Source organism: Alexandromys fortis, unplaced genomic scaffold (genome assembly GCF_014885135.2).
Source record: "Alexandromys fortis isolate MF-2015 unplaced genomic scaffold, M_Fortis_MF-2015_v1.1 scaffold_81, whole genome shotgun sequence".
Classification (NCBI taxonomy): Eukaryota; Metazoa; Chordata; class Mammalia; order Rodentia; family Cricetidae; genus Alexandromys; species Alexandromys fortis.
Window position 1 is genome coordinate 7,628,574 of NW_026067960.1, and position 137,897 is coordinate 7,766,470.

The window sequence follows — 137,897 nt, forward strand, 5'->3', positions numbered from 1 at the left end:
GGAGGAGGGGGAGGGAAAGGGGAGGCGGTGGTGGGGAAGAGACAGAAATTTTTTTAATTTATTTAAGAGACAGAAATTTTTAATAAATAAATAAAAAATAAAAAAATCCACCATAAATAAATAAATAAATAAATAAATAAAGTTGTGTGCAACCATACCTGACTTCTTTTTTGTGTTTTAAGCTTAGCTTTTATTTTGCTTGTAGGGGTGGTTAGCGTGTATGCATGCCTATGTACTCTGTGTGCATGGTGCCTGGGGGGAGGGGAGGCATAGACTCCCCTGGAGCTCAAGTTATAGGCAGTTGTGAGCTGTCAGGTGGGTGCTGGGACTTGAACCCATGTCCTCTGGAAGAATAGACAGTGCTCATAACTGCTGAGCCGTCTCCCCAGCCTTCCCTAAGATTTCTTTCTATCTTGGCTACCACCAGGTTCTACCCTCTCTGGGAGAGGGTTTCCCCCTTGGTTAATCCTTCCAGAAATTACTTTCTCATATCCTTATTTCCTTTCTGTTGCTACAATTAAATGCTCTTACTGAAAGCACCTTAGAGGAGGAAGGGCTTATATGGCTTACACTTCCAGGTCACAGCCATCACAGAGGAAAGTCAGGCAAGCATCCACACTTGAAGCAGGAGGAATGCTGCTTGGGGGCTCACAGGCTCACAGCGAGCTCTCTCACTCAACCAGGACCCTGTAACCGAGGAGGGGTGCTGCCCACGGTGGGCTGGTCCCTCCTGCATCAATTAATAATCAAGTCGGTGCCTCTCAGACAATCTCACAGGCCACTATGGTCCAGAGAATTCTTCAATTGAAGCTTTCCTTCTCAGAAGACTGGAGGCTGTGTGGAAAATGTAAACAAATTGCTAGCTTTTCACCAAAGGGCTAAATAAGACAAAACTCTATTAGAAAATTTGTAACAAAGCCACTTGGCAGAAATTCAAATTCCCCCAGGGTCAACACTTCTTCAAATCAAAGTATATGTTTCTTTCATTTCTCCATAGAAACTGCACTGCTATTAGCCAGTCACATAAGAATATGAGGTGAGCTTTGACCACTCAGAGTGGGGGCACAAGACCCCTGTGCATCAGGAATAAAAACCCAGACATACCTCTTGGGTGGGCCTGCTTGACTGAGTAAGCATGGCTACACGCCCTTCCGCAGAAATGAAATTCGCCTGAAATACTTCGGATTGTGTGGTCATTTGCTTGAGACCCGCCCTGACCCATTTTTTATAGCGATGTCAGTTGACAGTGAACACCAAGTAGAACATCTGCCCTCTAGGAGCTATGTCTGTCAGTGATCCCAAACTCCATCATAAGCACCAAAATGATAGGGCTCTTCAGAACAGACAGGAGACGGGTGCAGCCTGCAAAAGCATCCTTAGACGAGTTCTTCATTGCGTGGATGTCATCGGATGCAGAGGTTATATACACGTATGTTGTGGCACATTGCTTCCAGGACTATTGTAAACTAACAAGGGAGCTAACCCTTGGTACCACAAGACATGAGGCTGCTGCTTACAGCACACCACCACAGCTATTTACAGCATTTCGTTTTAGAAGCAGAAGGGATGCGTGCTGGTGATAAAACGTACAGCATAGTATATCCATAAACCAGGAACCAGCATTTATAATCATTATCAAGCACTATGTTCTGCTCCTAATCATACGCTGTGCCTTAATAGGCAGTGTAAAAGGTTCGTCTGTGCCACCACAAATATGAGAAGGATGCGTTGCCCCGTGAGGGCTATGATGTCACTGGGTCAGGAGTTCTCCACCTCCACTATAATCTTATGGTCCTTCCACTGTCCATACAGCTCTCCATTGAACAAAGCGTCCTCATGCCCGGTTGGCTGTAGACATAACGAGGTAGTGGCTGGCAGGCTTAAGGAGACTAAGCCTCGTGAGCTTCCATCTGCAAGCTAGGAATTTAGCCTTGTTGTCCAGTCAAGGTCAAAGGCTGAGCACAGAGGGTGAGAACCACCGACACCATGAATCATAGCTCCAGAGTAGATGTTAGAAGATTCCACCGTGGCAAGAGCACGAGGCAGAAAAACAACATGAAAATAAGTGTGCAGTTTCACCTCGCTCTGGACCTTGAGGTGTCCCAGCAAGGCCAGAGGGCTCAGCCTTTGGAGCCAGAAAACATGACCATGTTGGTCACCTTGGCTTCCAGAACATCCATGTCATCTGGAATAAGTTCAGGTTCAATGAGGACAGGAGAGCTGGGCATAAAAGATAAAAAGAGAGTTGGAGAGATGTTTCAGAGAACTCGCAGCTCTTCTAGAGGGCCTGGGCTCCATGCTTAGCACCTACATGGTGACTCACAGATGCCTGTAACTCCAGCTCGAGGAGACTCAGTGCCCTCTTCTGTCCTCCTTAGGCACCAGGCATGTATATGCTGCACAGACATACATGTAGGCAGAATACTAGTACACTTAAAATAGTAAAATAATAACTTTTTTAAAATGATAAAATGCGAAAGAAGTCAAAGGCCAGGGAGATGTCTCAGCAGGTGAAAATACTGCCGTGCAAGCCTGACTACCTGAGTTTCAAGTCCCGGAATCCATGTAAGTCAGACTGTGGCTCATGTCTGAAATATGAGCACTGCCATGGAGAAATGAAAAGCAGAGACAAAAGAATCCCCAAGACTCTTGTCAGCAAGTTAGACTTGAATACATATCTCAGCAGCAAGCAAGAAAGTCCTTGCCTCAATATGGTAGAAGGCAAGACCCAACACCTGAGATTGTCCTCTGACTCCCATGTGTGCCATGGTATGGGTGTCCTCAAGCAAGAGCAAACACACACACACACACACACACACACACACACGAAAAAAAATTTTTTAAAGAATTCCAGAGGGACCAGGAGGAGAAACTGTGGCCGGGAAGTTAAAAAAAAAAAAATTCCAGGCCGGGTGGTGGTGGCGCACACCTTTAATCCCAGCACTCGGGAGGCAGAGGCAGGCAGATCTCTGGGAGTTCGAGGCCAGCCTGGTCTAGCTAGTTCCGGACAGGCACCAAAGCTACAGAGAAACCCTGTCTCGAAAAAAAAAATTCCAGAGGGTCTGGACAGTCGGGTACTAAATCCTGAGTTCAGTCCCTACTGTATATAATATAAACTCAGCCTAGTGCATACACCTGTAACCCCGGAATTTAGGAGACAGAAGTTCAAAGTCATCTTTGGCGTTTAGCCAAGTACTTTACCGACTGAGCCATCTCTTCAGCCTTGATTAGAATCTTCTTGATGAACCACTAAATGTCCAGAACCTGGATGGTGCGTGGGTAGAGAGGGACCAGGGTAGCCAGGTGGGACTGCTTTGCCAGTGAGCGAGTAGGCAACCTCTCTGAAGAGGAGGAGGGTGGGATCCAGTGGGGAGGGCCGTCCCTGAAAAAGCAGTGAAGAAACAGGCAGGAGTAGCAGCAAGGATCCATGGCAACGGGAGCGAGGGAGCCCAAGGGTTCATGCTTTGAAGGAATCTCCCGCCTCCACCCACACTGCAATCAGAATACAGAGGTCAGGTAAATGTCATGCAATACAAACAAAGATGGGGGTCGAACCTGTCTGCGGACGGGTCCACAGTCAGATCTGGATTCTGGAGACATGTAGAAAGTCAGGCACTGGGACTTCCTGGTCACAGGAAAAGGTAATGGAGACAGGCCAGGGTCCTACTTGTGCCATTTCCCTGTGTGCCAGTCACAAGTAACTGGGAGACGTGTGCACTCTGGGAGCTGCAGGGGACAATGGCCCACAGGAAAGATCCCTCAGCAAGCGTCACAGGGCCGGGCCAAGGCTGGGCACCCTGTCCCAGGGAAATCCAAGGAGGACCAGAGACAGGGCAGCCAGCAAGGACGGGGAAAGCTTGCTCGGGCACCCACTCCCTCCCCAGAGATGTGCTTAAGGGGCTTAGCATTCAGAAGGTCACTGGTAACCTTGCCGGTTCTATCTGTCTTAGCAGAAGCCTGCTTTGTGGGACAGAGACATGTGGGCAGTGATGGAGGAGAGTGGTGTGGTCTCTGGAGGACCGTTGCTGTACACGGAATCAGAGAAATGAGGCAAGTTAGCCAGGGAGCTGTGGGGTGCATTAGAGCAGGCAACACTGCAGGGTGGAGAGAGAGGGAGGGGGTTAGAGAGAGGACGCATGCATGGTGGGAAAAGAGGCAGAGACTGAGGGGAAGGGCTTGGCTTCAGACAGGTGCCAGTCAATACAAGAAATGATGTCACCACATAGCTAGGTGAAACTCTATGCATGCTCGCCATAGCCAAGCAGCAGCCTTGGCATAAACACAAAGGCAGGAGACTTGGCAGCCACTTCACAGCCTGAGATAAGTGTCAGTGTGGCTTTCTTCATCCACTGACTTCTCTCAGAGCTTCTGAGAAATACAGGTTACCACACATGCCAGTCAAGGTCTTCCTGGAAGAGGAGCGAGGAGAGACTGACCTTCGAGGCAGGACCAGGAGCTAAGTAAAAGCTTCCAGTTGGGGGGCTGGAGAGTGAACGAGCAGTTTGGGTTGGGGGAGTCCTGTTGGAACTGAGCTAGATAAATCCAGTGTTTCTCTGCAGTCCGACAGATAAAGGTCCCTGCACACTCAAGAAGAAAAGGGGGTGGACGGCCACCTGCCAGGGGCTGGAGTGGGGGAGCAGAGGAGACCACCTGTTTGGCCAAGGCCACCTTGCTGCTCCCTGGGATGTGTCCCTGGGATGTGTGGGATGTGGGCAACCACAGGGGCTCGGTGGCCAGCTCTGGGATGAAGAGACCCTCAGACCTGTGGATCAGGAGCACCGAGTCCACAGCTCATCTGTTCCGCTTTGATCAGAGCCTCATCTGGCCTTGATGCTAAGTGTAGAACCCTCTGAGTGCCCATTACCCTCGTCTGCTGGCTGCACTGGCTATGGGCTGGTGTCCCATAGCGTCACACAGCTCTGTATAAACACTGGCTTGGGCTTCTCACACTGTGTAGTACCTGGGCTCCCAAGGTGACTGTCCCTCTAAAGAAGCCCTTCAACTCCAGCTCATTCTTCAGGAAACCCTTTTCAGGTTTCCAGATGGAGGACCACCCCCATTCTGCTTCTGCTGTCTCCCTGCTGGCTGGCTGGTCCCTTGGGTAGCCGGATGCTTGTGCCTTTGACATGTGTCATGATTCTCTCGGCCACCAGCAGTGTGAACTCCATGAGCTGGAGTTTACAGTGGTCATTTTGATCATCAGTTGGACTAGATTTGGGATGACATAGAAAACACACCTCTGGGTGTGTGCCAGACGGCATTTCCAGAGAGGCTTAACAGAGAAGGGAAACCCCATCGTGCATGTGACTGGCACCATCCCATGGGCTGACGTCCCAAGCTAAATAGAAAGGGGACCGAGAGCTGAGTGGCAGCATCGTCTTCCTCTGTTTCCAAAAGGGTGGGTACAATGCGACCAGCCGCCTCTGCCTGTGTTCCTTCTGTCGTGCTCCCCCAATGTGATGGGCCGTAACCCCTCAAACCATGAACCGAAATAAATCCTCCCTGAAGTAGCTGAAGTAGTAACCAGAGCTCTACCACATTGTACACCTGTCTGCTTCCTTCCACAGGACTTCACACTTGTAATTCCGTCTTTATCTGGCTAATTGGTTAGTTAACTTGGCTATCCAGGCTGCGTTGGCTGCAGCATTTCAGGATGCCTCATGTCCATGCTGAGCCCTACCTTCCCAGGGTCAGGGTCAGATCACTTTCTGGCCCTGATTTGGCTTCCAAGAGGACAACGCAAAAACTCCTTAGAGAGCCTCTGGGGACATCCAAAGTGTCAGTGGTCACGGAGGACCCAGCTTGCTCTGTGCAGACAGGTAAGGGCCAGTTTCCCCACGGCAGGCCACTGAGGTCAGGGAAGCTCCAAAGCATCCTGCTAGGGGGACAGAGGAGATCCTTGTAGATTTTACTGAAAATGCCAGAGCATCCTAGATTCTATGGCCAAACCAGACCTCAGACTCGCTCGTATGAGCCCCAGGATGCTAGAGTAGGACTTAGAAGTGAGAAGTGATAGCCACAGTTGGAGCAAGAAGACACAGCTGACTCCACTCCATGAGGCTTCAGGCTCGGTTGTTGGTGCTAATTGTGTAGCTCATCGAATCGCTCTTCTCTGAGTCCCCAACTTAAGAAGAGAGACGAGTAGATGATGATAAAATAAGAGACAAGAAAGAAGTAAAACAGTTTGCAGGTGATGGGAACCTGTATACTGAAAATCCTAGCCTAGGGCTGTAAGTCTGTCTCCCAGCTCCTTGGGAGACTAAGGCCAGAGGACTGCAAGTTCAAAGCCAGCATAGGCAACTTAATGACTGGGGCTTCAAAAACAAAATATTTTTCATGAGCCAGGAATGTAGCTCAGTCATATAGCAACCTGCTTACCGTGCATGGGGTTCTGCTAGTACTGTGAAGGAGAGAGAGGAAGGAAGGAAGGAAGGAGGAAGGAAGGAAGGAAGGAAGGAAGGAAGGAAGGAAGGAAGGAAGGGAGGGAGGAAGGGAGGGAGGAAGGGAGAACAGGGAGTGGGAGAGAGGGAAGGAGAGAGAGAGGGAATGAAAATATAAGAGATGAAAATCCTAAGGAATACACACAAAAAAAAAACCACATGAAAAAACTATTAATCTGGGCATAGTGGTGTATGCCTTTAATCCCAGCACTCAGGAGGCAGAAGCAGGCAGATCTCTGTGAGTTCAAGGTTAGCCCGGTCTTCATAGTAAGTTCCAGGACAGTGAGACCCTGTCTGAAACTACAAAAACTCAGAATTAATAAATGAATTTGATGAGATTGCAAGATACCAAACCAATACACAAAAATCAGTTTTACTACTATAATATTTTCCAAATGAACAAATTAAAAATGAAATTAAGATAATGTAGTATGAGGGACTATAGAGATGATTCAAGAGTTAAGAACAACTGGCTGCTCTTCCAGAGGACCTGGGTTCAACTCCCACGAGAAATGAACACTGTCCACACAAACCTTGAACGCCAAGGTCACAGCAGCATTGTCCTACCCAGCTGAAAAATGAAGAAGGCCCAAATGGCCACTGATGAGTGGGTAAGTAAAACATGAAAATTAGGAGTGACACCTCGTACACTGGCTCTGGGGAGGACTGAGGCAGGTGAATTGCCATGAGCTTGAAGCCACCCTGGGCTTTAGAGTCAATCCCAGAACATCCTGGTATATATAACAAGACCCTGTCTCAAAACAAAACAAACAAACACACAACACACAATGCCAACAACAAAAATCAAGGGGCTTGAGAGGCAGCCTAGTAGTTAAGAGCATTTTGTACTCTTCTGTGGAATCTGAGTTTGGTTCCCAGAACCCATATCAGATAGCTCACAACCACCTGTAACTTCAGCTCAGGGAATCTGATGCCTTCTGGTCTCTGTGGGCACCCTGGCTCTGAGACTGCCGGGTAGGAGCCGTCCTCACCACTTCAACTTTGGTAACCAGTTGGCCCATGATGCCACCAAGTAACTTGCATCATGCTGCCCACAAACCCCATTCAAGTGCTTAGCCTCCTGAAAGAGACAGAGTTCGTGCTGGCAACATGGACCAGAAAGCAGCCATTTCAAAACCGTATTTTTTTTGCTGCCAGCAAACAGAGCCCATCTGAAAAAAAAAATGTGGTTAAACTTTGTGGTTTTGTGTGTGTGTGTGTGTGTGTGTCTAGAATTCCTTTCCAAGCTTTCTCAGGTTTTACATGTATGTAGTCAGCCCCATGTTGTCGTCACCTGTAGTTGGAGGCTACTCATTCATTCCTGGCTTCCCAGACCTGAAATAATCACACAGAAACTGTATTAATTAAGTCATTACTTGGTCTATTAGCTCTAACTTCTTATTAGCTAGCTCTTACATCTTTTTTTTAAATATTTATTTACTATGTATACAATATTCTGTCTGTGTGCATGTCTGCAGGCCAGAAGAGAGCACCAGACCTCTTTACAGATGGTTGTGAGCCACCATGTGGTTGCCGGGAATTGAACTCAAGACCTTTGGAAGAGCAGGCAATGCTCTTAACCACTGAGCCATCTCTCCAGCCCTAGCTCTTACGTCTTAAAGTAACCCATTTCTATTAATCCATACATCACCATGAGGTCATGGCCTACTGGCAATGTTTCAGAGGGCTCCAGCAGAGATGGCGATTTCACAGCTTCTCTCTGACTCTGCCTACTCTATCTATCTTTTCCAGCCTGGCTTTACTCTGTTAAGCCATTGTCTGAAAGCAGCTTCTTTATTAACCAATGGCAATAAGATATACTCACAGCATACATCACCTCCTACATCACATACCTATTTAAAAAATAAAATTTGCTAGGTGATGGTGGCACGCCTTTAATCCCAGCACTTGGGAGATAGAGGCAGGCAGATCTCTGAGTTCCAGGCCAGCCTGGTCTACAGAGGGAGTTCCAGGACAACCAGAGCTACACAGAGAAACCCTGTCTCAAAAAATAAAAACAAAAACAAACAAACAAACAAAAAATCCAACAAGCAAACAAATAAAGTATGCATTTCAATGGCTTGGGGCATGTTAGCCATCGTCATGGTTTTAAAACCATTTGCACACCCAGGAGGAACCCTGCCATTATTTCCTCTCAAGCCCCTCCCACTCATCTACTTTTGCATATTTAAGGGTCGCCTCCTCTGGACATTGTGTATGAAGGGAAGCACCTATGATGTGGACTTCTCCTTGGACTTCCTTCCTACGGCACATGTTGAAGCCTGTGTCAGCAATCCACTCCTTCATAGCCGGGCAGTAATCTATCCTATAGACACGCCATGTTACATTTTTTGTTTAAAGATATACTTTTAGACCATACGTGATGGTGCACACCTTTAATCCCAGCACTTGAGAAGCAGAGGCAGGTGAATCCCTATGAGTTGAGAGTCAGGCTGGGTTACACAGCGAGACCCTGTTTCCCCACCACCACTGCAAAAAAAAAAATTGTTTTTAATTTTTACTTATGTAATTTACTATGTTAAAGTTAAAGCCTTCCTTTTTATTTAGACAGAAAAGGGGAGGTGATGTGGGAGGTGATGTATGCTGTCAATATGTATTATTGCCATTGGTTAATAAAGAGGCTGCTTTTGGCCAATGGCTTAACAGAGTAAAGCCAGGCTGAAAGAGATATATAGAAAGAGTAGGCAGAGTCAGGGTGAAGCCATGTAGCCATTGCCAGGGACAGAGATGCCTCCGCTGGAGTCCACTAAAACTTTGCCGGTAAGCCATGACCTCATGGTAATGCACAGATTAATAGAAATTGATTAATTTAAGATGTAAGAGCTAGCCAATAAGAAGTTAGAGCTAATAAGCCAAGTAATGATTTAATTAATACAGTTTCTGTGTGATTATTTTGGGTCTGGGAAGCTAGGAACAAATGAGCAGCCTCCAACTTACAGATATGTTATTGGATATTTGATTAAAAAAAAGATTTATTTGTTTATTTATTATGTGTAGTGTTCTGCCTGCCTGTGTCCCTGCAGGCCAGAAGAGGGCACCAGATCTTATTCTGGGTGGTTGTGAGCCACCATGAGGTTGCTGGGAACTGAACTCAGGACTTCTGGAAGAGCAGTCAATGCTCTTAACTGCTGAGTCATATCTCCGGCCTCTGAATTGAATGCCAATAAAGTTGTCATTATTTTAAGCCCTGAAGACTAGGCAGAGTCCTGGGACAAGCCCTGAGCTCAACGCTTGGCTGTGGCCGGAAGGCTGTCTTATGAGTCTCCAGCTGGTGTCTTAATTTCTTTTGTTGTTATTTTGACAAAATACTCTGAAAAATGTGATTTAAGGAGGCCAGTAAGATGGCTCAATGGGTAAGTGTGATTGTTACCAGATGGCCTGAGTTTGAGCCCTGGGATTATTAGAGATAAAATCTGAAGGTTCATTTCCAAATGTGCCTTGAGCTAGCTTAGGTCTAAACACACATGAACAGAAAACACTAGACCCCTAGATACCTGCTAGTCTTGCTACCCTTTCCCCACAGCTCTAGAAGTTAGAGTAGAAAATGACTCCCAGCCACGCTTGCCTGCAAGGTCAGGCGGGAGTCTGACCAGCTTTAAATAAAGAGGATGTAAAGTGTGGGATGAACCTGCTACAGTTACTGTGGAGAAAAAGACAAACTGAGCCAACAGAGGGAAGAGCCAGGTACGACTGTCACTCCTGCCGATTCAAAACAGGAAGCAAGGTATTGTGCCCCCCTTTCCAGACTGTTCTTGGTACTCAATCAGAGTGTCTTCCCTTTGAGGCTGCTCATAAAATACACTGCTTCAATCAAAACAACTCTGAGATTCCATCTTACACCTGTAAGAATGGCCAAGATCAAAAACACTGATGACAACTTATGCTGGAGAGATTGTGGGAAAAAGGGAACACTCCTGCATTGCTGGTGGGAATGCAAGCTGATACAGCCACTTTGGATGTCAGTGTGGCGATTTCTCAGAAAATTAGGAAACAAACTTCCTCAAGACCAGTAATACTACTTTTGGGTATATATCCAAAGGATGCTCAATCATACCACAAGAACACGTGCTCAACTATGTTCATAGCAGCTTTGTTTGTCATAGCCAGAACCTGGAAACAACCTAAATGCCCCTCAATAGAAGAATGAATAAGGAAAATATGGTAATTTATACAATGGAGTACTACACAGCAGAAAAAAATAACAGCAGCTTGAATTTTGAGGAAAATGGGTGGAGCTAGAAAACATGATTTTGAGTAAGGTGACCCAGACACAGAAAGACAATTATCACATGTACTCACTCATAGGTGGTTTTTAAACATAAAGCAAAGAAAGCCTGCCTACAAACCACAATCCCAGAGAACTTAGACAACAATGAAGACACTAAGAGAGACTTACATAGATCTAATCTACATGGGAAGTAGAAAGTAGAAAAAGAAAAGATCTCCTGAGTAAATTGGTAGCATGCAGACATTGGGGAAGAGTCTAAGGGGAAGGGGAGAGACGAGGGGAGCAAAGAAAAATATAGAACTCAATAAAAAAAAGAATTTTCAATAAATGTTTTGATAACCATGAAAAAAAGATGTAAGAGCTTTCTAGGAATATACCTAAGTCACTGACAGAAAAAAAATCAATAAAATAAAATAAAATAAAATACACTGCTTCATTCTCACTCCTCAGACTCTTATTATGAAATGAGGATCTTTGTTCCTCACAGAACCTATGTGGTGGAAGGGAATCATGAACCCTATCAAGTTGTGCTCCAACACACACAAACACACATGCGCACATATGTGCACACTGAAGCATATGCACTGCACCCCCATTTCCACACATATAAAAGAATAAATATAATTTTCTAAAAAGCAACCTAAGGAAGAGTTTATTTTAGCTCACAGTTCAAATCACAGTCTATCATGGCCAGGGAGTCAAGGCCACAGGTCATAAGCACATTCAACAAATGGTGCTGGCATCACTAGATATCAACATGTAGGAGAATGGAAATAGATCCATATCTATCACCATGCACAAAACTCAAGTCCAAATGGATCAAAGACCTCAACATAAAACCAACCACACTGAACCTCATAGAGGAGAAAGTGGGAAGTATACCTCAATGCATTGGCACAGAAGACTGCTTCCCAAATCTAGCCCCAGTAGCAGACACCGAGAGAAACAATAAATGGGACCTCATGAAACTGAGAAGCTTCTGTAAAGCAAAGGACACGGTCAACAAGACAAAACAACAGCCTACAGAATGGGTAAAGATCTTCACTAACCCCACATCAGGCAGAGGTCTGATCTCCAAAATATAAAAAGAACTTAAGAAATTGGACACCAAAAGATCACATAATCCAATAAAAAAAATGGAATACAGACCTAAACAGAGAACTCTCAACAGAGGAATCTAAAATGGCTGAAAGACACTTAAGGAAATGCTCAACATCCTTAGCTATCAGAGCCATGCAAACCAAAACAACTCTGAGATTCCATGTAAGAATGGCCAAGATCAAATACACTGATGACATCTTATGCTGGAGAAAATGTGGGGTGCTGTGGGACAATGGTTTGTACCCTGTCAAGTGTATTTTAATAAAACGCTGATTGGCCAGTAGTCGGGCAGGAAGACTAGGCAGGAGGACAACCAGGCAGGAAGTAGAGGCAGGGTGACAAGAACAGGAGAATTCTGGGAAAAAGGAAGTCCCATTCTGCAGTGTGACCCAGCCACAGAAGAAGCAAGATGTAACTGCCTCGCCGAATAAGGTACTGAGCCACATGGCTAACATAGACAAGAATAATGGGCTAATATAAGTTATAAGAGTTAATAAGAAGCCTGATCTAATGGGCCAATCACTTTATAATGAATGTAGACTTCTGTGTGATTTCTTCGGGACTTAATGATTGCGGGAACCAGGCAGGACAGAAAGCCTCAGACAACAGTGGGGTAAAGGGAACACTCCTGCATGGCTGGTGGGAATGCAAACTGGTACAACTACTTTGTAGAATGTGATTTCTCATTAAATTAGAAAACAACCATCCTCAAGACCTAGCAATACCACTTCTGGGTGTATACCCAAAGGATGCTCAATCGTGCCCCAAGGACATGTGCTCAACGATGTTCATAGTAGCATTGTTTGTCATAGACAGAACCTAGAAACAACCTATATGCCTATCGACCAAAGAATGGATAAAGAAAATGTGTTATATTGACACAATGTAGTACTACACAGCATAAAAAAATAATGGCATCTTGAAATTTGCGGGCAAATGGATGGATCTAGAAAACATCATTTTGAGTGAGGTAACCCAAACCCAGAAAGACAAATATTATATCTACTCACTCATAAGTGACTTTTAAACATGAAGCAAAAAAAAAAGCCTACCATTTACAATACCAGAGAACCTAGACAACAATGAGGACCCTAAGAGAGACATACATAGATCTAACCTACATGGGAAGTAGAAAAAGGCAAGATCTCCTGAGTAAATTGGGAGCATGGGGACCATGGAAAAGGGTAGAAGGGGAGTAGAGAAGAAAGGAGGGGAGCTGATAAAGATGTATAGCTCAATAAAAACAAGTAAAAAATGCTGGTCATGTGACCACTGCAGTAGAAGAGAAGAGTGAATGCATGAAGCTTGCAGTCAGCTTGTCTTTTTACACATTCCAGAATCCCCTCCTTAGGACATAATCCTGGGCATGATGTCTGATAATTAAAGATGGGTCTTCACACAGCAATTAGTGCCATACAGTGTCCACAGGCAGCCTAGAGGCCTGTTTCTCAAGGGAGTCTAGATTCTGTCAGGCTGACAATGAACTCTAGCCACAGATGGGAACATATGGCAAACTCCACTCTAACTATCTCAAAGTAAAAGCAACAAGGGACTGTTGATCTGGGGCAGCTCCTCAGCTATTAGATGTCTGCCCGTGTCCACTCGGAGACTATGTCTGAAGCAGGCCTCGTTCCCAGCGCAGCTCCAGCCTCACCTGACAGCTATGTGGACCCCGGGGCTGGGGTGAGAAGCCATACTCCTTCCAGGTGGCTAGTCATGTGACCATACCCTTCTCCATCACCTGCCCATTGACCTGAGCCAATGTGTATGATCTGGCCGACCGTAGAGTGGACAGATCGGACCTGGTGCATCCGCATCCCGGCCATTTTCCGCAGCTCCTGGATACTGAAGTGTGGCAGGAATGGCAGTCTGAGATCTAATTCCTGGGGCTGGGATGCTGAAGGGCAGCAAGCCAGCAAACCCAGAAGGAACTCTGCTCTTACGTTTACACATCCTGAGGTCTGGGACCCAGGAGGGTTTGCCATGAGGACCCAGAGTGCCACTGCCCTCTCCCTCCTCTGGGTGACAGCCATTGGGATGTGTTCCCTGCTCTGATCAAGGGCTTCTCTGCAGCTCCATAGTACATGTACCCAAGTGGCCTTGACAATTCCACCAAGTGTCCTTGATATGAAGGCCCACTGCATTGACCTCAGCCACCAACCCCTCCCTCCCTCACCCAGCTGGAGAGCTGGCAGGTGTGACTTAGGAAGAGACTAAGGGTAAGATTACCACCCATTCAGGAGCTTCCGAGGAGATGATCCCTGGGAGCCACATCCAGCTGGATTCCCACAAATGACGCACAACACTAGAGGGAGAACTACGCGGGTTTGCCTGACCCCTGCCATCCCCTTGGTATCAAACAGAGGCCAATGCTTGCCCAGCTGTGAGGAGTCTCCAGAGGCCAGCTGGGCAAAGCTGGAGCAGTGGGCGGTCCTTCTGCCCACACAACCTCCTTCCTGGCAGTCTGGGCTTCTTATCACACAGATGTTTCAGACGTTACCAGGTTTCACTGACTGTCTCTGGTCCCTTCCTCACTCCTCTCAGAGGTATGATTTCCCAAGAAACCTCTGGACACTTTTGCGTCTGATTCCTAGAAAGCCTGGGTGGGAACTAGGGATGGAGTGGCCCAAGTGAGGAGGACAATAAGATGGGCTGTCCCAATCTCTCCTCACTGCATCAGTGAGGTGGTGGCCGTACATCACGACCAAGGCGTCAAGTTGACAATTCTCCTGAGAATGGCCCAAGAGAATGAGCTAGTATAGGGAAGGGATTGGTGCAAGGGGCTCTCCCAGCCAAGGGCCAGTGCTGCGCTGGCAGTCCGCTGACTCAGGCACTTGAACCGAGTGGAGGGGAGGCTAATAGCACTAGAGGGCTGTTAACTCCCTGCAGATGGGTGATGATGGGCAGAGGGCAATTAACTAACAATTGGAAGCTGAGAGCAAGAGCCGCCAGTTACACTCGCCAACTTCAAAGCCCTTTTCTCAGAAAGAACAAAGTTCAAGTTCAAATCCAGATTTTATGACCAGAGTGATGGACTTCAGAGACAGCTGAGTACTCAACTAAGCACAACTATTAGACCAAAGTCAGGGCCCCCTACAGGGAAGGATGGAGCCCAAATAGGTGGACAGATATCCCAAGGAGTTTATAGTTTGACCCCACGTGAGCCACAGAAGCTGCTCCTGTCCCCATCCAGCCCCACTCCAGGTGGAGGTGACGATGGACAACCTTTTCCTTTGGTGGGAGTTGCTGTCCATATCCTCTCTCTCTAGCCAGACCTGTTCAGTCACAGCCCAGCTGGTGGAATGCTGGGCTAATGATGAAGACGTGGGATTGAACTCTGCGGGTGCTTGGGGTCCTGGGGAGCCAGGGGTCTTCCTCACATGTTCTTTCTGTGAATGGAGAGGTACAGCTTCCCTAGCCTGAGAAGCTACAGTGGCTTCAACCTCCAGCCCTGTGATGGTGACAGCTGGGATATAGTGTGAAAAGTTTTTGCACCCCAGTAAGCCTCTCTGCTGATGCAATAATCTGAATCAGACCAAATTAAACCAAATTAGAAAAAGCCCAGGTTTAATGGATACCAATGCTCCCGGATGGCTTTTCAGCCCCCCAGAGAGGGGCTGGGGAAGGAAGACGGGAAAACCACCTGTTTGGTCTCTGGAGGGCAGTTTATATACCCTGTGGGAATGGTCTTGAGCATCTCTGGGGAGGAGTCATCATTTGGCAGGCTTTCTTGGGGGTGGAGCCTGAACTGAGGCAACTCCTAGGGGAAGGGGTTTGGGATGGAACTTCTACCTAAACATTCCAGACTCTTTGGGTATATGGATGCCAGGGGCTGGGGTGAGGCTTCAACCCAAACATAATTAGGCATGGAGGATGGAGTTAGGGGGAGTCCATCAAGTGAAAGCCAGGCTATAGCTACAGACACTGAGCTACTCACAGACACAAGAGAGAGGCTTGGGATGTGTGAGAGTCAGTCATCAGACCTCTTCTCAGGAAGGGACAAAATGGAGGAGGCACAAGAAGGGGAAAACCCTGCACACTAAGGCCTAATCTGCCTTTCCCACAGACTAAGCTAAGAAACATCAACACAATTGATACAGCCCAAAATTACCTACAGAGTTTATCTACTCACTCAGCAAATATTTGGGAGGGGTGTGTTACATCACACTGATGACCAGGAATTCCCCAATCGAGGTCTGCATCTATCTAGTTATACTGGGAGGCAGGTCATGGTACTGAACTGTCTGGTTGTACTGGGAGGCAGGTCATGGTACTCAACTGCCTTGTCTCTTCACTTCCTGTCATCTGTGTAGGTTATCAGTGGCTAAGTCTTGGTACAGTGCCCAACACACACTCAGGTGAGCAGCTTCATCTGCAGCTGCTTCTTCTTTAAGCACTAAGCTCAAGGCTTTTGTTGCATGAGTTTATTTTTCTATTCAGAATTAGGATGCTGTTGTGGAATAGTTTCCTCTGGGATTAAAACATTCCATCCTACAGGAAGCTCCTTAAGCAGGAAGGTAAAGAACTCAGGAAGTCCCTGAAACTGACCAGACTCACCAGGTCTCCTCCCTGTCAACGTAAGATAAAAGCTGAGGGGCTGGAGAGACGGCTCAATGGTTAAGAGGATTTGGGTTCAATTCCCAGCACCCACATGGCAGCTCACTACTGCCTGTAACTCCAGCTTCAGGAGCATCTAATGCCTTCACACTAATGCACATGAAATAAAGTTAAATAATTTTTTTAAAAAAAAGATAAAAGCTGAGAGTCCTTCTCTGACGAGCAGAGCCAAGCTGCAAAGAAGACTCTCAGACTAGCTCAGCTGCCTGGAAGGAGTTTAGACCAACTGACTCTCTTGGAAGGGACGCTCTCCAACCTGTGCAGCTGCCTGCAGGCTGTGTGGTGTGCTCCATGTTCCCAGCTCTGTGAGCTGCCGCCCATGCTGGGGTGGCTTTTGGTGAAGCGGCTGTCTGTAAGTCATTTCTGCTCCTATGAGTAACTCTGCCCACATTTCTGTAAACAACCCCAGTAAAACTCACTGGTTCACTGTTGGTGATCCAGCTGCCCTCACTCCCCCTGACTGACGGAACTTCCTTGTGGTCTGTAATTGACAAGGATGTTTGTGTTCTTTCTGGCCGGTGGGTCTCCAGAGAAGGAGTAGAGGTATAAAAGGTTGCTGGGCAAAATAAAGGTTGCTGTCCTTCCACATGAAAAGAAGCCTCTGCGTCTCAGTCTGGGCTATCTAGGCTGCACTGGCTGCAGCAGTTCACCGAAGAGGATTTGGGTGGAATCTGTATTTTGACCTGTAGGGCTCCACTATCTGGGGTTTGTAGACGTGTGTTGCATCTCTCCAGGAAAAGGAAAGGTTTTGTCGTGCAGCAGATGCATGGTGTGGCTTTAGCAGGCAGAGGACTTAGGGGAGCAGAAAGAACAGAGGATTGTGGGGCAGCGGATGTAGCTCAGTGGATAAACACTTTCCCTCGACGCATGAAGCCTGGAGTTTGAGTTGCACATAAAAGCTGGTTTCCCATCCAGCAATCAGGAGGCAGAGACCAGATCCCTGGGGCAAGCTGACTAGCTAGACTAGCAGGAACTGGCACATTCAGCAAGTTCTAAGAAATGGGTAGAGATCCATAGGGAGGCACGGAACGTTAGCTTTGGACCTCCACGCATATTCATGTGCGTGTGAATGCGTTTTTGTACACACAGAGAGAGACATGGACATACACCCTCTCACACATCCCATACACAAACACACTGGGACTTGCTAGAGTGAAGAGTCAGCTCTGTAGGCTGTAACTCTAGCGGCTTCCAGAAAAGAGGCTTCTAGTCCTATCTCCACCAGAAGAAAAGCCTCCATCTGCCTTGCTCACTGGAGACCCTGGGCAATTGTGATCAGGGAGGGTAGGCAGGAGACCCTGTGCCCGAATGAAAGAATAGGCCACTGAAGTGTTAACACCCTGTCCTTCGCCACAATCATCACTGTAAAGACGGGGTCCACCTCACACATGGCTGATGGGATTATGAGGTGGTATAGCCACTTTGGCAAACAGTCAGCAGTTTCACGCAATGTGATGACCACGTGACCCAGATACCATCTTCCTGAGAACAATTAAAACAGCCAGGGAACTACTTAGGCACAGGTGTTCCTGAGTGGTGGCAATAGCCTAAATGCCTATCAGGTGGTGAAGAGTCGAGAAACATCATAAAGCAGAGCATTGTCCAATTGTCAAAGGGATAAAACACTGATCCGAGCTGTGACACGGATGATCCTTGAAATCGCATAAACATGCCAAGTGAAGGGAGCCGGTGCTTGGCTCCATCCATAGGAGGTTTTATTGAACGTCCAGACTGGGCAGATCCATGGAAACAGAAAGCCCTAAGTTGTTTAGTACTAGAAGAGGGAACAGAGAAAAACTGCTAATGGGTTGGGATTTCTATTTGGGATGGTGCTTGGCTCCATCCATAGGAGGTTTTATTGAACGTCCAGACTGGGCAGATCCATGGAAACAGAAAGCCCTAAATTGTTTAGTACTAGAAGAGGGAACAGAGAAAAACTGCTAATGGGTTGGGATTTCTATTTGGGATGGTGCTTACACAAGTGAACATATTTAAACACCACTGAACCACACGCTTGGAGTGACTAGCATAGTAAGTAAACAGTATCTCGGTAAAGCCGTTAAGTAGGAAATGGTTCGGGTCCAGCCTGGTATGGAAAGAGACTGCATGCTTTCTAAGGTGACCACTGCTGGTGACTATCACTTGATGTCACTCTGATGGCAGAGGACTGCTGATGGCAAGAGTTTTGGTACTTAGGAAAGATAGCCAATGGGAATGAGTTACTAACTAGTGCCTGGTAACCTGCTGAAACAGTTCCCTGGGCTGGAAAAGCCAGCTTCCTCTAGGGACAGCCCTCTTCTCCAACTCCGCTCCTCCCACTGCAAAGCTCCGCCTGCTTCACAGACCGTGCTTGGCTTTGAAGTCCTCCATGGCTAAGTACACGGTAGTTCCGTCACCCGGAGTCCTAATTTTGCCCTTTGCTTTTGGGGTGATTAGGGTGGGGACAGAAGGAAAGAACTGTAGTTACTAAGTCAGACCTACTTATGAGTAAAAATAGAAGCTTCTGTGCCTGGCATTCGGCCTTGGGCTGAGTGACAAACTCAAAACAGAGACGAGTCCTGAGTTAGCTAAGAACTAGGGCTCGGTTGAGGACCATTCTTGGGGGAATGTAAACATCTCTCATTTACATGACCTTGTTCTTGGGGTAGTGACTTTGCCCGGCAGGTGCCCTTCACCATCAGGCAGGTGCCAAAAGTGCCAGGTAGGCTTCTGGGTTGTCATGGCATCCTGCGTCTCCGGTGGAGCCACGCTAGGATGAAATGCCAGAGAAAACAACTGAAGAATCTGCTGCTTCTTTCCCCGCAGTCCTGCTGCAGACTCAGGGAAGCCTCCCTCTGGACATCTGGAGAGCCTGTGTTCATCCTGCCTTGTGCATCCCTGTCGTGAGCCGAGGGACAGAGCCCAACCATAACAGGCCCTACCTCACTGGCTGTATGACCCAAGCAAAGTCACCCAGCTCAGGATGAGCTGCCTCGCACCTCAGAGGCCTGGAGGGGAGACTGCACTGCCAGGTGTGCCGGGATGGCATCTGGAGCGTCATGGATGTGGCTGTTGTGTAGTGGTGGGCACTGGTTCTAAATGAGCTCTTGTTTATTTCTATCCAAGAAGAACAGAGGTCCACGGACTTTACCCCTCACCCTAAACTGTTCCTGAGGTCTTCAAGAGGCTTGCCTCCAAGTAGACGGTCCATTCCGGTCCTCCAGTGTTCTCTAAGCATTTCTGCCTCTCTGATATTTAGGGATCCAAGGGTTGCCTGTAACCCCATCAGGTCTGACCAGCAATCCCCGTGAAAGCGGCCAATCGTTGGTGATGGTGTGCAGGGTCTCACGTGCTTCTCTTTCCTTCCTGGAGCACAGCACCGACACTGTAGTGCTCCGTACCTGGGAATCTTGGGTATGGGGGGTTGTAAAGAGGAAAGCAGCAAAGAGGGCAAGGAGCCGTCTGTGATGGAGAGGACGGGGTGAGCAAGAGTAGGGACAGAACAGGGCTGGATGAGCTTAGTGGGTAAAGGCCATTCCTGCCAAGCCTGGTGACCAGAGTTCAATCCTCAGAACCAACATGGTGGAAGGAAAGAACCAGCGCCCACCAGTTGACATTTGACTATCACACATGTGTGGTGACCCTCCAACACAGAACACATACATACACATACATGTATATAAATAAATACATGTAATTTTTAGAAAGAGTAGGGTCAGAAAGAGGGCCAGGCAGGCTGGGATGTTGCCTAGCTGGCAGAGTGCTTGCCTAGTGTGCTTCAACCTGTGTTTAATGTGGTAGCAAATGCCTGTGATCCCTGAACTCAGGATACAGAGGCAGGAAGATGGGAGTTCAAAGTCACCTGATCTACGTAGTTTACCACCAGCCTGGGCTACGTGAGAGACCCTGTCTCACAAAACAATACCGGAGCAGGAAGGGAGAGAGGAAGGAGGAGCTGAATGGAAGGAAGTGGAGAGATGTCCGAGCACATGAACTTTAGCCTAGTTGTGCTCATGCTGGGACAACAGGTCTGTTGAGCAGTGGGACACGGCAGCGAGAAATGGAGTTCCTCTGGAACCACAGACAACGTGTATGACCTCAGGAGGGGTGCTAGTTGTGCAGAGCTTGTTTTGTTTTTTTTTTTTTTTCGATTTTTTGAGACAAGGTTTCTCTGTGTATCTCTAACTCTCTGTCCTGGAACTTGCTCTGTAGACCAGGCTGGCCTCAAACTCACAGAGATCCACCTGCCTCTGCCTCTCGAGTGCTGGGATTAAAGGTGTGCGCCGCCACTGCCCGGTTTATAGTCCAGTCACGTGTGCAGCAGCACTGTGCTCTGAACACAGCCACCCTGGGCTGCCCACTCTCTTATCTCTGCCTCTCTCCTGTGCCTCCTTGTTCCATCCCAGCCAGTTGTGATCAGGACTCCTTCCCAGGGCTGTGATGAGATCCTGAGCGTGGGCAGGGGCCAGGTGAGACCTTACCTGGAAAATCCCTATATGTTAGACCACTCACTGGGTCCCTCTTTACCTACGAACCACCGACCTAGCCATGGTTTTCTCTAATTCTTATCTTGTGTTCTTTGTACTAAGCAATTTCACCTGTGACATCTGGTATGCCAGTCACTCTTTCTCAGGTGTGCTTCAAGTTATCAAATGGTTTTGTGTGGCACCGTACGCTCGCCTGCTGTGGAATACTGGCCAGTGTAACCCTAGCTGACTGGTACTGAAGTGTGGATAGGGGCTCCCCTTCCTGCCTTCAACCTTCCCGTCTCGGCACTGTTGCCCCCACTGCCTACATGCAGCAGAGATTTCTGCAGCTACCTGTCCGGTTCTTCACACATCCAACGTGGCTGCCCTCAAAGTCTCATGCAGCCATTATTTCCTGGGGACTTCTAGTATACCCGTAAGATGAGCAAGGTAGCTAAATCACCATTTGGGAAAAGGAGAAACTGAGATAGGGGAACTGACATGGTCAGAGTTTTCCAGAAGCTCTGGCTTCTTTCTCTTCATCTTTCCACTACTGGCTTGGTGATTATCAAATAGGTGGGCTCAGTGGGCTCTCCAGACCTGCACACTTGTAAAAAGCTAGCATTGTAAGGGTGCCGGGCAGATGCTCCGGCCAGGAAACAAACACTTTGCCAGTGGATAGCTGGGTCAAATTTCAGTCCAGTACAGCTGCTCTCCTTCTTGGTCGTACCCAAGTACCCTCCATTCCTTGTACTAGGCAGGGCACCAGGAATGAACAGCAGAGCCTGTATTCCTGGACCTGGGCACTTTGTATATTTTTAGCCTCTACTGTGTGGGTATCTACACTGCATCTAGTGTCCTCAGGGAACCACCCAGTTGCAAATGCAGGGGCCACTAGGAGCTGGACCCCCCTCCCATCTGAGGTTCTAGGGCTCAGGGCTCAGGATCCGACTCCCTTCTGGAAAACAGGATCAGCCTTTTTAAAGGGAGGAATGCACACCCCTCCAAGACACAGAGGTTCGTGGCTCTGACCTTGGATTCCTCAGCTGAGAAGCAGGAGAAGGAAAGCCTCAGCTGCACACAGGGATCACCACCAGCCAGACGGTCACTGAGGTGCTCACAGGTCTGTCCACCCATCCATCCCATCATGTCCAACCTAGATGTCTGAGTGAGCCAGCCCAGGCTGTGGTGACAACCTGGTTGCCCCAGGCCAGGAGACTTCTCTTCCCCAACAGGGTTGGCTCAGTTTTCTAGACGTCAAGAAGTGGCTGTGGAGAGTGAGCTGAATTACGGCTGACCAAACAGACTTCTGCCTTCTCTTCCTCTGTCAGTGCTGCCTGGTGATGGTGGGTGCTGGCGCTGCTCAGTGGGTCTCACAAAGGCGGTATGGAATTGGACGTACGGTGTTTTGAGACCCAGGCTAACACCTCCAAAGACTGTATGTAGGCTCACCTGCAATTCACCCACATACTACACTGGTTTCTGCCTCTGTCAACTGGGGGAAATTGGCCCACGATGGTTTCTAGTGCTGTGGCTCATGCCCAAATTTTGGGCATGTGGGAGGCTGAGGCCGGAGGATTGTCAAAGGATTGCAGTCGGGGGCTGCACAGTGAGTTCCTGAGCTAAGAGTAGGACCCCTGTCACGACTAAAACTGAAAGAAAAAAAATCGGACCAGCAGGAGGGCTCAGTGGGTACGGGAACCTGCTAAGTGTGACCACCTGAGAGGTCTCTTTTCCAGACTCACGAGTGGAAGCAGAGCACTAACTCCAGTTGTCCTCTGACCTCCACACCCGTCGAGACATATGTATGTACACACACAGCAAATTAAAATTTTTCTAAATGTTCAAAACTGTACTCCAGGCATCCACTTGGCATGTGTTAGGCTGATGACAGCACAATTAAGAAGTACATTTTATGTCTCACATTTAAGAGAAATAGTTTCACAAAACAGTACTTATGTTCAGTATATGAGATGTTCCGTTACCGCCTTTCATCCTATTTCACTCTTATGTCAAAATTTTCCTAGTACCCAATACTGGGCCCTAATCTGACGGTAGAGACTGACTGTAAACAGACATGCGCTCCCACATATTACAATTACTAACCATGCATGGCGCGGAGCCAGCATGGCAAGAACAGGGAACGAGTTAGCAGGACTCCCCGAACTGTAAGGCGGGGGCAGGGCCTGGGGCGCAGTCTGAGGACGCGAGGGGGCCTGCGGGTGGCCTAAGCCGGCGGGGACCGCCCAAGCCAGCCAGGGTTTATTTTAAGGACAGCAGCGCCGCAGGCTTGGGAGGAGGGGCAGGGCTCCCCCCCCGGCTCCCCCCCCCCCCCCCCCCCCCCCCCCCCCCCCCCCCCCCCCCCCCCCCCCCCCCCCGCTCTATTTCGGGGCCGCCCGCCGGAAGCGCTGCAATGCTGAGCTGCGCCCGCCTGCCGGTTCCTGGGTCCCCGGGTCCAGCGCTGGCTGTCGGGGTGCGTCTCCTCCTAGCCCCGGGGCCAGGGCCGGTCCGTCTTCTCCAAACGGGAACCCCGGCGCCCGGAGGGCGACGCTTGCTGGCACGCGCGGCGGGAGGAGCCTGGCGCTCCACCAGGACCAGCCCCGAGTCCGCCCCCGAGTTTGCAAACAGCGGCCGCCCGCCCGCCCCGCGCACGCGCGCTCCGCCCCCCGCCCCGCCCCGCCCCGCCCGCTCGATCTCACGCCCCTAAGCCGTGCGCGGAGCCCGCCGGGAACCGGCTGTGCAGAGCTCGAGAGGCCGGTCCCCCCCCCCCGCCATTCCCTTCCCCCGCCCTCCCGGCCATGCCAAGCTGCGCAGGCGCAGCCCCGCCCGCTGCCGGCGGCGCGGCCATATTTAAAGGGAGGCCGGCGCGATGAGCCAATGAGCTTGCGAGCGTGCGGGGGCGGCGCGTGGCGGCGGGAGGCCCCGGATGTGGCTGCGGCGGAGCTCCTCCCCCCTGCTCCCCTCAGACTCGGGCTAAGCGCCTCGCTCCGCACCCTCTCCGGCTCGCTCGCGGCCCGCAGGCCCCTACGCGCGGCAGGAGGCGCCTCGGCGGCGGCAGCGGCAGCGCAGAGGTGCGCGGGAGTGGGCGGCCAGGCGACCGCGCGGCGGCGGAGCGGGCGGGGCTCGGCGCTGGTCCCCCGCGCCTGGCGCGCCCCGGCCGCCGCCATGAGCGGCTCGTCCGGCACCCCGTATCTGGGCAGCAAGATCAGCCTCATCTCCAAGGCGCAGATCCGCTACGAGGGCATTCTCTACACCATCGACACCGACAATTCCACCGTGGCGCTCGCCAAAGGTAGCGGCCCGCCTCCGCCGCGCGCCCAACCGCCGCCCCAACAGCTCGGCTGCCCCGCGCCTGCCCGCACAATGGTGGTGCCGGCTTCGGCGGGGGCCAGGGGAGGAGCGGACCGCGGTCCTGCAGGTGTCGGGGGGCGGGGCGGCTCCGAAGCCGCGGACCTCCCCGCCTGCGAGACGTCCCTGCGGGGCGAACCGCCTGCCGTGGCGGGGGCCCGGGTCCTACGCGCTCTGCTGGAACCCCGTGGCAGCCACGGTCCACCGCGTCCGGGTGCAGCCTCCAGCCGAGCCGGGGCGTCGCTAGAGCTGCCGCTGCCCTGCCCCGCACTCTTCCGACCCTGTCGACTTGAGGGGTTGGTTTGTGATGAGAGAAGTCCAAGAGTCGGTGCGCGCTGGTCCTGGCAGCGTGAGGCCCCCAGAGCTTCTTTGTCTCCGTTCTCCGCGTAAAATGGGGCGCTCGTTTCCTTGCTGCTCCTCGGAAGCGCGAGCGCAGCAGGCCGCCCGGGGTGTGTGTTAGACCCTCGAGGGTGCAGACGGAAGGGTCGAGGCCAGTCCTGAGCCATTCTCCCGAACCCTAGCAGTACCTTTCGTTTGAAAGCTGGCTCCCGCACCCAGACTGGCGCTGCCGGGGAGAGCTCAATGTTCGGAACTCTCCTTGCTGCACTGCTCTTGCCATGAGATCCCCAGTTGGAGAAACAAGGTCCAGTGTAGACCCCTATCCACAATAGGAGTTTGCTGCTTAAGTCCTGCCACCAGACTCAGATCAGCCCCGGAGTCCTGCCAAAGAGAGGTGTGCTAGCCTTCCTAGATCCCGTGGAGGATCCCTTGGGTTCCGGATTTCCTTGTGGACACAGAAGCTAGTGTTGGGGGCCCGAGTTCAGGGACTCCTTTCTTTTGTTTCTGCAGCAGCCCAAGCCTGTTGTTGTTCCCCGCTTGCCTAGGAAAACCGTCTCAGCTGCAGCCTGTGATGAGGGTTTAGGCTTGAAGCTGCTAAGGGTTCCATCTGCAGTCAGATGTGAGGAGGGAGGTTCTGCAGAGACAATCAGTGGGTTTGTGTAGATGTGCAGGGAGCTTTGGGAGGCTTGGATTCTGTGACATTTTTCATGTCCTCTTCCTGCTTTCTTTGAGACGTGGTGCCTTATAGGTGATGTCAGCTGGAAAGTGGGAGATTAAGGAGCTGTTAATTGTCAGTAGAATGCTGTGTCAGAGAGGGCGCTGTAGTGTTAGAAGCTGATCAAATGGACTTGGCACAGGACTACAACTTAACCCTTCTTTTTTTTTTAACCCCTAAGTGAGGTCCTTTGGTACTGAAGACCGTCCCACAGATAGGCCTGCTCCCCCAAGAGAGGAAATTTATGAGTACATCATTTTCCGGGGAAGTGATATCAAAGATATTACTGTGTGTGAACCTCCAAAAGCTCAGCACACACTCCCTCAGGATCCTGCTATTGTTCAGGTAAGTGTATGGGTGTGGTTCGTAAGAGATCTTGGTTTCCACATGGAACTTGGTGTCATCTTTTTGTCCAGAGCAATCAACTTGAAGACTTGTCCTCTAGTGAGCGCTGGCCTGGTTTTCACCTGGATGGTTTCTGTACCCATGCAGCATGTGCTCTGCTGGGTCGTGTGTTCTGTATGGCAAGGCCAGCAGGGAAAGAAAACTGTAGCTTGCTGTATGTGATGTGCTGCTGGTGTTGCCTGGTCCCGGGGGACCTGGAACATTGCCCTCAAGCCCTGAGGGGCCACAGTGTGAGGGCATCAGATGCTTTCAGGATAATAGGGTTGGTTCGCTGTCTTGAGAGTCTTATGCTGTTATATTCCGTTGTTGTAGAACCCTAAATTTGAAAGTCTTAAGCTAAGCCTGACTTCCTGGTAGGTTATATGCCAGGATCATCAGGGACAGGGCATCTAGATGGTTATCTTACATAAAGTCAGGCCTTGGTTGGCTTCTGCAGTGCAGGCTGCTCAGGTTCTGGGATGAGGCTGTGCATAGAAAGGTAGCAGCAGGCAGCGATGGCTTCTGTGGCACTGGAAGGACCCAGCTTGGTGCATAGGTATTGAGGGTGAGTGTGGGAATAGGCCAGCCTTCAGAGGAACAGGCATGATCCTGAATTCTGTGTGGGGAGACAAAGGAGGGGAGGTACGTGAATAGTTCATGGCCCCACATCTCTTCACGGGAACTTTCTCCAACTAAAAAGGCCAGACCGCTGTTGGCAGAGGGGAGTTGTGAAAGGGTTTTAATTTTGTGAAGTTCATGCACTTTGGGCAACACTGGAAACTGCCCAGAACTGCCTACCACATCAGGAGTGCAGGCCGACAGACTTGGCAAGTGCTGTATGTGGAGACTTGCTTGAGAGGTAACGGATGTTGCAGTGCTCTTACCTGTGTGTCTCGTTGTTCAGTCCTCCCTGGGCTCTGCCTCCGCCTCGCCCTTCCAGCCGCATGTGCCTTACAGCCCCTTCAGAGGGATGCCGCCGTATGGCCAGCTGGCAGCCAGCTCCCTGCTCAGCCAGCAGTATGCCGCCTCCTTAGGTCTAGGTGAGTGACCGTTCTGTGTGCTCAACTACCTTTGCCTTGATCACCATATAGTGATAGAATTTTATACCCTGAGAGTGGGACAATTAATTCTTGGTGTCATACAGCTCCTAGACTGTTGCATCGTACCACTCCTGATAAATTACCCGTTTTCTGAGACAGCAGTGTTAGTTCAGAATGCACTTAATCAGAAGTTCTGTGCAGCTGTAGTCTCTTACAGATGGGATCTATCTAAGACTATTAGTGCCCTATATCTTATTATAGCCTATATTAATCTGTTGCAGGAGCCCAGCTCAAACATGGTTTCTACTGAGGTTTACTAGCCTTAGATTAAGAGTATCTCTGTGTTGGGAGTAAGGTCAGCCCCTGTCTTTGACCTGGACCATGATGCTGTGTTCAGAGCATAGAGAATTGGGCACTTTTCTCAGTGATGGGGAGGCAGAGACAGACGGACCCCTGAGGTTGGCTAACTCGCAGGTTAAGCCTGATTATTGGGCAGCTGAGAGACCCTGCCTTAAAAACAAAGTGGATGACACCCAAGGAAGCAACCCCCAGGTTGACCTGTGGCCTTGACATGAATGTGCATATGTACACATGCATGTTTCCTCCACCCCTAAGAACACAGTTTGCATCTTGTCCTTCCATCCTTGCTCAAGACTCCAGCAGCTGAGGCAGGGAATGTTAGTAAACTCCAGACCAATGCTATGGGCCACTTGTGATTGCTGTTCTGATGTGACAGGTGACTTCTCAGTCTCGCTCTAAAATACATCATTTGAGAGGTTGCTTGGCTCTTTCCAGGCTTGCTAGGCATAAGACAAGAATGTCCTGACTTATTTGTGTGCTTTCTCTTTGCTCTTCTCTCTTTCTCTTCTGTAGAGAAGTTGGTAAGCCCTCCAGCCTCAGCCGCTGCTTCCAGCCCTAGTTCCTCTCCATCTCCACAGCCTGTTTCAGAGCTTGACATGTCCTCAGAGCCACCTCAGCTCACTTCCAAGGGTAACAGCAGTTTGGAGAACTAACTGCATGCTTTCTCGTAGACTGTGAGAGCCAGGGGGTGAACAGAGCCAGGATGGCAGGAACTGGAACAGACCCTTCCACTAGGCCCAGGGATCAGGACACTGCTTCTGCTTGGTTCGGCATGTGGCCTGATTTATTAATGCCACTTTTAAAGGGTTAGAAAGAGCCAACAGAGGACTTAATTCATTCTGCCTGGGTTTATGGTTTGGCCTGTCATGGCCATTACATGGGAAGACATAAAACTGTTTTCTTGGGTTTTCTGAGTCCTAAACATGTTCTGGATTTCTGCTGTGGAACTTTCCCAAACAACTCAGATGAAACATGCGTAGTTCTGTCTTAAGGGCATTTGAGGTGGGGAGCTTGAATGGCAGCCCCCAGGTGTTTGACTGCATGAACAATGCCAACTTGAAAGCCAGATGGCTAGTGTTACTATCCACCCACCTATCTCTGTTGATACAGCATTTACAGGGTTTCTTGACCTTCCTCATGTTCTTGTGCTGATGTTTCTGCATGTCTGTTTTACATGTTGGCATCGTGCTTGTAGCAGCTTAAACCTTCATCATTACCCAGCTTAGTCCAGGAGGCCTCCCGGGCCGGGGCACAGAGTAAATCCGTCTATTTGTGTGGGTTGTTATGTCCTGTAGGGCCTCTTTGTACCTAAACGAGGGAATGCATAACCCTTTCTAATTAAGAGCTGTCACTGAGGATGCTTTCCTTGCCCTTAGGATTGCTCACGGAAATCCACCATAGGGTAAAATTGCTTTACAAAGCACACAAGGGGCAGGATAGATTGCTTATAGTTAACCTGGATTTGATTCCCAGGGTCCACATAGTGGTTCATAACCGTCTATAACTCCAGTCCTAGGGGATCTGACCTCCTCTTCTGGACTCTTAAGGAGACCAGGCATGCATGTGGTGCAGACTTACATGTAGACAAACACCCATATATGTACAAATAAATATTTAAAAAACTGTACCCAGAAGCCACTTTGGTGTGACTGTTTCCTGTTTGTCTTTTGGGGTCTTTTTGCTGAGTGAGATGATAGGCCTGGAAAAGTAGTCCATCTTGGTTTCTGTCAGAGAGAGCACCCTACGAGTGCTTGCCGGGAGTGTGTCCCCGACCGTGTGATAGTCCCTCCACGGCAGTGTTTCATTTTGTTTGCCATGACCAGGACTTGTGTTTTACGTCTCACTCCAGTCCCACATAGTCCCTAGGGCTAATGTTCCCCATGGGTTATGGGATGTGGGACAGGTCAAAGGGGGCCACAGACGGTACTGGTGGCTTCTGTGTTTTGCCAGTTTCGGAGGATTCATACTGGGACCACCACTGAAGCTCTGTTTTGAGGGTGCGTTTTGTGTATGGGTATACGTTGGGCACCCGGTAGCCCGTCCTTGCTTATGAGAGCTTTTTACTCTCTGAGAAGCTGTAGGTTGTTAACCTTCATTGCAGTACGTCCTGGTCACCTCATCTTGTTTCTCATAAAGCTGTTCTAGAATTTCAGAGTCTGATTACTGTGCTTTCTAGAAGATCCCAGGCTAGGTGGGTTCTCCTGCATAGACCAGAGTAACATTTCTTGAATTCCAACTTCATTTCAGGACTGTTGACACCTTCAGGCTTGGTCAAAACTTGTCTAGAAAAGCCATTGGTAAACTTGAGGAAGTACCTGTTGGCGTTGGTAGCACAAAGCCTTTCCTCATTGTAGTTCAAAGATCGGTGTTCCTAGAAAACAGGCCTTGCTGCCTCCCTGTGACTTAATTTCCTTTGTCACCTGGATCAGCTTCAAAAGGAGTGGGCCGGCCGGGCAGTGGTGGCGCACACCTTTAATCCCAGCACTTGGGAGGCAGAGGCAGGCGGATCTCTGGGAGTTCGAGGCCAGCCTGGTCTACAAGAGCTAGTTCCAGGACAGGCACCAAAGCTACAGAGAAACCCTGTCTCGAAAAACCAAAAAAAAAAAAAGAAAGAAAGAAAAAAAAAAAGAGTGGGCCGGTCTGGGAGAGTAAATCCTGAGTTCAGACTTTCTCTAGACAGTATGTCACCCCTGCCCTAACCCCACCCCCAGGGTACCATCCAGGAGAAATGGCTGGAGGTAGTAAATTTCTCTTAGCTACTTCTAAACCTGCCTTCCCTCTTCAACTCAGGAGCTGGTTTTCCATCTACCCCAGTTGGCAAGAGCCCCATGGTGGAACAGGCTGTCCAGACTAGTTCTGCTGATAACTTGAATGCTAAGAAACTCTTACCCACCAAGGTCACCTCGGGGACACAGCTCAATGGTCGCCAGGCTCAGCCAAGCAGCAAGACTGCCATCGGTACTTGCACTTGATATCCCCTTGCAGTTTACTATATGTTCCCGATGTAGAGAACTCACTGGGCTGTGTGGGCAGGCAGCCTAGCCCCATAGGCTGCATGTGGTGGTGGTACTCTGCTTTGGTGGCTGGGTTCTGGCTTCGGCGGGAGCTTTGCCTCACTTTTCCCTTTGCACCTTAGATGTAGTCCAGTCGGCACCTGTGCACACTCAAGGGCAGGTGAATGATGAGAACAGAAGACCTCCACGGAGGCGGTCAGGTAACTCCATGGCCACGAGCAGCAGGGCCACTTTGCTTGCCTGTGCTGGGGACTTGGGGCTAAGGTGGGCCTTAGTGAGCTGTGCCCCCTTTGTCTTCAGTGTGTCTGTGAGCCACTTTTGAATTCAAACTGGAAATAAGTTGGTGACTTCAGCCATACTGGGTTTTTTTTTCTTTCTCCACATAGGCAATAGGCGAACAAGAAATCGTTCCAGAGGGCAAAACCGTCCAACTAATGTTAAGGAAAACACAATCAAGTTTGAAGGTGACTTTGATTTTGAGAGTGCAAATGCCCAGTTCAACCGAGAAGAGCTCGATAAAGAATTTAAGAAGAAGCTGAATTTTAAAGGTCTGATTCACTTGAAAATTATCCCCCAAGAGATTCCCTAGAGCATGTTAAGACATGATGGCTGGCATTGCTCTGGAAGGATGTGGGGTCCTGACCAATGTGAAAATTGGAATGAGATGAGATGAGGAAGGGTTGGGGTGGGGGTTGTGAAGCTTGTGACTCGCAATGAGAAGAAAGGGTCTCTGGCATGAAATGTTTAGGTCATCCTCTGGGCCTGAGCGCACCCCCAACAGGAAACCATTGGGTAGTGTTTGTCTCTGGACCTTTGTGCCCTGCTTTTCTTTGTAGAAGACAAAGCTGAGAAGGGGGAAGAGAAGGACTCTACTGTGATGACCCAGAGTGAAGAGACTCCCACTGAGGAAGATCTTCTGGGGCCCAACTGTTACTATGACAAATCCAAGTCCTTCTTTGACAACATTTCTTCTGAACTCAAAACAAGGTCAGGGCCTGAGTACACTGTGGGAAGGAAGACTGGTTTGTAAGTCCTAGAAGCACACAACTAGAATGTACGAACATTAAGTCTGAGGTTTGAGTTTATATTCTGGGTGGGTGTTTTGGGATCTTACATTTCTACATGATAAGTACGAGAGTCCCAGCTGGGTCTGCCTCTGCCAGCTAGGGTGTAGTACCATAAGCCTCTGGCTGTCCCCTAGCCTGATTTGGACTTGCTGAGGTCAAGTCCTTGCGCTCCCTGTTTGCCTCCAAGAGTTCCGTTTGTGTTGTTTTTTTCTTGTCCATCTGCCTATTGGCATAGATACATGTAAGCAATTGGCTGAGCACCCTGTCCTCCCAAGTCTTGGAAGTCAGTGATTGTGATATATGTGTCAGCACTGTGGATGAACACTCCCAGACTGTACAGTAGTCTTCAGAGCAGGCATGGTGTGCAAACACAGACCTAGGAGTCCTGTTGGTTGAATATTAGGCACACTGACAGCCAATGAAGAACAGGAAATGAGCTGGGTAGTCTGAGCCATACACACTGTCAGGGGAGCAATTGAAGCAAGAAAGATACAAGCTAAGAGAAGGACTTAGGCCCAGCTGTATCGTAGGAGGGGTGTGGCCAGGACTCTGCAACAGCTGTAGGAGTGAGGAACGGGACTTCCACCAGAATGGGCAGGTTGATGGTGCTGGCTATATTCTAAGCAATGAACTTCACTGCCTCCTGGTGACAGTGGCTGAAGATGAGCTGGTGTGAAGCTGACCTGGATGGCTCTTAGGGCTTCGCTGTGTCCACTTGTGTCCATTGTTTACTCTTGTGATAGAGGTGGGTCTTGAGCCACAGGAGGCCTGGTGTGCAGTGTAAAGGTGTGTGCTCCAGGGTAATGTGCTCCTGTCTCGGGCAGCCACAGCAGTAGCTCATCCTTCTCACTGCTATTTGAAGGACAAAGCCTATTTCAGAAACATCAGTTGGTGCCCACTACAGTCTGATTTTTGGTTTTTCAAGACAGGGTTTCCCTTTTCAAACAAGGTTTTCTTGCTGCCCCTGGAGCTTGCTCTGTAGACCAGGCTGGCCTCAAACACAGAGATCCACCTACGTTTGCCTCCCCAATGCTGGGAATAAAGGTGTGCCCCACCACCGCCCAACTTACAGTTGGATCTTAACACACTTTATCTTTTGGTTTAGTTCTAGGCGAACAACATGGGCAGAAGAGAGGAAGCTGAACACCGAGACCTTTGGGGTATCTGGGAGGTTCCTTCGTGGCCGCAGTTCACGCGGTGGATTCCGAGGAGGCAGAGGCAATGGAACAACACGGCGCAACCCCACTTCCCACCGAGCTGGGACTGGCCGGGTGTGAGGGTGCAGTACAAGTAAGCGAGGAACCTTCTGGATCCCTGGGTGGTAGGGTGAGATGCCTAGACTGTGTTTAGAGCTGCGCGCACAGAAGTAAGTCTGGCTGAAGTCCTGTGCGGTGCTGGGTGGGATGTGGAGGGCCAGGGTTTCCTTCCTCTGTCTCCTGGTCCCCGTGGTGGTGAGGGAATAGACAGCCGTGTGACAGGTACCTTTGGACACACGGACTTCTTGTTTCATAGGGTCCTGAAGAGGACAGAAGGAAATGAATGCTACAGTCACGGGAGAAGTGATCTTGTTTACCAAGTCTGGATGCTACTTAGCTTTGGACTCAACCTAAACTTGGATGTGGTCTGATTAGAACCACTTGTTTTGGGGGAAGTATTTTGTGGGTGACCTTGTGAAGGTATCTTGACCTACATTTTCTTCTTGGTTGCACACAGACTAATTGTAAGGTTTTGGTATTTTGAAAAAAGGTTTCTATAGGCAAAGGCTCAATCCTCACTTTGTAATTTTTTTTTTAATGACAGCTTTGACTCTTAAAACAGAACCAAATTTTATTTGGCACATGTGGTGTCCAAATGTCTCTGCAACCCATCTGGCCCCTGGTGCTGCTGGCCTGGTACCCCAACTGCTAAAAGTGGGAAGTCTCAGGAGCCAGGCAGGGCCAGCACAGGGTGAACCAGTTATATGGGGTGGGAGGGCCAAGGGCAGTGAAGGGGGGTGGGGTTTCATGGATCATGTTGTGTAATGAACCAGTGATGTTTAGTGTTGGAGGCTGACAGAGGGATGAGTGAAGAAGTTCATTGTAGAGCCTGGCTTCCATAGCTACTGAGGCTTACTGTCGAGATCCAAGACAAGGGATGTGGTGTGCCCAGCTTCCTGCCCTTGTCTGCCTCTGGCCCAGGTCAGCCATTGTTAGAAGACTCTGGCTGCACCTAAGTATTCTCATCCACTTTGAAATGAGCTGGTCTTTTTTTTTTTTTTTTAAAGGTCACTGGCCTTGTTTCCTCAATTGTAAATAGTTATTGTGTGTTTATTTTAAAGGTGGTGGTGGAGGGAGGGTGGGAACATAAACTTGTTGCATGAGTAAATGGGTCAGATTTTCTGTATAAGCATGCGTCCTCTGACTGACAGGGCATTTTGTTGAAAATAAGCACCTTGATAACCAAAACCCCTTCAAAATAGCTATAAAGCTTTAGTTCTGTATTGATGAAGTCACATTGCAAAAGCTTGGGTTTATTTTTATAGGACTTCATAGCTGAGACTAGAACATAGCACTGGGGCTACTGTTGGGGTAATGCAAACTCTAAATAAACATTCAAGCCTTCAAATGCTGCCTCCATCGCCTTTGTCATGTCCAGGCCTACCCAGAAGCAAGAACTAGTCAGGCCTAGAGCACACCTAGGCTACTTAGGTGTTGGAGATATATGCCAGAAAAGTGACCCAATGACCACAGATGAAGAAGGCAGGCTGGTTCTCACTGGGCACCCCAATCTAATATGGATGGAAACTGGTGTAAGTGTAAACCACCTTGCTTTGCTATAGCTGTTCAAGTATTCAGGGCAGATAATGTGGTCAGTGGATTGGCAGGCAGCCTTGGGACCGTTGATGACATATTCTGTCCTTTACTAATAAGAGTATATATGCTACATACCTTAAACTAGTTAAATTGGTTTTTCTCTGCCAAGACACAAGTAGCTTATAGACGTTACAATAGGCATAAATTTGACCAAAGAATTTCTGTTCTAACATAACTGGTTAAGGGGGTGGGGTGTAGCTGTAAGCCAAAGTAGTTGGTAGAATGATAAACTGGTTAAGAAGCCAAGAGGAAGTGCATTCCTGGCCAAAAACAAAAAACAGTGACAGTCAGTACTAAGTTGTTTGGGGGGTGGCATGGGAGGTCTTACTATGGAGCTCTTTTTTTGGGGGGGGGTTTTTTGAGACTGTGTTTCTATGTAGCCTGGCTGTCCTAATCTTAAACTCAGAGATTCGCCTGCCTCTGCCTCCCCTGGGATTAAAGGTGCATTGTGCCACTACCCACCTGACTAAGGTTCGATTCGTGTATGTATGCATGACTGAGTATATACCACATTTATGAGCTGGCATTACAGACAGCCGTCGGTCATCTAATGTAAGTGCTGGGAACCAAACCCAGGTCCTTTGAGAGAACACCAAGTGTTCTTGTACTGAGCCATTTTTTAAAAAACTGGCACCAAACCTCAGCACTAAGGAAAGGACCCGGGCCTCACATGCCAGGCCAGAGGAGCTTTGTACATACCAGGTAACTAGCTACATTACAAGTCATGGCTCCAGAGTTATTTGGGAGAGAGCTCTGGGAACCCTGGATCTGTTGGACCCAGGCCAGCACTCACCCAAAGATCGCATCTTAACCACAGCTGCACCCGAATGATGTGCTTGCATCACAACACAGAGTTAAAAAATGTAGATGTTTATTGGGCTCCGGGACAAGCAGACAGAAAGCCCGCAACACCAATGCTGAAAGCTGCTCCAAATAATGCACACTTCATGACGATGCTTTCTTTTGTTTCTTCTTTTCATTTTCTTCCTTTTCTTTTTCGATCTCGGCAACATACTTCTCAATTTCTTCAGGATTTAGAATCTACCCCACAAGAAGCACATTTATAATTAATCTGCATAAGGTGCAAGCATACCACCACTTGGTGGTGCAACTACTTCTGCAGGTCTGCATTATGCTGCTTGGAATAAGGCTAGTGGCCCAGACAGCAGCAGAGCTGGTGTTGGCAGTCTACGCCAGAACACAGCACATCTCCACAACAGAAGGGCATTGGGAATGTTCTTAGTCAAGAGGACGGAGGTAGTGCCACAGTACAACCAATGGCCTATGAGAAACAACATAACAGGGCCAGGGGAGGGGTATGAAAATGCCATCAATAGTCAGTGTGTTTGTACACACCTGGAACCTCAGACTGGGTATGTAAGGTCGGAGTGCTCCCCTCTATCTGAATCCTTCCACCAAAAGTGAGACTTACCTTGAGAGGTTGATCCCGCCTCATGACAGCAAGCTCAATGTTTTTGCCACCTGATTGAACCACCTTGAAGAAAGCAAAGCATTAATTAGGTGTGTCTAACCTCACATGGACCTAAAATTTTGGTTCATGACCAGACCAGCCAGATGGGAGAGTGAACTTCTATGGCTTTTGTCTCAAATGCAGGTCAGGCCTGCGGAGGATACTTACGTAACCTCCAGTCTGTACAGCAACTCCTCATACAGGAACCCAATACCTGTGTTCTAGCTACTGTGGCTTCACGTGCTTGCCTCCTACCTCTCTTGTGTTCTGCCTAAGGCAAGCCCTGACTGTCCCAGTCATACCACCCCCTCTCAGACACAGGCCCACTCTGCCTGGGGTGTCCCATGTGTACTCACTTCCAGAAGTGCCTTGATGACTAGTTTGATGGTCAGATCGTCTGTCTCAATGGCATCATCCGTGTAGTTCTTCTCCAAGAATTCACGCACTGACTTGGCGCCCCGGCCTATGGCATTGGCCTAAAACAGATGGGTCTTAGTAGAGCCAGTCTATGTGGCTGGCCAGTGGCTGCCTTCTTCCATGGCCTGCAGATGGCTTCTCCAGCAGTGGAAGGCGGTAGCACTGACCCTGATCCTACTTTTAAGGCTATATTAGCACATTAGAATGGAAGTTCTTTCGTTGTCAAGAGACACTTGGGGAGATTTCAATTTAGGCCCTCTCTGATGCAAGGCCAAACAGCAATGTAGAATGTGTTGCTTTCATAGAAGCACCGTGAGACAAACAGGCAGTGCACACGGAACATGCCAAGAGGTTGCCTCTGTCTGCTGATGCTGCTTTAGTCCTTCCCTATGCCCAAAGCCCCACTGTTTAGACACAGACTTACCTTCCAGGCATGATACGTGCCCGACGGATCAGTCTGATAGAGTCTGGGGGTGCCATCAAAGTCAAAACCCACAATGAGGGCAGAGATGCCAAATGGCCTGCGCCCATTGCTCTGAGTATAGCGCTGAAAGGAAAAGAAGCGACAACCACAACTGCTTAGTGACAAACCCATCCCAAGCGACCTGCGACTCAGATGGTAACATTCCCTTTTCCTCTAAGACACACCCAGGACTGAAAATGCATTATGTATCTTTTTTAAAGATTTATTTGTATCTATTTGCCTGCATATGTGTGCGCCACATGGTGTCTGGTGTCCTGCATCACACATCTTACCACAGAGCAGGGGTGCCTTTCAGCCCTCAACTGCTTGACAAATGGTAGCTTAGACTAAGTAGCAAGACAAAATCTTATATTCCCCTCTAGAGACCAGAGTCAGGATGGCTCCAGGTCAGAAGAATCAGCCGAAAGGTGCTGTAGGTGCCAGATGAAGTCACACGGCCCCCCAACAGCAGTGCTTGAGGAAGCGCCTACCTGCTTCAGACTGGCAATGTAGCGGGTGATGTACTCCACAGTGACCGGGTCTTCCACAGTCAGCCGGTGGCTCTGGCACTCTACCCGGGCTCTGTTGATGACTATCCGTGCATCAGCGGTGAGGCCTGAAACACGTATACGAACAACTCAAGAGTCGAGTTACCCTGCACCTCATTTTGTTTCAGGGAACAAGACTTCCCAAGCTGGCTCTGCTGAAAGTGGTAACAGCCATCCCTGGGGGGCTAGCGGCAAGGAGGGTCCACCATCACCCAGCAACTGCTGTCTCTTAATGTCCAAATCCCTTTCTTTTCAAGGGTCGCCGTTAACCAGTCTCCATGTGTCACAACCACCTAGCCCCACCAACTGGTCACCAGGGCTCCCCCTACCACCCTGGAGCAACCTGTACCTGCAAAGGCCATGCAGACATTGTCATCCAAAGCGCAGATCTTTCGGACTGTTCTTTCATCTTGTAGCTTGGCCACTGATTTTTTTTCCACACCAAGAACAACAATGTCCCTTCCTCGTACACCAACCTTAAATGAGAACGCAAGTCACTTTTAAGAATTACATAATAAGCAGGACAGCTGTTAATCTTTGGCACAGCGGAGTGGGGTAGGGTCAGCCAGGCACACAGCTTGGGGCAACAGTCCCACGGGAAGGTAGGCCACCTATATCCGGCCCATCGCTAACACACTGTACCAACTGGATCCACTTCTGTGGACTAGGACAATATCAGGACCTGAGTGTCCAATCTCATGCTTCTAAAACACGAAAGCATTGCAGCAGTATTATAGCTAAACGGTGCTGCACAGGACCCCAAGGCCCGAGAGAACGCTGCAGCAGATGCTGGAAGCCGGAGTTGCACAAAGCCCCAGGCCACAATCGTGGATCCTCACACCGCACATCCTGCTGGTAGGATCTAGTGTGTTACAAAATGAACCACTACCCATTGTGAGTTTGACACACCATTCCCTGATTATGCCTGGTACTGTGGAAGGGAGGAAATGGCCGCGGTTTAAACGAGTGAAGCTGGGCTATGGATGCAGAATGGTGCTTGCCTAGCATGACAACCAAAATCAAACCAAACAAAAAGCCCACGATAAGCCCAGAGTACTCAAGAGAGAACAGAAACATGCAGCAATCCCTCAACAAGGCAGCTGAGCGCAGAGGGCACAACTAGGTGGCAGCAACCCGGTTCCACTCCCCCAGCTGCAGGAACCTTCTACAAGGTTCTACCAAGGGAGCTCAGTCCACACCAGCCCTGGTCTGGAGTGATTTTACAAGTTGCTTCTGTGCTTCCAGGTTCTGAGAAGCTAACTTGGTATAACGGCAGCTCCAGTTGGGGGAACTGGGGACAGGCACCTCCAGATTCCAAAGCTTTCTTTCCTATGGTTTTGTGTGTCCCCGAGTGGTGCATGAAGGCCAGAGGTGCTTAATCCCCTGGAGCAGAAATGAAAGGCAGTTTTGAGACTGACCACCTGGGTGCCGAACTAAACTCTGCTTGCACTCTTTAACTGCTGGATGATCTCCCAGCTGCTCCAATGTATGTTTGAGACAGAATCAGTCTCACTGAACCTGGCAGACTCTGCTACACTTGCTGACCAGCAAACCCAGCGTATCCTCCAGTCTGTTTCCTAGGAAATGGGATGCCAGGGATGTCATTCTGTAAAGCTAACTTAAAAAATAAAACAAAACAAACACATGAGTGTTGCAGAATATCTGTTTACACTGTAAAGATGTTGATTGGTTTAATAAAGAGCTAAATGGCCAACAGCTAGGCAGGAGAGAATAGGTGGGAGTTCTGGGCAGAGAGAGAGAGAGAGAGAGAGAGAGAGAGAGAGAGAGAGAGAGAGAGAGAGACTGGGAGAAGGAATCTAGGCACATGTGATTTTTGTACAGTACTAGGAAGTAACCAAGTCATATGGCAGAATATAGATTTTTAAAAACATGGGTTAAGTTATAAGACCTAGTTGGGAACAAGCCTAAGCTAAGGCCAAGCTTTCATAATTAAGTCTCCTGTCATTATTGTGGGTTAGGGGTCCTGATGGGAAAGTACCGCTGCATTTGTGGGGCACCAAATGCCGTTTCTCTGTTGGCTTGGTGACTGCACAGGATCTGATATTTTAATTACTGTCTGCGGCCCCACTGCCTGCATTATGTGCCCGATCAGCCCCTCCAGACTGGGCTTCGGCGGCGGCTGCCATGTGTAGGTTTAAATTCTCTATCATTCTATTTATCAATCAGGCCCGAGAATCAAAGACTGGGGTGAAAGCCTGCCAGCTCAGAGAGGCTGAGTAGCAACTAGCTGACCTTTGGTTTTTGTCTAGAGACACCTCAAGAGCCCAGAACCAAAAAGCAGCTCAAACTCTAGCCCTGCCCTTTCCTTCCTGTGGGTCTATCAAAATTGCTGGCTTCTCTATGGCTAATTCCCTTCTGCTAGTCAGGGGCTCCGCCCCCAAATTCAAGGTAAACTATTGACAGTTTGGAGTTTCACAGACTGATCAAATTACCCCACAAAAGGGGGGGGACACAAGACCAGGTATTCTGGCTGGCAAAGCTGGCGCTTTAGCAACCTGGCCGGCTGTCTCACTGGTGGTTGTTTTCCCCACTAGGACTGGAGAGATGGCTCAGCGGTTGAAAGCACTGGATGCTCTCCCAGAGGACCAGGGTTCAATTCCCATCACCCACATGGCAGCGCACAAATACCTGCAACTCCAGTTCCAGTGGATCTGACACCCTCACAGAGAAATATATGCAGGCGAAACGCCAATGCACATAAAGTAAAAATAAGTTATTAAAAAAAAAGCATACATACACAGAGAGGAAGAGACGGTGTAAGAGGTTCTCTCACTTATAGGTCCAGGCTGGTCTTAAAGATTTTCGAGCCTCAACCTCTAAATGCCAGGATTACAGGCCTACCCCTCCAAACCTGCTCACACTATAGTTTTTTAGATGGGTTAGGTCACCGAAAGATTTGAGGCTTAAGTTTCAAAGTTTAAATACTTGAAAAATACAGGCGCTGCAAGACTCAGAACCACGTGTGTTTCCCCAAAGACCCGGTGACTCGGGTAAAACAAAAAACAAAACCGCCTCACGGTTGATGCTTGCATGTGTCGGGGGGGGGGGGCGGCGGCAAATGGTGCTAAGGAACAAAAACTGGGGCGCGGGGAGAAAGGTCCACCGGAACCAGAACACAGAGTCGGTGGAGCAGACAAACCCGGAAGCAGCCTGTCACCGTCGCAGAGACGACGAGCCGCCCTTTGTTCACAACGCCCATCTGGGCCTAACTTGGAAGATCCCAAGTCCCTGCGGGTGCCAACTCACGGCCAGCCTCCCACGCCCGCGCGCACCTGCGGCCTCCCCGGCCCGAGCCGCGCCAATAGCACCAAGATGGCCTCGGCCCAGTGGCGGGGATGCGCTCGCCCAGACGCCCTGCAGCGGGGAAGCCTAGCAGCTGCAGCCCCGGCTCTCTAGGGAGCGCGGCGCAGGCCCCGCGGCCCGGCTCCCTTCCTAGGTGACCACCATTCAGCTCCCGTCACCTCCCGGGCCACCCGCCGCAAGCAGAACCCCCGGCCCCCGCGCCCAGGGCTGCGTGCCCTGCTTCCCCGTGCGCCCGGCCGCGCGCAGGCCTCGCCCGAGCCGGCTCACCGCGGTAGAGCCCTTCTTGACCGCCTCCTGCGCGTACTCCACTTGGAAGAGGTGGCCGTCGGGCGAGAAGACGGTGATGGCGCGGTCGTAGCTCATCCCGGCGGACGCGCGAGTTCGGGCCGCCGCCGCTCAAAAGCGCACACTCACCGCCTGCGCCCCGCCCGCCCGGGCCACGCTGCTGGCGTCCGCGGCGTCCGGCGTCAGGGGGACGTGCGGCGCGACGGGGCGGGGCGGGGCGGGGCGGGGCGGGCGGAACCACCGAAGCCCAGCACAGGGGGCGGCGCGGCGGCGGCAGGCTGGACGCAGAGCGCGGGCCGGGCACCGGGGGACTCCGTGCGGGGTCCGGTCCCGGAAGGCCGTGGCTTAAGGCGCGGGGACGCGGGAGGCCCGGGCGCGCATTGGCGGCAGGCAGGCGGGCGAGCCCACGGCACGGCACCCCCCGCGCCCCCGCCCCCGCTCTGCGGAGAATGGGCACCTCGGGCCGCGGGGCGCAGCCGGAGAATAAACCCCAATGATCACGGACTGAGTCCGCGCCGCCACCATGTCCGTGGCCTTCGCGTCGGCGCGGCCGAGAGGCAAAGGGGAGGTTACACAACAGACCATCCAGAAGGTGGGCAGGGCCGCGGGGGTGCGGAGTGAAAGGGTGGGCACGGGGCGCGAACAAAGCCGAGGCACAGCCCGGGTACCGGAGCCCTGACGGCGGCCCCGCGCGCCCCACGAGAGCCTGCGCCAACTTTGCCGGAGGCGCTGGCAGCGGAGGCCCAGCGGCCGCAGGGAGTGGAGACCCCCGGAGCGCGTCGCGCGGTGTCCTTAGAGAGCGCCCCTGGCAGCGGACGCAGCAGTGCGGGACGCCGGGGCCCGCAGCTCCTCCAGCCGGGGCGGGGGCTCGTCGAGCTCCGCTGACAGCCTTAGTGGCGACGGTCGCGCGCCTTTGCGCGCAGCTTGGCGAGTGGAGAAGGGGGCGCGGGCAGCCTGGAGGCGCGCCGCTGCGGCGAGCTGGCCGCTGTCGTGAGGTGCTGCGGTGCCCGGCACAAAGGGATGCATCCTGAGTGTGCGTGTCATCCCCACGGCCCGCAGCAATGTCCCGAGCTCGCTGCACGCGGTGTACCTGCGGCCAACGCAGCCCCGCCCCCGCTCGGGTCACTGAGCAACCGCGCGAGCCCAGCCGCCTGCGCGCAGACTTCAGACAACGGAGGTTCGTCCTACAGCCTCGGGCACATCCTTTAGTTCGGGCTACTGTTTTAACAGAGAAGGCGTTTGCACCGGTTTGGGGACTTCTTTAACAAAAGCTTTTAAGTTTTGCCTTGGGCACTTCAGCTTTTTACTGGTTGTCTTTCGGTTCTGAACGCAGTTGTTAGCTCTGGCTTTTCTCAATTCCGGTTCCTTCTACAGAAGAATTCTGAATTCCCTTGAGCCAGTTTTTTAGTCCCTCATGACCCTAGGGTCTTGGGATTTCCTGAGCTTGTCACCTGTTTCCCAGAGTCCCCTTGCTGGCCTGCTCCTTAGGAATATAATGATTGGAAATTGGCAGGTCCTAGCCAGCCTTGAGCAAGTTTTCAAGTGTGGGTTTTTCATTGGCTGTGAAAACCGTGGGGTGCCATGGCATTCCAGGTACTGAGCCCAGTTTTGTAGATTTTTATCACTTTTAAAGTAGCAACGTGACTTGGTGAAGGAAACTGGGGAGGCTAAGTGGGAACTATTGAACTCCTTCCTTGGTAGCTCCAGGAGCTGCAGTCCCCTGTGGCCATGGGTTGGGAGCCCTGGTTGATGGCCACTACATTGGAAGACCCGACAGTATCCTGGCACACTGGCTATTGGAGCTTGAGAGAGACCATTCTCAAAGCCACCGTCGGCTTCAGCATTTACCCATGATTTTGTAGTCACACCTGCTCGTCAAAGCTCCTCGGGTTCTCTAGGCTAAAGTGTGTTGGAGCACCACCGCAAACATCAGATTGCAGAGAGGGGAAATTTACTGACCTTAGTCCAGGGCAGAAACACCCTGTACAGCTTTGGAAGCGGATCTTCACTTTATCCCGTCAAGGTGCTTGACCTGGTAGGGCCAACCATCCCTTTGCTGTCTTTCTGCATCCTTTACTGAGGACGTAGGAAGGCTTAAGGAGAATTCATCATATGTACTTCACATGGGTACTTCCATCTCGCTTGATGGTGTACCACTGATCACCTTCTGAAGCAAAGACTGGAAGATGGAGCGTTTAGGACAGCCTGAGCTACATGACAAGTTCAAGGGTAGCCCAAGCTAGCTAGCAAGACTCTGTATCAAAGCCAAGAGCGAGGGATATAGCTTAGTGGGAGAACTCTTGTCTGGCGTTCACAAATGCCTGAACTCCATGCACAGTCAGCGTGTGCTAGCCTGTCCACGCTGAGATCCCTGGGGAGAGCCAGGGTTTCCTGAGAGGCTGGTGGAAGCTAGGGAAGAAACAGCTTGTTCTCGGAGTGACAGGACTCCCTCAACCTTCAAGGTCCCACACAAATGTATCCTCCTAATCTTTTCTTGACAGTCACAAGGGCACTGTAGTACTCTGAGGTATTGTTTGTGGCATGTGACTTAGAATGTGACTGAGGTATTCCTTGCTGGGCCCTAGTTTTGCCTAGGACTTGGGTGCAGCCAGTACGCCCTGCAGAATTTACACACGGTTCTGCCTAAGTGGATGTATGAGTGGCCCGCGATTTCCCTAGATAACAGGCTGTAATTCACTTGTCAAGGTGTGAAGGAGTGGCTGTCCACCTGCCTTTCTACAGTCCTGAGGGAGGCAGCTGCCCCTTTCCTCCTCAGCTTCTGGTGGCTGCCAAAGCCTTTGGTGTCCTTGTCTGCAGCGAGGTCTCTGTTTTCCTCTTCCTTCCTGCACCTTCTTGTCTGTTCTCCCTCTTACAAGAATAATGGTTAACATTAATTTGGCCCACTTAAAATGGCCCACCTTTCAAGTATAGATGTTTCGTGAGGTCGGGAAATTTGAACAAGCCAAGAGTAATCCTAGATGTGGCTCTCATGGAGCAGGGAATGGGCACCCAGAGTGGAGGCCTGGAGGGCTGGCCTGACCTGGAGCAGGTGACCTTGTGGTGACAGAGCATTGGCACCTGAGAGATGTAGTCAGAAGTGTGCTTTGCCGAGGACAGCCTGGACAGGTATGCCTGGCATCCTGACATGAAGCTGCAGCTGGCTCCTGCCTTCACAGACGCCAGTGGCCCAACCTTCCTCTCCACGAAAGGCCATCGTATACCTGTGTCCAGCATTGTGCAGCTGATGCAATTAACCTGATACAGGACAGTGATTCCCATGGCTGCATGCCTATTAGAGGGACAGCTGAACGCCCCCTGCTGTTTCACAGAGCAGTTGCACAATAAAAGTTACATATCTGTTGCTGATTGTATTGGCTTTGTTGTTGTTATTATTTGCACAGGTTCATGTGTCACAGTGTACATGTAGTGGTCAGAGGACAACTTTATGCAATCAGTTCCTCCTTCTTTTTACATGGGTTCCAGAGACTGAACACTCAGGTCTCTAGGCTTGTACAGCAATAATCCAGCTAGGAGGGTAACTTGGCCACTCGGAAACTTAGGGCTGTCCCCACAGTGTTGAATGGCATGTGGAGGTGTGTCTGCCATTGCAGTGGCGGAGTGATGGCTCGTGGGTAGCTGTTCTTGAGCGAGAGTCTTCCCTAGGGGAGCACAGAGTCTCTCTTCCCATCCCTGAAATGGGGAGAGAATGATACCCCTCATTACTCTGACTGGTGTCCACCTTGGGGTGGGAGCAGTCCTTTGGTTTCTTTGCCTCCCATCAGGCAAGGGGCCACCCTGCGTGGTTCTCAGCTCAAGCCCTGCATTTCCAAGGATGGGGAGAAGCAGAGACGGTTCTTTGGGAAGCCTGGCTGGGAGCACTCCTGCTGGACATTCCAGGGAAGGCATCTGTGCCCAAAGGCTGCTTGCCTTTCCATCTGTTCCCCAGTAGAGGGGAGAGGCACTTAGAGCAGGATCCAGCGTCCCCCAACCTCCTTACACCCACCTCCTTTGTCAGCCTGGGAAGCGAATACCTGTACTGTTTGGTACATGACTCTCTACCCTAGGCATGTGTTTTTGGATTTTCTTTTGTTCTAGCCCCTTGTTGGAGCGCCAAAATGTTGACTGCTTTACGCTTTCACTTTTTGTGGGGGCCCGCCACGCAGTTCCCAACACACACGGAGACTTAATCTTTTTTATGAGTGTCCAGCCTTAGCTTGGCTTGTTTCTAGCCAGGAAAGTCCCCAAGCTGCAGGTGATGAACACATTGTATCCAGCAGGTACAGTAAGCGCCAGGTATGACCACTAGCAGACGGCATGGAACCGATGATGTCTTGAAGCCTATGAGCCCAGTGTGTGGTGTGTGAAGGAGGAATTGAAGGCCTGAAGGTGTGGGCGGTGAAGGAGAGGGATATGGGATGCTGTGTAGAGCAGGCTGTGGACATGACCCATTCGGCTACGTCTCAGATTGTGCCCGGTTTTAAGCATGTGTATTTAGGATCCTTTGGGCTGCGGCTGCAGGGGAGCAAAGCAGGCCTGCTTGGGCTTCTTAGGCTCGAATTCTCTTTCATCAGTTCTAGTTCGTGTGTGCTTTCTGGGCCTCAGTTTCTTGCTCTTAGAGTGAAGACGGCGTTGAGGTAAAGGCGCTTGAGCAATGGAGAATGGGTCAAATCACTTCAGTGTCCTTTGGCAAGAGCTCTGTCGGAAACGGTAGAAAACTGTTGCAGAATATTACTTTAACTGTGAAAAAAAAATGTAGCCGGACTCTGGTGGCACACACCTTTAATCCCAGTACTCAGGAGGCAGAGGCAGGCAGATCTCTGAGTTCGAGGCCAGCCTGGGCTACAAGAGCTAGTTCCAGGACAGCTAGAACTGTTATACAGGAAAACCCTGTCTTTGGAAAACAAAGAAAGAAAAGACATGTTCCATTTGTTTATGTTGTATTTATTTAATTATGTAAAGATATGTTTTTACCTTGCCTGCGGAAGGCACTTGATTGATCTGCTACAAAGCAGAACAACCAATAGCTGGGCAGTGGAGGGATAGGCGGGGCTGGTGGGCAGAGATGACAGGAGGAGGAACCTAGACTTGAGGAGAGAAGGGAGAAGAGGACGAGACCAGCCAGGCAAGCGCCAGCCTGACAGACTTGGAGTAAGACGTACAAATGAAGGAAATCTAAAAAGCCCTGAGGCAAAATGTGGATGAAGAGAAACAGGCTAAAATAAGTTATAAAGCTAGCAAGAGATGAGCCTAAACTAAGACTGAGCATTCATAATTAATAAGAAGTTTCTGTGTCTTTATTTGGAAGCTGGTTGGTGGCCCTAAAGAAATCCTGCTACAAAACTGGGCAGTGCAGACTCTTGTAAAGAGGCGGTTTCTGGCACCCAGTTCAAGTTCATCCGAGTGTGCTGGGTTTTAACGTCATCTGCCATCTGTGTATCTTTCTTCTGCGCGGAGATTCTCATGGAGGCAGGATGCTTTGGCCAGGCTGAGCTGTGCTGACTAAATTTTCTAAGCATCCAAAGATGTACCAGACCGGAACTGACATGTATGTTGCTCAGGAAGGTAGAAATAGTCTATCTGCGGTCACGAGTGTTACCGTGGGTGTAGTCATTACAAAGTGGACATAAGTGTTAAACGTGGTTGTGAGACTACAAGGCTGTGCCTCCTGCGTGTCCTGCCTGCGCGTGCTTTCAAAGGCTCACGCAGCTAATTCGCATCGTCCACAGTGGGGTGAGTGTTCCGAGGTGGCTCATTGGCTTCTCCCTAGCTGTAGGTCTGCAGCAAGGTTAGTCATCAGCCTTCTAGAAATATCTTCAGTTCGTGGATCCCTATCTCCTTGCCTGATAGGAAGCAATTTCTGCTCATACTTGGAGGGTTCAGCCATGGTGGCAGAAGCTCCAGGCAGCTGCTCATAGTGCTTCCATAGCCTGGGAGCAGAGGGTGCTGTGTGACACATCTGCTCGCCCCAAAAAGGCGGCCCCTAACAGACATCCTGTCGGTGCCCATTTGAGTTTTATTGGGGTTACTTGTGGAAGTGGAAATGACCCAAAGACAGCTGCATCACCAAAGGCCTCCCCAGCAGTCTCAACAGTGCACAGGAGCTGGAAACCTGGAGCACACTGCACAGGCTGCAGGCAGGCCAACAGATTGACGCGAGCCTTTCCTGGAACTCGCGCCATAGACCAGGCTGGCCTCGAACTCCCAGAGATTCACCTGTCTCTGTCTCCCGAGTGCTGGGAGCTTAGGTGCGCCACCACAACAGGCTTCCTGTGTTCATTTTAAATAGCCCTGTTGTCTTGCATTTATATAGTGACTTGATTTTATTGTTGTGATTTGAATATAGATTTTTTTGTTTTGTTTTTTTTTCCCCTTTGTAATCTTGGTTGCTCTAAGTTCCGGCCATTGACTGGACCAGACTGAAGTTCTGCAAATGCTCTACCCCTGGCCTGCATCCCGGCCTTTGGTGTTCGTGTTTGCCCCTCACATGACAGGCTTCCTCCGTAGGCTGATGCAGGCCATCGTGGGTTAGCCCTGCTGAGACTGGGGACAGGGTCAGAGGCTCCGCAATCCTCCCTGTGGGGCGCTCTCTGCCTTCCCCCTTTCCATAGAGACACGCCAGGAGTTCCTTTCTCCCATCCCTGCTGTCTTGAGCCTCTCGGGACTTCCCCAAGGTGGCTCTACATACAGTTGGCTGAGATCCACTGCCTTGGGGACAGCGGTTCAGTTCTTCCTCGTCTGTTTGCTTTTCTCCCTAAGATCCACACCCGCCAGCTCATGTCCTGTTCTTACTGTCCTGGGATTTTATACTTTGTTTGTCTCCTGCAGGCAGATCCATGAGGGTCTGGAGCTCTCTGCATGCGTCCTGTCTTTCCTGTGAATGTTTGGTTTTGGATTTTCAAGATAGGTTTCTCTGTGTAATAGCCCTGGCTGTCCTAGAAGTCCCTCTGTAGACCAGGCTGGCTTTGAGTTCGCAGAGATCCACCTGCCTCTGCCTCCTGAGTGCTGGGATTAAAGGCGTGTGCCACCATGCCCCACTTCCTGTGAATGTTTTTAAACTAAGTGAACCAGCATCCCATTTGCTATTTTAAGAAGGCATGAGGTGGGGATTTATCTCAGCAATTAAGAGCATGCACTGAGCTGGGTGGTAGTGGCTGTGCCTTTAACCCCAGCTCTTGGGAGACAAAAACAGGCGGATCTCTGTGAGTTTGAAGCCAGCCTGTTTTACAGAGCGAGTTTCCACCCTATCTCGGAAAAACAAAAAAGAGCACGCACTGCCCTTGCAGAGGTTCCAAGCTCAGTTCCTAGCACTTCACTGGGCAGCTCACAGCCACCTGTAACTCATAGGAGATCTGACCTTTCCCTTCTGGCTTTTGTGGGTACCTGCATATGTGTCTGTACATACAGCACACAAGCAAACACGTATGCACATAATTAAAATTTTAGAACATGGTAACAATTCAGTATTTCCTCGTGCCTATAAAATGCTAGGTACTGTGTAATGTAGCACTGTCTGCCTTGTGGTTGACATCCTAGGCATGCTGGGGGGAGAGAGCCCTTTCTTGAAGAAGAGCATGCTGGGAGCCTTGTGTATGGGGGCATGCATCAGAGGTTTGTTCTTTAGGTAACCTGGAGAAAGTCCAACCCTGAGTTTTAGATCAGGTTTACCTGACCAGCAGCAGCTTCTTGCAGCAGCGCCCCCTGGTGGCCACTGAGTCCAGGATCTGTGGTCACACAGAGGTGTTTTAACCTATGAAGGAGCAGGGCAGGAGAGACCACCCCTGAGGTTGTACAGGCTGAGGGGGTGGAATTGGGCAGCTAGCCTCAGGAAGTAGTTCAGGGACCCGGTTACAAAGTAGAGGGCGGGGCAACGGGCAGCCTAAAGGAACAGGCCAAGCGCATGTCTTGGTGAAGGAAGGACCTGCCTGTTGTGAGCTGTTGTGCTAAGGCACAGGAGGTAGCAGGTGTGCCAGGCTTCTTCCCCCAGGGAGAGACTGGTGGTCACTTCAGGTAGAAAGGGACTCAAACTACCTTCTGGTTGTCATGTGCCCACTGACTTGCCACACTTCCTCTGTCCCCTGCCACCTCTCCCTCTGCCTTTCTGAGTGATTTAAAGTACTGCCCCCAAGTGACTGTAAAATAGTAGAAGGCTCTTGTATGCCATACCTGCCCATGCTAGGCACATTCCCTTCACCCCCGGTGTCCCTGTCGTCCTCCTCAGTGCTGCCAATCACCAGTTCCAGCACATGCCAGCCATGTGCACCAGCCCTAGGATCTGTGGCGGTCTGACCCTCACATTACGGGGTTTGGGAAGAGTGCTGGATTCTCCTACAGACACATCAGTGCCTCCAGGACACCTTGGGAGCTCAGCCCAATGCCTTCCAACATGGCCACCTGTCAGGTGTGGTCTGGGGTCTGTGTGTCTGACCAGTTAGTTCCCTGTGGTGCTAAGTGCTGAGGGTGGACCGTGCCTGGTGGAGTGAAGACCAGCTTCCTGCTGCTGGAAACCGACTCTGGCCTAGGAACAGTTCTGGGAGCCCGTGTTCCATCTCCTGACCTGTTCATGTTTGACCGCTTACCTATCACCCCATGAGATTGTTTTCAAATCTAGACCCTTTATTATGTGTAAGAGAGTCTGGAAACAGTGCTGGTCTCCGCAGAGTGCAGCCTGGGTCTTCTGTCCTGCTTCTTTTCGTGTCGTGCTCAGGGCTGGAAGAGATCCAAAGGAATGAGGTTGTCGATTAGTAGCCCCATGATTCCCCTCCTCCGTGTGTAGCCTGGTCATACGTATCTGCAGTGCCTTCTGCTGGCCGTGATGTCTCATTGCCTTCCCTCACTGACCTAGACTGAACATAGCCAGCAGAGATGTAAGCTGCCTCTACCCTCTTGTGAAGTCGTGATTTGAGGGTCTGTGGCACTCTCTAGGTAGGGGCCTGGGACCTGGAGTGAGTGTCCCCAGCACTCTCCCCAAGGATCCTGGTGTCCAGATGTGAACCAGCTGCTGTGTAACTGGCTTGTGCCTTGCTTCTCTCCCCTCCAGATGCTGGATGAGAATCACCATCTGATCCAGTGCATCCTGGACTACCAGAGCAAGGGCAAGACGGCCGAGTGCACCCAGTAAGTAACCATGCCGGCCCAGGACTCAGCCTCCTCTGTGCACTGGGAAAGAAAGCTTCCTTGGGTGCAGAGCAGAGTGAGGTTAGATTGGCTCTGGGAACGCAGGTGAAGTGGGAACCCTCGCCATTTAGGGCTTGGGGTTTCCACAGTCTCCATCCACGGGCCAGTAGTAGACCCAACCAGGAGACCACTTGTGCCTCTGTGTGGGCAAAGTACCTCAGACGTCTCTCTCGCCTTCACGAGGTATCAAGTGTGCGAGGCCCTGGTGCTCACCTGGTACAGCTTGTCTGAGAGACCTGAGACCTTGTCTGGTGTGACGTGTGGGTGAGGGTCCTCAGTCCCCGGCCCCTTCCTGTTTCGACTGCTATGGAGTTAGCCTGGTGTCTGACTCGGTAGCAGGGCTCTGTTCCCTGGTCATCATCTGTCATGTTTAGGCCTCTCCTCCTTTTCCGTTGACCTACTGCCTCTTTTCACTTGGCACACATCTCGGGGTCTCCCGAGGTTCACTCATGGAACAGGAACCTGCTTGGGTCTTGACGGGACCTGTTCCCTGCTTTCCCCACTCTAGACTGTGGAGATCTGCAACGTTCCATTTCCAGAGTGTCCTAGGGGCCAGTGTGAGGTCAAGGCTGACTTGGGCAGACTGTGCTTCTATCTTGGGCGAGGCAGTTTGTCCTGCTTTACCTGTCCGCGTCTCCTGTAGGTACCAGCAGATCCTGCACCGGAATCTGGTCTACCTGGCCACCATAGCAGACTCCAACCAGAATATGCAGTCGCTGCTTCCCGCGGTAGGTGCTGCAGCCAGTTTCTGAGTGTGTCACCTTAGTAGGCAGGTGACCAGCAGCAACCCAGTGCTATTAGGCAGCAGAAAGGAGGGATTCACGTGGGTAAGGTTATAATGGCCAGACAGGTAGAATTGGGACTTGGACTGCTTAGCGTAGGGAAGTGACCCCAGAACCCACCCAAGGAACGTCAGCTGTGTCATGACCGACAGGAGGGGGCTTTGTGCCTTTGCTGCAAACCCTTCTGTTTATTTTCTGTTTTGTGGAGCTGAGGCTTGAATGCAGGGCCTCATTTATCGTATCAGGGCTCCAAATGGTGTGAGCACTTCCAGTGTCTGTGAGTGCACTACCTGGACTTTAAAAAACAAAAGCCAAACAAATCTTCCTCAGCGATGCATGCCTTTAAATCCTAGCACTTGGGAGGCTGAGGTAGTAGGATTGCCGTCAGTTTGAAACCAAACTGGGCCGTAGATCAAATACCAACCAGGCTAGCTAGAGCTACACAGTATGAATCCTGTCTTAAAAATAAGAGGAAGTTGAAAGGAAAAAAAAATCTCCTGTGCAGTCACATTCCAGATGTTAGTATAAATATTTTATTGTCTGTTTAATTTTCTGTAACTGCACTTTCCCCAAATTAAATTTTTACTGTGAAGTTGGATCATGTACCTGTGCCCAAGTAAGGCCAAGAGAAGGAGCCACTCCAGGATGACCAAGGCTAATTACAAGGTGCAGGGTAGACACACTACCAGGAATGGTTCAACCCCTGGTGCACTGCCCCCTGGGAAAGCGGAGGCATTGTGAATGGTGTTACCCCTTGGTCAGCTGTGATATCGATTGGGTGCTTGTGCAGATAGCAGCTGGTCCTGCCGGACACACCCCTTCTCGTCTTCAGTGCTGGGGGATTGAACCTAGAGCTATGTGCATGTGATGTCCTCAGTTGTCCTTTTATTTCTTAGAAATAAGTGCTAGTTTTAGGATCTATTTTGCCAGCCTGAGCTTGAACTCAGTCTATACACAAGCCTTGAACTTGTCATCCTCCTGCCTCCACCTCTCAGCTGAGAGTATAGGGCTTCTCAACACCAGGCCTGGTTAGGGGCTCCCTTTCTTGGCTAGGTACAGATAGCACACGCATGCAAACCTTGGGAGCCACTGTTTGATCTAGGGGACGATCTGTCTCCCTTACACCTTATGTTTAACTGAGGGGATAGAGGATGAGAGGGGAGGGGAGGGGAGGGGAGGGGACACAGGGAATAAAAGGCAGGGAGCCAGGTTGTACAGGTCATTGATGAGTTGTGGACATTGAGAGACACTTACCCAACTGATTTTATGTTCTGAATGTCTGTGTTAGCCCAGTACCCCTGTGTCTCTGGAGTGGCTCTTGGTGCTCACTCTGAGTTAACTGTCCTAACCTTTGTGTCCTCTACAGCCACCAACACAGAACATGAACCTGGGCCCTGGAGCACTGAGCCAGAGCGGTTCCAGCCAGGGCCTGCATCCCCAGGGCAGCCTCAGTGATGCCATCAGCACAGGCCTGCCCCCTGCTTCCCTCATGCAGGGCCAGATCGGTAACGGTGAGCAGGTTTGCTGCAGCGTTGTCACCAAGGTAGCCAGCCATAGGTGACTGACCGGCTGCAGGGTCAGCCCACACCCAGCAGAGCTGGGTACAGTACTGTCCTGGCCTGTGATTGCCCACCTCTCTCCCACTGTCCTGGCCACGGGTACTCTGCTAAGCCTGCGTGTACGTGCAGAGGGCATGAAGCTGACTTCATGTGCCCAGTTCCATGTGACTCTCCACTCAGTGTACAGACATGTGCTTCTGCACGGGTCCCCTAGAATGAAGAGGTGGTGCTGCTGCTATTGCTGCGGCATAAGAACTAATGACAACTGGGGGGTCTCAGTAACCATGACACAATGCTATGTGTCTGTGTGTAAATCACTTCCTTTCTTGGTGTTACTGACCAGGGATTAACCGTCCTGCTCAAAACCGTCTGAAAGGAACTTGGATGTCTTTACCTTGAAGTGGATACCTGGCCTCCAATGCCTGACACTCTGTCTCCTACCCTTCCTGGCAGGTCCAAACCATGTGTCCATGCAGCAGACAGCGCAGAGCACACTGCCCACAACCTCCATGAGCATGTCAGGCAGTGGCCATGGGACTGGGCCTGGCTACAGCCACTCGGGACCCACCTCGCAGAGTGTCCCCATGCAAGGCCAAGGTGCTATCAGCAACTATGTGTCTCGGACCAACATCAACATGCAGTCGAACCCAGGTACTGGCCCACATCCCTGGTCAGCTCCTAAACCTTGGCAAACTCAGGCAGCTTGTCTGTGTGACCCTAAGGGGCAGCCTTCCTGCTGGGTGCTGTGGTTCTTCCCTAAGCGTTTCCACGAGGCCAGGTTAGTGGATACACAGTGACTCGCCCTGAGTGGTTTCTCAGAGGCCTTAGGAATTCCAAGGAAATTGAATTCCAAGTCCCATTGGCTGTGGGACTTGGATAAATACTGGTCTCGGGTGAGGTATGGGGGTTCCCCACGCAGGGAACCCCGGGAAAAGGCCAAAAGTATAAAAGATGAAGGGTCACAAATACTAAGCTGGGGGTCCGGGCCTTTCAGCAGAGCAGGGACCCGGGATTGGGGGCTGTCCTGATGGTGGGTGCTGATGGTGAGATCAGGAAGTACCTGGAAAAGGGCGGGTCCCAATCCAGATGTTCCCTGGGCGTCAGACAGGTTTCAGAGGAGCATTACAAAACAAGATGGAGTGTCTCCTGTGTTCTCTGTGATTATAGCGCTGTGGATTATGTTTTGTAAACACATTGTCATGTTTATTGAAGATCGCTTTACCTTTTTTTGTTTTGAGGTAAGGTTTTTCTGTGTGGTCCTGGCTGTCCTGAAACTTGGCTCTGTACACCAGGCTGGGCTCGAACTCACAGAGATCCACCTGCCTCTGCCTCCCAAGTGCTGGGGCTAAAGACGTGTGCCACCGCTGCCTGGCTTATTTTGTTTTTTCAGCGTGATACCAGAAGCTTTTCTTTTTCTTTTCCCAGTGCTGAGGACTAAACACAGGGCCTCATGCATGTAAGGCAAGGACTCGAGCGAGCTCCGTCCCCTTGCCATGGCTGGTCTTGAACTTGGAATCTTCTTTCTTCCATCCCCCAAGTAGCTAGGGTGACAGGTTGCTCCATCAGGCCTGACTGACTACAGGCTTTAAAATAAATGGCTCTTGTCCTGTTTCTGTTGGGCAGTGCTGTTCCAGTGAGTTCTGAGCAGTGTGTAGAGAGGCCAGCAAACAGGCGGGTGCAGTCCACAGTGGCTGTATGGCTGCTGCCCAAGAAATGGACAGAGGACACTGACTGCTTCAAGACAAGCCCTAGGGACAAGGAAGGAAGGACTGTAGTTTCTGTGGTTAGGAGCCGGGGCTCTGAGGACCCTCTTTTTGCCCAGTGACCTTTCCTATGTTAGCCAAACATTAGTACTAAGAGCTGAGGCCTGACCTTGTGCCAGGGCTTGGATGCGGCTCACAGTGTTAGAGGTTTGACTTGGAATCAGAGGTGCCATCTTACATGGGAAGTGATGAACAAGTAGCATTAGGAGAGAGTCAGGTCTGCAGGAGACACAGCCCCCCCCCCCATACACCCTAGCGCGTGCTCAGGCTTATTTTGGGGTCTCTGTCCTGTCACACAGTCTCCATGATGCACCAGCAGGCAGCCACGTCCCACTACAACTCAGCACAGGGCGGGAGCCAGCATTACCAGGGCCAGGCGCCCATTGCCATGATGGGCCAGGGTGGCCAAGGGAGCAGCATGATGGGACAGCGGCCCATGGCGCCCTACCGACCCTCCCAGCAAGGTAAGGCCGAGGCCTACTCCAGCCCACGGTAAAGAGCCAGTGGTCTGCCCCACGTGGGCCATAATGTCTGTCCATGGCATGAGCAAGGACCCTGGGCCTATAGGTGCAGTGGGGACCCGGGGAGCATCTGCTAGCCCAGGGAGCAGGTGTCTTGGGCTGAAGGGACAGATGGTGGTTGTTCCAGTTCCAGAGTGTTTGGGCAGCTGGGTTAATAGGAGAGGGAGGATTGGTGTTTGACTGGTCCTGGGTGTGTTCTGCCCATGGGCAAGGCTGACTTAGCATGGCTTTGCTGCTGAACCAGGTGTGTGAGCCTGTCTCGCCCACTGTCCACGTCCTGAGAATCTGGTCACATCCCCACAGGCTCTTCCCAGCAGTACCTAGGCCAGGAGGAGTACTACAGCGAACAGTACAGCCACAGCCAGGGAGCTGCAGAGCCCATGAGTCAGCAGTACTACCCAGACGGTAAGGCATGCTCCCGACAGCTAGTTCATCCGCTGTTCAGACCCAGCCTCATGTCCTCGGCTTGAGCACTCTGGGGCGTGACTGAGGCTGGTATCCCGCAAGAAAACCTTCCACGTAGGACACCGTCCATGTCCTTGGGTTTTCTCTGCTACCCTTTCCCAGAAGGTGTAGGAGTCTGAGCTGGGTAGAGCCACCCCGCACTGACAGGTGTGTTTAACATGGTGGGTCCCAACGTCCGGCCTCCTGCCCTCACTTCTGCAGGTTGTCCTCTTTAAGTGGATTTGTGGACATGGCATTTAAAGTGATCCTAAGGACTGGGTATGGTAGCCCTTGCCTGTAAACGCCAGCTATTGGATGACGGAAGCAGGAAGATTAAGAATTTGAAACCAGCCTGGGCTACATAAGGAGACTCTGTCTCAGTAAATATCTATCTTAAATATACATTTTGAGAGATAACGATGGAGGTCTCTGGTGTAAGCCATAGCATGAGGCAGGGTGCGTTGGGAAATAAGAGCAGGGTAGGTGGCTGAGACAAGTCTGTAGCTAGCCGTGATGCCTGGTATCAGACGGCGGCTTGTCCCAAAGACCTTTTCATGGTCACAACATCACTACCCAGGAAGCCCCAGGAGTTGGACAGATGCAGGAGAGAGCAGCCAGTGCAGCTTGATTCTCTCCACAACGTGGAGCAGCCTCACAGTGAGTCTGCATTTGAGAAAGACAGAGACAGACAGACAGAACAAAGGGGCTTAGAGAGATAGGCTCAACCAGTTCAGTCTCATCCCCTGGTCTGAACTCAGTGCTGCAGGCCTAGGCAGGGAGACATTTCCAGCGACAATAAGTCACCTGTCTCTTGCAGGCCACAGTGACTACGCCTACCAGCAATCGTCTTACACAGAGCAGAGCTACGACCGCTCGTTTGAGGATTCCACACAGCACTACTATGAGGGGGGTAAGGAGCATGGTGGGGACCCATGCTGTGCCCCAGTGTGTAAACACACTCCCAGAGCTAGCTGTGCTAATAGTCCACGGCAAAGGAGCCTGAGGCAGCTGGTCACATTGCAGCTGTATCCGCAAGTGGAAAAAAACCCGAATGCTGGTGCTCAGCTCACTTTTCCTCTTTATCTAGTCTGGGCCCCCAGTCCATGACATGGTGCCACCCACATTCACTTACGCTTTTCAAGAAGGACCTTCAGAGGCACACTCGGGTGTGTCTCCTAGGGTGTTCTGACAATTAAGATCGACCGTGTGGAGCAGAACTTGACAGTTCGGTGCACGGCACGATTGTTAGCCTCTCTCTTAGCAGCCACCTCACCCATTTTGTATTGTCTGGCTTTTCATTTGTGTTTTGTAACATAATAAGACAAAAATGTCCTATGCTATTTGAGCCGTTGTGGAAACACGCTACCTCTGGAGACACGGTGCAAGTGTTCCATAACTGTTCGCTTGTCCTGTGCCCAGAGATGAGACTGTGCCCCCTTCTTCCTTCAGGAAACTCTCAGTACAGTCAGCAGCAGACTGGGTACCAGCAGGGCTCAGCGCAGCAGCAGACGTACTCCCAGCAGCAGTACCCCAACCAGCAGAGCTACCCCGGACAGCAGCAGGGCTATGGTAAGAGGACTGCGTCCACTGTAATGCTGTCATCTGGGCAGATGCTTAGAGAGCTTATTTCGGCATAGATGATGTCCACTGTAATGCTGTCATCTGGGCAGATGCCTAGTGAGCTTATTTCGGCATAGATGATGTCCACTGTAATGCTGTCATCTGGGCAGATGCTTAGTGAGCTTATTTCGGCATAGATGATGGTTTCTGGGTGGGTTGGGGGATTGTGCACAGAGTTCCCATGTAGTTAGTACTCTGCCTCTGTGGTGATATTTTATTTGTGCTATAGCAAATAAAGCTTGCCTAAAGATCGGACTGCAGACCGATCCACATAAGAGGCCAGGCACTGGTGGCACACACTTTTAATCCCAGCACTTAGGAGACAGAGGCAGACAGATCTCTGTGAATTCAAGGCCACCCGGGACACACAAGATGGATCCAGTCTCAAAGAGAAACAGAACCAAGTGGTAGTGGCTCACACCTTTTATCCCAGCACTGAAGAAATGGAGACGGAAAATGATAAGGTTGGGCGGAGAGAGGAATATAAGCCGGGAGCAAACAGGAGCTCAGGATTCGGTCTGAGGTTTCGTAGAGACAGGATACCCCATTCAGTCTGAGGATTTGGTAGAGGTAAGAACTAGTGGCTGGCTGCTCTGGTTCTCTGATCTCCAGGCAAGCTTTATTTGTTAAAACACAAATAAAATATCACCACATGCCTCCCCCGTATCTAAGGTCATCAGTTACCCAGTACAGTGGTTTCAATTCAGAAGCCAGGATTGGGGCCTGGAGAGCTGGTTAGGCTGTTAAGAACACTTACTTCTCTTGCAGAGGACCTGTGTTTGGTTCTCAGCACCCAAACGGTAGCGCCCAGCTGACTGAAACTCCGGTCCCAGGGGGAGATCTGATTCCCCACTTCTGGCTTCTGCTTGGTGCACGTGCTGTGCAGGAGAAAGGAAAGCAGCATTGAGCAGTGGCCTACGTACAAGCCATAGCTGCCGAGTGTTCATAGGGGCTGGGCCGTGGCTCCGTGGTGGAGCACTGCCACCTGTGATGGTCTGCGTTCTGTCCTCAGCATCACACATGCACACACAGATGATAACTAAGCAGGTGCTGTGCTTTATCCTTTCCTGAGCCTGCAACTTAGTTTTCACAGGATCGGACATTTCTTTTCGGCCTCCGAGTTTCCCTTGTTCCATTTAATGTTGTGCTTTTCTGTGTCCACCTTAACTGAACCCAGATGGTTCTGGAGAAGCCCCTTACCCCCTTCTGCAAGGTGGCAGGCCCAGTGTGCTAGGGACAGACCCTCAGTGCCCCACGTGTGTATGGGCACAGTCCCAGGCCCTCATAGAACTGTCAGAGATGACACTCGGCCTGACCACCAAGGGACAGGTGCCTGGTATCTGGACGTTCACAAGCATGATGACCGGTCATGGCTGACCGCTCAACCTCCGCTGTCTTCACAGGCCCTGCCCAGGGAGCCCCCTCACAGTACTCAAGCTACCAGCAAGGACAAGGCCAACAGTACGGAAGCTACAGAGCGTCGCAGACGGGACCTTCCGCCCAGCAGCAGCGGCCTTATGGCTATGAGCAGGCAAGCTTTCTGGATGTTTCTGAAAGTGCTGTCTGCCAAGTGTCGAGTGAGGCATGGCAAGGATCTCTCTCATGGTCCCGAGGAATGACAGATGGTACCAGCTGGCTTCCAGGACAGCGGCGGTGCACAACCACTGTGGGGCTGGAGTTGCTAGGGTGATCTTGATGACACAGATACTGTTTTCCCAGAGGCCAAAAAAAGAATATCCCAAGAATTTGCAGACCAACAAATGGCATGCTAACTTAGTTATAGGCTGAGTGTCATGACATCACTGGCCCCTAGAGATGCAGCAGGACATCTCAGGGGAATGTGTCCTCACTTCAGACCTTTAATCCAGCCTGTGAGACTTTTAGCTGTAGAGCTGGGCGGTGGTAGTGCACAGCTTTAATCCCTGCACTCAAGGAGGCAGAGGCAAGTGGATCTCTGTGAGTTCAAGGCCAGCCTGGTCTACAGAGTGAGTTCCAGGACAGCCACAGCTAAACAGAGAAACCATGTCTGGGTGGGATACAGAAAACAAGAGTTTTAGCTGTGGGTCTCAAGGTCCCAGTCCAGTCAGTTGGCTGATGGGCCTAGGCAAGTACAGGCAGCAGTTGTGTGTATCTCATGTTTTCTAGTGTCCTAGCCACTACCCCACTTGATTCCCCAGTTTTGAGGATCAAGAAATAGCTCCATGCAACACCATATATCCCTGCAGGAAGAACTGGCTGGCCTGAGGGCACTGGGTTAGACTCACTCTATACAGAGGTGCTGCCTGCTGTGACCTCTGCTTCACCTACCTGGGTACAGGCCCCAGAGACCTGTCAGATTGTCTCTGCCAGACTCTTCACTGTGGGCTCTGTGGAGAAAGGAAGCTGGGATGCGATGCGTTGAGTGCCTGTGTCCCAAAGGACAACGTCTTCCAGGAGAGTCCTCCCCTGGGCGCGGGACTCCGTTAGCTTCCAAGCCTGCAGCCTCAGGTCTCTCTTCAGATTGTGCATTGACTGGCCCTGTTAACCAGCTCACTCTAAGACAGTTCCTAAGAGTGAAGCTTGTGTTGGCATCAGTCACTCGAAGGAGCCCAGGGCACAGAGGGACTCCTTTCCTAGAGGACCAGGCCCTACCTCTCAGAGAGCCCAGTGCATCGCTGAGGGCACATTGCTGTCTTCACAGGCCCTGCCTCTAACTGGAGGCTTCTCTGTCCTGTCCTGTCCCGCCCCGCAGCCACTTACAATAATCACTCAGAGGCTTAATATTAATTACAGGATGTTTGGCCTGTAGTTCAGACTTATTACTAACTAGCTCTTACATTTAAATAAACCCATTTGTGGGAGCCACCTTCTGGGGTGAGTTTTGCCAGGCTTCTAACCACAGCTGGTTCTTATGTTCCAGGGTAGGGATTCCAGGGTAGGGGTGTGAGAATTAGAAACCTTAGGTAGGAGGAACAGAGATAAGAAAGAAACACAGAGACATAGGATAGTATCAGGAGGGCCGATATGCATATTAAGTTCTGAGTGCTGAATTTGCCTATGTTTTTTTTTCCCACACTTTTAATAGCCCAATACAAAAGGGAGAAGAAGGCAAAAGACTGCTTTAACATGATACAGTGGACAACCGGTACAGTTACTTGCTCCAATACTTGAGACACCAAGCCATTAATTCTTGAAAAAAGTATTCTATTATTTAGGCAGTGAACCAGCCCCAGACCAGGTACCCTAAGGCCAAACCTCCTATTTCAAAAGAAGGAGCAGAAGTATACTTAAATTCTCTGACCTTTGATCAGGGTGGAGAGGATACACCTCTATGGGCCATCTTAATGTCCAAAACACCAAGTAACTACACCCTAGGTCAGGGTGTGTAGCTATACTTGTTAACAACTTTGAATAGGCTCAAACTCTGTGCCCTGCAGACCAGGGGGAATAGGCTCACATTTTGGGGCCTCCACACCCATTTTCATTAATCCTCTCACTTTGTGGATTTGGGCAGACTGTTAGCTTGCTTGCTTCTGAAGTCACTTCCCACCTATGATCCAGGCTCTGGCTGTGGGAAGAAACTTCCTGTTGTTTGGGTGTACACCCTGCCACTCAAGACTAAAGAGGTGTAATCTTTGTCTTGTTCTCTTTCAGGGCCAGTATGGAAATTACCAGCAATAAGGGACGAGCGTTGTCTTTGGACCCTTCACGGTAGTACGTTCTGGACAAGCCGGTGGCAGTTCTGATGAGTCATGACATGTTGGTTACCCTGCGCCCAGTGCCATGTCTGCATGTGACGCAGGCTGATTTCATGCTGGGTGTGACGTATTTGGTGCTGTGTAAAGTATTGTATATCGACACAATGGAGAGGTTGTCCTGTTTTTCTCCCTCACCCCCTCCTCAATGTTCTTAGCTAGCTCTGGGGGTCACACTGTCATCACGTGTTGTGTGCCCAGTGAGGAGACAATATCTAAAAGGTACCATGATCCATGTTACTGTGAACAGACCCGGTGTGCTCCTCACACCATTGTTGCAAAGTGGACTGTAAGTGTTTCTTTACCTGACTGCCCTTAGCTTGACACACATATACAACCCTGGGTGGCCATCTCTTCCTGTGCCTAGATAGGGCTTGGGGATACCACCTGTGTCTTTGGGCTAGTTTCGTGTGTCATTGTAACAAAGAAAATGTGCTCCATGTGTGGAAAGACGATGAGCTATCCTTTCCAGAACTTACCCATTGCCTGTGTCTCTCCACTCCTCGTGATCCTAAAAAGTCTATGTCTTTAAACAGTGAAGAGGGATCAGTGTCCATGAGGGCAGCGTGAGGGTAACCTGTCCCAGGGAGGGCAGTGTTCTGAAGAGCAAGGCTCACTGTCTACCAGCTGTGTGTTTATTTAATGTCATTTCAAGAGTATGCCCAGTCCTAAACTTAAAGAGAATCGAAAGTACCGATGCTAAATTTTACAAGCAGTTGGCAAGTGTTTTTATTACTTCTTCAGGACCTCCAAGTTCAGATTGCCAAGCAAGTGTCCTTTGCATTAGGGAAATCTGAAATCCACACTGTATCTTTAACAAGTCTAAATAGCTTTATTAACGTTCTTTTAAATGAAAAGTACACGTTTTATATAGTGAAATTTGAGTGATTTTCCTTTTTATTTTTTTTCTTTACATCCCTAGGATGTTCAATCTCATTTTAATTCTGTGCAAAACACGAAACACAGCCTTTTTGGAAAGTTAATGTCAAAGGAAAATACCACATATAATGTAGTATTGGCATCTCTCAGCCTTTATTTGGATAATAATCATGTTACTATGAAAAGGGGAAAAACCTTCAAGATAAGTGCTGGTGTATTTCTAAGAACAACCAAGAAGATACAAATACAAACACAAATATGTGCGTGCGCACACACACACACACACACACACACACACACATATGCATCCAGGGCCTGATGCATCGGGCCTATCCAGTATGAAGCTTTTGTTTTATTTGTATTTTTAGACAAGGTCTTAACGTAGCCCAGACTGGCCACAGACTCACTGCTACACAGCTAAGGCTGACCTTGAGTTTATGATCATCCTGCCTCCACTTCGCTTCCCAGTTACTGAGTGTACAGGCATGCACACCTGGTGGTTCAGTTGATAGTTTTTAAAACATAAAACTTATCAGTAGCTCAGTGGGTGAGGATTTGCAAGGCACTTTTGTGGGTTTTACTTGAATTAATCTTGACAGCCTTCCTGGGAAGTACAGAGCAAGGACTGTTTCGCTTACAGATGAAGACTGAAGGACTGGACTGTGTTGGCTGCAGTCCTTATCTAGAACATTCTCCCTCTCCTGTGGGACTGACACAGGCAAGGCTGGCTGTATGATGGTATTAACTACAGAAACGAGTGTGAATGCTAAGTGACGCAAGCATTTGGCAACTTCATTTTAGGGAGTCATCTCTTTTGCTCCTTTCTTTTCCAGCAATTTTTATAAAACTCGTCTACAAGCTCAATTGGGGCCTAAAATTTCCCGTTGAAAATGTCGAAACATTTTAAGTAACTGTGAAAATGGTTTTTATTTCTTGCCAATCTGGGAATATGCCTTCTATGTGTGTGAGCGTGTATGTGTGTTAAGTGCTGTATTAGTATGTATGTATGTTAAATGGCTGTATTTGTGTGTGTGTGTGTGTGCAAGTGCTGTGTTAATACTTTTTGAAAGAAAAGGACACTTAAAAATGTATCACCCCAAAACTTCAATCTGAAATGTCTTACATTAAGAATTTCTTGAATGTTGTGTATATATTTTTAAAAGCACTTTGTGAAATAGTTTGTACATTTATTTCCTAATTTATACATGATTTTGGTGTTAATATATTTAATGATTAATAATGTTTATTTAATGTTTTGTTTATTTTTATGTAATTTTGTGGGGAACAGTAATGCCAGCAGTTCTTTTTCATTGACTGTATTACAGCTTTTTTCTTCTGTAACGTAAATGTTCGGGAAGTCCTAGCCGAAATGAACCATTCATGCAGTTGTGGTTGACTCTGCAGTTTTTTTATGACTCCTCCTACCGAAGGCCAGAAAAGGTGAAGTGGGAGATTTGGGAATCGCTGCTCATTCTTCCTCCTGTTTCCCAGCACCCGTCCTACACTTGGTGAACGTGACCAGTGATGATTGAGGTTTTCAGATGTGCTTGGCAGAAGCCCCGCGTCGGGGGCTATGGTTGGAGGATGGACGCCTCTCCAGAAGCAGAGCACAGCACAGTGGAAGACTGGCCACGTCTGCAGAGGCCGTGGACCGGGAAGAAGTGTCTGCCTTTCCCGTCGTGCCGGGTTTTCAGACGTGGGCTTCAGTAACGAGCGTCCATTCGCAATTGTAAAAAGAGGAAGACTTTACGTTTCCATTAAAACATTTTTTTAGCCACTACTTCATTTCTGTTTATCGAGCAGGTTAAATCCGCCTTGTTATTTGTGAGCGCAATACCCTCTCTCATTTTGACCCCTTTTCGTTTGCTTGGTTTTGAGACAGACTCAACCGTGCATCCCTGGCCGGCCTCAAACCCAGAGGCTAGAATTAAAGGTGTGCTCCCCACCCTGGCTTTTTTCCTGGGCTGGAATTCACGGCGATCCTTCTGCCTCGGCCTCCTGAGTGGCGGAGCTGCAGACACGATCGGAAGCCGCCCGTCGGCGCCCGCAGAGGGACACGGGCTTGGGGGCGGCAGCGCGCCTTCTGCGTCTGCGCGCTGGTGCATTGCGCAGCCGCGGCCAGAGCTCGACCCGGAAGCAGTCGCGCGGCCGGATGGCGTAGCTTCCCGGTGCCGGTGGGTGCGAGCGTGGAGTTTTTCCCCGGTGTGTGTTCTGAGACTGAGGGTTGGCTGGGTGGCGAGGTCTGTGGGGATGGCCGGTCCACCCCGAGCCCACAACGCTGGTTTCTGAAAATGTGCCCTTTCCCTTAGAGTGTGGCGGAGCATGCCAGGAAGCTGAGGCCGGAGGGTTTCCAGGAGTTCGAGGCCAGGCTAGGCAGCATAGTGAGACCGTGAACAGAAAGAAAGCAGTGGCAGAAACTGCCCCTCGCCTAGTCTTTTGGAAAGCGTTTATGGACGCGCTCCCCGGGTCGAGACTCGCTTGTAAGATGCAGGCGCTGCAGTGTGCTGCCTCCCTCCGGCAGTTGACTTATCCTGAATCCCAGCCTCTGTTGCTTTGTGGGAGCATTTTTTTTTTCTTTTTTAAATCAGGTAAAGAAGATTCTGCTCACTGAGGACCGATAGAGATGCATCTGTACTGATACTCGGCCAGAGTTTGTTCCTACGCAGGAGCCTGAAGGACTAGACTACGGTGTTGTTCCGGAGCTGCCAGGGGCTTCCCTGCTGGCACAGGAACCCCTCCTGGCGACCTTGAGTGCTGGGGGAGGAGGCGGTTGTTCCTCCAGTCCGCTCTAATGAAAAGCCCCACAAGACCCCTTAGGGCAAGCGCCAGACAGCAGCGATGTCGGAAGGAACACGTGGCTTTATTTTGTTTTTGAGACAAGCTCTCCCGATGTAACCCGGAACTCAAGAGATGCCTGTCTGGCTTCGAGTGCTGGGATTAAAAGCATATGCCACCACACACAGCAGGGACACTTTCTTTTTTTCTCCTGTGACTGGCATGTAATTAAGTGAAAAAGAAAATGTAATGTGCATTGTCAAGTGACAAAATAATCCAGTTTCTAAACAGTTTCCACATGAAAAGCGAAGTAGATCACAGATATATCTAATGAAGCAAGCGTAACTGTGTAGCAGAAACAGTAATGCCCCCGTGGGATTTAATATCCTCCAGCAAAGTGGAAATGAAATGCTTAGAATTAAGTTAGTTAACTGTAAGCACTATGAACCAAGTTGAAGGATAAGTGTTGGGTAAGCGTATGCCACACAAGAAATGAAACTGTTTCTCAAGTGTGCTTCTCTCTCTCTCTCTCTCTCTCTCTCTCTCTCTCTCTCTCTCTCTCTCTCTCTCTCAGACAGGTTTTCAAGTCCTTCTGGCTACCTGACTGGCCTTGGACTTCCTGTGCGGCGACAAAGGATGACCTTGAATTCCTGATCTTCCTACTCTCCTGGGTGCTGAGAACACAGGTAAGTGTTGGCCTGGCACACCTGGTTCGTGTGGCTCTAGGGATCAATCCAGCGCTTTGCGCATGCTAGACTGACAAGCATTCTACTCATGGAACTATATCCCCCTTCCCAGGGGGGATGCTTTTTTTTCTCAGCATATTGTGACATGTTTCTAATCCCAGCTACACAATAAATTCAATCAATACAGTGTAAAATCAGTACAGAAGATGCCTGGCGATACCCTTTGTGGACAGTAGCTAGGAACTCAGCATCCTGGATAGCAGCTGTGTCCTGAGCTTTGTTACCTGGTATAGCCCTTGTGGCCTGTGGCACTGAAGAACTGGGATCTTATATTTTATTTACTCTTTTTATGAGAGTTCATGCTCATGCATGTGAATGTGCCATTGTACACACATGTGCACCTGTGTGGGCAGGAGGACATCAAGTATCCTGCTCTGTCACTCTCTGCCTTGTTCTCTTGAGATCAGGTTTCTCCCTGAGTCTGAAGCTAGCCAGGCAGCCCCTTGAATCGTCCTATTCCAGGCTCCATGTCATGCATGTGGATTATGGGTACATGGCCACCCCAGCTTTGTAAACAAACGAATCCCAACTCAAGTCCTTATGCTTAGCCTGCAAGGGTTCTTGTTCACTGCGTCATCTCCCCAGCCCCGTTTTATTTAATTTTAACTTTGCCAGTCCCAGGTGGCTAGTAGACACTGGGTGAGACCGTGCAGAAATAGCATCAGGAACACAATTAGAGGCTGAACAGCAATGGGAAGAAGACTGACTTTATTCCCTGGCAGGGACCCACATTACTCAGAGTCTGCACACAGATTAAGAATTTGGACAGGAGTGGGCTGTGGTGGTACACGTTTGGTCTCAGCGCTTGGCGGCAAAGGCAAGCAGTTCTCTGTGAATTCCAGGCCAGCGAGGGCTATATGGTGAGACCTCGTCCCCAAACCAAACCAGTACACCAATGCAGGCCTGAGTCCAGGTGGCTTTGCAGCTGCTCCTGACCTTTGGGTTTGGCTCCGCCAGTGCTGGGATGGTGGACAGCCTGTGCCTTGCAGATTTAGCTGCTAGTGGCCAGCAGGTGCCCACAGCAGATTCGGGAATTTTGCTTTTCCCCTTAACCTATGTGTTCCTACTCCACCCCACCCCTCTCATCCACTACCTTAGGACCTCGGTAAGTTACATTCCTGCTCTTTGCTTTAGTATCTTTCTCTGAAAAATGGGGATGATAATAAAATAAATTGCTTTATAGAATTTTTAAGTAGACAGAATGAGTTAATCCCTGGAAACCACTTTTTTAAAAAAAAAAAAAAAACAGATTCTGCAAGTGGTACCCTAGGAGACTGGAGTATTTGGTTGCTGGTTGCTTGGTTTAGTTTGATTGGTGGATTGGTTTTTAAAGCTGGGTCTCAGGTATCTCAGGCTGACCTCACACTATGTAACTGAGTCTGGTTAAGCCGCCGGACACGGGTGCTGGGAACTGAGTCTGGGTCCGTACAAGAGCGGTGCACGTTCTTAGTCACTGAGCCATCCCTTGCCCCACAGCATCCTCATTCTTTGACCACTGGAGCATCTGAAAGTGCCAGTTTGCAGGCGTGAGCATGGGCATCCCTGCGGGTACCATTCATGCTTTCACATAAAGTGTGGCCTGCTTAGGCCTGGCCACTCGTCCCTCCTGTTTGCTAAGGCATTCATGGCACACCAGCGGGACCCAGCTGCAGAGGTGGCCTTGTGCTCTCACACCAGACCCTGCTGGTTACTGGCCTCTAATTTTACTTTCTGTGAAACCTGGGTTTTGGTTCTGGGCTACACTGACCTCATAGTGATTTAGTAAGTGTAAATTTGGGGTTATTTCTTGATAGCATTTACCAGGAATCTACTACCAAGTCTAAAATTTGGGACTATTGTTTCCTGGAAAATGCAATTTCTTGAGATGTAGGGTTGTTTGTTGTTGTTGTTTATTTGAATCTTTAAAGATATGTCCATTTGGTTGCCAGGCAATGGTGGTGCACACCTTTAGTCTCAGCACTCAGGAGGCAGAAGCAGGCGGATCTCTGACTCTGAGACCGGCTGGGTCTACAGAGTGAGTTCCAGGACAGTCAGGACTACACAGAGAAACCCTGTCTTAGAAAACAATAGTAAGAAATAATGTCCTTTAACACAAGCTATTGAGTGAGTCTCAAGAGTCCCACATGTGAAGTGTATTCGTCACCTCTCTCTAAGTCTAGTCATTCCAAAGTAATTTACTTAAAAAAATACTTTCCTGGACAGGGCTTGTAGCTCAGGGGTAGAGCATTTTCCTTGATATATGGGCCTCAGGTTCAATCCCTGGCATTGATAGAAATGAAAACAAAAACGAAAAACTTTTCAGAGGGCTCAGTGGTTAAAAGTATGTCTGTGCACTTCCCGAAAACTAGGGTTCCATTCCCAGGACACACCTGGCAGCTCACGACTGTCTGGAACTCCAATTCTAAGGGCTCCAAAAGCACTAGATACACATGTAATACATGCAGTACTGCACATGCATGTAGGCAGGACACCAACACTTATTAAATATGGTAATAAACTTAAAAAAAAAACTTTGAGTTGGAGGCCAGCCTGGTCTACAGAGTGAATTCCAGGACATGGAGAGATATACAGAGAAACCCTGTCTTGGGGGGGAGGGACACTTTAATAGAAGGGTAAGAGGAGAAGGGTATCCCCATAAGTGGCAGCCCAGCATGGGAGAGGAGGGAATGGGCCATGAGGCTAGGCTGGTTACTGGACACATAAAGAAAAGCCATAAGGACTTTGTGGGAGCCTAGGCAGTTTGGATGCTCACCTTACTAGACGTGGATGGAGGTGGGAGGTCCTTGGACTTCCCACAGGGCTGGGAACCCTGATTGCTCTTTGGGCTGATGAGGGAGGGGGACTTGATTGGAGGAAGGGGAGGGAAATGGGAGGCGGTGGCGGGGAAGAGACAGAAATCTTTAATAAATAAATAAATAAAAATTATAAACATAATTGCAAAAAAAAAAAGAAGAAGAAAAACCATAAGGAGAAAGGAAGTCACCAAGACAGAAAGCTTTTGGGCAATGCTAGACTGCAGGAGTGGCCCTGTGTCTCAGTTGGAGTCTATAGCTACGAAGGGATACCATGGCAAGTGGGTGTGTCTTAGTTACGGTCTCCGTTGCTCTGAAGAGACACCATGGCCACTGCAACTGTTATAAAGGAAAGCATTTAATGATTGCAGGTGGTTTACAGTTGCGAAGTTTAGTTCATTGTCCTCATGGTGGGAAGCATGGTGGCATGCAGGCTGACATGATCTGGAGAGGAGCCAAGAGTTCTGCGTCCAGATCAGCATGCGGCAGGAAGAGTGAGCCACAGTCCGCCCCCAGTGACACTTCCTTCAACAAGGACACACCTCCCAATAGTGCCGCTCCCTATAAGCCTATGGGGCCGTTTTTACTGAAGCCACCACACTCTGTGAACTTTAGTTTCCAGCAGGTGTATGCGTGTGTGTGTACAGGCAGACGGGTGTAGATCTGACTAAAAGTGTAAGTGTGGAGTGTGAGGGAGAAGCCAGGGTGCCTGTATACTCCCAGCTGTATCCATCAGAGGGGACAGCAGTGTCACACAGCCTCTAGATGTGTGTTCCAGGGCTCCCAGAGGAGGCTGTCTGCAGGACTGTGCTGGAGGAAGACATGGCTGAGGCCGCTGTGGACATGGAAAGGTGCTGAGACCCATAGCACTCCAGGATGAACTTCTGCTGGCCCTACTGCCAATAGCTCGTGGATTGCCCTGGGAAGACGTGCCTGTATAAAACTAATAAAGTGGTGGTGGATAAAGGAGCAGGAATCAGGGTGCCTCCCTCAGTCCCTGCAACGTAGTAAGACAGAGGCCTTTGAACTGGAGTGTCCCTCCCTGTGGAGCCAGAGTATGGCCCAGCGTGCCTTTACATCCTGAGCTGCTTTTCCTGGTGCAGCGTGTGTGGTGGGAGTTGGTCCTCACCCTGAGCTGTAGGAGCCCGTGTAACTCATTAGAGCAGAAGTCACTGGGCTCGGTGGCTCCGGGTCAGGTGCTCTGCCATCGCTCTCATCTCGCAGGAAATTGAAAAGATGGGAGCAGAGGACCGAGACCACGAGATGCGCTCACTGTGCTCTCTGCAGGACAGAAGCACAGGGCACACCGTGCAGTGTGGGTTGGCCTGTTCTTGCCCATCTTTCCACTTTCAGGAGGCTGAGTCAACAGCCGTGTGACCTTCCCTAGGTCCCCAGCACAGTGGCAAAGGTGACGTTTGTCTGGGTGTGTGCTGCCGTTGTCCAGTGTTCTTGTGTTCCTGTTTAACAGAAGCTGCCCAAGAGCACAGCACACTCTTCAATAACAATTCAACAAATGGCCATTTTTACTTTGGAGAAATTCTGACTTGAGGTTTAGATTCCCTTTTAATAATCTCAACAAGCAGGCACCTTACATTCTCCAGGGAGATTCACTCACCATTGTAAGAGATTCAATTATCTAAATCTTGCACGCACAGATCCTGGCCTGAGTGCAGATGGATGCACATCACAAACCCCTGCTCAGTCCATCAGTTTTCTTGTTTTTCCTGACGCTATTCTGTCACGTGGATTCTGCCTCATGCCAGGCCCTGCTCCAGCTCTTGCCAGAAGTTCCTGTTTAACCCAAGTGTCTTACTGGATCCTTCTGACTTTTGTTAGGGCTATGATACCTACCAGACTTGTCTTGGCGAGGTCCTCTGCTGTGTTGGGTGTTTCAGAGTGGGCTGCATCGACGTGGGCTGCCCTCAAGCCCAGCCAGCTTCATGCACTGCAGGCATCTTCTCGACTGCTCTCTTTGGGCATTCAGGACCATGCTAAGCACCGGGAGGCCCCTGGAAAGAAGCCGCTGTCAGAGAAAAAACTGGTGAGTCTCAGCCTAGGGAAGACACATTTGAGTTCTCTCTCTCTCCCGTGTGTGTGTGTGTGTGTTTGTGTGTATACGTGCATGCATACACGTGTGCACACATCCCTGTGGAGGTCAGAGTAAAGGGTAGATCCCTTGGGGTTAGAGGCAGTTGTGCACTACCTGGTGTGGGTGCTGTGATCCAAACATGGCTCTCTGGAGAGCAGCAAGTACTCCTAACTTCTCAGCTGTCTCTGCAGCGCAGCCTTTGCATTCTTTATCCCACCAGACTTGCCCTCACGGTGCTACTGAGGGTTGCATGGAGTTCTTGAAGAGGGGCCTGTGTGCCAAACCCTTGCCAGCAGCACAGCAGCCCAGGAGGAGTCAAGGCCAGGTGGAGTTAGGACTGGTTTGATTCGGTGGTTTAAGGTATTAGGGATAGAAGCCAGGCCTTTTGCCCGCTAGGCAAGTAAATCCCTAAACCTTATTTTAGTTTTTTTGAGACTGGGACTCATGTCATCTAGGTGCCCTTTAACTCCCTGTGGAGCTGAGGATGACCTTAAACTCTGATCCTCCTGTCTCTATGTAGTGGCGTTTCAGTTGTATTTTAATAAATAAAACAACCTGAGGACCCAAAAAGCAAAGCAGCCAGCCACTGGCTCTTATCTCGACCTCAGTCTGAAATGGCGACCCTGCCTCCAGGAATCTCAGAATGAGACTTTGTCTGAGAGCTGTTTCCTCTCATTTTATAATCCTCTCTAGTTCTGGGATTAAAGGCATGTACTGCCCAGTTTCTATGGTAACTAGTGTGGTTACTGGGATTAAAGGTGTGTATCATTGCTGCTGGCTGTAAGGTTGTCCAGGGGAGCTGTTTTACACTCAGATCTTCAGACAAGCTTTACTTATTAAAATATAGTTGAAATGCCACTACACTCCCTCGTGGGAGGATTCAGGCATGTGCCACCCTGCCCAGCCCTCCTGAAAGTATTTTTACGTACATTTCCTTTATTTATTTGCAGTTAGGTGTCTTTGAGTATTCAAGTTCTGTTTTGAACCTGGGGACTGGGTATATCTTTAGTTTAAGTTCTTTAAGGCTTATACTGAACAAGATGTTGTTGGTTGGTTGGTTTGTATAATATATGTAGGTGCGTGCGTGTGTGCAGGGGCTGTGTATATGAAGGCCAGAGGACATCTCTGTGTCATCCTCTGGAACACTGTCTACTTCATTTAAGTCAGAGGCTCTCATGGGCCTGGAGCTCTCCAGTCTTGCTGTAGCGACTGGCTGGCCAGGGAGCTTCAGAGAGCCCCTATCTCTGCTGTACAGACACATGCCACCACTCCAGCGCTTAAATTGCTTTGGATTTTTTGGTTTTGGGGGGTTTTTGTTTGTTTGTTTTTGTTTTCCTAGACAGGGTTTCTCTGTAGCTTTGGAGCCTGTCCTAGAACTAGATTTTGTAGACCAGGCTGGCCTCGAACTCACAGAGATCCACCTGCCTCTGCCTCTCCAGTGCAGGGATTAAAGGTGTGCGCCACCACCCCTGGCCACGCCAGCACTTTCATGAGGGTGCTGGGGATCAAACCCAGGCTGTTATGCTTGCATGGAGGCTCTTTACTGACTCTCTCCCCAACCCTTAGAAAGTTTTTATTCTGTTTGCCAGAACCTTTGACTAAAGAAGTTACACATTAGGGCTCTCTCATTTCCTCCTAGTGGAGGGTCTCTAGGTGAGCAGCTGAGAAAAAGCCATGTTTCTTAGGGAAAAGAACTTTGGAAGGTAGGCTGAGGGACATAGCACCTAGACTTCCAGGGTTCTCTCCTCCTGGCCGCTCATGCTTGTTTCGAATCTTTCCTGGTGGTGTTCAGCCTGTGCTCTCTCCTGTGAGGTGGAGTCTTTGTTGGCACAGCACAAACTCGCATAGTTTCAAAGTAGTAGCTCATGGTTTTCCTCATGCTGCCGAGGAATCCCAGGATGTTTCTTTTTGGAGACTTTTTATTTATTTTTGTGGTGCAAAGCATCAAATCCAGGACCTTAAATAGGAGAGAATGCTGTACTGCTGAGCTCTGCCAAACTGGGCATCTTTTTTCTTAAAAACAACCCAGTCCTGAGGACTGGTGCAGTGGCTCTGTCGTTGTTATGAGCATTTATTATTCTTCCAGAGGACTTGGGTTCGGTTCCCAGCACCCACAGAGTAGCTCACAACTACCTGTAATTCTAGTTCCCAGGAATCTGGCACAGGCATTACACACACATGGTACCTATGTGTATAGTCCGGCACACACACATATACACATAAAATAAATAAATGTCCTAAAAATCCAGTGCTGGAGCCGGGCAGTGGTGGCGCACGCCTTTAATCCCAGCACTCGGGAGGCAGAGGCAGGCGGATCTCTGTGAGTTCGAGGCCAGCCTGGTCTACAAGAGCTAGTTCCAGGACAGGGACCAAAAGCTACGGAGAAACCCTGTCTTGAAAAAAAAAAAATCCAGTGCTGGGAAGGAGGAGGGGCTCCAGCTGAAGGATGAGCTGGTGTGTACCCATGTGTGTGAGTGTTTTGCCAGCGTGTATGTATGTGTGCCACAAACATACCTGCTGCTTACAAAAATCAGAAGAGGGCTTTTGGCTGCCCTGGAATTGGAGTTACAGATGTTTGTGAGCCATGTGGGTGTTGGGAATTGGAATCAATTTCTCTGCAACAACAGCAAGTGCTCTTAACTGCTGCACCGTCTCTCCAGCCCAGCTGGCTAGTTCTTATTCTTTCACTGTATTGAGAGCCTAAAGAGAGCCCTCCTGAGAAGGGTCTCTCTCCCTTCCTGCATTTCACACTCAAGCCCTCAGGTGCTACCACTGGAGAGTCGTCTTTCCTCATAGCTAGAGCCTGGGCACTGTCCAAGAACTCTACCTCATTCCTTCCTCAGCAGCAGCATTTTCCCCTGGTAAAGACAGAGCTGGTGTTTTAACAGTGTAATTCTGCCTGAAAGAAGCTGGAAGGACATTTTGTTCAGGAAACGTTTCCTAAACAAGCTGTGCTCTCCAGGTTAGAATTTCTGAGTTCCCTTTTGAAGTGTGCATGCCATACCAGACACCCACTGTATCGGCAGTGATTGGCGACAGCCCTCAGGTGCTGGTGACCTCTGGGAGCTAGGCCTCACGGCGGCTTTGGAGAGCCCTGTGAGGGCCATGTTAACATGGCTAGCCTCTGATGCTGGTAAAGGGGCTTGTACCAAGGGGGTACTCACGTGTATGGGTGTCTCCTAGAAAGATTTCAGGGTTGCTGACATCGCTGGGTGCCTTATTCTCTGTAGAAAAGACATTTTGTGGATCGCCGGAGAGTGCTGGTCCGTGGAGGAAACGGAGGCTCCGGCATAAGCTGTTTCCACAGTGAGCCCCGCAAGGAGTTTGGAGGCCCTGATGGCGGGGATGGAGGAAGTGGTGGCCATATCATCCTGAGAGGCATGTGCTCGGGGCAGCGGGGAGGAGACAACAAAACAGCCTCACTAGTGGCTGGAGCAGCCACTGTCTTATCTTGTCCTGCATTTGCATTCACCCCTAATGCATAGATATCATTTTGATGAATTATATGGCTGCTCATCACCAGTGTACTAAGTCGAGTGACTTTGGATGATAGATGATAACATGGAACAGGGTCAGAAAGTGCAGCAGAGGGCCTGGGTTCTACTGCGCACATGCTTACTGTGAATGCCCTGGGAGCTGGGCACAGGCATCTTTATAGCATAATGAAGTTTGCTGGTTTCTTTTATTTTTCTCATTTTGTGTGTATGGGTGCTACGCCTAAGTGTATATCTTGTGTGTCTACACATATGTGCCCCCACAGAGGCCATTGGATCTCCCAGATCCAATGTGAACTGCCATTGGGTGCTGAGAATCAAACCTGGATCCTTTGGAAGAGCAGCCAATGTTCCTAATCTCTGGCCCATTCCTTAAGCCCCTTAGGTGACTTTTTGTTTTTGTTTTTTTAATTGATGATAGTCATATTTGCTTCATATGGTGATGCCTTCCTTTTGCAAGTTTCGGGTCAGCCAGGACTAATAGGATGCATAATAAAATTCTGTCTAAGAAAAGGTCATATTCTATTTTGGTTAGAATAATGGAGAGTGTGGGGAGCCAGCCATATGCCCAGGCCAGGGGAGGGCAAGGGTAATAAGTGCGAGGCCACTGTTCTCTGCGTGACAGCTGTGTTGGCTGTGTCTTAACACACAAGAAGATTCTGTTCTCATTCTAGTTGACCGGCAAGTGAAGTCCTTGTCCTCAGTCTTGTCCCGGTATCAGGGTTTCAGTGGAGAAGATGGTGGCAGCAAAAACTGCTCTGGACGAGGTGGGGCCATCCTCTACATCCAGGTGAGCTGAGGAACTGGAATGGCCACTGTTCCCTTGGGTCCTATCACTGAGTCCACGGATGACTGCCGGCACCTGGGTAGGAGCAGAAGGCAGCCAGCAAGTGGACAGCGGTCTGTCATAGGAGTCACACCCCATAGCCAGCAGCTGGACAGCGATCTGTCATAGGAGTCACACCCCATAGCCAGCAGCTGGACAGTGGTCTGTCGTAGGAGTCACACCCCATAGCCAGCAGCTGGACAGCGGTCTGTCATAGGAGTCACACTCCACACAGACTCCTTTGCACTGGTGTGCCATGTTGCTTCTGTCCCTAAAGAGGAAGCCAATAACATACCCCCTTCCAAGTCTGGATGAGGGTGGCATGCTCACACAAGACTGGTTCCCTGGTGCTTCGTTGATTCTGACACAATAGAAACATTCAAAAGAGTCCCTTGTCCAGGCGGGTGTTTGCTGTTGTGACAGGGCCTCACCGTGTGGCCCAGGCTGCCCTTGAACTTGTAAATCCTCCTGCCTCAGCCCCTGAGTGCTAGAGGCAAGTGTTGCCATGACAGCTTATTTATGCAGTACGGAGCACAAGACTAGGCCTGTAAAATCTCTTCAGGGCTGGGACGTTTCCTTTGTGGTAGTGACTGAGGAGAGTCGTTAGCAGTGTCCCCTCCTCCTTCTGGCTGGTACAGACCTTCATGATGATGATGCTTTTCAGGTTCCCGTGGGTACCTTGGTGAAAGAGAGAGGTGAGGTTGTGGCTGACCTGTCTCACCCAGGGGATGAGTATGTCGCGGCACTGGGGGGTGCAGGAGGAAAAGGAAATCGCTTTTTTCTGGCCAATGACAACCGTGCCCCTGTAACTTGCACCCCTGGACAACCGGGTCAGGAGCGGGTCCTCTACCTGGAGCTGAAGACAGTGGCGCATGCTGGGATGGTAGGTCCCTGACTGCCACACTCTGAGGTGGGGGGGGGGGGTCCCTGCTGGTGGAGCAGCTGCTACCTGGAGAGGACAGCAGTTCTCATTCATCGCCTGTGTATGCTGCTGACAAGCAGGTGCCTGCACACTCCCCTTCCCAGCCCAGTCTCTATCTGTGCCAGCCAAGTCCCTCCATGAGGTCACCCGTCCTCTGTACCAGCCGTGTCCCTCCATGAGGTCACCCGTCCTCTGTACCAGCCGTGTCCCTCCATGAGGTCACCTGTCCTCTGTACCAGCCAAGTCCCTCCATGAGGTCACCTGTCCTCTGTACCAGCCGTGTCCCTCCATGAGGTCACCCGTCCTCTGTCTGTACCAGCCGTGTCCCTCCATGAGGTCACCCGTCCTCTGTCTGTACCAGCCGTGTCCCTCCATGAGGTCACCCGTCCTCTGTCTGTACCAGCCGTGTCCCTCCATGAGGTCACCCGTCCTCTGTACCAGCTGTGTCCCTCTATGAGGTCACACAGCACTTTTACTTTTTCTCTTCTAGATTGGCTTTCCCAATGCTGGGAAATCATCTCTCCTTCGAGCCATTTCAAATGCAAAGCCTGCTGTGGCTTCCTACCCATTCACCACCTTGAACCCTCACGTGGGGATCGTTCACTATGAAGGCCACCAACAGGTAGCAGGTAGATCCTCCAAAACCCTGCCAGAGGATGGGTTTAAATGGCCCAGTGATTCAGGAGAGCAATTATGTAACCCCTGAATTTAGCTTCCCACTTAAAATGAGACATTGTTTTCCCTGATTGAAACAATTTTAATGAGTCTGTTCTCTGTCAAAATCAGCCCCTCCCCTCACAGCCAGGAAATCTGATCTCTGTGGTTGGGAACTGTGATCTGGAGTCTGAGCCTGAGGAGAGGGCTGCCTCTTGCTTTCCTCGCTCTCTCTGTGGAGCTGGGCGGCATCCGTCATGCAGACAGCATGTGGTTTAAAAAGCCTTTCCTGTACCATTTTAAGAGGAAAACTTTTTTCCAGAAGATAATGTACCCATTAAAAATAGCAAGCCTGCTGGTAAGGTTATTTGTACAGCACTTTATATCTGCAAAGTGCACGATAGTGATTTGTATCCATAATCAAATTAGCATAGAATGTAGGGAGCCATCTCCATTTTTGAACCATGTTTGAAGCCTGGGAGACAGGAATGTGTAAAGCTCGCTCATTAGATTGGTCCACTGTGCCTGTCACCCAGATATTCCAGAGCATGTTGCCGACCCGGGAGCTGCAGGGCCTTGATGTCGCTTGGCCTGCTGAGTCACCTGGGAGAGGATGAATGACTTCAAGTGTTCGTTGGAAGGACAGCTGTAGAACATGAGATCTGGGCCAGAAGGGGTCTCCCTGAGAGGAGCCTCCTGACCCCAAGGTTTCGAGTGGCATTGAGAAGCCAAACATGACCTCGGACCTGACGCTAAGCTCTTTCCTCCCGCAGTGGCGGACATCCCGGGCATCATCCGAGGCGCACACCAGAACAAGGGCCTGGGGCTCAGCTTCCTCAGGCATATTGAGCGATGTCGCTTCTTCCTGTTTGTGGTAGATCTTTCCTTACCTGAGCCATGGACTCAGGTTGATGATTTAAAATATGAACTAGAGAAGTACGAAGAAGGCCTGTCTGAGAGGTCCCATGTGATCGTCGCAAATAAGATTGATATCCCGCAGGCCAGAGCCCACCTGCCCCAGCTCCAGGCCCGCCTCGGGCAGGAGGTCATCGCCTTGTCAGCACTGACTGGAGAGAACCTCGAGCAGCTGCTTCTGCACCTCAAGGCCCTGCACGATGCCCACGTGGAGGCTGAGTTGGAGCAGGGCCGCCAGCCTCTCAGGTGGTAGTGGGCCCAGGGCTGCATGCGCTGGGCCAGGATGGGGCAGGAGTAGCCGGCAGTCACAGAAAGCAAACGCAAGCGTGTTGTGAAATGTGGGCAGCTTTTAGCACCTGAGAGAAAGTACTTGCAAATATTTGAATGTGTCAGTGTCTTTGTTTTCCCACCAATTTCCGGCATACTCCTAAACTGCCCCTACCCTCTGGCCTAGGGTATAGAGTATTCTGTGCCACCTGGTACCTGGATGACTCCCAGTGCTTGGTTTGCCTGTCACCCTTGCTGCCTGCTTTGCTGAGGTTGACTCATTTGTGCTAATTAACACCTCATTAGTAGGAGGACAGTGCTGCTGGCTGAAGGTAGCAAACACTGCTGCCAGGGGGCCTGGGCAAACGCAGCAGCAGCAGCAGAGCCATGGCTGGCAGCCATGCATGGCAGCATTTGCGTCAGAGCAGCCCTTGGTCTCCTTGTGGGGGTCCTGCAGAGCCCCGAAGCTGGCTGCTGGGGCAGCATGTCAGGAAGGCAGGGTACCGTGGCCATACTTTGTTCCCCAGTGCCAGCTGACTGAGGAGAACAGCGAGGGCCAGCTCCTTCCCTGTTGTTCCCAGAACGCTGTGCTGAGCTCTGTGGGGGCTGAACACCAAGGCAGCCTTGAGCTTCACGACTGAACGCACCCAATATCCGACCAGGCACGCAGCCTCTGGCTGTGCATCCGTGATGCGCCAGCATGTTGTCAACCACGGGAGATGCGAACCTTGGAGTTTCTGACATTATTCCTGATAGGTAGCCTCAGCTCAGCGTGGTATGTGAAAGAATGGCAGGGACCTGTCCCTGGTGACAGGTACTGTCACTGCTCTGCCCTGCCCTGTGAGTCAACACGGGCCTATTTCCGCAGGAGGGACCTCTATTCCTCTAGGCACTGCACTTGGGAGAGTGACCCCAGGTGGTACGGGCTAGGGACCATATGTCCCAGAATGTTCCTCCAGGGAAGCTGATGCCCTAATGTGGCCCTTAGGTGTACAATGAAGAGACAAATGGAAACAAAAAGGCCCATCTTTTGGGGGGACCCCTGGCCTAGGGTGAGGCTAGTCGTGCTTCTGGCACACGGACAAGTGTCCCTCTGGATGTTGGGGTGGGGCTGCAGCAGCAGCAATCCTGCGCTCAGCTTTCCGGAGCAATTCCGTTGTGATCTGCAGCTGGAACACGGGGTCCTTTTCCACAAAGCTTTATTCTAATGTCTTATAATTTCAAAGGTCCTGGCGTTCGCGAGGCCAGGGCGGGTCTCATGTCTGTGGCTTTCTCTTTCAGGCCACCGAAAAGGGTTTTGTAGTCAGGCCAGGCCTGAGAGCATTAATTATCCACCACTGGCTTTCATCTTTGCGGCCGCCGTGCTCTGGAGACCTCAGAACGCCTCCCTAGGGCCTGGAGACCAGGGGTGGGCTGACTCCTCAGAGCAGCTGTGTCGTGGGAACCACAACAGTCCTCAGTCCGGACTCAGTTACACAGGCTACTGAGGAACGCCAGAAAGCTTTCCCCAGAACCATGCCCAGAGTGCGTTTGCTCATCATCCTCGGACCCCACCCCCACCCCCAGAGGCTTGTTTCTGAAGTGGGGCTCCTCCCCAGCTGGTGTCATCTCCCCACAGGCTCTGGTTCCATCATTGCTTCCGGATGAGTGTCTGCAGGTCATGCCATTGCTGCATGCACACAGTGCACACATGTAGGGTAAACACCCATACACAAAATAAGTAAAGGGGGAGGGGAGGGCTGGCAGGTCAGCTGGTAAGAACACTTATGCCCTTCAAGGGGACCAGAGTTCAGTTCCCAGCACCCACCTGGAAACTGAAAGCAGTCTGTAATTCCTGTTTGGGGATCCAGTGCCCTCTTCTGGCCTCCAAGGATGCTGCATGCTACACTTGCAGGCAAAACACCCATACACGTAAAAGAAAAACAAAGATTGTACTGTTTCAGGCTGTGGTGTGGCTGGTGGCAAAGCACTTGCTTGGCATATCTGGCTCTGAGTTTCATCTGCAGCAAGACACGTGAAGTAATGATGGGGGTGGTACATGCTGTGGTTGTATTTGAGAGGCAGGAGGATCAGAAGTTCAAGGTCACATCCTCAGTTTCAATTCCAGTTTGAACCACCGTGAGCTACATGAGACCCTGTTTTCAAATAGTTCATAGTGTGCCACCACATGTGTGTAAGCCTTCCAAGGTTGTGCAACCATCTCCACTATCTATTTTCAACACAGTTCCATTCCCAGAAGAAACCGCTGTCTGCAGTGGTAATTCCCCCTCCCCAGGTTGTTCACAGCCCAGTCCACCTGTTCCCACAGACTTTACCTCCACTGGACTCCCCGTACGTCAGGCCCAGGGGTGGTCAGTTACCTGGCAGCAGCAGCTTTTTTTTTTTTTTTTTTTTTAAGGTGCGGTGGGTTTCGAGACAGGGTTTCTCTGTGTAGCCCTGTCTGTCCTGGAACTAGCTCTGTAGATTATGCTGGCCTCAGACTCAGAGATCCACCTGCTTCTGCCTCCCAAGCGCACCTCCATGCCCAGCTGTGTAACAGCATCTTAACAGATGCCTACTGTGCCGTCTCTGTGGTGGCTACGGCTGCCTTGTTTCATGGAAGGACCACAGGCAGCATGGAGCTGTGATGGCCTCCAGTGTAAGGCCTACGGTTGTAGGCTGTTCCCCAGCACCCTCAGTGGCTCTGACCCCAACAAGGCAGCTAGTGAGTGCGTGTGGGTGTGGGGTGAATGTGGGGACAGGTCCCAGGCTCACTTGAAAGACAGTAGCATCCCTTCCCTGCTCTAAGCTGAATGCCATGGTTCTCTTTTGGCCATTTCCAAAGAGTTGTTTGGGCTTCTGATAACCGTTTGGGGCAGAGAGGGGCTGCTGTGCCGGGGCCTGCTGTCTGGAGCACACATCTGCCCCGTGTTATTTCCCAGTCTCTCCTACGTTTCTGGATTCCTCCCATCTTCCAACACCTGTCCCCACGGACTCCTGGGTGCTCCCTCCTGGCACGTTTGCCTGCGGGGTGGAGCCTGCCTTTGCTGGGGCTCCACAGTCTGTCTCCTGTTGACAGTCATCTGCCACCGGTTGCCTGTGGCATCTGTGCCGCCTGGCTGGCTAGGAAGCAGGACTGAGGATGGAGCCCAAGATCTGGGGTACAGAGTTCCCCTAGATTTCCCAGCCTTTGGCTCTGCTCCCCGCTCAGATCTGCCACTCCAGGACCCAAGCCTCCAGCTCTTGCGGGGCTTTAGAGATATACCAGGAAAGAGCCTTGCTATCAGCTCATCCTCACAGCCAGGTCTGTCAAGTTGTAGAGGTTCCTCTTCCACTTCGTTTCCTTCTCTACACGTAGAGCCCCCTGCCCTATCTTTCCTGCTTTTGTTGAGATAGAACCAGGGACAGAAAATGCCTACGCAAACTAAGGGGTGCTGCAGGCTTCCCAACCAGTTAGAACCTCACCAGGTTTCCCTCCGTGCTGACACACATCACGGGAAATGACTGGATGGCAGATGGCATGGGACGTTGGCTGCCACTGGTAAGTACAGCCTGGCCCCCACCGCTCCTGTCTGGGCGCCCCGTGTCTGCCCTGACCAACAAGGAGATACTGGCTGGGCCTTCAAGGCTCATACTCTGCTATCTGGGCCCACAATGCCCACACACACACAACCTGGGCCTACTCTGGTGGAGAAGCCCAGCAGAGATAGAGACCCAAGAAGTAGTGTGGGGCAGAGATGAACTGTCTACCTATAAGATAAGACCAGAAATCTGCTGGGTTGGCGGGTGGCAGGGAGCCTTGCCTCTTAAGACTCTGGGAAGGGCCTTTCCAGAGTCGGTGCCAGGGGACCTTGCCTTGTGCCTGCATTATTCTAATCCCTGCTTCCGTCTTGATGGACCATCTCCCTCCCTGCCCCTCTACCCTGCTCTCCCTCCCTGCCCCTCTACCCTGCTCTCCTCTCCCTGCCCCCCTTTGTGGACAGGGTCTTACTATGTAGCTCAGGATAACCTCAAATGCAGAATTCTGCCTCAGCCTTCCAAGTACTGGTATTTCAGGTGTGGGAGACCACACCAGACTTGTTCTCTTTTTAAGGGTACCACTCTAAACCCAGATATCCTCAAGATCCTAACTGACCAACGGAACTAGAGAAGCAGCCCAGGTGGTCAGGGGCAGGCAGCAGGACTGATACTCAGAGTCTACATGTGTGAAAAACAGCTTAGAACTTGGTGTTTGGCCAATATCGGGCACCAGTGAGAAAATGAAAGCATTGTTGCGATCCAGGCACAGCAAAACCTACCTATAGTCCCAGCAGCTAAGAGGTTGAGGCAAGAAGATGAATCCTAGACTACGCATCAGCCCTGCCTAGAAACAAAACGTGTTCCTGAAGCAGACAGTGGCGGCTGCCAGCATGAGTGCACTTGATGCCACTGAACGGGCACTTGAGGATGAGCAAATGGGATTTCATGTTGATACTACCCCGCAGTGCCAGGTTAGCCATGCAGAACTGAGCTCACATGACCTGCACGTGCATGGGATGGGATGGGATGGGATGGGATGGGATGGGATGGGATGGGATGGGATGGGATGGGAAAATGCTGAAGCAGATGTCAGGCTGCTAGCTTGGCCCTGTAGCTGCTGGGCATCCTGCCTGGAGTTCTACCGGGAACCAGGTAAAGGGAATTTTATATGTACCACAGCATGTGGATCTGCAGAAACCTCAAAAGGAAGAGTTTAGGAAGCATCTCTGGAAGAGGGCCCAGCTGCAGTGGTCACCTGGTCTTCAGCTGTGCTCAGAGCTGCTTGCTGAGAAATGGGCCCGGGAGGGAGCTCAGGGACAAAAACTGCTTGCAACTGCTGCCTTCCTGGCGTCTGATGGGATGGTCCAGCAACTGCTTTCCTCTGCTAAGACACCTGCCCTCATGGTGGCACTCCCGGGTGAGAAGCCTCATTAGTGCAAGCTGCGGGCCGTGGACGGGCTGTTGGAGCTCACAGTGGGTTAAGGGGTGTTGGATCTAGGTTGTGGAACTCGAGAAAATCTGTGGCTCCTCCTCCTCATTGTTGTGTCTTCCTTTTATGATTTGAATATAAAATGTCTTTTTAAAGCACTAGGGGACATTTGAAGTTATACATGGCCACAGCCTTTCTCTCTGATTCCTGGCTACTGAAAATGACACTCAGGACCGGAAAGATGGCTCAGCACTTAAGAGCACTGGCTGCTCCTCCAGAGGTCCTGAGTTCAATTCCCAGCAACTGTGGGGTGGCTCACAACCATCTGTAATGAGATATGGTGCCCTTTTCTGACCTGCAGGCATCCACACAGGTAGGTAGAACACTGTATACATAATAAACAAATCTTTTAAAATAAAGAAATAAAATAAAAAGGCACTCCTTGATGATGTCTGCCCAGCTATCAGGAGTGAGCCCACACTAAACCTTTGGAACAGCTCAGTCCTTCTTCCCTTCGGTTGCTTTTGTCCGGTGTTCTCTTACAGTGACACCAGTGTGCCTGTTACCAAAAGGTGGTGCCAGAGAAGTGGGGTTGTCACTGTGACTACACCCAGCCCATAAGCCTTTAGGGCAACTAAAGAGTTTCTACAGAGTCAATAGGAAGAATCTGGAAGTTTGGAGATGTGGGCTAGAGAAGCCCTAGAACTGTGAAAGATGAGCTTGTCTTCTTTCATTTTGTTCAAACAGGGTCTCTTTGTGGCCCAAGCTGGCTTTATATTGCAGCAATCCTCCTGCCTCCTCTTCCAAGTGCTGGGATTAGAAGAGCAAACCACTGGGTCAGTAATCTCTGTTTGTCTGAGACAGAGTCTCGCTATGTAGCCCTAGACAGCCTGGGACTCGCGCTGTAGACCAGACTGGCTTCAGATGTACAGAGATCCTCCTGCCTCTGCCTCATGAGTACAGATTATAGCTGTGCAGCACTGGGCCAAGCTCTGAGTGTGCCTTCTAATAGGCCATTGTGATGGGAGCTCACAGGGCAGAATGACGGAAGGAAGTGGGTATAAGAGATTGTCCTGACGATATTTCAGGAAGATATGAAGACTATGGGGTCTGCACAAGGCATCATTTATATATATTCTGGCCAGGAATTTGTCTATATTTTGCTCTGCCTTGATTTTTTATGTGAGAGTGAATTAAATGGTTAGTTCATCAAGTCTCAACCTGCTCAGCCTTTGGGGTTGTGGCATGAAATTGCTGGCTGCTTTTAGCCAGGTTTGCAGCAGCAATTTGGGGCTGAACATAGTGACCTGAGCATTTGGGAGACTGAGGCGGAAGAGTCGTCGTGAGCCTGGGCTACGGAGGGAGACCTGTCTAAAGAAGAAAACAGCTTAAGACAACCAAAGTCCTCAAGAAGGCTATAGGTGACGCTGTGGGGGTGAAGCCCAAACTGCAACTGAGACTCTGGGGTGTTGGAGACACCAGGAATATGAACTGTCTGCCTAGGAGCCCCACTGGCAGTGAGTTAGACCAACCATGTGGGTTGCTAGCAGAGCCGCCCATTGCAGCTCATGTCAAGGCACCGCATCCCCAGATGCCAGTGGAGCTGCAGGGTTTAACGTTCGCACCCAGGATTTGGGTCTTGTTTTATTCTCTTTGCTTCCTTCCTTCCTTCATTTATTTATTTCTTTCTCTGTGTAGCTTTGGAACCTGTCCTGGAACTTGCTCTGTAGACTAGGCTGGCCTTGAACTCACAAAGTTCTACCTGTCTCTGCCTCCCGAGTGCTGGGATTAAAGGCATGTGCCACCACTGCCCTGCGTTTTTCTGTTTGTATTTTTTGAGATAGGTAGCCTAGGCTGTCCAGAAACTCACGATAGCCCAGGCTAGCCTCAACCCTAAGATGAGCCTTCTGCCTTAGACTCCCCAAGGGCTAGAATTATAGACATAAACCACACCTGACTCCCTTCCTTGATTTCATTTGGTTATGTGACAAAGCTGCAAGTGGCCAAGGCTGGCTTCAATGCACTGTGTAGTCAAAAATGACCCTGGAGTTCTGCACCCCCTGCCTCTGCCTGTGGCCCCACAGAACTGAATGCAAGGAAGAACCGGTTCTGTGGAGGGACTCTCAGGTTAGGCTCAAGAGAGATACAAGAAGGTAAGCCCTGGACGATAAATTACTTGAGAAGTAAGCCCAGAAGGAGCCATCTGAGGCTCAACCTTTTCCCAGCTGTGAAATGTGAAGTCGCCTAACCCCTCTGTGCCCCAGCTTCTGCATCTGTAAAACGGGAACAATAGAAGTCATTGTACTGGAGAGCTAGCGTTTAAGAAAAGGTCTCGGAGTAGGGTCTGGGGCATGGCGTAGCTACCCAAAGCTGTCCTTGGCGTCCTTGTGATCTGGTCACAGTCCTTGGACTGGTACCATGATGACCCAAGTACAGGGAGGTTTTTCCTGGCCTCTGTACAGCCAAGGCCTCCTTTAGAGTCCCTGGTGTCCCCACCTCAGTTGCGGTCATCCGTGCACCTTAAGGCCATAGCATCAAGATTGAGATGTCCCTTTGTGCCCATTAGACCCCAGAAAGAAAGGGCTTTTTGGTCCTGAGGCTGAGGGACCTGCTGGGGCCACACAGCTAGGAAACAGCCAGTCTGGACTCGACTCCCCGTCCTGCCAGCCACTCCTGATCTTGTGCTTGCCCCACTGTGGAGTCGAGACAGAGAGAAGCTGTGGGAAGGTGGATCCTCCAGGTACAGGTACAGACAGTGGGCCCTTCCCTAATCAGTTCCCATCCCCGGAAGTTTGCCTTCCTGCAGGGAGCTGGAACCCAAGCACTTAATGACTGGTTAGGGTGGCACTACCCACTGACAGCAGGTGCGGGCACTGCCAACCACAGAGCAATTGTAGTAATGACAGGAGACCTGCAGTGCCCAGGAGCCACTTCCTGCTGGTGGGTGGTAGACGGGCAAGTGGGGGCAGGAGAGCCCTTCCTGACTGCGTATCCGAGTGATGCCCAAGCTGCTGAGCCCAAGCTGCAGAGAAGAGAGCCTAGGACCCCCGATGCCCCACCCCCACATGCTTGCTCATACACGCTGGCATGGGCAGGCGGAGGACTGGGTACTCCCTTAAGATGGGTAGGTTTTACTTTTACCCTCAGCACAGACCAGCTGGGGAGGCTGGGGCAACTCTTGGCCTCAAAGTCTCAGTGTCGGTTTGAAGCACACTTCTCTACCCCTGGGCAACTGAGCCTCCCTTTTCTTCCCCACGGCACTGACTCAGCTGCTGCCCAGGGAAGACAGCAGCTGCTTTCTTGACTCCTTGTCCCAGCTCAGCAGAGGGTATACAATGAGCATCCAGCAAGTGCTGGGTTTTGTTGTTTGATTGTTTTGTTTGTTTGGAAGGGTTGAGACAGGATTTCTCTGTGTAGTCCTGGCCATCCTAGAACTCACTCTCTAGACAGACTGGCCTCAAACTCAGAAATTCTTCTGCCTGTGCCTCCTGAGTGCTAGGATTAAAGGTGTGTGCAGCCACCACCCAGCTCAGCAAGTGTTTTCAGGACTGGAGGGGTAACTCTGCCCTCTGGTGAGTGCTTGCTTGGTGTACTCAGGCTCTGAGCTCCATTCCCAGTGCTATCACTAGAAGGTGGAGGCAGGAGGATCAGAAGTTCAAGGCCATCCTCAACTACATAATGAATTGGAAGCCAGCCTGAGCTGCATAGATCCCCATCTTAAAATCTCAACAACAGATGCTTTGTGTTAAGAGCAACAGAGCCTTCCTCAAATACCCTGTTTTTCCTTCCCATCCTGGGACAACCCCTGCCAGCCACTAAGCGCTAAGGTCATAGGAGCTTGGATGCTGTCCTCCTGCAGATGGCTCAGCCCCTGCTGTCCCATGGTATCTAAAACACAGTCCTGCTCAGTGAGGAAGCAATGGAGTGGAAGGAGTGTGGGTTCCACATCAGGCTTGGCTCCAAATGCAGGCTCCTCGCCAACTGCTGATGTGTGACATGGGCCGCATCTGGACGGAGAATGTGCACAGTACTGAGGGGTCCCTATGAAGACACAGGGTGCTTACTCTGACTAGCACCCAGAAGGAGTGTTGCTAGTTGCGGGTGAAACGTTCCACACATCCTGGAACCTATCCAGAAGCCCTGGGGTGGGATGGAGGACTGAGGGGTGGCCCTATGACTCTGGAAGACTTACCAAGGAGACCCCAGCCACCCCGACTCACAGCCCTGGCTCTGACTCATCTCTCCATTTGTGAAGGAGAGGACTGAGTTTACCTGATGGGGCCCCCAGTAGCTTAGGCTCTTCCTTTAGTCTGGGAAGGTTCCCAGCTAGTATGTGTTAGGACCTTTTCCCTGTGTGGCATCTTCAGAGCCAGTGTCAAAGATGAAGAGATGACTGACTTCTGCCATCACCCACCAGTGTCAGCCAGTGTCAGCACCCAGGGGACCCTGCTGCCTCTGAGCCCCACTCCTCCGGGTGGCCTTCAACCTGGCCATGGCCCTGACTTACAATTCAAGTAGACGTCTGCTCCATCTTGGATAACTGGTCCTGTACGGCTTTTCTCAAGGGTCCTCTGCCACCTCTGGCTCAGGGCCCGCATCTGTGCTACTTTGCGGGCAACCCACCTCCCTGGCACCAGTGCACAGTAGGTGCCCAGTAAACAACAGCTGCCCCGCTGAGTCCCAGCACAGCTCCGCATCCTCCGCCTGTTTGTTTGCTGCAGACTCGGGCCCAATAGACTCCGTGTCTTTCTTCTCTCCTCCTCCGTCCTCACACAGCGACTCCGGGAGCGGCAGTTTCCAGAGATTGAAGGCAAAATTGCTTGAAAGCCTGTGCTTTTATCCTCCAATTTGTAGCCATTTAGTAGGGCCGGGTGGAGGGGCAGCTTGGGCGCTGGCAATGCTGGAAGTGCCCGTCGCTGGAGAGAGCAGTCCTTTGTCCTTTCCCAGATCTCTCAGGGCTTTGGGGACAGACACCCGCTGGGGAGGCCAGGCCCTGGTGAAGGGTGAGGGAGCTAGTGTCAGCCTGCTGGGGGAGCCACAAAACCTCTCAGCTCTCAGGGACAAGATGGGGAGGATGCTGAGTAAAGAAGGTGGCATCCACTCTCAGCACTCCCAAAGGCCCAGGATAGGGCCCGGTGAGGCAGGGGGACAAAGGCTATGAAGGAGGGTCCAGAGTCCCCAGGTTCACTCCACACTCTAGTGACTAAGGAGGGACCCTAGAGATTGGACTGAGGAAGAAGGTCCTGCTTGAGCCCAGAGGATCTCTCTCAAATCCAGAGAGAGAAAGGTCTGGGGGGGAGGAAGGGGGTCCTGCCTTTTGGGAGTTGTCAAATAATTGGGAAAGACAAGTGCAGGCACAGCTGCAGGGAGAACATCTGGAGGAGGAGAGAGCTCTGCGGCTGCTCCCCTGTGCAGCACTGAGCTACCATGGAGCTTTGCTTGTGTGTGGTGACCCTCGCTACAGTGATGACCCCGCGGTGTCTGGCTGTGAGGCTATGGTGGCAAGTTCCTGCCCTGCTCAGAGGAGGAAAGGTGAAACCTCTGAAGATCAAGGTGGGGGTGAGGCGACCCGAAGGCCAGGCTGTCCTGTTCTGGGTGGTGAGGCTAGCCCTAGAAAGCAGCATCACCCCCTTCTCTGTCCTGTCTTCTTACTGTCCCCAACTTCCAACCACCGCCAGACCTTTGCCTGGGAGGCGTTTCTGCATCTCTCAGTCCCCGCGAGTCCAGTTTCAGTCCTCATAACCCCAGAAGCCTTCGCTGGTCACATCAGCTCCTTTCCCGAGCTTCTCTTGAAGCATGAGGCACGGCCAAGGCTCTTCCTGGGGCCTGTGTCCTGCCAGAACACAGCCGGGCGACCAAGTGGTAAGTCAGGGCCGTGATGATGAACAGTTTCTGTCAAGAAAGCTGAGCCACTGTCCTGGAACAGACTGGCTACGTTGGTGCTGCCCACCTGGATTCTGAAGGCATCTGTGAGCCATCCCAGTACTGTGTTACCCTCCTGGAAAGGGGCACCAGCTGGGGCTCTGCCCTACAAGTCCTTCAGGATTTTTGTCCTGGGAGTTGTCCTTCGCGGGAACGAAACCCTGGGACGACAGCCTGGGTTTCTCCCACCTAGTTCTCCAGTTAGAACACCAAGGTCACATTTCTGTCTCCATGGGGCCTCCAATTGGAACCCTGAACAATAGCTGCTACTCCCACAAAATCCTCAAAAGTCAGCACCAATAAAAAAATACACTTTATTGTGTCTTCACATTGGCAGAGGCAGCACACCAGGGCACAAAGACAGCAGAGCATGCAGAGGCCTGAGGTGGGTACACGGGACAAGGCAAAGCGATCCTCCCAGGTATCCCCAGCCCGCTCTCCTGTCGACTCCCCTGTAAGCCTCGGGGGCCCCCAGGGCACAGTCATGAACCCCTCTGCCCAACAACCCATGCGCCCACCCTCCAATTCTGATCGCACAGATGGGGCAAGCAGGGCAGGCTTTGGCCAGCTGAACAGGCATCACTGCCAATAGGGCCATCGTCCCAAGCCTTGGAGGAGGGGGGCAGAAGCAGCTGGCGCGGCTCAGCCGGAAGCTGCAGCACTGAGGGAGGAGGGCGTGGGAGCCCACACCTGCCAATCCAGCCCCAAGCTCCTCAGCAATTTTGTCTCTCTTGATTAAACATCCAAGGAACATCAAGTTCACAGACGTGTTTTCTTCTCTTCCATCTTTCTGAAAACATCCAGAATGGAAAAGCAGAGAAAGGCTTCAAGGTTCCTGGGGGCACTTGCCACTTTGTGGGGCAAAGAGTTGAAGGGAGAGGGACAAAGGAACTAGGCTCTGGGCTTAAGCAGGAGACAGAGGCAGCAAAGGGCATCATCCCCAGATTGTCTGGAAGAGGGAAGGTGTTGCAGCGTGTGGCGGGTGTGCGGCAGGTGTGTGCACATGCAGGGGCACACTGCTGGGGCAGGAGCCTGGAGCACACACCAAGGTTTGCATCAGAGAGGACACCAGCCACTAAGTGTGCACAAGGGGACACCACGGGCACCACTGGCACGGCACTGTCTGTGGAGGCGGAACACATGCCTGGGACCCCTGAATTGTCTCTTCTGGGGTGAAGGAGCATGTGGTGGCAGAGCCGGCCAGCACGCTCCAGTTCCACCAGCAAGGGCACCTGGCTAGCCTACGAGGCTCCCCCACTGCAAGATGGTTGATGATCTAAGAGGCTGTCATGGCATTTTGAGTGGCCATGGACAAGGCAGGGCCCACGGAACAAGTGCCAGGCCACGGCCACGGAAGGGTGGAGCGGCGGCTCACTTCCAGCACTGCTCCAGAGAGCCGTGGGGCTGGACCTTGAGCTTCTGGGGGCAGAGGAGCTTGGTGAAGGCTCTGCGGAAGCTGTAGTGGCACAGCGGGTAGAGGACAGGGTTAACGGCTGAGTTGGCCCACAGGAGCCAGAAGGACGTCTCGTACCAGTAGTCGGGAATGCAGTGGCCATGGCAGGCGGCTCGGATGATCATTAGGAGTGTATATGGGGCCCAGCAGAGCCCAAAGATGCTCACAATGATGGCAAGCGATTTGGCCACCTTCTTGTCCCGTGACAACCGGAAGCGCTGGGTGATACTCTGGGACACCATCTTCATGCGTTTCTCCAGGGATGCTGAAGATGCTGATGGCTTGGAGCCCCTTTTGAGTGAGCGTGGCCTCTCAGTGCCCCTCGAGGAGCTGCCGGAGCTGGAGGTGGGTGAGGCAGCGGCACCCCCACCACTGCCACCCCCGAGAGCAGCCTCCCCAGCCTCAACACCAGGGCCTGCCTCGCCCACCCCATACCTGTGCAGTGGCATGGCCTCCCCATGCCCTTTTGGCCAGCAGCCCCAGCAACTGGGAGGAGCTGGAGGTGGTGAGGGCTGGGCATCAGGTGGGGGTTCTGGACCAGCCTCACGGGCCCCGTCGAGCCGGAGGCGGGTACGCCTCTGGATGTTCAGGTAGATGCTGAGGTTGAAGAAGGTGACGCTGAGGAAGGGCGTGAAGAACTCAAGGGTAGAGGCCGTGATGAGAAAGTACCAGTTGTAGAAGAACTCAGCGTAGCAGTGGCCCTCGGGGATGGAGCTGCCACCAGACAGGTATTCCCAGCTCAGGATGGCAGGGCCATACAACAGGAAGGCCAGCACCCACACGAGAGCCATCTTCCGCACCGCCCGCCGTGTGTCCCCCTGTTGGGCCCGGTAGGAGACCTGCAGGGGGTCGTACAAATCAAGAGGTCAGGAACATTGGAGTGGAAGCTCAGAGCAGCCTCTGGGACTCCATGTCTGCCGTGGGCAAGGTGCCATGGCCCTTCTCTCCACAAGCCCTCCCTTGCCTGTGTCCCCTGGCTGATGGGTGCTCTGCCTTTCTCCTAGAGACCCAGAACCACTCACAGCCGACCAGAATCTTGCCTCTTTACCATGCCCAACCAGGTAAAGCTCCATGGGGTCCTGCCTCTGGTTACTGACCACCAGCACCCAGATTAGCATTTGCCACACCCAGGAGCCACACGCAACTATTTCTGATTCTTGCTTCTTGCAAGGGCCACAGCCCTCTTCAGCGGCTAGTCATGCTGACTTTACCCTGTCTCTGTTCTAGTACTTCCTTTTCCCCACTAGTGGAGCTGGGAATACAGAAAGGAAACTGCCAGCTGGCCCAATGCTGGAGACCCTCCCTCTCCCCCCCCCACACCCTTTTCTAGAAGAATGCCTAGAAAAGATGGCGAGGTGGGGTCATCTAGTCTTTTCCAAGAAGCAGCGTGTCTAGCCTCCAAGTGCAACCAGTAAACAAGGGGCAGGGTGCAGAAGGGGGCAAGAATCCTGCTATGGAGCCTCGGTGAAACAGCTGAAAGAAGTGTCCTTGATGGCCACCTTGGAAACCACAAGACCAACAATCAAAGCTTGTGCTAACCCCAGGTCTACACTGGGCTCCCATCACAATAACCCTGTGATTGCACCACTCTTTCAGTAGGTCAAGGGTTGGAAGAAGGGACCTAGGGAGGCTCAAGAGGGCTCCATACTGGTGCACTTTGCAAGTCAATCCTCGGGCTGCCCCTGATAAGACCAGAGGTGTGTGAGCCATCAAGGAAAGATGATGAAGCAACAGCTGCCGGACCCCCTCAACACCAGTGGAGCTTGTGACCAGCCTTCCTGAGGCTATGTGTGTACACTTTCATGTACACAAAAGCGGGAAGGATGAAGACCCTCCCTCAGTTCCAGGGATTCTGGGCATGCCCAGGACAGAGGCTGTATACCGGTACCCCTTCCTGCAAGGCTATGGGATTCCAAGCTAACCTTCTGTCCCAAGCTAGTACTGCTGGCCGTTAATGGTCACTGAAAAGTGGCTCACATGTCAAAAGGGAGCAAGCCCACCAGGCATCTGCCTACAGCTCAGAAGCAGCCATTCCCGGTCCAGTGCCCCAACACACAGAGTAAACTCGAATGCCCACATCCCAGGACTCACAGCTCGAGTGACGGACAGGAATCGGTCATAGCTGATCAGCACGATGTTGAAGACTGAGGAGGCACACAGCAGGTAGTCGACCACCAGCCACAGCTTGCAGAGGCCCCGGCCGAAGGTCCAGCGACCAGTCAGCACATACGGAACATACAACGGGATGCAGAAGGCACCTAGGGGAGAGCAGCTGCGGTGGGACCGTGGCTCAGGATTTGGGGCCAGACCGACGGACCACATGGAGAGAAGGCAGAACCTGGCCCTCATAGAGCAGCCACCTTTCTAGGGCCAGCAATCCTATTTACCCTACCCGCCCGCACCCCCCCCCCCGCCCCTACGCAACTGGGCAGCTGCCAGCCTCCAGCCTCCACAAAACCAATGTCTCCTGGACCTGGAGGCAGGAGGAAGGACCTCCACGTAGGGACCTCTGGACCCAGAACCTGTGTTCCTGCCAACCCTACCAACCACCAAGGAGGAAAAGGGGTATATGTCCTCCCGAGCTGTCTGGTCCCGGAGCCGATCATCCATTCCTACTCTGGCTGTTGGACAGCCTCCCTTCTCAGCTTAAAAACCGAGAAAGATTTTCTCTTGGCTTAAAAGGTTCTTGGCTGCAGCCGCGCCAGCCGCTCTCGCCGCCCAAACCGGCTTCCAGCGTCTAGGAGACGCAGCAGCTCGCAGCCCCAACAGGTGTCTGGCGCTCCGGCCCCCACCTCCTGCCCCGCCCCCCCTCCCCCAGTCGGGAGCAGAGCTTGGACACGTGAGAACGAGTTCCTAGGAGCATTTCCTTCATCTCACCCCCCCGCGCGCCTTCTCCACGGTCTCCTTCCCCAGTACAGCTCCCCAAATCCCCTTTCCATGTCCCCTCCCCCCCTAGCGTCCTCACAGCATCCTGAGTCCGGCGCCGCTGCCTTTGTTTGGTTCGGCGCAGGAGCCAGCGCTGTACCCGCGGTTGCTGCGCCTTGCGCCTTGTTGAGCTCCCGCCGACTGGGGCAGCATCCCCGGGGACATTCCTACAGCCCCCGTCCTGCGGCCCGGGAGGCGAGGAACTTCGCCAGTGCCCACCATCCTAAGATTTCTAGAGGTCCCTTCCCCAGGCCCAGACCCTAAGAAGCCACCCCAGGTCGGAGCGCCAAGCCCCATTGCCCAACCCGGGCTCTGCGCCCCTGGACTCTGGCAGCGGACGGGGTCTGGGGGCTTTACCCACGAGGAAGTCGGAGATGGCGAGGTTGAGCAGAAAGAAGTTGTTCTGGGTGCGGAGGCTCGAATCCGCCACGAAGGCGAGCATGACCAGCGCGTTGCCCAGCACTGTGGCCACGATGAGCAGCGCCATGAGCGCAGCCAGGACAGCGGTCCAGGCAGCCGAGAAGCCGCGCGCTCCGCCTGCAGCAGCCGCCTCACCGGCCAAAGCGCCTGACGCGTTCAGCAGCCCGTCGGGCGGCGCGCGCTCCATGGCCCAGTAGGCTTACACGGCTCAGGGACACCGGGCAGGGTGTGGGCCGAGAGAAGGGTGGCCGGGTGGGGCCCCTGCTCGGGAGCCTAGTCTTTGCCGGCTCTTCACACAGCCCGGTTTTCCGGGGGGCGCCCGGAGCATGGTCCGCGGGGCCGGGTGCGAGAGCCTGGGTTGGAGTCCCGGAGAGCGGTGCAGAGGGGGCTGGGGTCGAAATCTGAGCGAAGTGGGGCGGGCGGCGCGGCTGCTGCAGCAAGAGCAAAGCCGAGCTCCAGCCGCCCGCGGCGCGTCGGTGCACCCCGAGCTCAGCGCGCAGCCGAGTGCGCCCCGCGCCCGGCCCGCCGCCCCCCGCGCCCTGCTCAGAGCCCCCGCCATTGGCTGGCGCCCTCGCCCCGCCTCCGCCCCGCCTCCGCCCCGCCCGGCGCGGGCAGCACCACGGACAGCGCCGCGTGCCCGCCGGCCGACTAGAGCCCCTGCCCGGGTGCGCACGGCGGCTGGCGGAGAGCCCGACCCGGGCACTAACCAACCACAGGGTTGGGGGCCGTGTCTAGGTCGAACCTAGAAGCTGGTCTCTTGGCTATCTGTCCGCTCTCGTGCCATCAGTCCTGGTGATCCCTGCCCAACCCTTGTCCGTTGCCCCTGAGCTTGTGAAGTCCTGGGACAGAGCCCGGGTCGGGTGGGGAAATGGCTGCACCCCAGCTCTGGGGAACTTGCGCCCCAGGATTGCCTCCTGCATATTGCTTTGGGAAAGTAGGTTTCTGGGGTAAGAAATGTCCAAAGAAGGATTGGGGAGGGGTCTCTGAAAAACTCGCCGGGGACAGGGGTTCTCTCTAGCCTCATATGCACAGAGCTGTGGGTCTCAGTCTCCACGTGGTTAGACAGAGCTCAGAACAGGGTCCAGGGTGACCTGCAAGGCGCACACAGATGTGGAGTTACATAAGGGAAAAAAAACGAGCCTGAGCGGACCCAGCCCAGAGCTGAGCACGTTCACCCAGGACTCAGCAGCCCTGGGTGGAGGGGCGACCCACAAAGCAGCATGGTTCGGGCCACCAATGCTCCGAGATCGTTCAGAGTAGGGTGGTCAAGCTGCAGTGGACAAGCGAGGTCGCTGAGTTCTGGGTACAGCCAGGGTGGTGGCAGCTCCGTTAGTGCCCACGGGAGGGGGGAGGAGGAGAGCTGGCCCCCCTCCTCTGACACAGATACTGGAGGTCAAGGACAGAGTTAGCAGGAGAGGCTTCCTGCAGATAGACAGACACACCCACGCTCTGACACACAGACATCTATAGTCAGGGAAACAGCTATCCGGCATCGGGCTGGGACCCACGAATAGTCGTCAGACAGCAGACAGGGAACAGTGCCCGAGGGAGAGGGAAGCAGCGACTGTCCTCTGTCACCAGCGGCACACATAAGTGGATGCCTCACAGCAGACAGAAAGGCAGTCTGTGTGACTGTGGGGGAGGGGGACCCCAGGCACTGCTCCAAGCACCCCACACTGACAGCCTGCTGCTGGTCATGTGGGGACTCGCCCCTCCCCCAATTCCAAGTGGTCCTCGGAGAGCTTTGGGCGGTAAGGACAGGCCTTCTTATGATCCAGCCTCCGGGCTAGAAAAGAGGAGCTCCTACCCCTTAACAGCACCTTCGGTGGCGGAAGCTCCTGCGGGAGGGGGGGGGGCGGGAGGGTGAATTCCAACAGAGCCTCTCCAGAAATTCCTCCCTGTTCTGCTATTACAAGCCCCGAGGCTCCCCTCCTCACCACACTGACTTCTCCAGAAGCTGTGCTGGGTTCAGGCACCTAACTAGTGGTCAAAATAGAATGTGTCCTGAAACTGGGCAGCAAGCTCCGCCTGACCTGTGAGCACCGTCAAGCATGCCCTGCCCTTCAAATCTTCCTGTGGCCTGACATGATGGGCAGAGTTCATTGTGCCAGACCTACCCGGCACCTCCCCCAAAGTTCTGCTCTCTCAACTACCTCTGACAAAGTGAGTCAAACTGGACATGTTCAGAATTCCCGGAGTCCTCAGGAGATGGAGTTGGAGGGCGTGTAGAGGTACCTCTAGATCTCATTTACTGGCTGGAGCTTCAGTGTCCCCATCTCAACACAGGATTGAGGGAAACAGTCAATAAAAGTTTGCAAAATCCTTGTTAAAGTCTTAGCCAGTCCCAGCCCCACTCTGAGCTCTGCCCTGGCATTGGTCATGACTCTGATCTGACCCACACATCGCAAGTGGAGGCTGGGACCTTTAGAAGAACTCAGGACTGAGTAACATGGGGGCCCACCTGCTGTGTGTCTCCCTTCCCTTCAGGAACTGCTCCTGTCTAAGCCTCCGTAGATGTTTCTACTTGCTGCCCACCCCCAGAGAGCTACCCGGGGACCACCTGGGAAAAAGAGCCCTTCCTGGTGGCCAGCAGCTGGGTGGACACACTTCAACCCCACTGCCCCACAGCTGTCTACAGTGCTGGTGTGTTATGTTCCGTACAAATGAAGAGCAGGCAGGGTACCCATGTCCTACAGCTACCTGCACCCTCATAGGAACTCTGAGGAAGCCAAGCTCCATAAGGACACCCAGCTAGGGTCACTTCAGACCCTAGCGTGGAAGGTTCAGCTGCATGATCTTGGGAGGAAGCTACCCAATCTCTTGGAGCCTGGAAGTCTTTTTGTGAAATTGGAGGCCAGAAGAGGTAGGGAGGTTGAGTTAATCCAGAGGTTTAATAAGGACAGTGGCTGATGGTGATGTGTGCCCCCTATAGGCCAGACTCACTGCTTGCATGCATGACCTCATTAGCCCCCAGACGCCCTATGTTATGACACGACCTCTGGGTCGTGTCCCCTCTGGGTCGCATATCAGATATTTACATTATGATTCATAACAGTAGCAAAGTTACAGTTACAATGTAGCAACAAAATAATCTTATGGCTGGCGGTCACCACAATGTGAGGAACTGTATTAACGGGTCACAGTGTTAAGAGGGTTGAAAGCCAATGCTCTATGTAGGGTCACCTGCGTAGGGACTCACAGACCTAGAGTTCACCCTCTCAAGGCTTGTAGTCCTGGTTCACTGGCAACCACACAGGCTCAGGAACTTGGCCGGTCCTGATTGGACCAAGGCAATGCATAAATAGGAAAGGTGGCTGTGTGGCACCCTACCCTGGAGGATTCGCCCAAGAAGAATTTTGTGTAGATAAGGCCAGAGGCAATGCCCAGTGTCCTGGTGAGCCAGGAGCCTTGGAGGAAAAGGCCTGTGGATGGAGACAGGGAGCCTTGGCTTGGGACCATGTGAATGCCATGTGATATGTACATGACAGTGTGTGTATCATGTGCAGACACCCACCTGAGTGTACCTTATGTACTGGCATTTTAGCAAAGTGTGGTAACCACACTGGAGGCTCATGTGGGCCCAGAAGCTCTAATCCAATGTCTGAACCCTTGTTCCTGATGTGCTGGATGCCTGGCCACGGACCCATCTCAGGAGCAAACTCCGAAGAAAGAGCCCTTCGAGGAGCATACCTGGTAAGGAGCCAACCTTGCAGCCTCCTAGCTCAGGTTACCTTTGCTTACCCACTCAGCCTATGCCACCATGCGAGAGCTTTCAGAATCTCCATCCGTGGGCACATGTACCCACATATGCAGTATCTGGTTAGGAAATCAATTCTCAGTAAAAGAGGCCGGGAGTGGTCCAGAACCAGAACCCCAAGCCCTGGAGGAGCAGGGACAGCCTTCTGCAGGCACACAGGCTGGAGACAACGGCCTAGAAAGATAGCTACTGTCCTGCAGGGTATGTACTGTGAATCAGAGGCATTTCTGCGGAACTTCATCTGCAGAAGGCAGACGTAAGTGTCAAGAAACTGGAGCTGATGGGTAAAAAGTAAAAAAGCCACCCCTAGTATCCCTTTCAATAACCCACCAGGGAGCATGATGATCTTCTTGGAGCAGGGACCAGCAGCTAAGGACATTAGGGAGGGTAGCTCTAGTCAGCAGAAAAATGTGGCACAGCAGGGATTCAGACCCCTTAGATAGGAAGGTAGGCTCCCAAGACCCACACAGGGGATAGATGCAGCAGGGTGGGGGATTGGTGCATGGAGGGGGGGAGGGATCCACTATCCTGCTTCTGCCCAGGTCTCTTTCATAGGTCACTCTCTTCACCTCCTGCCTTTACCATAGCTGGTGAGACCCAGTGGGCTAGGACCAGATTCTTGTTCTCAAAGGGATTTCCCACTGAGAGGGGTTTATTAGGTCATGGACAATAGACATAGAAAAGAGCGGGGGGCGGGGGGAGACAGGTTTGGGAAAGTGGATAGTGGCAAAAACCGGTGGCCCAGTCTAACAGAGCCAGGAAATCAGTGAGGCTGAAGCATAGACAGGCAGCCAGGAGGGCTTTTGAAGGAAAGTGGAGAGACTTCTGCTGTGGACAGGATGCTAATGTTTCCTAGGGGTGGTTCAGGAACTCCAAGAGGGTTTGAGAGGCATCTTAAAAGATCCCCGGAGCCGGGCGGTGGTGGCACACGCCTTTAATCCCAGCACTCGGGAGGCAGAGGCAGGAGGATCTCTGTGAGTTCGAGACCAGCCTGGCCTACAGAGCTAGTTCCAGGACAGGCTCCAAAGCCAGAGAGAAACCCTGTCTCGAAAAACCAAAAAAAAAAAAAAAAAAAAAAAAAAAAAAAAAAAAAAAAAAAAAAAAAGATCCCCGGGCACAGTGGGGTTAACTGGGCAGGAGGAGGGTGGAAGCCCAGAGCCAGCTGCAGGCGGTTGTGTAATGAAGTCCAAGTGGGGGACCTGAGGACTTCTGGATGCCTTTCAAGGCCAGTACAAGCTGTGGAGGAAAGGGGACAAGAAGTCCAGCCTACCTCCAGAGTTTAGGGTTTAAGTACTGCAATAGCGCAGTGTTTGTAGCCGAGACATGGAGCAGGCTGAAGATGCTGGGTGCTGGGTTTGAATGTTCCATGACTGAATTGCAGTTCACACTCAAGAGGATAGGTATAATGCGTTACTGGGGACCAGGGCAAGAGTCGCTCTGGGCTGAAGACGCCCACCACAAGTCACAGCCTCAGCTTAGCTAGTGCCGACCTCTGGTGCTGTCCCAGTGGGTCTTCTGCCTCCAGCTTTCTTCCTCACTGCCAGAAAAGACTTTTCTCCTTTGAACTAAGGGTGAGCCTGGTGCCACTGCCTGCAGAACTCTGTCCCTGCTGTGTGTGGGCATGGCTCACTAATGAGAAATAATGTAGGAACAGGGGCCACCAAGGGCTAGTTGCAGGACAGCTGTCCAGCTTGTAGCGGCCCCAGGGTCTGGTCCCTCACCGTGTTACTTCCTCAATGGAAATGATGCCTGTTCTCTCCTGCAGAAGCTCATTTGAATATGGGAATGTAGATTTTTCTTTTTTTGTTCCATGTCCCCCCCCCCACCTCCCATCCCGTGACATTCTGAGCCAGCTCTGGGTGCATCCTGATGAGCTCAGGGCCCAAATGTGATGAAAATGTTGTCTGAGGCCATGGTTTGGAAAACACACGGGGTCCGACTGCCCTTGTCTCTGACTTTAGGAGCCAGGTGTCAGGAAGGACAAAGGAGACGGGAGCTAGAGTTGCTATTTGGCCAAGTGTGACAAAACCCAACTCCAAAATTCTCTAAAGAAAGACATGGTTGTTGTTCCTTAGGGCTCAAAAGTCCAGGGAAGGCCAGATTCAGGAATAGTAGCATCAGGGTGCTCAGAAAACAGCTTTCTTTTCCAGCTTGCCTTTCCCAGACTGTCCCTGATATCTCCCCTTGCAGCAACCACCTTAGAGTCTGTCACATGGGTCTGCCTCTGACAACCATGGCAAATGTCTGTGATGGTGTGGGTCCACATAACTTGAACTCCATAATGACCATGGAGAAGACAGGAGGTGCGCGTTGGCAGCCATCGCGGCAATCATCCCTGCAGGTGCCCCTGGGCTCCCCAGTCAACAAAGTAGCCTGTGCTGGTGGTGTCCGAGAAGCCCACACTGTCCTAAAGAGAATGATCTAGCCAGAGGAGGGTTGTGGGGTCTGTGAGGGTTGCTGGGCCAGGTCTCTGAGAACCTGTGTCTACCCTGCCCTGTAGGGCAAAGTGAGCAGTGGGGTGAGACAGAGGAGTGAGACATCAGTCTGCTGATGCCACATCTGCCGGTGAGGCTGCTGGAGAGGCTGTTGTAGCGTAACAGGGGACGGTGTCTCGGAAGGCCACTTGCTCCCTGCGGTGCCGCTACGGTCCACACTGGCACCCGTGGAATCTGGTTGGGTGATGAGCACTTGCAGCTGGTTCGAACTCGGCCCTGGCACATGCAGGCATCTTGTCCTAGACAACCACAACAGGAAAGCTGGAGAGAAGAGAGGAAGCTGCTCTCTCCCAGAGTCCGTGCAAGGCCCTCAGGCAGGGTGGGGGTTGATGTGGGGCTTGATGATGGGGTGGAGACCAGCCCACAGTCAGAAGCCTCTACCCTTTCCCCTGGAGTGTTTGGAGGAACCTCTCACGACTGTGACACGGTAACAGCAGGCCTGCCTGCCCACTCAGCCAAGCTCCCACCCCTTCTTATCGCCAGCTCTCTGCTGGGACCATTGGACTAGAGATGTTCCAAGCAGCTGTGAACGGTGAATGCCACACGATGGAGCATCGCTGGGCCAACTCTCTGACTACTTTGTCTCCAGAGATAGGGACAGGTGCTCTAATAGAGAGCCTTGCTCTGGAGAAAGAAGAGGCACAGCCCCCAGTGTTCTGTCCTCACAGGCCTCCCAGCAGCCTAGCTGGCACCCACATTGAGTCCCTCTATGCCCTTAGCCTGGTTCCTACTAGGTAAGTCTGAGTATTCCTCCATCTGGACTCTTGGGGTGGGGGTTGAGAAAGACATTCTCTGTGTACCCATAGCTACCTGGAACTCACTTTGGAGACCAGGCTGGCCTCAAGTTCAGAGATCCATCTGCCACTTGCCTCTCCAGTGCTGGGATTAAAGGTGTGCACCACTCTGCCCAGCCTCTGCGTGGACTTGACCTGTGCCTGGCTGTGGCTGGCCACCTGCTGTCTGCCCTGGGAAATGCCACCTTCTCTGCAAAGGTCATGGCTCCATACTCTGTGCATTTGATTGCCACTATGGCTTGTCCAGGCTGAGTGCTCCTCCTGGTCTTTCCGTCTCCTAGTGTCTCTGGGCTCCTGCCCTTTGCTCTCTGTAGTCACCACACACGTGACGGCACCGTGACCAGGCCTAGTGACGCTCACTCTGATGTAGACCCTAGTCTGGTGGTTTAGAGGCTAGATGGTCAAGTAGGGGCCCAGTCATACTAGGCTTCCCCATGTGGCCAACCACTGCCTCCTGCTCCTGGGGTCATGGGGAGGACCAGGCATTCCCTTGTCTAGTCTGTCCTTGTCCTGGGTGAGAATAGCTGCCGAAATGACTCACTGGGGTTGCCATGGAGTCTCACAGCTGGCAGAAGGGCACTCCACCCAATTGGAGCAAGTGTCCTAGGTGCCAACGTCTTCCCATGCCCCACTTGAAACCCCCTCCCAGTCACATACCTTCAGACTCAACCCACCAGCATCCCAGAGGGTGCCCTCAGGATGGGATTCTCCACTGTGCTGTGCTAAGCCAGAGTTCTTGATGAGGGTGGTGCCTGCACCTTTGTGAACGTACCCGGTTCCCATAGCATTGTGTGGACTCTCTCTAACCTAAGAGGTTAGAGTCCTGAACCCTCCCTGAAGCTCTCAGAAACAGAAGGATAAAGAAGGTGAGTCCATGTTGGCTTAGAGCCAACCCTGGCTTGGAAAACCCTGCCCGCTGTGAGGTGGCTCTATTTACTCCCAATGTCCCCTGCGAGTCCAGGCTGCTCCTTAGGGAACAGGCATCTGTCAGGAGAATAAAAGTAAGCCAAACCATGCTCAGGGCAGGGCTGTGAATGCAATTCATGACTCAAGTCCCTGGATCCTTGAGAAAGGAAGGGTGCAGAGTAAGGGGTGAAGGGGTGTGTGTTGACGCACCTGTGAATGTGTGTTTGAGTGGCAGCAGGATGAGCTGGGACCAGGAAGAAGCTGACCCACCCTATAGAGACGAGTCAGTATCAGAAACGTGTCCTAGCTCCAGAAAGGCCTAGGATGGCTGGGTGGGTGGGTATCTGAGACCCTGGTTGACACCTGCATCCCACACAGTCATCCATTCACCTGACATACTCACAGCGCACAGAGTCAGAGCACAACAGGAAATCAGAGACTAGGCTGTCCCCAAAGGCCTGCCAGACTTGTCAAAGACAGCAGAGTTGAGGCGCTGGTGGCAGTCTGGGCTTATGGAGCTGGGACTGATGCCTGTAAGGGCTTCCACAGTACTGATTCCTGAGGTTGTAGTTCTACATAAATCAGCTGGGTGGCGCTAGCGCTTACCCGTCCCAGCTGGGACAACAGGGGTCATGTGTAGAAAAAATGGCTGTGCTAGAACTGAGAACTGAGAGGAGCCAGAGTCTGCCCAGTGCAGACCACGTAGGTCCCTGCGTCTCTGAGGGACCGTGTCTGTGCCCCAGGTTCCTGTGTTGTCCCTGCCTAGATTCCAGACTGCCTTCCTTCTAGTTCCTGAGTTCTACCCCCACTCCCTCTGGTCCTTGGCCTGGATACACACGTCTGTTAGCACACACACCTGACACAAACACACTCTATACACCCAGGGCCTTAGAGTCTGTCTTGAGTGAGTCACCTGTGTGGGACTATGGTTTTTGTTTTGTTTGGAGACAGGGTCTCTATATGTAGACCAGGCTGTCCTTTAATTCACAGAGCTCCACCTGCCTATGCTTCCCCGAGTGCTGGGACTAAAGGTGTGCATGGCCACTCCCGACTTGTGTGGTTGTGACTTGTGGGGATCCCAGCCTAGGGTGCCCAATGGAGTTGGTCATTTCATTCTCCCTGTAGGCATGGTCGGCTCTGTCCTATCCGGTTCTGTGCTGATCTACTCACACCTTCTGGTCGATGGGACTATTTCTCCATCCTTTCCTATGTGCAGCTGGACCAAGGGCTCAGAAGGCCAGGCTGCTTTTGAAGTTAGGATTCTGGGGAAGCCTTGGATTAGCTCTATCTCTCGGGGGTGTCCTGGGCCTTGAGGCCCTTTGAAGCCAGGGCTAAGGATGTCTTGAGTTTCCTGGCTTTTCCCAGCCCTGGCAAAGTGCTAAGGGAGAGGTCCTTTATCGGCCCTTTCATCTTCCCCAAACAACCCCAACCTGATAGCCAGGCCCATCCCCATACCTGGAGGGAATATGTCACTGAGCTGGTTAAGATGTTAGCCATGTGCCCAGCCCATTCCCTTTACATGGTGGCAACTTTGAGAGGAAAATGTGGCCTAAGAATTTCAAGACAGACACATCAGTACAGTAAACCCAGCTTGGGTCCTGCACACTGGCATCAGCTTGTGTCCTGCACACTGGCATCAGCTTGTATCCAGTGAGACCCTCTCCACCACAACTTGGGGTCCAGGGCAGGGCACCTTGCCCTCTGTGGTAACCCAGCCTGGCACACAGGCAGCCTTTGACTGTGTCTTTCCTGATTACCTCTCCCAGGGTGGGCCAGGGCTACACACCCTCCCCCAGAAGGACCCCAGTTACCTGGCTGCCTCTTACTCATGTCCCTGGCTCTGCCTTATGGAACAAGCATGGCGGTGCCAGGAAAGGAGGCTGGCTTTGACTAGCTTTCCTCACCAGCCTGGGCTAACACCAGGAAGAAGAAAACACCTCCATTCTTTGTCCAGAACCCCTTCTCTGTCCTCCATCTAGGCTCCCAGGCGTGTTTAACCTGCCCCTCCCATCCGGTGTGCAGCTTCCCTGGCACTGAGGCACAGCCAGCGGCTCCGGCCAACGCATTTGGCTCTCAGCAAGCTAAATCTAACCCAGCCCAGCTGTCGCTCCTCCAGCTCCCTCCTGCCCTGCCAGTCCCCTGCACGAGGATGTGCGTATATTCCTGTCACCCAGCATAGGCCCCTGGGACTGGTGGAGCGGGGCCAGGGTCAGGCATTCTCTGCACCTGCACTGCGCTCATACTGGTCCCCAAGGTCAGTGTGCAGCAGGTGCTGGGGGGGAGGGGTGCTGGGAGAAGAAACAGGGACCCGTCTTCCATCAGCTTGGGTACAGCCAGGAAGAAGGCACCACAGTTTCCTGGGCCAACCCCATGCTGGGCTTTGGAGTGGCACTAAAATGATGAGGTGGAGCCCCACTGGCACCCTGTCCCCACTGTCCTTGCCCCCATGGCCCACGCCTGACTGGGATAGGACACTCAAGGTTGCTTCCAGAAAGTTCCATTATTATGGGCTGAGATTATTGTGTGGGGTACAGTCCCAGCCACTGGGCCCTATGGGGGGCCAGTCTCAGGTCTCCTGTAGGTGAGGCCAGCAGGTGGGTCTATCTGATAAGCGACCTCTTTTGAGCCTGTTTTATTTAGGCCATGACACCCTCAGCTAAAGCGCTGCCGCCTCGCCAATGTAGCATAGGATGGTGCTCCAACCAGTGAGATGTGAGCAGAAAAGTTGGAAACCCGCTTTCCACCTGCCATGGTATGGCAGGCAGAGGGAAGCGCGGGTGCAGGGCCCGTCATTCCTCATCTCTGGGGCAGATCTTCCAGCAAAGGGTTCATCTGGTGGGGCAGCGTTGCCGTCTTCCCCTTTCATCCTTCTGTCTGTCTGAGAGATGTAAGGTGATGGTTAGAGCACCAGTCGCTGTTTGGGGCCACGGAGTGACATAGACCAAAAACTAGCCCTGGTTGAGTGATGCAGCAAGGCAGGAGCTAGACAGGACAGCTTGAGCTCCGGTCACGTGGGAGAAAAGCACACTTTTACTCTGTTGAAGCCTTTGTTATTCTGGGCTTCCTCCGAAATGGAGTGCTTGCTAACCAATCCTGAAGGGCAGGCAGACAAGGCGGCTCAAATGTTTCCTTCAGCTAGGCAGGATGCCATTCCAGTGTCCTGTAAGAAAATCTCAGTCTTCATAAATGCTGGGTCTGCGTCGGGCTCTTTGCATGCAGACACCTCTGTACACACTGGTGGGAAGGACTCCGGTCAGCCTCGTGGGGAAGGAAGAAACAGTCGGCTTTGAAGATTTTTCTCCCCAACGCTCCCATGACCTTGGGAAATACTAGATACTGGCAAGTGAGGCCTCCAGACCTCAAGAAGGCAGACTCTGGGGGCCTCTTTGATCATTTGTGTTGAGTTGTTTGGCACTCAGCTAATACAGTCCGTTCTAGGGAGCTCAGCCTACTACTGGGTACACAGCACTCAGAATGGTCCAGCAGCTGCCTTGGAGCTCAGAAGGGGGTCTCTGGGACCTCCCTCCCCATCTCCTCCGGTTCCACACTCCTTGACTTCTGCAAAGCCTGTCACTGGTCAGGTTGATAGGGTAGCTTCCCAGAAGATGCAGGAATGACGGAGTCAGCTGGGGGCAACTTGAACTTTGCTGCAACGTAGAGGGAACTGTGAGGTGAAAGTTATTGGGGAACACCACTTTTCCTGCTTTATTTTGGCAGAGTTTAATGGGTGCAGCTTGTTCATGTCCCAAAGCCATAGGGGAGAAAAAGAATAAGAAAAAGCCCTTTGCTGCTGCTATTGATAACTTGTCTCTTCACGAGGCGGGTTCAACCTAAAAATACCCTCCCTCCCCAACAGGGAAGCCAGCGTCGTCACGTTGCAGAGGAAACTTGAAAGTTGCCTGGGAAAAATCAGCTAAGCCACGTGAGCTGGGCCAGGCCTCTGTGGCCAGGCTGCCCACTGGCAGTCTGCTTCGTGTCCCCACAGAAGATTCCATGGGCACGCCTGAGGAGAACGTGGAAGTGTGCTCTGCCAGGGACCTGGGAATGCGGGGTGGAGATGGCCTCGGGTTGGCGTCAACAGCAGGGGCCAGGTGGGGCCACAGTACCAAGGCACCCAGTTCCTGGTTGCCACACCCTGGCCCAGCTGGTCTACAAACAGGCTGAGATGAGGAGATTGCACTCTGGCAAGGAGGTAGGAGGGAAGCGGGTGAAGGGCCGAGGGTGGCGGGCAGCCCGGCCCTGGGCAAGCTGCAGCTCTCTTCTAGAATGGGAAACATAAATCTCTCTCTCTTCTGCCTCCTTCAGGGCTGAAGATAGGGAACAGGAAGATGTAGTGCATGTTTCTATCCGGCTGTGACCAACCACAGTGCCAGCTGTGGTCAAGGGAGGTCTGTGTGGGGGTCATGAGAGCCACAGACAGATGGCCTGCCCACAGGCATGGGGTAGCCACTTCCCTTGTCAAGAAGACAAAGGGGTGAGCTAGAAATTCAGTCAGGGAGCCTCTGCCCTCCATCCTAAGACCTCGGAGTTGTCTTGGCCTCCAGGATCTATTCTGTCACATCCCACCTCCACTTGGGACTGGGAGGTACCCTTCGTTCATACCATGTGGGGGTGGGGTGGCACCCCTTATAGCATCCTCTATAGGCTGTGCTCTCATCCAGGTCCCAGGAACAGTTTAGGAAGGAACACATCCCCAAAAAGTCCCTTGAACCAGCACTTCTCAGACACAGAGAGCATTCTCAAAGCCGCAGCTGGTTGGGGGCCTTGTGACATGGAACCTGATCTCGTGGCCCTCAGACATTGTCCCCTCAGGGAACTCTGAGCATTGTGTCCCAGGGCACATCACGGACTGCTGGCCCATGAGACTTCTCTGGGCCTCAGCACCAGGAGACACGTAACTGGGCCGAGACTCAGTCTGACATCTGTAGAGTGGGAGAGATGATACATGTCTCCTTAGTCAGCTGCTGAGATGGGGGAGCCGGATAGGACACGTCCATCATGGGACACTTGGGGGTCATTTCAGCCATCTTCACTGTCATGGCAGGACCCAGAGCCACCCTTGTCCCTTTCTATGCCCTATGAGTCCATGTCTAGAGAACGTTGCTAAAGAATTAGCCACTGTGTGAGGATGGCGAGGGCACCTCCAACTTTGTCCCAAAGAGCCCCCTCACCGATTTAGGGGTGCTGACTCACCCCGTCCTGCACCTGAGGCTGCTGAAAGCAGCCCCCTGGCTCCCGCCTGTTAAAAGGGGTGGAGAGCCAGGTGCACACTGGTCATCTCAGCCCTTGACAGGTAAAGGCTAAGGGGTGAGGAATTCAAGGCTATCCCTTGGCTGCAGGAGCTTGAAGATGGGTGGTTCGAACGCCATCCCAGCCCCAGGGAACACCTGAGGTCAGCCTACCATGACTTGGGTCCTGAATACCCAGAGACCGTCCAGCCTAGATGGCAGGGCCCTGAAGCTTGAAGTAAGAAAGCAGGTGCTCCCCGAGGCCTGTCCTTTGCACAGGGACTGGTCTTGGAGGTTTAGGTGAGGGTGTGGCTGGTGATGGGTTTGAGGGACTCTAAGCTGGACTTGGCCAGCCACCCCCAAAAAAACTGCAGAACCTGGTCAGCCTGACTATCTCCGTGGCAACCAGCTAGCCGTCCTTGTCCTGGCTGGGGGGCCAGCTGCCGCACCCTTCCATCAGCCCTCAGCGGGCTGGAGTTGCTTTCTTCAGAGGTAACCATGGCAACGCCTTTGTTTCGGAGGCCTGGCCCGCCTTCCTCTGTCTCTCTCTTTAGGAGCAGAGCGTGCAGGGGGCTCTTTTCCAGTCCCAGCACGTCTTCCCAGCGCCACTGACAAGGGGCCACCAGAAAGCCAAGCTGCCCCTGGGGTGGGAGCCAGAGAGGCAGACAGGGTCTGCTCTGCTACAGAGACCCATGCACTCGTTCGGTGTTTGCAGAGCGCAGGAGCATCTGCAGAGTGGACCACAGAGGCACCCAGGGGTCTCTGCCTGAGCACCACCTTACCGGAGGTAGAAGTGTGGCCTTGGGGCAGGATCCTTCAGCACTGGCTGAAGGTCATATGTTCTTCGTGATCTGTGGTTCAGGGGGATTTTGGCAAAAGCACAAACTGGCTTAGAAGAATCCCAGTTAGTAGAGCAACTGGAAAGCCTAGGAGAGACGTCAGGTGCAGCTGGCTCTGGGGGACCTAGGGGTCTTGCTTCCTCCTTGGCTTCACGCTCTCAAGCCGGCAGACACCTACGGGAGCCCCAGTCTCCAGTATTCTCTCACCTCACTTGCTTCTCGGAAGGTTTGTAGAAGACAAGAGACCTCTAACTTACTTCCCTCTGGTCTGACATTGAGCTGAACCTCCTGGCTAGGACAGGACCACACATGCCTGTCCCTATGCAATTCCTGTAACCGGGAAAGTCCTATGCCAGCCAGTAGCCATCTTGTTTCATGTCACCCCACCTGTCTCAAACCAGTCCACCGTTCAAATGATATGGAGCGTGGTGAGCCCTGGCTGCAGAGGAAACTGAGTGCTCATGGAGGTCAGTTAGCCTTCCTGAGGCCAAACAGCTGGCAAGGATGCCCGTTGCAGACGTGTGCCCAGAAATTGCTGGCCTTAACCAGAAGCCACTGCAAACCACAGGGCGCCTAAGGGTGTTAAACAGGATAGACAGGCCAGGGGGGCAGCTGCAGGGGTGAATTGGCCCCAGGCTATGTAGAGCCACGTTCGGTGCACAAAGGCCAAGGCGACAGTGGTCGTTTGTCTAGTCCTTAGCAACCTTCAGAAACACCTCTGGGGGTCCGTAGTGGAAGGGCGGGTCTAGCCCAGAGCCAGCCGGATGGTCCACGCCCAGCCACCTGACTCACTGTTTGTAAACTAGCCTCTCCCAAGACCACGCCCCTTCCTCCTTCCTCCCCCTTCGTCCTAGCTTCAGTAACTGCAGAAACCCACCTTTTCCAAGCGCTGATTGGCTGAACGCGCCGCCACTCCCCCGTGTGGGCCGAACTCCGAAGGGGCCGACGGAGAGGCCGTACGGAGAACGTGATCAGCATAGCCCCGCCCCCGACGCGACCTGCGGGCAGGGCGCCGATTGGACGGGCGGCGGATGACGAGCACGGCGCGGGGCGCGGCGAGCGGCGCGGCGGGCTGTGGGTCGGAGAGGCGCGGGCCGCACTTCCGCCCGGGTGTCAGTGGGTTGCGGGTTGGTTGCGGGCCGCGGGCGAGGTCGGCGGCGCTGCGGGTACCGCGTTCAGGTGAGTGGGCCGCGGCGGGGCGGGGCGGGCGAGGACGGGGCTCAGGGAGGCCCGCGGGCCGCCTAGGCCTCAGCCGGCTGCTCCCGGGCTGGAGAGTCGGGCCGCTAGGCCGCCGCCGCCGGCCGCCGGGAGTGTGGACGACCGCGCGCTGGACAGGGCCCCCGTGGGACTCGTGCGAGGTCCGCGGTCCGCGCGAGGCACTCCGGCGTTCTCGGGGCGTCCCGTCCGCGCTGCGGTCGGTAAGCTGCGCATCCCGTCGGGGCGCGCGCGAAACTTGGTGCCCGCGGTGGCCTCACGTCGGAGGTCCTGTCTCTGTCTCTCTCTCCGCAGAGTCGGGCGAGCCTTCAGACTCCTGTGCCGGGGAGGCAGCCAGGGCCGTCAGCTCTGCGCAGAACCAGCCCCTCCGCGCCTCGTGGGCCCAGCAGGTAGGTAGGTGGAGGTGGCGGCGCGCAGTCCGCCTTGAGGGTCCCGGCTCCTCCGAGACGCTGCGCCCTCGGTCTGGGGCAGCTCAGTCTCCGGAGGACGACAGGCTTTTTGGGTATCCCTTTTGGGTCGGTCTTGACACGTCAGGTAGTTCTGTGGGGCTCCACACACACTTCCCGGAGGCCCGCGTTCGGGCTTGGCTCCACACCGTCGGAGATATTGGAGGGACAGCTCCTGAGTGGGGTCTCCGGTCCTGGGCAGCTCCTAGTTGTCTCCACAGAGAGCGCGCCCTTCCTAACTGCCACCCGCCCCCTCTCCCACCTTCGTTTCTGTTTGTGGCCTGTGACATCGCCTGTACCAGTAGGAGATACATATGATCCGTTGTGTGCAGTGGGCGCTGGCGAGCAACAGGTGTTCCAAGTATTAGTTCACTGCCGTGAGTAAGGGGAGCCGGAGTGCTTGGGCGGACACCGGCTCCATTGTCTCCAGCACCTCCCATGGTGCCATGTAAAGGGTGGCAATGAGGAAACGGGTGGCTGCATGCCCTCCGTGGAACCTGCCTTCCTGTCTGCCCCAGGTACAGTCTATTAATAACAACTCTTATCTCAAGGGGCGATAATTTTGAGCAGTTATTTGTTCTAGATCATTAGACGCATGAGTCTTACAGCCGTCACTAGCATCCTTATTCCTGAGGAATGGAGAGGTCTAGAAGCTTGCTGCAGGTCACAGAGCAGTGGGTTACATAGCAAAGGCGCCATAACTCCGGAGTTCCTTTTTTTCTCTTCTCTTTTGCCTTGCTAGAGATGAACATGGTGTAATGCCTGTCAGACAAGTGATCAGCCTCTGTGCTATTTCCTCAGCCGCAATTTCACATTATTAAAAAAAGCTTTATTTTTGGCATTATAATTATATCACTTCCTCCTTCTCTTTCATCTCTCCAAATCCCCTTTTTTCTCTTTCAGACTCATGACTTCTGTTTCTTTATTGTTTCATATGTGTGTATCTACATATGTACCCTTAAATACATAAAGCGACCAGCTCCGTGCATGTCATGTTATTTGTATGTATGCTTTCACGGCATTGGTATTGGGTACCAGTTGGTGTGCTCTTCACATGTTTCCGTTGTTACTTTTGAGGCAGCATCTTACCTAACTGCCGAGAATGACCTTGAACTGGCATCCTTTCCACACCCCTGTCCTGGGACCGCAGGCCTGTACCACAGCCCCTGGCAAGTTCTTGTTCTTTTTGTTGTTGTTTTGTTTTTGAGACAGGGTCTCACTGTGTAACATTGGCTGGCCTCCAACTTGATTTGTAGATCTGCCTGCCTCTGTCTTTCAAGTGTTGGGATTAAAGGTGTGTGCCACTGTGCCTGACAATATAAACATGTTTTAAAAAGAATGTGAAGCAAGGAATGATGGGATGTACCTTTAATCTTACCATTCTGAGAGGCCGGCAAATATCTGAATTCAAGTTCTAGGCCTGCAAAGGACACGTAGTAAGACCTTATCTCAAAACGTAACAAAAACTATTAGCATAAATTAAGTATATTTTATTAGCATATGTTAACTATGCATTTAATGAGTTTCATTATGACATTTTCATACATGTTACGTAATATATTTTGATCAGATTCATCCTCCTTGTTCCCTTCTCATGCCTACCTCCCCAAGTTTTCCATTCTCTTTCCATTATATATTTTTTAAATTACGTTTTAAAAATTTATTCTATGTATATGTGTATGTTTCATCGTGTACATGTTGAGGTCATTGGACAACTAGGTGGAGTTGGTTCAAGTCTTTGGGCTTGGCAGTGAGTGCCTTTACCCAGTGAGCTTTGTATCTTGCCCATGAGTTCACTTTTTTTTTGTGAGAGGGGTTTGTTGCTGTTGTTTGAGTGCTGGGATTAAAGGCATATGCCACTATGCATTGTTAAATTCACATCTTAAACAGAACTCCATCCTCACTTTCAACATACAACAAACATGTTTTGGGGGAGGGTCTCTCCACATTGCCCTGACTATCCCAGAACTCATGGTGTTGTATTTGGACTTTCTTTTGACCACCAGCTCCTAAATAATGACGAGGAGACTGACTTATTATGAAATCTTGGTCTTATCTTAGACTTGTTCCCAGCTAGCTCTTAAAACTTAAATTAACCTATTTATATTAATCTAAGTTCTGTTATATGACTTGTTACCTCATACCGTATGTCTGACTTCCTATGTATCTTGCTGTGAATCTCCTGCCACGTAGATTCTTCCCTAAGTTCCTCTCTCTCCCTGGAAGGCTCACATATCTCTCCTGCCTGGATATTTGGCTATTCAGCTCTTTATTATACCAATCAGAAGGTACCTTAGGCAGGTAAGATAAAACAGAGACATCTCTGCACAGTGTGATCAAATAACCTGCAACACTGTAGACCAGGCAGACCTCAGACTCACAGAGATCCACCTGGCTCTGCCTCCTGAGTGCTGGGATTAAAGGTGTGCTCCATCTTGCTTAGCCTAACTTTCAATATTAAGGTTTTTATAATCCCAGCATTTAGGAAGGCTGAATTAGGAGGACTGAGGGTTTAGGCAACTCGGGCTACAGAGTAAGTTCCCGTGTCAAAACAGAAAACAAATCAGAAACCTCGTGGGACTTTCACTTAGGATTTGTGGGTTTTTTTGTTTGTTTGTTTGTTTTTTTTTTTTTTTTTTTTTTTGGATTTTTTGAGACAGGGTTACTCCTTAGCTTTTTGGTTCCTGTCCTGGAACTAGCTTTTAGACCAGGCTGGCCTCGAACTCACAGAGATCTGCCTGCCTCTGCCTCCGGGTGTTTATGAATTCCGAGTGCCATTGAATTCCTGCCACATACCTTTGGAGATACTGTGAGTTCTTGTTCACAAAGGCAATTGAAAATATAACTTTACTTTTGTTTTTGTTTTTTTTTCAAGACAGGGTTTCTCTTGTAGCTTTGGAGCCTGTCCTGGAACTAGCCCTTATAGACCAGGCTGGCCTCGAACTCAGATCCGCCTGCCTCTGCCTCCTGATCCTGAGTGCTGGGATTAAAGGCGTGTGCCACCACTGCCCAGCTTTCTTGTTTGTTTGTTTGTTTGTTTATTTAAGATTGTGTGTGTGTGTGTGTGTGTGTGTGTGTGTGTGTGTGTGTATTGTACATTTCAGTGGTACCAGTGGAGGACAGGAGAGGGCTACCAGTGATTGCTGGAAACAGAACTCCCAGAGAGCAGCAAGAACTCTTAACCACTGTCTCTCTGGACCCTGCTATTTCTTTTTTTTGATTAGAACATTTTTGTTGTATTTTAATTCTCTGTGCTGCCTAAAATGAAGTTTACTGCATCTTGAAAATGATTTCTCTGATACTCCCTCTGGAGAGCTTTGCCTGCTTCATCTTAGTTCAGGTATGGGGCAGATGCTCTGGGTTGTTGACCTGTGGAGGGGGAGGGGCCTGGGTCCTGGCTGTTCCCTAGCTAGGAGCAGTCACTGTTTCTTCTTACCTTCTGTGCTTTGCCTTAAAAAAGCTAACTGAAGCCGGGCGGTGGTGGCACACGCCTTTAATCCCAGCACTCGGGAGGCAGAGGCAGGCGGATCTCTGTGAGTTCGAGACCAGCCTGGTTTACGAGAGCTAGTTCCAGGACAGGCTCCAAAACCACAGAGAAACCCTGTCTCGAAAAACCAAAAAAAAAAAAAAAGCGTAACTGAGAAGAATGTAGGTAAAATGTAGCCATATGTAGGTAGGTGCAGGAGGGCACCTTTGCTCCTCCCCCTGCAGGGTGAGAAAGACACAGACGTAAGTACAGTGTGGAGTCCAGAGGACCCTGGCCAGGCAGGTCCGCGCTCCGGTAGAATGCATTGCTGAGAAATGAAGGCCATCAAGCTGTGTTCTACTTATAAAATCACTCCTGGACACTTGAGGGCATGGTTTTTTTGTTTTGTTTTGTTTTATTTATTTATTTATTTATTTATTTATTTATTTATTTATTTGTTATATATACAATATTCTGTCTGTGTGTATGTCTGCAAGCCAGAAGAGGCACCAGACCTCATTACAGATGGTTGTGAGCCTCCATGTGGTTGCTGGGCATTGAACTCAGGACCTTTGGAAGAGCAGGCAATGCTCTTAACCACTGAGCCTTCTCTCCAGCCCCTGGGCATGTTTACTGTGACTTGCTGTGGGCACTGTGGATGTAAGGCAATGTCTCCTGGCATCACCTGCTTCCATTTGGATGTTGACATCTGATGTTCTGCTTAGCACTAGTTGGCCAGTTCAGGTTTTAGTCCCAAACTTCGTATAACATTAAGTTTGATTGAAACAGGTCAGTATTTGAACATAATTGTTAAATGCTTCAGTCATGGGGCCAATGAGATGGCTGAGGGGATAAAAGCATTTGCCAGGGAGCCTGAGGACCTGAGTTCATTTTCTGGGGCCCTGATAAATGTGGGACAGCAAAACTCTACAGAGTTGTCTGTGGGCCTTTCCTGTGCACTGTTTTGTGTGTGTTACCCTAGAATAAACAGATACATTTTAAAAATACTTCAGGGCTGGAGAGATGGTTCAGTGGTTAAGAGTGCTGATTGCACCTGTGTGGAGACTGACAACTGCCTGTAACTTACATGTGTGGAACACAGACAAAAGACCAATAAACATAAATAAAATTTGAAAAATACCTTAATTACCTTTAATCCAAGTACTCGGGAGGCAGAGTCATGCAGATGTGTGAGGTTGAGGCGAACCTGGTCTATAGAGCGAGTTCCAGGACAGCTAAGTCTACATAAAGAAACTGTCTTGGGGCTGGAGAGATGGCTCAGTGGTTAAGAGCGTTGCCTGCTCTTCCAAAGGTCCTGAGTTCAATTCCCACCAACCACATGGTGGCTCACAACCATCTGTAATGAGATCTGGTGCCCTCTTCTGGCCTTCAGGCATACACGCAGAAAGAATATTGTATACATAATAAATAAATAAGTTTTTTTTTTTTTTAAAAGAAACTCTGTCTTGGGGGTAAAAACAAAAACAACCAAGCCAAACAAAGCAAACTTCAATCATAAGAGTTAATAGTCCAAGCTCTAGTTTGATAATGGTTTTGGTGTCCAGGTTTAGTCCTGAGTTTGTGTCTGTGTTGTTGAAGTTTTGACTTGTTACAATGTTTGCTAGCATATTTCTGCTGCTGATGCCAGCAAACCCTTTCAGACTACTGGTTGAGTCCTAGCTATGACCCTTGCTTATAGACATGGTCATGTGGCTCACAGAATGTGCCCTGAACTTTGTTACAGACACTTCATTCTTTCCAAAATAAGGAAAGAAAGTGGGGTCTCTTGGCAGAGCCTCCAAGCACCGTGTCTTTTAGTTGGTGCAGTGGTGGTGGTGAACCTGGGAGGATTGATTCCAGGAAGTGGCTGTGTGTACTGCTGCTGACTGCTTGTGTGTGTCTTTTTCTTTGCTTATTTTCTCCTGGTCCCCCCCCCCCCCTCACCCTTAAGAATACCTGGTTAAGGGGCTGGAGAGATGGCTCAGAGGTTAAGAGCATTGCCTGCTCTTCCAAAGGTCCTGAGTTCAATTCCCAGCAACCACATGGTGGCTCACAAACCATCTGTAATGGGGTCTGGTGCCCTCTTCTGGCCTTCGAGCATACACACAGAATATTGTATACATAATAAATAAATATTTAAAAAAAAAAGTACCTGGTTAATTTTGAGAAACACTCTCTGAGCTCTTGGCCTGTGCAGAGTAGGGCTGGGTGAAAGTGTGGGATGTTTACCTGTTGGGGCTGACAGTGCCTGACCCTGGTTTGGGCATTGGAGTAGTCTGAACCTGTGTTAAAGTATAGCAGGTAGGTAGCGTCCCAAGGGCTCTTGGCTGGTGTCTATGGGCAAGTTTCTCAGAAGGGCTAGACTGCTGGTTTAGAAAGATGCCTGGTGAGTGCCTGCATTGGTGAATGCTGGCGTTCTTGCGGTGGGGACAGATATTCATGGAGAGCAAGATACCTGCTGGGAAGCTGTGCTGGGTCTGCTCTGGAATCTGTAGATGCAGCTGTAGAAGGGGAGCCACAGTGGCACACTTGGCAGATGAATACAGCTGGCTAGAGGCTGGTGTAGAAAGGAGCAGCTGCAACCCTGCATCAGGAAATGACAGTGCTTTAAAAACAGGGTAAGCATGTAATCCAGTGTCGGGAACACCCCAGAGAGGGTAAAGGAACACCATAGTGATGAAAGTAGGTGTCATTAGTGAGGCCACCCCAGAAACTGTCAAAGGACTTTGGCCAGATCTGGGGTGTACCTCACTTCTACATATGCTCAGTCCCATTGCTGGTCTCTCCCAGTGATGTGTAACAAAGCCCGCACTCTAGATTTAATAGTTACATTTGACCAGGAGGTTTTAGGCCAGAAGGGTAGAGAGACGTGGTCCTGGTTCATCATCAGCAAACCTGGGGCACTTGTGAGAGAGAGCATAGATTCTGGTTCAGTCCCAAACCTGTGAACTCTGGATTCCCAGAATTCCAGAGGTTGCATCTTCGTCAAACCCCTTTTTTGGATCAGGGACCTTTGATCACCTAATCAATAGCTGAGTCACCTTTCTGCAGACAACATAGACACTGAATTTAACAACTTTTTTTTCCTTTTTTTTTTTTTTCTTTTTAAATTCTTTTGTCTTTTGCAGGAGGATCAGGGTTTGTGATTCTCTGACCTTGGTCTTATTGCTACTTACCCCTCCCCCAGTGCTCAGGAAGAATCTTGGGAGTGACCTAGGTAGGTTTAGTTTTATCGTGACAAATTTCTAAGCACAGTAAAACCAGTTTGGTTAGTGAGGTTGAGCAAGATGATGAGGAAGGGCCTGGAGAGGAAGAGGAAGCTGGCCAAAGAGGACGACGAGTCTGGGAGCAGACTGAGTGCAGTGAGGGTGATCAGGGCCATCCGTTTGGTTCTGCAGCAGCCCCCTTCTCTGGCTCTTCCAAAGCTGTGTTTTCATCACAGCAGATGATCAGCAAGGTGGTGGTGGTGCGTTGTTGGGAGGAGCAGCAGCCACATGTAGCAGAGGCTTGACCACTTGTCTGAGTCTGCTGTCTCAGTGGCAGACAAAGCTGTGGGGAGACCCACCTACAACTTTCCGCTCACTCTTGAGCAGCTTTTGAACAGTTCTTTCCTGTCGTAGGATGATGATGACTAAAACAAACATTTTTGTACGAAAGCATTGAAGTCATCTGTATGTGCTTGAAATACGTTGTGCTGGATTATAAGATAATGTTCTTGAAGTGTGTGGTATGTTTTTGGTGCTTGCTTTGATATCAAGTGTGATCTAGTAAAGGAAGGAATCCATTATGAGTAATGGGCTTCAGGCTCCCCTTAGAGGTGACAGCCTTCCTGTCCCCTCTCTGCCCCTTTTTGGCCTGTAGTTGAGGGCCACCCTGCTGATGTGGAGAATGGAAACAGCAGGCGATTGGTGCTGTTGCTTCCCTTGCTTTTCTCAGGACCTAGACACTTCCCATTTCCTGTGTGAATTCCCAATAAACTCAAGAGTCCTCTGTGGCTGCAGAATTTGCCCAGCAGGTGTACACTAACAGCAGTTGCTCTTGCTGCTTGCTGGGTGGAGACTGGAGGCTGAAGTCAGCTGTCACTCACCCAGCTCTAGGAGTGGTTAGGTTTACTGTGGGATGGATTGTATAGCGCCTGGCAGGAAAACCACACATCTTGGGAGCCTGCAGAAAGCTGACGCTTGGACATGCAGGGAAGGAGAAGCCCATTTGTCTTGCCTATAGTGGCACTTCTTGTACAGCTGGGGTTAACTGTGTTTGACTAAAGGATAAGGAGCCAGTGGTCAGTGAAGGTCACTTCTGCTTCCTTCCTCAAGATTGCCTGTGCTTAAAGCTAAGGTCATGCACTCTCATCGTGATGACTGCAGGCAAGGCTAAAGCCAGCCAGCCATTCTTGTTGCTCTCCCCAAAGGAGTAGGGATTGTTTTTGTGATTCTAAATTTATCCAAAATTTGTAAAAAGAAAAAAAGAAAAGAAATAACCACTACACTTCTACCGTGAAGAGCTCTTCAGACCTGCTCTTTGATTAGTGTTGGCAGAGTATTGTCCAGTGACGATGTGACCTGAGAACCGCAAGGTGGTCTGGAGAGAAGATGAGACGGGCGTGGACTGTCTCATCCTCTGTCTCCTCCTGCTCGCTCTTAGGGAACTGGCTGTGGTATTGATCTGAGGTAGGCTGTGCTGCTGCTCTCCCAGCATAGGCCTAGATTTATGGGGCTAAAAGTCTCCAGCTTTGTTTCCTCCTTGTCAGTGGTTTATCCCGTGAGGCCCTTGGGCCACGCTGCCTTACCAGGCTGTTTGGAGTACCTGGTGTATGGAATCATGTTGACCACTCCCTCCTTCATCGTACCTCTGAATTCTCTGTGGCACGGTGGCTTGCTGGGTGTTGTAAGAGGATACCCAGGGACAGGTGAAAACAGCGATACTGAAGAGAAGGTGACCAAGAAGACAACATAACCCAGAAGCATTGTGCACCTAAGGTAGCCTTGCTGCAGGGGAAAGGGAGTCCCTCACTAGGCTGTGCAGAGGCTTCTGGTATAGCTATGTGTTCAGATTGTGGAGCCAATTTTTGTCTCTGTGACTTAGCTTTCTCATCCTCCACCTCAGTCCAGGATGTTGCCTTGAATTCCTGCAGAGCAATTTTGGCCATCGCAGAAATGTGTTCTCTTCACAGTGCTCCTGAGTGACTCTTCTTTCATGTTGTGCATCTGGGGTCCCACAGGCCCACCTGGGGGATACAGCCAGATAGTTGGTGCTGGGTCACTGACTCCATGTTGAGGAAGGCTTGACTTTGAGGATGTGGTGGTGTCCTGACTTGGCCTCATGAGTTCTGTTATGTTTTGCCCATTGCCCGAGTTTATCCGTCAGCTTTGACAGGAAATGTGGCTGTGGGGGTCTTGGGATGAGAGGTGCTATCAGGAGCATGGTGCTCATGGCTACTCTTTCTCTTTGGGGTATCTCTTACATTTCTCTAGACTCCTGTGTCCTTACCTACCCTTGAGAGAGACTGGGATGGTACATTGGGCCTCAGCTTAGGCACTTGTGAGACTTCTCACTGTTTGAGGACTCCTGCTCTGTGATCCTGCTGCGTGGTCTCTTAGGACAGGGCGAGTCCTTCAGTAATATCTATAAGCTTCCTGACTGTCATGCAGGGTTGGGTGTTGGAGACTAACATTCTCCTGCAGAAACTAGTGAGAGAGTTCCTGCAGCCTGTGTTTGTTTCACAAATTTTTTTTTCAGATAGGGTCTCCTCTGCCCAGGCTGGCCTTGAATTTTCCATCCTCCTACCGCCTCCACCTCTCATATGCTGAGATTACAGATATGTGAGAAAAAGTGGCTTTAGCATGTTTGAATTGCTCATGCATGCAATGCTTTGTGGAGATCCTATCTAGCTTGCCCCACCTGTTTTTAGCAGCAGAGGTTTTCCCTGATTAGATTTTCCAGCAAGTTACCAGTGATATCCCCCTGGTTGTTCTAATGACTCACTGTCCAAACATCTAGATCTCCCCTTCCCTCCCTCTCCTTCTTTCCTATTTGTTTGAAAAAAGATCTCAATGTGTAGACGAGGCTGCCCTGGAACTCCAGATCCTCTCGCCTCGGTCTCCTGTGTTCTGGGATAGTATGTATGGCCAGCATATCCAGCTCTAGATCTATTTTTGTAAATAACCTAAGATACATTGTAGGAGTAAAGTAGGAGAATTCGTGGAAGTGGTGGGGCATTTGGGGCCTGATTGGGTCAGGTCCTCGTAAGATGGAAGACAGCAAAGAGAGGGTACCTTCAAGAGAGCCTGGTAGGAGCTCTTTTCGAAACAGGTTGGCATTTAATGGGTAGCAGAATTGTCAGGTGTCCCAGGTTGGGGAGGGTCTACAGTGATGAGTGCTTGGGTACCAGATGGAGGGAGAGCCCTGCCCCCAGCCTGGGGTTATTTGTGGAGAAGGCGGAAGGCCAAAATGATGCCCAGCTGGAGCTAACTTGCTGGGTTTTCTGTAGAAGTCAGAGAGTGAAATACCTGACCAGACAGCACTAAGGCCTTCCTGAAGCAGTCCTGGTGGGTTGGTTCTGAGAGTAGAACCTGTAGGCCCGTTGCCCAGGCAGTAAGGTCTACCTTTCCATCTGCTTTATGTGTGAGCTCAGCTTTGGCAGAGTGCTGTGACAACACACAAAACACAGCTCGTGGGCCAGTGAGTTGCTCAGTGGGTAAGAAAGAGCTCTTGTTGCCAAGTCTGTTGACCTGGGTTCCATCCCAAATGCTGGAAACAAGAAACAGCTCCACAAGTTGTCCTCTTACCTCTCCATGTGCCTCTGGCACACATACCCTCTCTTCCCTACATACACATAGGAACACATAAATAGGAAACAATAACCCACAGCCCTCTTGGACTTTTCTGCTGTAGGTTGTAGGTGCAGTGTTGCTGTCCGATGATGCTCTTAGCTTTTGGTTGGTAGAAGCCAGCAGTCTGCTGAGAACACATTCCAGACATTTCCCTGATAGTTAAAGAGGTGTTAGGTCAAACAATAAGGTGAGCAGTGAGTGGCAATTAAGGGGAAGAACAGTAATCCAAGATAGTTTGTCTCTGTGTCTGCAACACTCTGACTCTCCACAGTGGTGTATTCTATTCAGAAAGCCAGACTTAGTTTCCTTTAACAGAAGAGGCTCAGTTCCCAAATATAGCTTTGTATTCTCTCGGGGTGTTCTGCTAAACTGATAAAACACAGAGCCTGCAGGTTACAGATGTGTAGACCCATGTTCTGGTTCAGACCCTGGAGATGGGGCAGACTTGCAGAAGGTCTGAGGACCAACCAGGGCAATGCTTTTCCACCCTGCGAGCATCTGGACTGCTGGGCACCTGGGTGCCTTGTGGTTCACAGCCTCGTCTTCCTGCGGATCTCCATTTAGCTGTAGAGGTCCATCAGGAAAATTCCCTGGGAGCACTGCGTGGCCATCTCTGAAGCCCCACTTCTGGTAGCTATTGTCTGGCACCAGGTTTGGCCTGACAGCACAGCAGTCTTCTCAGGCCCTTGAGCACCTCTGTCTCCTCAGGGCGACCTGCACCCATGCTGGGAGTTAACTTGAGACATCCTGAGGATGCGTGGGAAGACTGCGTCCTTGACCTTTGGAGTCTTGTAAAAAGACTTTCCAGGTTGGGTTCTTCTTTGTTGTTTTGGTTTTTTTTTGAGATGAGGTTTCTGTTTGTAGCCCTGTCCATCCTGGAACTCACTCCACAGACCAGGCTGGTCTTGAACTCACAGAGAACCACCTACCTCGCCTCCGAGGGCTAGGATTAAAGGCATATGCCCCACCTGGCCCAAGATGGGTTCTTGATTGTAGTTGGACACCAGGGTGCATGTGGCAGGGACATAGGCTAAGGGGACCACAGTGTCTCAGTAGCCAGCAAGCTTGTGTCTGACCTCACGTTTTATGCCCTTGTTACAATGATTTTCTGTAATTTGCTTTAGATTGGAAAGCATGTAAAAAGAGCAGGCCGGCCCTCAGCATCTTTTTATCACAGAGCTTTTACACACACAGCAGGAAAGTACACGTGTACTCTCGGGTACCTCTGCCCAGCCCTGACAGCCACCTTCCAGGCCTGTTCTGCTGTGGACAACTAACAGGATGCTACCTGATTCCCATGCATGTTTCTGTACAGCTCTAGACTATGATGCATCTTGAAAGCCATTGCCATGACTCCTCACACATGCACTGATCCTCATGTCCAGTGATCCTGATCTCTGTACAACCTTGTTTGAATTTGGCTTCAGGCATGATATTAGTATCTTTTTTATTAAAAAATTACTTTATGTGTATGTTCTTGAGTGTATATATGTGCACTGCATGCATGCAGGAGCCTACAGAGGTCAAAAGAAGATTGGGTCCCCTGGAACTGAAGTTATAGACAGTTAAGAGTTACCATGTGAGTGCCAAGATCTGAACCTTGGTCTTCTGCAAGAGCAATAAGCGCCGTTAACCTTGGAGCCATCTCTCCAGGCCCCATCAGTGTCTCTTTTGATGTTTTGTTTTTTTTTTTTGAGTAGTCCTAGCTACAGCTCTGTAGTCCTAGCTGTCCTAGAATTTGCTCTGTAAACTAAGCTAGCTCCAACTCCCAGAGATGCTTGCCTTTGCTTGCCAAATGCTTGAATTCAAGGCTTAAAGGCATTCCCCACTGTCTGGCCTCCATTTATGTCTCTCTTCTTTCTTTCTCCTTTTTTTTCTTTTTTTTTTTAAATCTCTTTCTGAGACAGGGTTTTTCTGTGTCCTTGGTTGTCCTAGAACTAACTTGATCCCGTAGACCAGGCTGGTCTCAAACTGTGCTCCACCATTGCCTGCCAGGCATTTGTGTCTTTTTCTTTTGTTGTTTTTCTGGTTTTTGTTTTTCAAGACAGAGTTTCTCTGGGTAGCCTCTACTCTCCTGGTCTAAGAGATGCACCTGCCGCTGCCTCCCAAGTGCTCTACCTCTGCTCTGCTCATTTGTCTCTTTTTAGAGTAGCTTTCCCCTCAGGTACTAAGGATTGGGCTCAGGTTTTAGAAATGCTAGGCCATCACTCTACCAACTGAACTATACCATAGCCTCTCAAAGTAGCTTTTTACTTGTTTGTTTGTGGTTTTTGAAACATGTATCAATGTAACTGAGGCTGGCCTCTGACTTGCTTTTTTTTTTTTTTTTTATAGGTCAGATAACCTTGACCTAATCTTCTTGCTTACACCTTGGGACTGTTGGGGTTATGGTTATATGCTACCACACCAGGCTTCAAGGTGGCTTTGAAGTGAATGATTTATATGTAATAAAATGTATGTATTTGAGGTATAAGGTTGAGATGAGAATATAGCCTTATATAGTTCAGCATGTGTGTTAGCTCATGCCTTCCTTTGTGCATGCCACGTACTGCCATAGAATCGCTGCTCAGTAGGGATAATGTCTGTCCTCTACCACTGTCTCTTCCTTCCCTGTGACTTGTTTACTGGAGAAACTGTCTCTGGCCTGCAAGGGTTCAGAATCTGAGTGTTGCTGTTTGGGCTCCCACAGTGTCTAGCACAATCCTTTTCTGAGCACTTCCTTAAGTTGGTAGATGAAGCCAGATGCTGGGCTGCATTTTGGCAAGATTTTCTCAGCAGGATGGCTTTAGTTGGCCATGTGTTTTTTTCCCCTGAATACACAGACTTTGTGTTACTGCTTTGATGGCCACATTTGATCTCAGCCAAGGGCTAAGAAGCAGTTTTACTCTTTTTGTTTGTTTTGAGACAGGGCCTCATGGATCCTGGGCTGGGAACTGAGGACAGTCTTGATCCTTCATCTTGATCCTTCTTCTCTGGAATGCTGAGATTACAGGATTAGGGTTCACATGGTACTGGGGATCAAGCCTAGGGCTTCCAGCATGCTAGATGCACACTTTATCAGGTGAGCCACATCCTTAGCTCCTCTTGTCATTGGCTTCAGGTGACCAGTCACCTCTTCGTAGTGTCTTTAGGAACTTGGGCATCAGTGTGTTTGGTAAGGCTGTTGTTTGTAGTTTGTCTCATCTGCGCTGCTATAGCGATACTGCAGAGCAGGCTGTTTATAGTGGACAGAAACGCACTGGCTCTCAATTTTGGATGTTGGAAAATGCAGTAAAAGGTACCCAGGTCTGGTGAGGTCGTTACTGCTGCATCACTGCTATAGCAGGTAGTCTGTGTGAGGGCAAAGGAGGAGAGAGTTTAGTTTCTCAAGGGCGAATGTGCCTGTCACTGGGAATTGATGCCCTCCAGAATGACATTGATCGTTTATTTGTTCCCGGCCCAGTCTTGGAGGGACAGACACAGCATATCCTTTCCTATTTGGCTGTCTTACCACCTGCAGGACAGAATGGACAGAATGGTGCCCACCCTGGCTTTAGCTGTTCTCCTCCAGAGAATTTACCTTCCTCCTGCATCTGTAGGCGGTTGATGGCTGGCTCTGCACTGTTAAACATTAGGTACAACCACACCTCCCTGCTTTACCAGGGACAGAGCCGTGCATAGACTATGGATGCTCCTTGTGTTGCTTCACAGGTGTCTCTTGTTGGGAAGGGAGCAAAGAAAAGGGAAGTACCCAAAGCGTTGTGTGGGGGGGGGTGCTGAACGCCTGCTGGTTGGTGATTAGAAGCTTAGCTGCCTATAATTATGCAAAGCTTCAGAGATGGGTGGGTGTTGTCTCTAGGACTGTGTGGGCCGCCCCAAGGGCAGAGGACTTACTTACTTGGACTTTCCCTGTCAGTCAGGCTTCACAGGCAGAGACTTGGAAAGTTACATGTAGTGCTCTACTTATGTTCAGAAAAAAAATTTAAACCTTTTGAAACAGTTTGAAGGTTTTTGTTGTTGTTTGTTTTGTAGTCATCGAGTACCCCTACTGGCCTTGAACTTTATGGAGATGAATTTGCCTCTGCCCCAGAGTGCTGAGATTCAATGTGTGCATGCGTGCAAGCCTGGCTACGAGTTGGGTTTTTCCTTCACTGTTTTACAATGCTGTTCTTGGACTGGCTGTGGTGACAGACTTAATCTCAGCATTCCAGAGGCAAAGGCTGGTGAATCTCTGTAAATTTGAGGCCATCCAGGACTGCATAGAGAAAGTCTGTCTCAAAACAAAACAATTCTTCCTGACAGGAGAAATTATTACATGGGAGTTCTAAAATAGGTAAGCTAAAATAATTTTGAGAAAATGGAAGCTTCTTTTGGTTATGTAATAGAACTAAGTTATATAGTTGTCTTAATTCTGGCTTGGAAAATTAGTGTTGCGGCGAGAGATGTAACTCATAGTGGAATATTCACCTAAGTGTGTGAGACCCTGGTTTCTGTCTCCAGCACCACAAAGAACGGAACAGTTGGCTTGAAGTAGATGAGAGGCTAATATTTTGACATCTTCAGGACTCACTGCGGAGCCTCCCGAATTGTGCAGAGACCCACCTTTGAATGTTGTTGGAGCTTTGTTGAAACTGCTCTAACTGCCCACATGCTTTCCTAAATTAATATTTTGTCATTTTCCTGAACAACTGTAAATATTTATAATTATATAAAAATAACATTATGGTTTATATAATATATAAACTGTATATTATAAGCTATATATATGAAATATATGTATGTGTGTATATATCTATAGTTTCTATATATATTTGAACTATATATATATATTTGAACCATATATATATATAGTTTCTTTTGAGACAGGGTTTCTCTGGCTGTCCTGGAACTTGCTTTGTAGACCAGGCTGGCCTTGAACTCACAGAGATCTGCCTGGGATCAAAGGCATGTGCCACTACTGCCCAGCTTTAAAATATAACTGAAAATAGGGGCTGGAGAGATGGCTCAGCCGTTAAGAGCACTGGCTATTCTTCCAGAGGTCCTGAGTTCAATTCCCAACAACCACATGGTGGCTCATACCCATCTGTAATGAGATCTGGTGCCCTCTTCTGGCCTGCAGGCATACACACAGGCAGAACATTATACATAATAAATAAACCTTTTAAAATACACATACACACACACGTATAAAGCTTAAAATTAATTATCAGTTAGTTGTTTGTGTATTAGTCATTGGTTGTTATTAGAAAAAAAATCCTTTTTACACTACTGAAGACCAAACCTAGGAGGACCCTGCACATTAGGCAAGGACTCTACTACTGAGCTACGTTTTTCAACCCTCTTTTTTTTTTTGAACTTTTTTTTTTTTAACATTTTGTATATGGGTGAGTGCTGTGGCATTCGTGTGGAGATCTCAGAAGATAACTTGGGGGGAGTTGTTTCTCTCTTTTTACCATTTGGGTTCCAGGAATTAAGTTCAGCGTAGGCCTGGTAGCAGGTACTCTTACCCGCTGGGCTATCTCAAAGGCCTTCTCACTTTCTATCCTGAGACAGAAGTCTCACTTAATTGCTCAGGGAAGCCCTGAACTTTTATTTGGGGGTGGGTGGCTCTCACTTTTTCTATTTTTTTAAATCATTTTTATGGTCTATTTAACTTTATTTTATGTGCATTGGTATGAAGGTGTCAGATCCCCTGGAACTAGATCTTCAGACAGTTGTGAGCTGCCATGTGGGTGCTGGGAATCGAACCCGGGTCCTCTGGAAGAACTCTTAACCACTGAGCCATCTCTCCAGCCCCCCACTCTTTCTATTTTTAAGTGTGTGCATGAATGTGGACTCTAGAAACTAATGTCTGGAATATTTCTCAGTTGCTCTTCCACCTTAGGTTCCCTGAATCAAACCCGAAACTTGCTTGTCAGTTTGTTCCAGGTCCCCACCTTCGAAGTTGCAGTTGCAGGCAGCAGGCTTTGCCATTTACACATGTGGAGCTGGGCTTCTGGGCTCCAGTATGCTTGCTGTGTGCTAACCACTCTGCAGTCTCCCTGGTCCTAGCCTTTGACGGCTTTTTAAATTACTTTTTATTTTGTGTTTTGCTTGTTTATTTATATATTGTGTATGGGGGGGGCAGGTAGGGATGTGCAAGGTCAGAGGAAACTGGCTGGAGTTGGTTTTTCCACCATATCAGTACTGTGCCTTCTGATTGGTCATAGACCTTGAACTTTTAATCCTCCTGCTCAGTTTGCTCTAGAATTATAAGTGTGTGCCACAAGGCCAGCTTTCTTTTTCATCTTTTTATTAGGCATTCATCCTTTCATTTTTGATGCTTGAAGAGTATATTTGTTATAATTCATATTTTTTCCCTTAGACATGAGATCTCTCTCTTTTTTTTTTTTTTTTTTTTTTGAGAAAGGTTCTCATGGTGTAGTCTTGGCTGACCTGGAACTCCCTTTGTAGACCAGGTGGGTCTTGAACTCACAGAAATCTACTGCTTCTTCCTGGGGAGTGCTGGGATTAAAGACTGTGCCAATACACCTGGCCCTTATGGAGATCAGTTGGATCAATTTCAAGAATAATTGTTTAGCTGAGTATGGTGGTACACACCTTTAATCCTAGCCCTTGAGGCAGAGACGGGAGGATCTTTGGATTCTAGGTTAGTTTTGGTCTATATGACAAGTTCAAGGCCAGCCAGAGACCCTGTCTTAAACAAATAAAACCCAAAAAGTAGAAATAAATGTTTGCAAAACATAGACTTTGTAGTAACTGAGTTCATTCTGAAATATTTCTTCCTCAGATTTCCAGTATCCACACAGCTTCTACATAAATATAGATCAGATGTGATCCAGTAGGAGGCCCAAACCCCCAAACAGTGATACCTGGTCACTGAAGGATGAACGGGGAGGAAGAGTTCTTTGATGCCGTCACAGGTGAGCAGCTATGAGAGCCCACATCTTTTCTGGGATCTGCAGTGTGGGATTTGGCCTGGCTCAGCACAGCAAGGCCAGGGGGTCTGTTAGATGAGACCTGACATTAGCTTTTTAGAGAGATAAAGATGTCTTCTCTCATGACAGCAACCTTGACTGGATCTTAAGAGACAGATTAAAGAGCAGTGGGGGCTGGACTCTTTGGAAGAACCTCCCTGAATATAGTTATTTTACTTGCATGTCTATTTTGCCTGTATGTATATATGTAAGTCACATACATGTGGGCAAAAATATAAGGCCTGGCGGTGGTAGCAGATGCCTTTAATCCTGGCACTCGGGAGGCAGAGGCAGATGGATCTCTGTGAGTTCGAGGCCAGCCTGGTCTACGTAGCAAGAACCACCAAAGTTATATGACGAGACTCTCAAAAAAAGGGGGGGGCTAGACATGGCTTGGTTATCTATGCCTGTAACCCCAATTCTGGAGAGGGGCCCACACAGAAATGGCAAGATTTCTGGAGCTTGCTGATCTGCCAGTCTAGCTGGAAAATGTTGAGTTTCATACTCAGTGAGAGACCCTGTCCCAGAAGACCAAATGAAAGTAATAGAGGAAGCCATGTGATACCCTCGTCTGTCCTAACTGTATCTGTACCTGTGCACACAGGCATACACAGCACACATACTCTGACACAAATAACTTCCCTGCCCTCACAGTAGCAATCTCAAGTGGTGATTGTAAGTGGAGGTCTGCACCATTGTGCCTGGGTAGTGGTTGGTGGTGGGGCAGAGAAGAACTGCCTCTTCCTCTTGGTGCTGGCAGAACTGGGTCCCCCAGGGGTCTGTAGACTCTTCAGTCATAGCTGTCCATTCCTTAACATTTCAGTTTCCGACTTTGCTGTCCCTTAAGGTCCATATTCAGAATGTGTTTTGTTTTCTGTGAAGGACTTCTCACTACCCATGGAACGGGACTTCAAGGCTTATCTGTTCCATTTCTTGTCCTTGACCTTAGGTACACAAACAGCAGCAGCTTTGAAGTATTGCAGTGGCTCCCCAGTTACAGCCCCACCAGAGTTTTCCTCCCTACCCCCTGCTTGTTAGAACCTCCATTCTAGAGCATCTGGGTATGGGTAGTCATTCCCTGCCCAGCCCCGTTCCTGGCCCATATAGCACTGGTGTACTAACTGGTCCCCAGAGGGGACACTGAACTCCTTGCCATTTCCAGAGCTCAGTGGAATCGTTTCAGTATGCCATGGTTGGAACTCACTGGTTCTCTGCTCCCCATTGGTGTGTGCCGGCAAGTGGAGCTTGCTGTGGAACAGCATCTGTGATACTCAGAGGAGGAGTCCCCAGGCAGGCATCCAGCCATACCTGGGAGGCCATGCCTGCCACGGAGAGACCACCTCAGATGTCTCCTTGCCCACAGGTCCCCTAGAAGTTCCTTCTCACCCAGGGACTCAGTGTAGCATCTACTACTCCAAACACCCCTGAGATTTTGGTTAAGTTTGTCTTGATATTCCCCAAATATGGCTTCAACCTTATTGATGTTCAGATGATCCCCACCATCCCAGCAGACCACGATGGACGGTGGAGGTGCTGCTCCCACACAGCAGTCCTGTGTGTCCTGACACTGAGGTGGAAACAAAGATAATTATTCTAAATGTACCACTTGACAATCATCAGACAGGGATGGTGGCACATGATCCCAGCACTCAGGAAGCAGAGACAGGCGGATCACTGTGAGTTTGGGACCAGACTGGTCTGTATAAAGAGTTTCAGGCCAGCCAGTTGGTGGTGGTGCACACCTTTTAATCCCAGCATACAGGAGGCAGAAGCAGGCGGATCTCCTAGTTCAGGACAACCTTTTCTACAAAGTGAGTTCTAAGGTAGCCAAGACTACACAAAAGAAACCCTGTCTCAAACAAACAAACAAAAGAGTTCTGGGCTGGACAGGGTTACGTGGGCCCTGTCTCATAAAACAAAACCAGATAAAAGGTTTGCAGATCTTTAGGCTTCAGTTTGTATAATTTTTTTTTAATATTTATTTATTTATGATGTATACAATATTCTGTCTGTGTGTATGCAGGCCAGAAGAGGGCACCAGACCTCATTACAGATGGTTGTAAGCCACCATGTGGTTGCTGGGTATTGAACTCAGGACCTTTGGAAGAGCAGGCAATGCTCTTAACCGCTGAGCCATCTCTCCAGCCCCAGTTTGTATAATCTTGAAGTAGGCTTCTGTATCTCCCAAATCCAGTAAAGATGATTGTTTTGCTTATTTCTTGCAGGCTTTGATTCTGATAACTCTACAGGGGAGTTTTCAGAGGCAAATAAAATCAGTGGGATGATTGATCTGAATACCAGCAAAAGTGGGGAGAGACCACAAGAGAATGGAATTCAGAAACACAGGTAGACTGTCTTACACACACTGTTTCAGAACTTTCCAGAGTGTATCTAAGATCACCCACATATGTGCTATCAGGGGTCCTCTTAGGTCTCATGAATTGAGCTGGCGCACCCCCAGTTCCAGTATGACTCTTCCAAGCAGCCTAGCCACCAAAGTCCCATGAGACTTGATGCCTGTCTGCTGGGGGCATGGAGACCAGTGGAGGGCAGTGTTTGACCCATGACTCCCCCTCCATAAAGTGATAGTTCTGTCCCAGAATGGCTTAGGGCCTCTGAGACAGACCTCACCCACCACAAACCAACCTGTCCTTCCACAGACAGCAGGTTAATCCCATTTTCCCTTTTGTGTTTTACTGAGATGTACTTAGCTGCTGGGCTAATGGGGATAGCAAAGGTTCTCCTGTCCCTTCTGTGTCTCACTGAGAAATACTGGCCGCTGACCCTGAAGGAACGGAAAGGGTTTGAGTCATTGCTGCAGCAGCACCACATTCTGTTTTCCCCATCAGGTTCATTTGTGTATCTAGACTATGACAGTGGTCATCATGGAATGTTCTCAGTCTGTTAGGATAATCCATGGAACATAGGCTTCCTTACACATATATGTATTAAAAGGTGTTTGGGGCCTCAGTGGACCCTCCAGCCTCATGACTGACCTTATACATGGGCCCATTTACCTTCAGGGCATGTTCCCTCACCCTTCCTTCTCTTGTCCTACGCTCATGTGCTTAGTGGGTGCAGGAGCACATTGGATGGGTTGTGGGGGCCTGACTAAGGCGCTTACATTCACTCTGTACCTCACCGTCTCTCTCCTAAATGTACGTCACCTGGTGTCAAACCGCACTGAGTTTAGGACCACTGCCTCATTCTCTTGTCACCATGATCTAAACGTAGCTCTTCAGATTCTCTCACGTCCACTATGTATCATGTGTGTCACCTTCCCCTTATTCTTTCTGCTTAGCACAGTCAGGGCTGAAAGGATTTGTTTGGGTAAGAGGTTATAGACCATTATCAGGGTATCCAAGGTAGGAACTGAAGCAGAGACCATGGAGGAATGCTACTTACTGTGTTATTCCCAGGCTTGCTCAGTTTGCGTTCTTATGCAACTCAGGACCATCTGGGGAGTGGCACTGCTCTCTGTGGGCTTCACCCTCCCACATCTGCCCTTAATCAAGAAAGTGCCCTGTATAGACTTGCTAATAGGCAGTCTAATCGAGGTATTTTCTCAGTGTAAGTTCCTCTTCCCAGGTAATCCTAGTTCTGTCAAGCTGACAAAACTAACCTGCACAGGTTGTATCCCTGGGACCAAACCCTGATCCTCTACAGAACCATATTTTCCATCTCTTGTGGCCCTCACAGTCTGCGGTGTGCACAGCATTCCAGCTATTTTTGGCAGCCCTGGTGCATACGGCTCAGTAAACATTAGACTTCTTTCCTTTCCTGTTTTGTCTCAGAACTTCCTTTCTCCCTCTTGTCTCAACTCAGTTACCCACATGAGCCCTTTCTGAGGTTTACCAGGCAGACTCCAGCTATTGTTATCCCAGGATGGATCAAAATGCCCAGTCAGTCAGTCTGTTCTCCTGATCAATTTCAGTGAAATGTCACTGGGAATTCCACAATAAAAACTAGAGCTGCCTCTAAGGGTTCAGAGTAGTCATGTGTATCTGAGGGCTTCTTCTATGATGCCGTCTTTGCATTCCTGTGATGGGCCACATTCCTTCCCATAAGGCAGTCAGATGTCTGCTGAGGCTTCTTCCCATGGAGACAATTTCTGGGGGGAGCTATAGTCTGTCCCAGGTAGCCAGAGCAGGGGTTGAGGCTGAGATTCCTGCTGGGGTCTGGTTGGGTGGAGGGTAGCTTGAGAAGGAGTACACCTTGGGAAGAGAGGCCTGTGTCAGAGGGGTGGATAGCTAATTTCTTAACTCATTTCACTCTTTATTCTCAACTCTGTGCACCGTCCTGGGGTTGGGTAGTCAGCCAGGATGTAAGTAGAGGGATTCTGTTCTCACTGCCAGCCTTGTCTCCAGCTCATTGTCACTGCAGAGCTAGGTCAGGACTCCAAGGTTGCCATAACCAGTGACCATTATCAGGACTTAAAAACAGCGGTACAGACACCCTGTAGGGTTTCAGCTGTGATCTAGCTTCTCCCTGTTGTCCCATTGTTCAGAGACACTGATAATTTAGGTCTCAAGCTAAGGTGATGGTCTTGAGCAGTTCCTGTGAGAAACACCCCCCCCTACATACTCCATTGGTTAATAAATGCTTGTTACTCTCAAATTACTCACAGGACAGCCCTTCCTGCCCCCATGTTCACCAGAAGTGATTTCAGCGTGTGGAGTATCCTGAAAAAGTGCATTGGTTTGGTGAGTGCAGATAACTCGTTTGAAGCATGGAGCTTAGGCCTTAATTCCCATGAGGTTTGTACTGTTGGTTTCTAAGGGAGTGTATGCTGTATATTTATCATCCTGTAGCAGGGCAGGAAAAGAACAAGTGATAAGGGGAAGGGAAACAGCAGAACGGCGATTTGCAGTTCAGCAGGTAGCTGGAGACGTCCCATAAGGCCTTTTTCCCAATGTTCTGAGACGTGGTCTTTGCTTATGGTCTGAACGCCTTCTGCATGAGACCAGGGGGGCCTAGCTACACATTAGGCTCCAGGTAGCTTATGTCAAGTCCTGAAGCTTTGTGTTAGGAACTGTCTAGTGGCCATTAACTTTCCATATGGTCTTCTTTGACTGCTAGGAGCTAGTGTGCCCATATGATCTCTGGCACATTTCATGCATAACCCAGCACTTGGCAACAAGATGCTCAAGTCAGAGTCAGAAGTACACATTGGCAGATTTCAGATGCGTCTACCTGCATTCCTTTAATGCCAGTTTTTGTTGTTGTTCATCATTATTTCTACACTTTCTTCCCAGAGAAAGCTTCTTTCTTCCAACCTTTTATTTTAAATAACTTTAGGGTGATTGAGGGTAGATAGATTGGTATGGGGGCTGGCACTGGAAACTGGAAGATTCTCTTTTGGGCAGGAGCACACACAAGCTAGGAGCTCTTGTCTGTGCTCGCTCAGAATTGCATAGTTGATGTGGGAGTGTCATATCAATCTGTTGATTTCATTGGCTGAGCAATAAAGAAACTGCTGGCCCTGACAGGTTAAAAGATAGGTGGGCGGAATAAACAGGATAGAATTATGGGCGGAAGAGGAAGTGAGGTCAGACTCTGCTCTGCTCCCGGAGACTCAACAGCTCTGCTCTCTGGAGCAGAGACACCATGATGGACGGAGGCTAGAATCTTCCCGGTACGCGCACCTTGGGGTGCTTACACGCATTATTAGAAATGGGCTAGTCCAGGTGCGAGAATTAGCCTGTAAGGGCTAGAGTTCATGGGCCAAGCAGTTCTTTAAATGAATACAGTTTGTGTGTTGTTATTTCGGGCATGAGCTAGCCAAGCGGCCGGGGTGTTGGGGACGCAGCCCCGCCGCCGCTCCCTATTTCAACACATAGTGTCCATATATCTTACTAGGAATGTTGACCTTACCTTAATTGCTTGATTGTGAATTCCTATTGCAAAATTTTCCTGTTTTTTTTTCCACGAGTGATTGTGCATGGGTCTGGGAGTATCATGCAGGCTCATCTGTTTTATTTTGATTTTTTATAGATTCCTTTTATAATTTTTTTTTCAAAATACAGGTCCAAAGTCAAATTCATTAAATATGTGTTAGTCTGCTTTCTGTTGCCTGTACTACAATACCATAGATTAGGTGAACTGTAGAGGAAAGATTGGCTTGCTGGAACATGGTGGCTCACACCTTTAATCCCAGCGCTTGAGAGGCAAAAGCAGGTGGATCTCTGAGTTAGAGGCCAGCCTGGTCTACAGAGTGGCAGGACAGCCAGGGATATTACACAGAAAATCATGTTTTCAAAAGAAGGAAAGAGGCTAAGGGCATGCATGCATCTGGCGATGCCTTTGATGCTGACAGAGTCCTGTGGTAGCATAGGATGTCATATGGGGGGAGCAGGGAAGGGACATGCACACTTGTGTGTTGGTCTCTCTCTTCCTGATTGTTTGCTTACAAGTGCTGGGGATTGGATCCAGAACCTAAGATGCATTCTACCACAGAGCTGTTTCCCTAACACTTGCTCTGTTCTTTTATTATTATTATTAATTATATTTATTTATATGCACACATGTGCATATGGAGGTCAGAGGACAGCTTCAGGAATCAATTCTCTTTTTTTTTTAAATATCTTTTTTTTAAGATTTATTTATTTATTATGTATATAACATTCTACCTCCATGCCAGAAGAGGGCACCAGATCTCATTACAGATGGTTGTGAGCCACCATGTGGTTGCTGGGAATTGAACTCAGGACCTCTGGAAGAGCAGCCGGTGCTCTTAACCACTGAGCCATCTCTCCAGCCCTCAATTCTCTTTTATAATATGCATGCTGAATCATCTCATCAGCCCCCTTGCCCTGTTCTTAGTTAGCTGCCATAGTCAACCATGGAGGCTATGACTTAACCTAATCCTAATGACTCCTCAGAGGACTGGCACCATATTCAGCACCATAGATGAGTTAAATGTCATCCACTTAATTCTTCACAGTTAATTACTGAAGCCTTGGGCTACTAAGACCACATCCAGAGCATGGCAGTGTGTTCTAGGAAGCTTAGCTTCCTGTCCTTGTCCCTCCCCACAAATAGCTGTTACCCCATGCCCCACACCCTGACTGTGTATAAGTCTTCTCCCATGCCTTCAGAGAGGCAGTAGGCTTTTCTTTATCCCTGTTCTCATCAGCCACCAATCTCAAAGTCATCTTGTAACTACTTCATGTCCCTTTCTTGGTTGTCTTTCAGTTCCGTGGGATGGTGCCCTGTTTTGGACATTAGACCATTTTTGGCTTTTGGCTGACCAAAGCAGGTTACAGGGGCTAGCCCTGCATGTATGTTTGCTTAGGCTGAGATTGGTGCCCAGACGTGGGGTTGCTGGGTCAAAGTAGAAATGTGTTAGCATTTTGCTAGCTGTAGCTGAGTGTCCATTTTGTATGCTGTGCTACTGTACCCACCAGCAGGGGTGGGGCCTGGCCTGTGGGTATAGAGGCGGAGAGGGTTTAGAGCAGAGAAGCAGTGTGCATGCAGGTACTTGTGAGCCCAAATAGCCCTCTCTCCTGCTGGGGGCCATCTGTGTTTCTTCCTGCCCAATGCTGACCTCTCTGATCTCTTAACTGGGCCGTGGGCTCAGCTTTGCTTTACAGGTATGTAATCACAGAAGGCATATAAAGCCTGTGTTTTCTTGCCTTTCTACTTTTCTGGCTACTGACTCAGAGTTTCTTCCCTTAGCTCTCTCTCTCTTGTACTTGTTGATATGGTGGATATAGTCAGAAGCTTCTTGTCCTTCCTGCTGATCTTATGCAACTTCCTTGTGTGGTTTTGGTCACTTCTTATGCCAGAAGGCATCTGACTTGTAACTCTTGCCTTAGTGCCCTGTCCAGCTCCCATATTCCCAGATGTCTCTCAGCATGGCACGTAGCCTCTGTGCGGAGCCTGACTGACTCTGGGTTGTCAGTGGGGTCCCCCTAGATCAGCACTGTTAGCAAGCCCTCCCCACACCCCGAATGCTGTTTCAGGACCTGGCTAGGAAGGCTGTCTCGCTGGTAATTTGCTGAGCATTCTATCTCCCCCAGGGCGCTCTTTCAAGCTCTTTGCCTTGGCACTAAGTGATTGGAGCTGGTGAGAGCAGAGGGGTCATTCTAACTCCTAGTACAGAAAGCCTGAAAATCCACCTGATTTCAGAGCCTGTCCTTTCCTGGAGCATTCCTGTTAGTGCCTCCTCAGACCTTTGTCCTCTGTTCATGAGCTCTAGGGAGGCAGGAGCTGCAATCTCACTTGTGCTCCATGGTGCTTGAGGAAAGATTCCTGTGTCACTTTTGCAGACTCTGAACTTTGAAGCAAAGTCACATTGTAAACAGACTTGACTGCCAGCTAAGGCTTCCATTTCACACTGGAAGGCCATGGGTGCTGAGGGCAAGGTTTTTTTGTTCTTGTTTTGAGGCAGGGTTTCTTTGTGTAACCCTGACTGTCCTGAAACTTGTTCTGTAGACCAAGACCAGGCTGGCCTCAAACTTACAGAGATCTGCCTGCCTCTGCTCAGGAGTACTAAAATTAAAGTTGTGTGTCGCCATCACCCAGCAAGGGCAAGTTTTAATAGTGGGACTGGTACCACTCACCTGGAATGAGTGAAGGAAGATAAGATGGTTCTTTCAGAGCTCCTGTAATCACTTCATGTGATGTAGATCTGGGAGATGGAGAGCTGCCGTGGCTGCCATTCAGGAAGACATTCCGTGCTGGGTAAGGTAGAAGCCGGTGCTCACAACAGAAAGCTTGCCCACAGCGGGTGTCTAAGATCTTGTCTTTATGGGAGTTTGAGGCTCTGGGAAGTGATCCTCAGAATACTTAGAGTAGAGTAGGATACTTGCATTTGAGGCATACCCAGAAGCCCCAGAAACCTAACCAGATGTCTTTCTGGATCCTTCTAGGAGCTATCCAAGATCACAATGCCAATCGCCTTCAATGAGCCACTGAGCTTCCTGCAACGAATCACAGAGTACATGGAGCATGTGTACCTTATCCACAAAGCCTCAAACCAGCCCCAGACCCTGGAGAGGATGCAGGTGGGCACTGCATATGACTGTGAGGACAGTCTCGATGCTATAACTGTTTGCCTGACTGACCCCATAGTTCTAGGGACCAAGGTATTCTGCTAGTGAGCTATCTGGAAGCGTTGTATTCTCTCCAGATGTCTGACCAGAACTCCTAGCTGTCAGCCTCACATAGTTGGCTTCCCTCTGGTATCACACATGCTACTGCCTCGTGTGTGCATATGTTTATGTGGTGGGTATTTACTTGTGCATGTGCGTGTTCAACTATGTGGGAGTGTATGGACCGGAGTGCCAGTGTATGAGACAGACACATGGGTATTGCTTTAGCTTCTGCAGGGTGTGCAACCTGTGGTGGAGAAAACATGTTGTTCCCTTTTTTTTTTTGTGACTTTGAGGAAGTAATGCATGGCAGTGGAGTTTCCCCAGAAGTTCTGTAATCTTATATAAAAAAAATCACTGCGGCCAAGGGCAATGGTGGTGCACGCCTTTAATCCCAGCACCCGGGAGGCAGAGGCAGGTGGATCTCTGTGAGTTCAAGACCAGCCTGGTCTACAGAGCTAGTTCCAGGACAGACTCCAAAGCCACAGAGAAACCCTGTCTCGAAAAACCAAAAAAAAAAAAGAAAGAAAAAAAATCACTGCGATAAACAACTGAATGAATGAATGAATGAATAAATAAATAAATAAATAAATAAATAAATAAGAAAAACCATTGTGAGTTGAAACCTGAGAAGTCAGCAGAGTGGAAGTGACTGGCTGAGTGCCTGTGACTGACTGATACCCCGTGGGAAGTGCACTCATGTGCTGCTGTCTTGGCTGAATCTGTTTTGATCCGTCTTTGAATTGTTTGCAGTCTGTAGCTGCCTTTGCAGTCTCGGCAGTGGCTTCCCAGTGGGAGAGAACCGGCAAACCCTTTAACCCGCTCCTGGGGGAGACGTATGAGCTGATCAGGTAAGGAGTCCATCATGAACGCTGGAATGCAGAAGAGCTCAGTTCTCTCCTCAGCATTGAGTCCTCAGACCAGGACAGGTGCTTGGAGTTAGGAGCCACCCAAGTATGTGGAATGATGTGGGTAAAAAGGTGTTCATACAACATGGGCTGTGATGTTAATGATGGACTAGAACCCCGGAACCATAGGAAGGGTTGGCATAGATTCTTACTGCGTGGGGCTCAAGGATGGATGTCATGTTGTGTAGACCGCTAGTGATGTATGTATGCTACTTGGCCAAGACATGGGGCGCCCCTAGTTTTCAACAGCAGATGGAACCAACTAATAAGTAGGGTTATGCCATTTGCTGCAGCTCTTAGTTGAGAGAGAACTAACCCAAAGATAGGAGGAACTGCTAAAGTCACTGCTTAGTCCATGCCTGTGTTGCAGTGTGTCAGGAATGGTTGGACAGGCCCCAAGAGTTAGCCTCTTGAAGTGTTAGTCTGTGAATGTTTGCCGATTCTGAGCAGTATCTTGCCTCTTGGGGCCCTGAGATCGTGAGGCTTCCAGGGTAGCGGGAACAGGGCAGGTGCTGGTAAACCCTCTTGCACATGAGCAGAGCATAGCCCTCCATCCTCACCCTTGGACTTAGTATATCTCTGAGCCTGGACCCTGAATCCTAGTTATGGATGGTGGTGAGGCTCTAGAGGGCTGGACTGGGAGGTTGTTGCTACTTACTTTGTCAAATCTGGGCCTCCTCCTACAATTATGCAGAAAGTTGTCTTGGAGGTGACAACACTCCCGACCACATATCACACGCCCCTGGTGCGTTTTCACTTTAGCCTTCCCTGAGCCCCCAGAGACTAGTCACTGAATGTGTCCAGTTCCTAGTGGGCCCATTCTGCCACTCTGGGAACTATTGTTCTCTGGTGCATGTGTGACCAGTAGTGTGCTTGCGCCTCTGGATGCAAAAAACAACAGAGTAGTTTAGTAGGTAGATAGATCTTCTCTGATTGGAGGAAGTTACTGGAAGGTTTTATATGGGGTATTCTCATTGGCTAGCATAATGGTTATTTGTCATAGGCCATGGGACTGCAGGCAGGAGGGCCAGCACCTGCTACCTGCTCTGGTATCTTTTCTATAGAGAAAGAGTTCTGCCACTGCCCTGGAATCAGGGTCAGCTGGTAATCTGGGAATTCACTATATGGAGTCTGTTGGTGTTTTGGCTATAATAATGTTCTATACAGAACATGGCAACGCTGGAAGCAGAAAACAGGCAGATTTAACCTGCCAAAGACAAGTGGTTATCAACATCTTAATAGGTTTTCTTGTGTGTGAGATATTAATGACTTTTTTTTTTTTTTTTTGCATTGTATCATGATCATTTTCTGTAGCTGAGCATGTGGCACATGCCTTAATCCATTGACTCGAGAGGCAGAAGCAGATCTGAGATTGAAGCCAGCCTGGTCTACAAAGCGAGTTCCATGACAGCCAGGGATGTCTCAAAAACAAACAAACAAACAAAGCTGTAATCATTTTCCTTGATATTATAATTTCATTTCATTTCTTTTCTTTCTCTCTTTTTTTCTTTTTGGTTTTTATAAGACAGGTTTTCTCCGTGTAGCTCTGGCCATCCTGGAACTCACTATGTAGACCAGGCTGGCCTCGAACCTGGAGGATCTATCTGGCTCTGCCTCCCAAGTGCTGGGATTAAAGGTGTTGCCACCACTGCCTGGCACGTCACAGTTATTCTAAATGGTAGTTTCTTGGTGATTCTAAGACCTATTTTTCTGGTTGCAGTGTTTCTATGTCATAGTTTATTTAATTCATACCATTTTTTGTTATAAAAGCAATGATAATGTTGAGCAATCAGTGAATTCAGAGGAGAGTTTCTCTGGCACTCATGTTGGTTCTTGGACTTTCTCTGGTGTGTGATGTGATGATAAGCCTTTTCCATGGTGGGTGGTTGTGGGATCCTGAAACTGCCTTTAGTGTGTGAGTGTGTCAGTGTCTGTACCTGGGCCTGTGACCCTGATGGTCTTCTCATCAGCTCTGGAATCTGTCCATCTGGGGTGTCCTTGTAGGCTCTTTAGGGACCTGCCAAGATACTGCACTGCAGTTTGGAAAAGTAAGAAGCATACTAGCTCCAGCCCCTCCTTCCTCACACTCCGCTAGTAAGGAGCTATCTGGAACACGGCCATGATGTAATACTAGGCTTGTGCTGGCCAAGCCCCTTGCTCTCCAACTTCCATTTCTTCTGAAAGATTGGACCGGTCAGGAGAGTCTGATGTGATAAGGAACAGAAAACTGAGGCCCATAAAAAATTTTAAAAAGGGAGGAACTCTGGTTAAGAGCACTGGCCGCTCTTCCAGAGGACCAGGTTCAACTCTCAGCACCCACATGGCAACTAAAAGCTGTCTTTAACTTTACCTTCTGATGCCGTCACACAGACACACGTGTAGGAAAATACCAGTGCAAGGAAAAGGAAATTGAGGCCCAGATGAGGGGGAAACTGGTCCCAAACATTATTGTTTTAAACCATTTTTAAAAATTATTATTTCAAGGCCAGGCAGTGGTGGTGCACACCTTTATTCCTCACACTCAAGAGGCAGAGGCAGGAGAATCTCTGTGAGTTCAAGGCCAACCTGGTCTACAGAGTGAGATGTTTCAGGACATCTAGCACTACACCAAGAAACCCTGTCTTGAAAAACCAAAAACAAAACAAAAAATTATTATTTTACATGTATAAATGTTTGAGCTGCATACATGTCTGAGACACCGTATGCGAGCCTGGTACTTGAAGAGGCCAAAGATGGCATCAGATTTCCTGAAACTCAGAGAAACCCTGCCTCAAAAACAGAGAGAGAGAGAGAGAGAGAGAGAGAGAGAGAGAGAGAGAGAGAGAGAGAGAGGGAGGGGGGGGGGGGGGGGGGGGGGGGGGGGGGGGGGGGGGGGGG

General features: G+C 50.6%; 6 protein-coding genes across 13 annotated transcripts in view; 4 read left to right on the top strand and 2 right to left on the bottom strand.

Moving 5' to 3' along the window:
* Positions 1 to 23,791: 23,791 nt before the first annotated feature.
* Lsm14b (LSM family member 14B) lies at positions 23,792 to 33,723 on the top strand. 3 transcript variants are annotated; one of them, XM_050153091.1, is made up of 10 exons: positions 23,793 to 24,144; positions 25,436 to 25,599; positions 26,543 to 26,678; positions 27,552 to 27,668; positions 29,829 to 29,996; positions 30,175 to 30,252; positions 30,439 to 30,600; positions 30,889 to 31,039; positions 32,225 to 32,409; positions 32,632 to 33,723. In XM_050153091.1, exons 1-9 carry the CDS (start codon positions 24,018 to 24,020, stop codon positions 32,394 to 32,396), a joined length of 1,275 nt encoding a protein of 424 aa, XP_050009048.1. In that variant the 5' UTR covers positions 23,793 to 24,017; the 3' UTR covers positions 32,397 to 32,409; positions 32,632 to 33,723. The 3 variants fall into 3 exon arrangements, with proteins under 3 accessions (XP_050009049.1, XP_050009048.1, XP_050009050.1); XM_050153092.1 differs by lacking the exon at positions 30,175 to 30,252 and having other exon boundaries at positions 23,792 to 24,144; XM_050153093.1 differs by lacking the exon at positions 27,552 to 27,668 and having other exon boundaries at positions 23,795 to 24,144.
* Positions 33,724 to 34,820: 1,097 nt separating this feature from the next.
* On the bottom strand, positions 34,821 to 40,645 carry Psma7 (proteasome 20S subunit alpha 7). Its single transcript, XM_050153100.1, has 7 exons — positions 40,462 to 40,645; positions 37,220 to 37,346; positions 36,814 to 36,938; positions 36,284 to 36,406; positions 35,799 to 35,918; positions 35,404 to 35,466; positions 34,821 to 35,012 (listed from the first exon to the last, which is right to left on the bottom strand). The coding sequence occupies exons 1-7, from the start codon at positions 40,555 to 40,557 to the stop codon at positions 34,917 to 34,919; spliced, it is 750 nt and encodes a 249-aa protein (XP_050009057.1). The 5' UTR covers positions 40,558 to 40,645; the 3' UTR covers positions 34,821 to 34,916.
* Positions 40,646 to 40,743: 98 nt separating this feature from the next.
* Ss18l1 (SS18L1 subunit of BAF chromatin remodeling complex) lies at positions 40,744 to 62,351 on the top strand. The gene is made up of 11 exons (XM_050153099.1): positions 40,744 to 41,071; positions 49,517 to 49,593; positions 50,297 to 50,381; positions 51,802 to 51,946; positions 52,448 to 52,645; positions 54,057 to 54,221; positions 54,582 to 54,683; positions 55,540 to 55,632; positions 56,172 to 56,291; positions 57,746 to 57,873; positions 59,976 to 62,351. Exons 1-11 carry the CDS (start codon positions 41,003 to 41,005, stop codon positions 60,000 to 60,002), a joined length of 1,209 nt encoding a protein of 402 aa, XP_050009056.1. The 5' UTR covers positions 40,744 to 41,002; the 3' UTR covers positions 60,003 to 62,351.
* Positions 62,352 to 63,055: 704 nt separating this feature from the next.
* Mtg2 (mitochondrial ribosome associated GTPase 2) lies at positions 63,056 to 76,547 on the top strand. Of its 4 annotated transcripts, none has more exons than XM_050153094.1 (8): positions 63,056 to 63,157; positions 64,305 to 64,416; positions 69,105 to 69,309; positions 72,588 to 72,735; positions 73,526 to 73,641; positions 74,342 to 74,560; positions 75,090 to 75,228; positions 76,027 to 76,547. In XM_050153094.1, the coding sequence occupies exons 3-8, from the start codon at positions 69,109 to 69,111 to the stop codon at positions 76,419 to 76,421; spliced, it is 1,218 nt and encodes a 405-aa protein (XP_050009051.1). In that variant the 5' UTR covers positions 63,056 to 63,157; positions 64,305 to 64,416; positions 69,105 to 69,108; the 3' UTR covers positions 76,422 to 76,547. The 4 variants fall into 4 exon arrangements, with proteins under 4 accessions (XP_050009051.1, XP_050009054.1, XP_050009052.1 ...); XM_050153097.1 differs by having other exon boundaries at positions 63,085 to 63,157; positions 64,309 to 64,416; XM_050153095.1 differs by having other exon boundaries at positions 63,107 to 63,129.
* An 11,175-nt stretch (positions 76,548 to 87,722) lies between these two features.
* Positions 87,723 to 92,529, bottom strand: Hrh3 (histamine receptor H3). Of its 2 annotated transcripts, none has more exons than XM_050153029.1 (3): positions 92,020 to 92,529; positions 90,829 to 90,995; positions 87,723 to 89,576 (listed from the first exon to the last, which is right to left on the bottom strand). In XM_050153029.1, the coding sequence occupies exons 1-3, from the start codon at positions 92,267 to 92,269 to the stop codon at positions 88,656 to 88,658; spliced, it is 1,338 nt and encodes a 445-aa protein (XP_050008986.1). In that variant the 5' UTR covers positions 92,270 to 92,529; the 3' UTR covers positions 87,723 to 88,655. The 2 variants fall into 2 exon arrangements, with proteins under 2 accessions (XP_050008986.1, XP_050008987.1); XM_050153030.1 differs by lacking the exon at positions 92,020 to 92,529 and adding an exon at positions 91,834 to 91,959 and having other exon boundaries at positions 90,829 to 91,026.
* Positions 92,530 to 107,122: 14,593 nt separating this feature from the next.
* Osbpl2 (oxysterol binding protein like 2) overlaps positions 107,123 to 137,897 on the top strand; it is a 46,341-nt gene continuing 15,566 nt past the window's right edge. The window contains exons 1-7 of one of the 2 annotated variants that reach the window (XM_050153059.1): positions 107,123 to 107,280; positions 107,611 to 107,705; positions 124,831 to 124,963; positions 127,243 to 127,363; positions 129,645 to 129,720; positions 133,891 to 134,025; positions 134,866 to 134,963. In XM_050153059.1, the coding sequence (XP_050009016.1) occupies positions 124,927 to 124,963; positions 127,243 to 127,363; positions 129,645 to 129,720; positions 133,891 to 134,025; positions 134,866 to 134,963 (467 nt within the window). In that variant the 5' untranslated portion in view covers positions 107,123 to 107,280; positions 107,611 to 107,705; positions 124,831 to 124,926. Of the gene's footprint in view, positions 107,281 to 107,610; positions 107,706 to 124,830; positions 124,964 to 127,242; positions 127,364 to 129,644; positions 129,721 to 132,414; positions 132,610 to 133,890; positions 134,026 to 134,865; positions 134,964 to 137,897 lie in introns of those variants that run through there. The other variant, XM_050153060.1, reaches the window with a different exon arrangement.

What these genes read in the sequence shown, in the direction of transcription:
- Lsm14b (XM_050153091.1), top strand. Translation starts at nt 24,018, where the DNA reads ATGAGCGGCTCGTCCGGCACCCCGTATCTGGGCAGCAAGATCAGCCTC. An exon ending in GAAGAAGCTGAATTTTAAAG is followed by an intron (nt 30,601 to 30,888) that starts GTCTGATTCACT and finishes TTTTCTTTGTAG; the next exon opens with AAGACAAAGCTGAGAAGGGG. An exon ending in TCTTCTGAACTCAAAACAAG is followed by an intron (nt 31,040 to 32,224) that starts GTCAGGGCCTGA and finishes CTTTTGGTTTAG; the next exon opens with TTCTAGGCGAACAACATGGG.
- Mtg2 (XM_050153094.1), top strand. Translation starts at nt 69,109, where the DNA reads ATGATACCTACCAGACTTGTCTTGGCGAGGTCCTCTGCTGTGTTGGGT. An exon ending in CGCTGTCAGAGAAAAAACTG is followed by an intron (nt 69,310 to 72,587) that starts GTGAGTCTCAGC and finishes TATTCTCTGTAG; the next exon opens with AAAAGACATTTTGTGGATCG. An exon ending in TGGCCATATCATCCTGAGAG is followed by an intron (nt 72,736 to 73,525) that starts GCATGTGCTCGG and finishes TTCTCATTCTAG; the next exon opens with TTGACCGGCAAGTGAAGTCC.
- Ss18l1 (XM_050153099.1), top strand. Translation starts at nt 41,003, where the DNA reads ATGTCCGTGGCCTTCGCGTCGGCGCGGCCGAGAGGCAAAGGGGAGGTT. An exon ending in CAACATGCAGTCGAACCCAG is followed by an intron (nt 52,646 to 54,056) that starts GTACTGGCCCAC and finishes CCTGTCACACAG; the next exon opens with TCTCCATGATGCACCAGCAG. An exon ending in CTACCGACCCTCCCAGCAAG is followed by an intron (nt 54,222 to 54,581) that starts GTAAGGCCGAGG and finishes ACATCCCCACAG; the next exon opens with GCTCTTCCCAGCAGTACCTA.
- Hrh3 (XM_050153029.1), bottom strand. Translation starts at nt 92,269, where the DNA reads ATGGAGCGCGCGCCGCCCGACGGGCTGCTGAACGCGTCAGGCGCTTTG. An exon ending in CATCTCCGACTTCCTCGTGG is followed by an intron (nt 90,996 to 92,019) that starts GTAAAGCCCCCA and finishes GCTCTCCCCTAG; the next exon opens with GTGCCTTCTGCATCCCGTTG. An exon ending in TCCTGTCCGTCACTCGAGCT is followed by an intron (nt 89,577 to 90,828) that starts GTGAGTCCTGGG and finishes GACCCCCTGCAG; the next exon opens with GTCTCCTACCGGGCCCAACA.
- Psma7 (XM_050153100.1), bottom strand. Translation starts at nt 40,557, where the DNA reads ATGAGCTACGACCGCGCCATCACCGTCTTCTCGCCCGACGGCCACCTC. An exon ending in TCAAGAAGGGCTCTACCGCG is followed by an intron (nt 37,347 to 40,461) that starts GTGAGCCGGCTC and finishes TTCTCATTTAAG; the next exon opens with GTTGGTGTACGAGGAAGGGA. An exon ending in GGCGGGATCAACCTCTCAAG is followed by an intron (nt 35,013 to 35,403) that starts GTAAGTCTCACT and finishes CTTGTGGGGTAG; the next exon opens with ATTCTAAATCCTGAAGAAAT.